This window comes from Martes martes (genome assembly GCF_963455335.1).
Source record: "Martes martes genome assembly, chromosome: 17".
Classification (NCBI taxonomy): domain Eukaryota; kingdom Metazoa; phylum Chordata; class Mammalia; order Carnivora; family Mustelidae; genus Martes; species Martes martes.
Window position 1 is genome coordinate 58,359,822 of NC_137905.1, and position 141,692 is coordinate 58,501,513.

Here is a 141,692-nt window from a genome sequence, read left to right on the forward strand (position 1 = left end):
CCGGATGGTTCAGTCAGTTTAAGTGTTGGACTTTGGCTCAAGTCATGATCCTGGAGTCCTGGGCTCGAGCCCCGCCATTGGGCTCCCTGCTCAGCAGAGAGTCTGCTCCCTCTGGGCCTCACCCCACGCTCATGCTCTCTCTCTTCCTCCCTCTCTCTCTCATATAAATAAACAAAGTGTGAAAGGAAAAAAAAAGACAAATGTTCTTGATCCATGAAGGGAAGAATTTCCAGGGGCCATGTTGAACCCTGAACCAGAGCAGGAAGGAGGTCCAGAGAGAGAACATTCTTTCCTGCTCGGAGCAGGAGTTAGCTCCAGCGTAGAGAGGCACTTGGGCACCCAAGAGGCCCTGCCAGGGACCAGGACTGGCGCAGACTATTTACTCTGAATCTCCTCTTCAGCATGATCTTGGTCTTGGCTTGATTCTAAGTCCTCATCGGGTTCTGACTTTTTCTGGGACTGGTGCCTAGCTCTTCGATTCTGAAACCAAATCTTAAGTGAGGAAAACAAAACGAGAGAATTAACTATGTTTATGTCATCTCAGCCCCATCACTGCCTTTCTTCAAGAGCGTGTGTGTTATTCTTACTAGATCAAAGCTCGGGATTGTTACTGATACCTGTCACATCTGCCGAAGTCTTAGGTCAAGGCTTGGCACTTAGCATCTCCACAGTCTGGTCCCAACAGAACCGTAGTAATCTTTTAAGTTAATAAGTAGATGCTGCAATTATGTAATTTACAGCTAGTCCAAGCATTTTCTGTTCCCTGGAGGAGTACCTGCCCGCCTCCTTCCCACTCCTGTAAGCTCTTTCGTCCTCAGTACCCACATTTGTGAAGTCAGACAAAGAGCAACATCCTTGTCAGTTCTGGGTGTCAGTCAGGACGCCTCAGGGCAACCCTCTTGGGTCCCCTCCCTCTTCTGCTCTGTACTATCACTCAATAAACGTTGCTTGGTTGCCCCCCACAAAGATACTCCATACAAAGACCTTCGCAGACTGGTATGTAGCTCTGGCCAATCAACAGATTCCTTCTCCTCCCTTTCCACTTTTAGTCTTGAAGATATAGAGTTTGTGATTTACCTGGACTCTAGACTCATCAGTGTTGACTTCCAAAGCCAGTCTTTGTTTGGTAGCGTAACCTGGGTAAGGATTTTGGTCAAATGCCTTAATGAGGATTTTCAGTTGATCTTCTGTGAACCTAGTGCGGTTGCGTCTCTGATTCATTGCTACGGTCTCTGTGGAAAGGTCAGGAGAGAGGAAGCATTTCATAGACCGGCTTACACATTTCAAACTTCAGGCTCTACCTAGACTCTGGTTTACCCTTTTCATTTGGAATCCACCAGAACCCAGTAGGAAAGAACTCTGCCACAGTCATAAAGCCTTTAAACACACAAGCGTGATTCTTTTTTTAAAGATTTTATGTATTTATTTGAGAGAGAGAGAGAGCACAAGCAGGGGGAGCAGCAGGCAGAGGGAGAAGCAGGCTCCCCACTGAGCAGGGAGCCTGATGCGGGACTCAATTCCATGACCCTGGGATCATGACCTGAGCTGAAGCCAGATGCTCAAACGACTGAGCCCCCCAGGTGCAACCACAAAGGTGATTTTGAGTTTTGCTGGTTGATCTGAATGCTATGACTGGGAAGCCAAAGTCTTCTATTTTCAAAACCCACAGAAAATGGATGTGTTCTCTTTATATGAATTAAGAACAATGAGTCAAGAAAATCACAATTACATTACATTCATGAATACTTGAACCCATAGAAATGAAGAACAAATGAGGTATCATTAAGCCCCTCTCAGTTTTTCTGGTTAAAAGTCTGATACTTAGGGGCACCTGGGTGGCTCAGTTGGTTAAGCCTCTGCCTTCGGCTCAGGTCATGATCCCAGGGTCCTGGGGTTGGGTCCTACATCAGGCTCCTTGCTCAGCAGGGAGCCTGCTTCTCCCTCTGCTTGCTGCTCCCCCTGCTTGTGCGCACTCCCTCTCTCTGTCAAATAAATAAATAACATCTTTTTTTTAAAGTCTGGTAGTTATTAAATCATTTTTAAGTCCACTGCCCTCAGTAGCAGATCAACAGGATCACTTTCCAAAATGTTTCTTCTAAGGTTTTATTTATTTATTTGACAGAGAGAGACACAGCAAGGGAGGGAACACAAGCAGAAGGAGTGGGAGAGGGAGAAGCTGGCTTGCTGAGCAGGGAGCCCAATGCGGGACTCGATCCCAGGACCCCGGAATCATGACCTGAGCCGAAGGCAGATGCTTAATGTCTGAGCCACCCAGGTGCTCCTCCAAAATGTTTTTTAAAACACTGTGGGGAGTATACAATTAATTTTTTAAAATTCCATACTTTCAATAGAATCTTCAAATAGGGGATAAATACCACATTACATTATTTTATTTTTTTTTATTCTTTTAAAGATTTTATTTATCAGAGAGTGAGCGCGTGAGTAGGGGCAGAGGCAGAGGGAGAGGAAGAAGCAGACTCCTCGCTGAGCAAGGAGCCTGACACGGGTCTCGATCCCAGGACTGCAGAATATTGACCTGAACTGAAGGCAGACACTTAACCGAATGAGTGACCCAGTTGCCCCACATTACATGATTTTAGATACGGGACGCCACCTTGAAATAGCCACATCTGGAAAGCCTAGGCATTTGTTTGGAACGTACGATTCTGTAACACAACTGGACTTCGTGAACTGAGGTGAGAAGAACAGGTCCCGCGGATGCTCGAGGTTCAGTCAGAAGCGCAACAGCTGTGGTCCCAACCGGAGACTTTAATGTGCTGAGTGGCTGTGACTGATGCCGCACGGGAAAGAGCAAGCTGACTCCGTCTCCATACAGATCTGCGCTATTGCTGAGGTCACTCTCAGGAAAGCCAAACTCCCCATTTATGCAAAAAGAAAATCCAGTAAAAAACCCTAACTCTGGCTCCTCACTGCATTCCTTAAGCAAAAGAATTCATGTGGATTCCGGTCTCTAAGGATGCTTTTTTGTTTGATCCCTGGATGTCCCTCCTGAAAGCCTAGATCTTCAGTTGCGAACCTGGTCTCTTGTACTACACAAGGGGAAGGTAAACTTTACGTATGTGTTTTTATTTACTTATTTTTTAGATTTTGAACTTTTTTGAAAGGAATGTCTACCCCCAGCCTGGGGGTTGAACTCACAATGCTGGTATCAGAGTCGTCAGCTCTGCCCCACTGAGCCAGCCAGTCGCCCTGAAAGGGGAAAGCTAACTTCATCATCACCCACAATTCTTCTCAAATCATGCTGATCAGGCCCTTACCTATATCTTTGACGCCCTCACATAGTGACCTACCTGACCTTATACCCTGGAATAAGTGTGTCCCCCAGCCGCCACACCTAACGTCTCTGTCCCCCAACCAGGCCAACTTCCTCCTACCCCAGAGCATGGTGCTTGTTCCTCTCTCACTGTGACGCTCTTCCCACGGCGACCGAATAACCTGCTCCTTTACGGCAGGCTCCAGCTTGAGTGCCGCCTTCTCAGGGTCCTTCCTGGCTCTCCAGTCTAAGGCCCATGCTCCATGCACCAAATAGTCTGTGACAGGATTTTTATTTTTTTTAAAGATTTTTATTTATTTGAGAGCTCGTAAGAGAGTGAGAATGGGAAGGGGGAGGGGTAGAGGCAGAGGGAGAAGCAGGCTCCCCGCTAAGCGAGGAGCCCGATGAGGGGCTCGGTCCCAGGACCTGGGACCATGACATGAGGAGAAGGCACACATTTAACCCACGGAGCCACCCAGGTGCCCCTGTGATTCATTCTCCCGTCGGCAAGTGATTGGCTCCGAGGTTGGCCTTAGGTGAAAAAACTGTCACAGGACACCACCCCTGTTACACCGTCCCTTACGTTATTCTCTGTGCACAGGCCCTTGACTATCCATTGTAAGAAGGAAAAATTCCTTTACAATAAAAAGCTTAAAGGAAGGCCCTTAAGTAGCTGTAGTAGAACTTCTGACTAACCCAGACCAACTCCCTGGGGAGCAGGGGGAGGGATAAGCAGATTAGGGCTTCCTTAGACACTGACTCACAGGGGCTGGGCTGGGAGGGAGGGAGGAGCAAGGGCAGAAGGAAGATGAAAGTTGAGGAGGAGGGAAGCGAGGAGGTCAAAGCTGAGTAAGAGTGCTTTCTTTCTGTTTTGTTTTTTTTTTTTAAGATGTTACTTATTTGTCAGAGAGAGAGAATAAGCAGAGGGAGACGCAGGCTGAGCCGAGCAGGGAGCCCGGCATGGGACTTGATCTCAGGACGGTGGGATCATGACCTGAGCCAAAGGCAGATGCTTAACCTGCTGAGCCACCCAGGCGTGCCGGCAAGATCGCTTTCATCAACCCAGGAGCATGCTTTAGCCCAATAAGCTAAAGGCTCCCGGAGAGCAGCACCAAGATCCAGTTCATCTCTGCCTGGGGAGCGGGGCGAGGGTGAGAGGAGCACCAGGTTCCGGACAGAGTTGCAGTTCAGTAATTGCCGGGAGAGGCTGTGCCCTAGAGGAACCGATGACCCACGGGCATGTGGGTAATGCAAACGGATAGTCACTGCCGTAGTGTCGTTAGTGAACGTCTTAACTGTCCACCAACAGGGAACTGCATTTCCAGACGAAAATGCCAACAAGATATCTGAAGTAAACCTTATTTTAGGACATTTGGATTTACAGAATTTGCAAAGATAGTATAAGGAGTTCCCATAGAGTCTACATCCAGTTTCCCCTATTATTCACTGTGCTTTTTAAAGTCACCTCTGCTCCCAAGGTGGAGCTCAAACTCATGACCCCAAGACCGAGAGTGACTCGCTCTACCAAATAACCAGCTGGGTGCCCCTCCCCTATTATTAACATATTAGTACAGTATATTTGTCACAACTAATGAATCTATACTGATCCATTATTAGTAACTAAAGTCCGTACTTTATTCACATTTGTTAAGTTTTTAATCTAAAAGTTTTTACCTTGGGGCACCTGGGTGGCTCAGTGGGTTAAAGCCTCTGCCTTCCGCTCAGTCATGATCTCAGGGTCCTGGGACGGAGCCCCGCATCGAGCTCTCTGCTCAGCAGGGAGCCTGCTTCCTTCTCTCTCTGCCTACTTGTGATCTCTCTCTGTCAAATTAATAAATAAAATCTTTTAAAAAAATAAATAAAATAAAATAAAAGTTTTTAACCTAATATCCTTTCCTGTTCGAGGGTGCTATTAAAGGTACCGTGCTACATTGGGTCATCCTGTCTCTTTAGGGTCTCTTTGACTCTCACAGTTTCTCAGACTTTCCCAGTTTTCCATGATATGGACAGTTCTGAGGAGTCCTGAGCAGATTTTTTTTTTTTTTGTAGAACCTCGTCGGAGTTTATCTGATATTTTTCTATGATTAGACTAGGGTTACGTTTTCTGAGGAGGAACCAAATAGGATTTTGAGAGCAACCTAAAATGTACAGGGAGGATAAAAGCCCACAAAATAGATTATATATTTTGTTTAAAAAGATAAAGATGATAGAGTTAATTATCCAGATAAAATAGATTAGTACAATTTTTTCCCCTATGGTACCCATGCAGAAACAGACAAGCAGACAAATGGAACCAAATAGAAAGCCTGTTACATGTGAGAACTTGGGATGGCTACAGCCTCCAGATTCTGTGCCGGGAAAGGATAGTGTGGGGTAAAGAAAATGTCTGACTGTGTGAAGAAAGACGAAGTTGAGCCATATGATGTACAGCATATTTAAAAATGCCCAATTAAAGACATGTAAAAGGTTGCAGGAAATGGAAGATGATGTATATGAAAACCTATGTTACACTGAGATAGAAAAGAGTTACTTCAATAAAACGCCAAACACAACGGGAAAAATTGCTAGAATTGAAAACTGCAGTTGAAAAGTTAAAAAATCAGATAAAGCCAGACACTTGTAATGATGGGGATTTTAACTGTTCAAAAATGTTATTTCTAGAGTCCCTACTAAAAGCCAGAGCTTCCACCCTCCCCTAGGCACTGTGAGCAAAACAGACAAGATAGCCATGGCCTCATGGAGAGTCAGGAGATAGCAAACAAGTGAAATGTACAGTATGTTAGAGGGTGAATATTTCCAGGGCAAAAAAGGAAGGAGGGAAAGGAGAGGGTGCATAGGGCGCGGTCACAATTTTAAGTGACGTGATTAGCAAAGACCTCACTGAGAAAACGACTTGAGCAAAGACTTGAAGCAAATGAGAGAGGAAGCCATGTTGACATTGAGACAGGTACGTTGCGGGAACTGGGGATAGCAGCGGGCACCTGCCCGGCCTATTTAAGAGACAGCAAGAAGGTTAGGCAGTCTGGAGAGGAGGATATAGAGCATGAGCAGGTGAGGTCCTAGACCTTAGGTGGGGGTGGGAAGCCGTTTATATAGGGCCTTACAGGGCCATGTGGGGATGGACCAAGAAACGGTCAGATTCCTAAAATATTTGGAAGTTAAAGCCAACAGAATTTCGAGCCTGATTAGATGTGGGTCATCAAAGAAAAATGGGTCGAGGATGTTTCCTGGATTTTTTTTTTGGCCAGAGCAGCTGGCATGTCCCGTGTGAGGATAAACTCGGGCAGGGAGAGTTCGGGTGGAAACATGGAGAGTCCGGTCTGGTTGTTTGAGATGCTTGTTAGAGACAAGTCAACAAGGTAAACAGACAAATCCAAGATTCAGGAGAAAAGTTGAGTCTGGAGAGAGAAATCTGGAAGCTTCTTTGATTCCAAAGATATTCTGGTTTCTGAACTTTCTTAGGGCTCCCATAGTTTCTGAAACGTGTCTCTCTCCCTCCCCTTCCTGAAACAAGAATCTATCTTGTTAGTCCTTCAATGCCTGTACCTTGCTGAAACCCCCGATGCTCAATGCTCAGAAAACACACATTTTCATCTCACATGACGGAAACTGGTTTTCCCTAACCCCAGTGCAGCTTTTTCAAAGTTTAAAAATGGAATTCCCACAACTTCTGGCAAGCCCAGTAGCCCAGTAGGTTTTTAACCCAATTTTTAGTCCACTTTCCTCCCCAAACCAACAACATGGAAACTTAGGCAGGTGTGAGGGGCACTTACTGATTGGAGAGTTCTCTTGGGCCGCGTTGGAAGGGCGTTCTGAAGTCTGCGGATCAGACTAGGAGGCGGCTTCGAGGACGGGTTTATATCACCAGCCGGCACGGCCCCTCCTGTCTATTTAATCTTTAGTGATTCTGAAGTTTTATCTTTGCCAATTGAATCACTTCTTAGAACCATAGACCCTTTAATCTAGGAAGGGCTAGATAAGCCTCCTATTCTTCCGTTAACAGAGATTTAATAATTTATACTAACCCTAACCCTAACCCATCACAGGACCATCTCCAAGGCCTACTGTTTTCACATTTTTTCAACGTTTATTATATACATTTTTTTAAATTGCTTTTTTAAATGTTCTTCACTTATCTTTTGAAATGGTGACCTTTTCTTATGAAATTAAAAGAGTTCTTGGGGCGCCTGGGTGGCTCCATTGGTTAAGCTTTCTGCTCAGCTCATGATCTCAGGGTCCTGGGATGGAGCCCCACATCGGGCTCCCTGCTCAGCGGGGAGCCTGTCTCTCCCTCTCCTTCTGCCTGCTGCTCTGCTTGCTTGTGCTCTCTCTCTTTCTGTCATATAAATAAGCAAAAAAAAGATTTAAAAAGATTAAAAGAGTTCTTAGTGAGCCTGGCTTGCTCAGTCTGTAGAGCACGTGACTCTTGACCTTGGGGTCATGAATTCAAGACCCATGTTGGGTGTTGGGCATACAGCTTATTTAAGGAAAACAACAAACAAATAAAAAGCAAATGAAAATTAAAAGAGTTCTTTTAATAAGTGCCAGGATTAGGGATGGAAAGTAAAGTTCTCACCTCAGGAGCAATTTAAGAGGGTGCAAAAAAGTCTGTCTTCAATATAAATCATATTTGAATGCAATACTTTAAAAACCAAAAATTAATTGTAAAAAGTCCATGTATATAAGATATAAAAAATGTAAATAAAAACAAGAGCCTCCCCCACGGGGGCAAGAGTGGCTGCGGGTGAGACTGCACGTGCAACGAGCATACAGGGCTCTCCCTCGCGATTCCTTCTCGAGGTCACTGATCAGCCTTGGTGGAAGGTGACAAATTCTTGTAGTTGTTGGTAGCTGCAATCCACAGTACCTCGGGATAAGAAGGAAAGTTTCGTTTTATTACACATACATGTTCGTGTTATTTTAAAACACTTTAAAGAAGAATTAGATAAGTAATACAAGTTTTATGTATTGAGATATTTGACTTCTTTTTGGTTTTTAGAAAGATTTCTTTATTTATGTATTTGAGAGAGGGGGAGGGGCAGAAGGAGAGAGACTCTTAAGCAGACCTCACGCTCAGCTCAGAGCCCGACTCGGCGCGCAAACCCACGACCCCGAAATCCCAACCTGAACTAAAGCTAAGAGTCAGCCGCTTAGCTGACTGTGGCACCCAGGCACTCCACAGGAGCTAGCCGACTTCTAACAAATAAAATGTGATCAAATATTAAATCTTCCCTGAAAGTTCTTTAATCAGGACAATAACATACTTATCAGGAAACTTTTATACTATATTCATGTAAAACAGCGGTAAGTTGTATGTCATTCACTTCTGTATATTAAACCTTTTTTACTGTATTTTCCACCAAATTGGTCTAGACACCTAGAGCACAATTTTCTGCCATTTGTATTTATTCATATTTCTATTTTTGATATATATTTTTATGTATACCTACTTGGATTTAAATATCATAACTTATATGATTTGTTAATGATTATAAATATTTATTATACTTATTCCAATTAAATACTATATTTATCTTAAAATATATTTTTTAAATTTATGCTAAAATTTTTAAAATATGTGTGGCATCTAAAAAGCCAGTCGGGGTGCCTGGGTGGCTCAGTTGTTAAGCCTCTGCCTTTGGCCTAGGTCCTGATCTCAGGGTCCTGGGATCGAGCCCCGCATCTCTTCCCTGCTTGGCGGGAAGCCTGCTTCTCCCTCTCCCACTCCCTCTGCTTCTGTTCCTCTCTCGCTGTGTCTCTCTGTGTCAAATAAGGAAATAAAATCTTTTTTTAAAAAGTGAAAATCGGGGCACCTGGGTGGCTCAGTGGGTTAAAGCCTCTGCCATCGGCTCAGGTCATGATCCCAGGGTCCTGGGATCGAGCCCCGAATCGGGCTCTGCTCAGTGGGGAGCTTGCCTCGCCCTCTCTCTCTGCCTGTCTCTCTGCCTACTTGTGATCTCTCCCTGTCAAATAAATAAATAAATAAAATCTTTTTTAAAAAATAAAATAAAAAAGTGAAAATCATTGGCCATTGTGAAAAAGATGTTCTCAAATTTTTGTCAGTGAAAACCTCTGAGCTTGTGGAGATTACATTACATTTCAGAAGAGAGGAAACACAATTTAGGAAAGATGGGGAAATTCTCAACCTCATCAGTGTCTGGGAAAGGAAATCACAACCATCATTAAATTCCATTTTACACTGATTTCATTGGCGAAATATAAGAAGTTTGACAATTCCAAGTTGTTGAATAAGATCTAAAGGAATAACATCTCTTGCCTCTTCCAAAAATTTGGAAACTTCCAACAACTTGGCATTTATTGGGGTGCTCGGGTGGCTCAGTCTGCCTTCAGCTCAGATCATGATCCTGGGGTTCTGGTATGAAGCCCTGCGACGGGCTCCCTGCTCAGTGGGAAGCCTGCTTCCCCCTCATCCCTCTGCTTGCTGCTCTGCCTTCTTGTGCTCTCTCTCTATCTCTCTGTCAAATAAAAAAATAAAATCCTTTTTAAAAGACTATTAAAAAAAAAAACCCTTGGCATTATCTTTAAAAACTGAAAATTTTTGGACTCTCCCATGATGCAGCCATTTCCATCCTGATTTTACAAGGGAAACTTTTCCATATGTTTTAAGATTTAATTTATTTGAGAGAGAGAGTGTGTTTAAATTTTACTTCTACCTTCTTAGGATCTCTGGATGGGCCTGAGAATTAAATTGACATAAGACAGATTAACAGGAGAGAAGCTTATAAATTTATTTAATGTAAGTTTCACCTGATACACAAGACTTCATAAGAAAACTAAGACGCAAAGAAGTAGGAAACCTAAGTGCTTATATGTTAAGTTGAACAAAGAGAGGCAATTGTTCAAAAGTAGCTAAAATAAATGGGGAGACTAAAGGAAGATAAAAGTTATCTTTAAAAAAAAGATTTTATTTATTTATCTGAGTGAGAGAGGGAGTGCAAGCAGAGGGAGTGACACAGGGAGAGTCAGAAGCAGGCCTTCAGCTGAGCGGGGAGCCCAACTTGGGGCTCAACCCCAGGACTCTTGAGATCATGACCTAAGCCAAAGGCAGAGGCTTAAACTACTGACCCACCCATTGCCCCAAAAGTTATCTTAACAAGGTCTGTTTATATGGATTTTTGTTTGTTTTGACTCCTCATGTCTGGTGATAACAATGTTTCTTTGCTCCCAGCGTATTTTTGCCACATTTTTGTCACACTTTGTCACATTTGTCACTATCACTCATCCTTTTTCCCTCCCACTATCCCTCAAACTATATTTTTCTGAACCATTTAAGAGTTTCATACTTCATGTCTCATATTTGCTTGTATTTTCTGAGAACAAGGATATTATCTTACACAACCAGAAGACAATTTCTAATGTCCGAGAATTTAACATCAGGTCAGTAGATTCATTTCACCCGGATCACATTGCATTCATCATGTAAAGTCCATTGTATGTAATATGGTCCATCCCAGTAATGGGCCAATACCAGATTTGATCTAGTCGGGCAGAAGTATGACTTTTTACTGTCTTTATTTGGAGATTAAGTATGGTTTAAGGAGATGTATGTGGGTGCCAAGTTGACAAGCAGTGGAGTATGATGGCTAGTTTTATGTATAAACTTAGCCAGTAATTGGATCAAACACTGATGTAGTGTGGTTGTGAAGATATTTTATAGATATGCTCAACATCTATAAATGATTGGCTTTAAGCAAAGGATTTTATTTGGTAGTGGGTGGGCCTTATCCAATCAGTTAAAAGGTCTTACAAGTTTAAGTAAGAGTTCCCAGAGGAAGAAATTCAGTGTCAAAACTGCAGCATTAGCTTTGTCTGGAGACTTTCCAGCCCACTAGCCTACCCTCTAACCTATGGATAGAGTAAAACTTGCCACGTCCCACAATCACATAAGTAAATTTCTTGAAATAAATCTTATATACATATTGTGCCTATATATGTATATGCAATGCCCATATATACACCGTATAGTTATAACAGATGTACATGTAAACATTTATAAAACATGTATCTTACTAGTTGTCTGCAGAACTCTTGATATATCTTGATTCCTTGACCTGATTAATAACTTGTCACTATGATTCTCTCTCATCTTAGAAATATTATCTCAAGGGCATGTCTATACTCCCTGATTCCAGGTCTCAATCTGTATGCATCCTCAAATCATCAAAAATGCATTTGATTCTCCCAGCTTCACAGTTATGGAAAAAAAAAATCACCAATGGTGACTTCTAAGAGTGCTTAATGTACCTCCGGGTGGACATTAGAACCCGTAATGTGAGTTTGTTGGTTTCTTGACATCAACCAGTTAACAAAGCCAGACTGGTCCAGGATTCATGCTCTGTCCGTTCTCTTCTCCAATCCATACTCATTACTCTGATGGTCTTACCTGGTATCATGATTTGGAATATCGGTGTAAGCTAGTAACTCCCAAATGTATGGGTAGTGTCCACACAAAAGGAATAAACCTTTTTTAAAATCCTAAAGAGAAAGAGAGTTTTATTTAAGCTCAGGTTAGGACAGCTAACCGGTATACACAACCTTCACAAAGAAGAGAGTGCTCTGAGAAGGAACATTCGGTGCTCTGTTATATTTTTGTTTTTACGTAAAGAGTTACAAATCATCATGAACAAGGCATTCCAGAAAGTTACAGGCTTTCTCTTATGCTTTTAGTATGTGCAAAACTTTATGTATGACTTTAATCTTATGGGAACCAAGGAGGGTTTTTTTTTTTTCCTTTTATCTTTATGTTTAGAAAGCTCCTTTTTGGTTTTTGTTGTTGTTGTTGTTGTTGTTGTTTTTCAACAAAGCAGATGAGCAATGTGTGCTTGGGGCAGAAATAGAGGCCATGCTTTGATGTTTGCCAAGTCATTTTGACTTTGGTAAGTGCTGAAGTATAGCTTCCCTGAGAGCCCAAAAACAGGGCCCACAAACACGGAAAGTTTAAAATTTTCCCTTATTTTATCAAATTTTCTTTTATCTTATCAGTCATCCGTAACACGCGCCTTGTGGTCTCACAGACGTTTCGGACTGACGATGCTCACAACCGGAGTCCCGAGTCGCCCTCCAAGCTTCCTCCACGTGCTCTCCCCACCTCACACGATGGCAAATCCATTTCTCGGTGATCTGGGCCAATTACATGACTCAGAATGTCATGCATCGCATGCAAAAGGCCCAGGAGAGTGCGCAGCTCTCCGCGGAGAGAAAGGGGACTTCCGGTGCCCTCCTCGGCAGGGCTTTTACACCACTTTTTCGGGAGGATCCGGGAAGGGGGTACCGAAGGGGAAGTCAGCAGGCCGGCCTCGGGTCGAGCGCGCGGTCTCTGCCCTTGCATTCGCGCCCCCGCCCTGACGAACGTCCCTGCTTCCCGAGCCTCGACTTCCCCAGGCCCAGAACGAAGGCTCTCGCTCCTGCCCCTCGCCTGTCCTCTCGCACTGTAAACAGGCCGACAGGTTGCTCCGATGCTCGCGCTTCTTCCCCTGGAAGGAAACTCCTGCGAAGACCCGCCTCGCGCAGTAGGACGCGGAGTACCACAGTACCCAGAAGGCATCTGAGGCGGCGCTGGCCAATGACGGCCCCGGACGGGGCGTTTCCGGCGGGTTGCGTACGGGGGCGGGACTTCCGGGTGTTTTCACCGCCGCCGCCATTAGCCCCGGCCGTTCGCCCCGGAGCTGAGTTGACGTGCTGAGGGCCGGGTCGGCGCCGCAGCGGCTCCACGCCTGGGGAACGAGCCGGGAAGGAGGAGAGGACTCACCGCGTTTTGTAGGGTCCGGGCCCTCTGTGGCGGGTGTGCCACCCCCCACGCCGGGCCGCCCCCTGGGCCGCGGCCTCTGCAGCCGCCCTCATCCCCGCAGTCGCCAAGGGCAGCGCCCCCGTCGCGGTGCCTTTTGCGCGGGGGGGGGGGGGGCGCTGCCGTCAGGCCTCCCGCTGTGCGCCGAGGTCGCCAGGGCGCGCCGGGCAGAGGTGCGGCCAGCAGGCTGCAGCCTTGCTCGACCCGCGGGGCCCCGTGATGGCGGCGCCGCCGACCGGCCCGGCGCAGGTCAGTGGACGCTGGTTTCGGGACCGCTGCTTCTCCCGAGGGGCGGGCGGGAGCCGCGGCGGCCGCCGGACGCGTGTCCACAGGGGGGTGTCGGCGTGCGTGGCTGGCGCGTGATCCCCGGATTCTCAAGTGTGGGGTCTGTGCCTTTAAGTGTGGGAGGAGTGAGGGATGCGTCCGCCGGGGACTCCCGTTGTCTTCGAGTAAATTCCAGCCCCCCTTGCCCTGGGTTGATGCACGCGCCCCACCTGCCCTGCTCCAGCAGGCGACCTGGGGCACCGGACGGAGGGGGACGGCTTTTCTGACAAGTGCGTGGACAGAAGCGGGGGACGCGGGTTGTTGAGGGAGGCCCGCGAGGGGCTGTGAGGTTGCCGTGGCTGCTCCCCGTGGTCCTGCAGGACGCTCCACCGACCCTCACCGACCCGCCCGCCGCGGGGCCAGTGCCTGTGGCGTCTGCAGCCGGTTGTGCTGCGGGTCCTAAGGTACCCTGGCCCCGGGGAAAGGACTGGCAGCTCAGGAAGGAAAAAGGCTAATGGTTCATGGTGGCATCTCCCCGAGTCTGGGAGGCCCTGGCGCGGCTGAGGAGCCTGGGGAGCAAGTCCGGGGGCCTCCCGTGTCCCTAGGGAGGCGCCGCCCCTTGGGCTGCCTTTCCTGTGAGGTTGGAGAGGAGAGCGCGGCTCCTCCGTCCATGTTCACGGACATATTTGGGGGGAAGGAAATGCATTTAACTGCAAAACCCGGGGTAAGGGCTTCGCAGCCTGCATACGCCGCAGTCAGTCTGGTTAGGGAGGAGGGCCCGGTTCCGCTGGTCAGCGCCCTGCTAGAGTAGTCGGTGCTGAAACCGCACTTCGGGTGGCGCCATGCGAGGCTGCTGGCCTGGCGCGGCTCCCTCAGCCTTGCAGGGCCCGTGGTGCGGAGGCGATGAGGTGTTTACCTCCCCGGCTGGAGACACCTGCAGATCCCAGAGCCCGCTGAGCACTGAGTCACTCCTGTCTAACTCTCGCAGCTGTTGTTGCTGAAGTGGGAACTATTACTGTATTGGTCCAGAAACCAGCCTCAGAGAAGTGATGTCCTCTCGGTAATGCAGCGGGCAAGTGTCGGTTTCAGGAGTCTGGATGCAGCCACAGGAGACTGACTTAAGACCTGGGGATTTGTAGTCCCTTTACCCAGGATGCGAAGCCCTCAGCATGGGGCAGGCAGCTAGCAGGACCAGTGAGGCTCAGGTACTGCTGCTGTTACTGATACCTTTATTACCGTACTCGCTCATTCCTCTGACGTCCTAGAGCCCTTGCTGTCTGCATCTCCCAGTCCTCACGTCATTTCCATAGTCTGTGTGACCTTCCGGGGCCTCCCACGGAGGAGGCTTCTCCCTTACACTACCGGAGCACATCCAGAGCAGGGCCCACCTCCCCCTCGAGCCCAGCACAGAGCTTGGCCCTCAGGAGGTACTGGGTGAGCGGAGCCTGGATCACTCTGCATCTTTACTGGGGTTGTAGGGCTGAGCTCTGATCCCATCCAGCAGCCCCAAGGCCAACGCTACTCTCTCTGTTTGACTTTGCAGATATCTGTGACCTTCGATGATGTGGCCGTGACTTTTACCCAGGAGGAGTGGGGGCAGCTGGACCCAGCCCAGAGGACCCTGTACCAGGAGGTGATGCTGGAAAACTGTGGACTTCTGGTGTCTCTGGGTAAGTCCTCCCCACTCCACCATGCGGACACCTGCGGCCTCCTTGTCAGAGCACCCTCTGGCTCCAGGCCTGGCTGTCAAGACGACCTCTGGAGCCCTCCCCGTGTCCCTCCTCCCTGCAGCTTCAGCCATTTTCCAGATTAATCTCTTTGGACCTGCTCTCCTGTGTCTGTCTGGGCAAGAAACAGTTCCTCTTTGGCTCCTAGAAAACCGTGGAAGGAAAGGGGGGTGTTGTGCAGAACCCAAAGGGAGGATTTCCAGCTGGCCCCGTGAGGCACTGGTAGAGGAACTGGGAACCACCACGATGATGCCATGGCTTCTGGTCTCTTGTCCTGGCTTCTCTCTCTGGCTCTCGCTGCTCATGTCTCTGTATGCAGGAAGGGGTTTTTTTTGCCTCATCAAGTAGTGACAGGACCGGCCACGGGTCCCTGCTCTCTCCGGCCCCCAGATGCCTCGTCTCCACGTCTTGGCGTGCTTATGCTGTTCCTCTCTGTCTGCTGCCGGGCCGTGTGGGGTGTCCTTGAGGCAGGAATGGCCACCCGAGCCGGTACTTCTCTGGACCTGTCACCGCAGTGCCCAGCATAGACTGGCCTCCATCCGAGGTTCTGATTTCACATTCCGGAGGGGGAGCTGACTGCTCGAGCCTGATCGGCTCAAGTGTCCTTAGCAGGCCTGTGAGTGATGGGATGTTCTCCAAGGAGGGAGTGAGTCAGGCAGGCCCCCGGGAGGCCTTTGCCTTCAGTGCCGACAGGTATTGTCCCAAAGGACATGGTCCCAGTTATGGGGCTTGTCTGTGTTTGTGCCTCCGTGATGGTCCCGAGGTTCAAGGGCCAGCATCCTCTGCCGGGTCGAGAGACGTTAGAGTAATGCTCCTCGGCAGTTGTGCCCCCAGGAGACGTTTGGCAATGTTTGCATGCCCTCTGGGTTGTCCCGCCGTGGGTGTAGATGGGACTGGCATCTAGGGGTTCGAGTCCGGAGAGGCCGTAACCCCCTTTGATGGATGAGACAGCGCCCGCTCATGGTAGAATTGTGCCGCCTGCTGCGTCCCGAGTGCTGCGGTTGAGAAGCACCAGCTTCGATGTTTCTCTCCTTGGGGAGAATCAGCACAGGCCGTTCAATTTGAGGGAAAGGAGGACTGTAAATCCAGAGCTGAGGATGAGACGTGCCTGGTCTTGGAGAACTGGAATTACGTCTGCCAGTGAAAAGAGAAAAAGCAGAACTAGAACAGCTGGATAGATTAAATATTTTGTAACAGAAAGTCCACACTCTCCTCCTGCTGACCTCACTCCTCACCTTCATCGCTTTCCTGGAGCTCACTCTGCCCGCTCGGCTCCGGCTGTGCTGGGTGTCCAGTGATTTCCCCGCGCCCAGGCCTGCCTCGGGCCTCCGCTCGCTGTCCTGTCCACTGCTGCGTGTTCTGGGGCATTTCAGCCTCTCACACGGTCGCCCCTTCTGTGCATAGTCCCCACCTCGCCATCTGCGTCCTGACCGGCAGCGCTCATGGAGGCTCCTTCCTCTGCCTCACATTCTCTCGTCATTCTGGTTATAACCCTCTATGCCAGTGGTTCTCATTCAGGGACAATGTCATCACCCCAGGACACTGGGCAGTGTCTGGAGACGTTTTTGGTTGTCCCAGGTGGGATGGAGGTGGGACAGGCACTGAGTGGGTGGAGACCTGGAATGCTGCCAAACATCCTTACAATGCACAGGACAGTTTTCTGCCCTGTCTTCCCAGCGAAGAATTATCTTGACCTAAATAATCATGCCCATGAACCTAAGTAATTATGCCAGGTTGAGAAACCTTGTTTCAGAGTGGATAGGAACACTGCGTCAGCTGGCATTGAGCGACGCCCTGCCGTAATTGTTCCTGGCAAGTCTGGGTTTAGTGCTGAATCTTAATATACTTTCTTCACTCGCCTCACACGCCGATTGTTGTTACTTTTCGTTTTAAAACAGAGGGAGTAGCCTTGAGTTTGCAGCCCTGAGTAGGCAGCCTGAAGACACTGGGACTTAACATCATTTAGATTTCTTTGCTGAGTTTATGTGGTGACCTGCCACCAAAGGAAGTGACTCTAGGTTTCCCATTTACCAAGCGATACGTGATTCTTTCTTTGAAGAAAAGGGAAATTAAACATGGATCACGTTAAAAAGCAGTTCATAATCCTCAGCACAAATGCCCCGAGCACTGACCAAGCATGACTCTTCGGGCCTCGTCATGCTCTACTCGTTTAAATTCCCACAGCATCCCCCTGTAGTAACTTGTACTTCCAGGATTTTAATTTATAGAGGTGACTTCGTGACAGACGACACAGGGAGGTTAATGCTATTATATGTCTTACATTTCTGTATGTGTGTATGTACACAGGCACACATGTACGTACATGCCTTCATGTGTGGTAGTTGTGTGTAAAAGAAAAAATCTTTTTCCTCTACTCAGCAACTTCTGATATCACAATTTTGTTTTCACACCATGCAGTTCTGACACTGCCCCCCTGGGGTTAGCCCAGATCCCGCAGGTTAAGGACTCAGGCGCCTAGGTTGGCCCCTCCCCCTCCCTCACATCCACTTCAGGTGCCAGGCTCGAGTCCAGGTTGTCACCCGTTCTGATCAGCTGGCTGTGAGTCAGAAATAGGACCCCTTCCTCAGGGTTGATCGTTTGCCAGGGTGGCTCACAGAACTTAGGAAAGCACTTACTTAATATTACCTGTTTATTTTAAAGGATTAGATTTAGAAACTGCTAAATGGGAGAGATGCAAAGGGCTAGGTACTTCGGACAGGACACTGAGCGCCCATGCCCTCCAGGCTTGGCATCCTTCTAGCACCTCATTGTGTTAACCAACCTGGAAACTCCCTGAGCCGCTTTAGTTGGGATTTTTTGTGAAGGCTTCATTACATAGGCATGATTGATAACTCATTGGCCGTTGGTGATTGAACTCAATCTCCAGCCCTGCTTGCCTCCACAGAGGAGGCCGGGATGGAACCGAATGTTCCAATGTTACGATAACATGATTGGTTCCCCTGACCTTTCCCCCTTAGGAGTTTTTTAAAAGTCACCTCAGGAACATAAGAGAATTCCTAAAAGAAGAAACCAGAAAAGGCCCTGTGTCTAATTTCTGTCTTAGGAGAGGCAGTCTGTGGACATTAGTTGGGGTGAAGGTTTTAGCATCGGGGTGGACTCACCTTCGTGGTTGAGGTACTGGTCTGGGTGATGTTGTCTGGATGTGTGACTGGGGTATTCTTTGCAAGTGAGTACCCTCTCGAGTTGATGGGGGTTTTGCCATGTTTGGTTGAAACAGTGGTGTTAGTGTCGGGTATTAAGTAGGTCAAGAGGCCTTTTATTAAGGCAAGATAGAGACCCTGTAGGGGTTCTTCGTCACACTGGAATTTGAAAAGGAGTTGTTTGAAGTGACAATTATGTCTTTTACTTAAAACATTTATTAGGGGCATGTTTGGGGCATGTTTGGGCCATGAAAGCTCTGTCGAATGTTTCTTCCCAGAGCATACGTAGCATTGCGTAATTTGAGAAGTGAAATGTGTGTCCATTACCAGTATTGTCTACAACTCTGAAGGGGATAAGGAATGTCCTGGCAGTGCTTTGTATTGTGGCCCTTGCATGTGTAGGGATATGTGATTTTGACTTCTATTTGAAGTGTCTGTGAGACAGGAGATTCTTTTTTGTTTTGTTTTGTTTTGTTTTTTAAGATTTTATTTATTTATTTGAGAGAGAAGGAGAGAGAGAACGTGAGATGGGAGGAGGTCAGAGGGAGAAGCAGACTCCCTGAGGAGCTTGGAGCCCAATGCGGGGCTCTACCCCGGGAGTCTGGGATCATGACCTGAGCTGAAGGCAGTTGCTTAACCAGCTGAGCCACCCAGGTGCCCAAGAGACAGGAGATTAAGAGTTCTTTACCCTAAAGCAGACCGTTTTTAGGCAATGGCCCAGCAGTTTATGATGAATGTAGAAATGGGACCACTTGTTATTTAATCAGGGCATCCAGCACTAAGATAACCCCCCTGATGTTTGTCCAAGTAATGTTTCTTAGGTCCTATTTTTTATTTGGAACATTCTGGCTAAGGGATAGAAAGCAGCAACATCCCAGTGAGCTGCATCATGTATGATGGGAAGCAGTGTCCTTTTAATGGTCCACGAACTCCTGTAACTGTTCACTCTGTTAGTCTCAAGGGACTTTCCAGATAGCCAAAGGGTCTGGGGGAGGGAGGGCTGACCTCCTCCAGCACCTTAGCATCTGGCAGGAGACTGAGGACAGGAAAAGCCGCCACCCCCTGGTGGAGTTACGCCAGAGGACCCAGACTGGGTTCTATTCTGCCTTAGAGAGTTCTCAGGAGCTGTGCTGAGCTTGTTCTGTTAACAGTATTTTGAATAGATCTTAGAGTCTTTTTCGGAGGGAATCCCATTTAAGGTGGGCTGATCTGTAAACAGCAGCAGTAGTGAGATTAAATAAAGTCCATAAATGAGGAATGTAGTCACCAGCCCCCAGATAATACTAGGTAGTTGTGTTAGCTGAAACTATCCCCACGGTGGGACTGAAAGACGTTGGATTTGTGTATGCATAATGAATGCGTCGAATGAATTTCCCTGGACAAGGCTGTAACCGATGTACCTTATCTGTGTTACTGGAGAAAGGCGGGTGCAGTTAAGATCTTGGGTGCACAGAGTACGCGGTGGCAGAACCGTGGGGCCAGCCTCACAGGCAGCCTGGGAAAGGAGAAGCATTGACCTTCAGAGTAAAGGCAGGCTGGCAGAGAAGCTGTTGAAACAGGCACTGAACAGGGTTAGCCAGATCTGTGAGCCCAAGATAATCGCTGGGTTGTTGATTGGATATCATTATTAATTTATATGGGGTATTGGCTGTATGGATTGTATGAATCAGCTCTGGCTGCCAGACTGTGTGGCTTAAACAACAGCTTTATTTTCATGTCATTCTGGAGGCTGGAAGCCCCAGACCCGAGGTGCCAGCAGACGGGTTTCTGATGATCTCTTCCTGGCCGCTGCCTCTGTGCTCCGTCCTCACATGGCCTTGCCTCTGGCTTGGAAAGCCCCCTTCATCCTCTTCTTTTAAGGACACCAGTCCTACCAGATTGGGGCTGGTGTCATTTAACCTTAATTAACTCCTTACCGATCCTTTCTCCAGATATGATCACATTGGGAATTTGGGCTTAGTAACAACATTTAGAGGCAGACGCACTTGGTCCTTAGCAGGAACCCTAATGGATTGACCACCGCATTAAGATTGTAGTAACCCACCGTGAGGTTTTTCCCAGAGTGAAGAGCACATAAAACTGAGCTGTCAAATGGAGAAGCAGTGGGTCAGTCATTCCTTTATTGATTAGCTGTTATGTGAAGTTTTACTGCATGGAGGCCCCTTCCCAGCTTCCTTTGGGCCATATTCATTACCTTAACTGGTGTCTGTGGGTCCCATTTTACCAGGTCAATTGGTAAGCACCAAAAATTTAATTATGTGTTGCGTCAGAGCATCCATTCCCAGAGTGGGATGTTTTAGGACAGTGGGTACCATGAGTGGGGAAATACAGGCAAGTCTACAGCTGAAGTGAGACGTACCTATTTTTCCTCTGCATTTTGCTACCTTTTAAGTTTGGGCGGAGTAATATCTAAGTGGAATCTCCACGTATGGCTGTGATTTGAGCCCTAGTATTGATTAAAGTTGTTAAGTTCTGTCACTTGGTGCATTTTAGCAAATTCTAAAGTTAACTCAGAACCTGTATTATAGAGTCAGAAAAGCCAGTCAATGCCATGTTTTGTTTTGGTGATATAATTTCTTTGGAGTACAAATTTTGTGATGCTGTATGTAATTATTTTATTTAACTTATGTAAGCTTTTAGTATATAAATTTTGCATTTCCAGTTGTCAAATTACAGACTTTTAGTTATATGCAGTGTATTATTTAGTTATCTTTTATTTTCTCTCTCTGTATCTAGGGCTTTGTTACTCTTTTGAATCAATAAATAGTTTAGAATGAGTCATGTATTCTAGACCTGGTGTTTGCTTGGTACGTAAGTTCTGCAGTGTCCCCCCCCCCACCCTTTTCTCTTGGGCTTTCAGCTTCCTAAAGCCCCGTATTGAATTTGTCTCCTGCAGAGAGAGGAGCAGCAGGGAGGGCCTGGGGCCTCTGGGTAGCAGCCTCCCTGGGATGGCCCTGGTCCACAGCATAATTGTTTTTATCACCTCTCTGTCCCTGGCCATTTTTCATTTCTTTGGGTATTTACCCGAGAAGCTTTTGGCAGTCCCAAGTGGCCTCTGTTGTGAGTGGTGGCTTCCCTTTCTAGGGTGCCCCGGCAACCCCAGAGGGGCTGGGCTCACATCTAGAGCAGCCGTGGCGCAGTCGGTATCCTGAGTGTGTTGGTGTGACTTTAAGGAGGAGACTCTTGGCCTGCGGGTGGGCAGCAGCCGTCAGAAGTCCCCAGACCCATCGGCCAGCGGTGGTACAATCAGGAATAAGGTGAGAAGCGTCCTGCGCTATCTTAACGGGGAGCAGGAACAAGATACTCCTTACACTTTTTTTCTCTCCGTTATATATTGAATCATGGGTCTCCATGAATGGGGTCCCTTATACCCTGCTGGGTGAGGGGTCAGACTGCAACAATGGCGAGATTTGCCCTCAAGCAGTTCAAGCCTGTTGTGCCACGGCATCTGAGGAGGGCGCGCCACTCTGTGTTGCTGTAGATCCGTTATAGCACATGAGGGACCAGTGCCGGGGCGCTCTACCAGGTGTGCCTCTAGAAGGGCGAGCCGATGCGATTGGTCTGTCACAGTCAACCCAGCGAAACTGCCCACCAACTGCTGGCCCGGTTGGTTAGGCCTGCGTCCCAGCACAGTAGTCTCTGGGGAGACCTCAGCCTTGCATGATAACTGGTTATCCTAGTTGCCCTGGGGGGCACATCCCTCCCCCCACCCTCGAAACTCGACCATGGAAAGACGTTTTGATGAGATCCATCTTCCAGGTAAAGTGGCAACTAGGGAATCAGCCCTCACAGACCCAGGTTATCACACCTGAAACTATAAAAAGACTTTGCTGAGGATCTAAAATAACACTTAGATGGATGAAGACACATCCCTTGTTTTGAATGAAGAGTTAGTATTTTAAATGCCAGTTCTTTAAATTCCATAAATTCTTTTCCACTTGAAACAACATAATGTATTTGAATAGCTTGACACAGTCCCTGTGTATGGTTATGCCCTGTAAATGCTAGTTTTTCATTTACTGTGGGGATTAAAAATTCCTTAATAACGTGGCAGAGGAATGAAGCACCTGGGCTCAGGAGGCGCACTTCAGCGGAGACGTGTCAGGAACGTGACCTGGGAGCTGAGACCGGAAGCATCAGAGCTGGCTACGGGCTCGGGGTGGGCGGAGAACAGCCTTCCAGGTAGAAGCGCCCGGGGTCGCTGGAAGCACGACTCCCGATAGCTGAAGGGGAGTCTTCCTCCCCTTCCCACCGACCCATCAGTGGGCTCTGAGCTGAGTGTGTGGCAGATGTGAGCAAGATCTGCTCAGTGACAAATGATAATCTTGGGCCGTTGTTCAGGATCTGCCAGATCTGTGGGTCCTGGTGCCTCTGCCCTTCTCTCCAGAGTCCTGTGGCTGTTTCCCCTCCCTGCACCTGTGTTTGGCTACGTGTGACAGAGCAACTCGGTCTTCACCCTGAAGGAGATTTATTATCTTACATAATAGGAGGCTCAGGGGTGGGACTGGCTCCCCCGTGGGTGGGTGATAACCCAGCTGTGTGTTTCTGTACTTCCTCTCTGTGGTCTAGGTTTCTTAGGCAGGTTCCCTCACAAAAGTCCGGGGATACCACCAGACAACAAGAGCAGCAGATCCCCTCATTCAGCCATCCTGGAATAGAGCTTTCTAAAGTTGCATACCTCTGACTGTTAGTGATTGAGGAAGGCCACTTGCAGGTTGGTAGAGACTGGCTTTTCAACCTTTGATGTCAGAATCATCTGGGGAGATTTTTAAATCTACCGATAATGGGCCTCACCTACAGAGATTTCGTTTCCATTGGCTGGGAACCCGACATCCCAGGAGGTGCTGATGCACACCTGGGTGAGACTCACTTACTTGGATTGGTTAAAAAACACTTTCTGGAAGGAGGGGGTCTTATTCCCTGGGATTCTGTGTGCTGGAAGTCAGAATAGATGCTGTCTACACAGCTAGCACTACTGTCTAAAGTCTTTGGATCCCAAGAGTGGTGTTCGTGCCTATTTCCAGGCGACAGGTTAGTATTTTATTAGTTTGGATGGGAGTAGCTTCATTCCAAGGTCATAGCCACATTCTGAAGTCCCAGACTAGATTGAGGAATTTTCTTTCTTTTCACACAAACCCTAGCATCTTCTTTCTTTCTCTGTGAACAGGGTGTCCTGTTCCGAGACCGGAGCTGATCTACCAGCTGGAGCACGGGCAGGAGCTGTGGATGCTGAAGGGAGACCTGTCTCAGAGCGCCTATGCAGGTACGAGCCGGGGTGTGCGCAGGTGGGGGACCCTGCAGGCTGGAGCCGGCGGGAAACCGCTGGCCCTGGTTCCCTGGGGAAGCTTCTTGTTCTGGCTTCTCTGCTGCCTTGGAAGCCACGGAGCCCTTCGACCCGAAGTCAGCATGCTTGGCAAGGGGCCCAGAAGGTCGCCGACTCCTCCCACCTCCCAAGTTTCAGTGAATGGTCCTGCCACCCAAGCAGGTCAGAGACTGGAGACAGCCCCCGAGAGCTGCTCGTACCCCCAGCTCCCTCCGGCCCCACATCTGGCCGGGCCCCAGTCCCGTGCATTTCACATCTCCTCCGTCTCCTGAATCCATCACTCGCACCGCCTCCCTTAGACCGGTCCCCGCGCTCAGTGCACGCTCCCGTCGTCTTTTCTCTGGGGGTTGCTGCTAGCCTCGTAACCGGCCTCTGCGTCTGCTGGGCCTCTGGTCAGCTCTGTGTCCTGCACGAGTTACCTCCGGGGCTCGGACTCGCTTCCGGGGCCTCCCGCTGCCCCAGCCATGATGTCTCAGCGGGTCTTGGCGTTGAAAGTCAGGGCCGCCTCCTCCGTTGCTTGATCCTCGACCCGACCGCACTTGTTCGGGCTCTGGGGTCTGCAGCTTCCCCTGCCAGCGGGCGGGAGAGGTCTTGCCCTCGGGCCTGGCCAGTTCTGAGCCAGAGTCTAGAGTACACCTCTGCAGGAAAGTGTTTTCTTCATTCATATTCTGCTTGTCGTGTACTGTGACTTCACTTTTTCTCGACTCACCATACAAGTGGGCTCAAATCCTCACAGTCGAAGAAAAGCAGTAAGAAAGTTCCTGTCTCGGGGCGCCTGGGTGGCTCAGTGGTTAAAGCCTCTGCCTTCGGCTCAGGTCATGATCCCAGGGTCCTGGGATCAAGCCCCGCATCGGGCTCTCTGCTCAGCAGGGAGCCTGCGTCCGCCTCTCTCTCTGCCTGCCTCTCTGCCTACTTGTGATCTCTGTCTGTCAAATAAAAAAAAAAAAAAAAAAAAAAGAACCTGTCTCTCGGCGTGTTCACCCACTCTGCGCTCAGTTACTCACACTTTCTGACTCTCATAGGCGCTGCTGCCAGGAGCCGTCCTGCGTCGGTCATCTTGCACGAGATGGCGGTGTCTCTGATGTCTCCTGGGGTGACGTGTTGGATTATAGGCCATGCAGCTCGCCTGCTCACTGGCTAATGGCCGTGGTGTTCTGAAGGACACGTACCAGTTCACACTTGCGTGGAGGTTCCTTCGGCCCATGCTTTGCCCGGGACTTGGTACTATAGGGCTCCTCAGTCGCTGACAGTACTCTGCCCGATGTCTGATACTCTCAGGTATCAGGTCGACGAAAGGTTGACATGTATCTCATGTGGGCTCCGCTTGCGTTTCCTTCCTGCTGAGGACCTTTAGCACCTCCTCATATGATCTCAGTCAGTCTGTATTTTCTCCTTGGACTGTCGTTTCATGATAAATACCTATTTTTCTATTATCTCACTCGGTGTAGTCCTTACACTTACCTATCATCGGTTATAGGTGCTGCAGCTATAATACTTTTCAGTATCGTTTTTTCACTTATTGAAAGCATGTTTTCTTGAATAGAGCGTCTTCTTTTATTGTAATATTCTTACATAATAATGATTTTGTCTTGTGTAAAAATCTTGCTTTATTCCCCAACATCAGAAAAATAGTCTTGTTTATTTCATCTGGATATTTAACTCCTTTTGATCTGAGGTCGAATTTGAATGTAGTGTGAGATGGGAATACAGTTTGCCAGGGTGACATCAGTTTTTCTAGCTCCGTTTACTGTGTTTTCTCTCCTTTACTGCTGAGCTGTCTGCCTCCTCTACCATCCACCAGAGCCCCGTGTGTGTGTGTGTGTTTTCGGAGCTCTCTGTTCTTTTCCTCTTGTCCATTTGTCTTCTCCCCGTGCGGGTGCCCCGGGTCTGAGGTCAGGTTCCCACCGCAGCACTCTGGTCTGAGGCACTCGGTATCCTTCTCCTTACTCTTGCCTGTTGGATCTTTCCTGTAAGTCCTACCATCGAACTGTGAAGTTCCTTGATGACCCAGTTGCCATTTTACAGGGAACTGTACTGAATTTTTTTTCTTCACTTGGGTAGCATTGTCAGTTTTATATTATTAAGTGACCCCCCCCCCCACCGGCCTGGGTTTTCTTGAGTAATTATGGACATACAGGTTACCCCAGTAAGCAAAATTAGAGTGTTCTGGGAAACTTCTCATTAGCAGAAATGACATAAAGTGTGGAAGAAATTACCATTGATTTAGATGGAGAATTTTTTCACCACGAATGTCTTCAAGTACAGCATTACCGTCTTCTCATGTAGATCACGTGTATTTTGCAAGTCTGCTCACCATACTGCTCCTCGGGCAAACCAGACTCGTGTCCAGCCCAGTCCTGCTCACTTCTTGTCCTGGGAGGCCTCACTGTCACCCCTGTCAGAAACTTGGGAATCCTGTTTCCTTCTCTCCTCCCTTTTCCTGGATCCTCCTCGGTACCATCTTCGTGCACTCAGTCCCTTTGTACATTCTGTCTCCTAAGGCTACTGTGGCCTTTTACTTTTTCTTTTGTGGTGAGTCCCATGATTCCAGTAGGACTCACATCATGGGCACCTCCTGTGCAAGGGAAAACTCCCTTGGATCTCTTGTTGCACGCAGCCAACCAGGCTCAAGGCTAAGAACACAGAACTCCCAAGAGTGCCGCGTCGGCCCAAGTCATCTGAAGCCACTGGAAGTTCAGAGATTTCCCAGAACTACCTTCAGGCTTAATGAGCTGATAGACTCAATAAACTTTCTAAAAGCTGTTACACTGTCCTCTAAGTCATGTTTGTTACAGACAAAGGTACAGCTTAGAAGAGGAGCCAGAAGTGTTCCAAATACAAAACTCCTGTGTCTTCAGTGACTTGTTACCTCCTTGGATCCATATGTGACAATAGGTCCGTGGATATTGCCAACCCAGGAAATTGGCCAAAGCCTCAGTATCCAGATTTTTAATTGAGCCTTCATTACGGAAGCGTGATTGAGTAATTGCCCATGGGACTCCAGTCTCTAGCCCTCTTTTCCTTTCCAGAGGTCCAGCTGATACCTGGTGTCTCAAAGCTTCAGCTTTCTAATTATATGGTTGATTTTTCCGATGTGGCCAGACCTTACCCTGTGAGTCATGTCTTTGGTATAAACTAGGGGCCCACGATGAGTTATATATTGTCCTAAAGTATCAGGTGCATTCCTAGGCACCCACCATGAATGACAAAGACAGGTCTGTCACTCTGGAACTACATAGCGTTGAGTGGTTACCTTCTTGGAGCTGGGACAAAGACCATACTTCTTTTGGGGGAAAGTTAACTTTACATGACACACTTTCTATCTTCTATCAGGGCTCCATTAGGTGCCCTTTCCTAGTGTTCTTACAGCAGCGTCTCCGCTTAGACGAAACCAAACATACAACATTCTTGTTAGTCTTTCTGGACGCATCCAGTACAGAATTGCAGCGGTGTCTCCACTCCAGACCCCTGTCCCCTATCTAGCTTCTCCTGGGTCTCCCTTTCAAGGTGTCAACAGTCTAATACCTGGGGGGGGGGGAGAAATTGTAACCCCGAGATTCAGAGGTAACAAAACATAACAGAGACAGGCACTATTTTCATCTTCATTCTTTTCACTGAAATGCTGATGATACATTTTCTGTGTTATCATTACTGACAGGCCTTTCTGTATATTGGGTTTCTTTCAGATGACAAGGGAAAATCCACGACTACAGAACTTTCCAGTTGTGCACCAGCCCTGTCTGGGGGGGCCTTGTTCCAGGAACTAAGACAGGGAGACCCAGGGAACTTCCAGCTGGGCCAAACCAGGGATCAGAGTGGGGCGTCAGAAATGCAGGAAGGACACTTGAGACCGGGCTTAGAACCCAGAAGGGAGAAGCTCCCTGAGAAAACAAGCCCTGAGCTTGATGGTTTAGGGGCAGCTGATGGCGTGTGTTCACAGACAGCGCAGGAGCTGACCCATCCAGGAGGTGCTGTCCATGACCATGACAGCACGGTCATGACCGTGATTCAGGAAGAGGAAAATACCTTTAAGTGCAATGAATGCGGGAAAACTTTTAATAAAAAGCACCTTCTTGCTGGACATGAGAAGATTCACTCTGGAGTGAAGCCCTATGAATGCACCGAGTGTGGGAAAACATTTATTAAGAGCACACACCTCCTCCAACACCACATGATCCACACGGGGGAGCGGCCCTACGAGTGCGCGGAGTGCGGGAAGGCCTTCAACCGCAAGTCCTACCTTACCCAGCACCAGCGGATCCACAGTGGAGAGAAGCCTTACAAGTGCAGCGAATGTGGGAAGGCCTTCACCCACCGCTCCAATTTCGTCTTGCATAAGAGGAGACACACTGGCGAGAAAACCTTTGTGTGCAAAGAATGTGGGCAAGTCTTTCGACATAGGCCAGGATTCCTTCGACATCACATCATCCACAGTGGCGAGAATCCCTACGAATGCTTCGAGTGTGGCAAGGTCTTCAAACACAAGTCCTACCTTGTGTGGCACCAGCAGACTCACACTGGGGAGAAGCCCTATGAGTGCAGTGAGTGTGGGAAAGCCTTCTGTGAGAGCGCGGCCCTCATTCACCACTACGTCATCCACACTGGGGAGAAGCCCTTTGAGTGCCTGGAGTGTGGGAAGGCCTTCAACCACAGGTCGTACCTCAAGAGGCACCAGAGGATCCACACTGGGGAGAAGCCGTTTGTGTGCGCTGAGTGCGGGAGGGCCTTCACCCACTGCTCTACTTTCATCTTGCACAAGAGGGCCCACACCGGAGAAAAACCCTTTGAGTGCAAAGAATGTGGGAAAGCTTTTAGCACTAGGAAAGACCTCATTCGACACTTCAGCATCCACACTGGGGAGAAGCCCTTTGAGTGCACGGAGTGCGGGAAGGCCTTCAACCGCCGGTCAGGGCTCACGAGGCATCAGCGGATTCACAGCGGAGAGAAGCCCTATGAGTGCATGGAGTGTGGGAAATCCTTCTGCTGGAGCACCAACCTCATCCGACACGCCATCATCCACACCGGAGAGAAGCCCTATAAGTGCAGTGAGTGTGGAAAAGCCTTCAGTCGCAGCTCGTCCCTCACTCAGCATCAGAGGATTCATACTGGGAGAAACCCTGTCCGTGTGACCGAAGTGGGAAGACCCTTCACGAGCGGGCAGTCCTCCGTCACCCTCCGAGAACTCCTTTTGGGGAAAGACTTCTTGAATGTAACCAATGAGGAAAACCTTTTGCCAGATGAAACGTCTGCCGTGGCATCAGATCGGACCTACCAGAGAGAAACCCGCCAAGTATCTTCACTGTGAGGAAATCTTCCGTCCCAGACCGTCGGTAGTCCAGTAGAGACGCGTTGTAGAGATTGACCGAGCCCAGAGCCTTATTCTGCATCTGAGAATTCATCCGTGAGGGAGAGAGCCAGGTTTCTTGTGCACGAGGTAAAACCCTCAGCTGCATGTTTCTCCTTCACTTCACTGCAGTGTTATCTCAGGAGTTTTTATAAAAAGAAGGTGGAGATGTAGAAGAGCAAGTGAAACGAAAAACTTTGGGGACTTCTCTGCCCAACTTACAGCACTTTGTCATGGATTCACATGTTTACGTGGGGCCAGGGCAGGGTTAGCCCGTTGAAGACAGGCAGTAAAGTGATAAATGCACATGTGAGAACGCATTTTATTCCACCAGTTAAGACTCTAAAGCTTACATTTTTAGAAAACTGTTCTTTATTCGGTTTTAAACACCAAACAGACTTTTTTCAGACTTGTTTTTGGTCCACCTGTTTACTTAATTTCTATAGCTGTGTGGTAACCCTCAGAATCGGGTAAAGTGATTCCGCTCTCTTTATCCTTATTTAAATTGATTTAGCTTTCGTAATTCCTTTGACTTTTCATATAAATCTTAGGATGCCAAAAAATCTTACTTGGATTTCTACAGGAATTGGTTGAAATCTGTAGCTCTGTTTATTGAAAATCAGTATCATGAGCACCGTACATGGTGTGACATTTCAGTTGTTGAAGTCATTCTTGATATTTCACTACTGTTCTATAGTTTTTCACTATACAGGTTCTGTACGTTTTTGTTGAGAATTGTATCTAGGGGTTGTGTGTGTGTGTGTGTGTGTGTGTGTGTGTGTGAGAGAGAGAGAGAGAGATCATAAATGGCATTGATTTTTACACTTTCATTTTTCCATATGATCTTTAGTAGTATCCAGAAAGGTAATTGTTGGAGTGATATTTTGGTATCCTGCAACCATGGTGAACCCACATTATTTGTAGCCATTTCTTTGGGTAGAATCCTCAGGCTTTTCTGCAAAGACATGTCAGCTGCATATAGAGTTTTATTTCTTCCTTCCCATCTATATATGTTACTTTGTTTTCTTACTACACTAGTTGTAGTGTAGCAAGTAACCGGATGTTGAATAGTAGTAAGAAAGGATGCCCTTGACTGATTCCTCAAATTAGGAGGAAAATGTTCAAGTTTTCATCAAGTATGATGTTAGCTGAGGTTTTTTTTTCCCTCCCAAAATTTTTCTTATCAAGTTTAGAAAATTCCCGTCTGTTCTTAATTTGCTGAGTCTTTTTTGTTATGAATGAGTGTTAGACTTTTTCAAATGCTTTGCCTCCATCAAATGATGTGATCATCTGATTTTTCTTCTGTAGCCTGACTGGTTGTGAATATTGAGCCAGTCTTGCATCCTTGGAATAAATCCCATTTGGTTGTAGAGTATGAATTTTTAATATATGTTATATATTAAAACATTCCATTTTTATTATATTTTGTTGAGGAGGTTTTCCTCTAATTTCTTGAATTCAGAATAATTTAAATGTTGGATACATTGAATAGTTTGAAGTTTGTCCTTTTCAAGGAATTGCTCCATTTCATCTAAATTAGTTTATAGACTTGTTTGAAATATTTCCTTATTACCCTTTTAGTGGGAGCAGTATCTGTACTTATATCCCATTTGATTCCTGATTTTGGAAATCTGTCCACTCTTTATCTTTGTCCATCCTCTTTGACTTTTATCAATTCTACTGATCATTTTGGAGAACCAGCACTTTATTTCACTGATTTTTCTTTTTCGAGTTTTTAATTTTAAAGATTTTATTTATTTGACAGAGAGAGATCCCAAGCAGGCAGAGAGTAGGAAGCAGGCTCCCCGCAGAGCAGAGAGCCCAGTGCAGGGTCGATCCCAGGAGCCTGAGATCATGACCTGAGCCAAAGGCAGAGGCTTAATCCACTGAGCCACCCAGGTGCCTCTTCACTGATTTTTCTCTATTCATAATTTTGCTGATTTCTGTTCTGATCTTTCTAGCTTCTTCTTTGGTTGTATTTTACTTTTTTTTTCTTTTCTAGTGTCAGCATTAGTACTATAAAGTTTTCTCACAACACTGTGACAGCTGCATCCTGCAAGCTTTTATTACAGTTTATTCAGTTCTAATGTTTCTTGATTTCTTTAGAGACTTTAATGGGTTCGTGGATTATTGTTTAGTTTTCTAGTGTTGGGAGTGTTTTTGTTGTCTTTTGTTACTGATTTCTGGTTTGATCTGTTTAAATTTGTTGAAGTGTTTATGAAGTGGTCATGATCTCAGGGTTCTGGGATCGAGCCTCATGTCAGGCTTCCTGCTCAGTAGGGAGCCTGCTTCTCCCTTCTTTCCTCCGCCTGCCATTCTGTTTGTGTGCGCTCGCATGCGTGCTCTCTCTCTCTCTCTCAAATAAGTAAATAAATAAAATCTAAAAAAAATAGATTCTATCATTTTCTGCTTCAGGTATTTTAAAGCTCTGTTGTTTGGTACATTCACATTTAGTCTTGGTGTATTATCCTGTGTGTTGACCCTTTCGTTGTGTGATGTCCCTTTTTTGTCCCTGTTCATTTTCTTGCCTTTGAAGCATACTTTGATATTAATATAGTCCCAACTGCATGTTTTGATTAATGATTGCATGGTTTTTATTTTTCCATAATTTTATTTTGAACCTTATTTGTATCATTACACTTGAAATAAGTTTCTTGTAACAGCATATAGTTCGGTCTTAACTTTTTTATCCCTTCTGCTTTTTATCTTTTAATCAGTAGATTTACATCACTTAGATTGAAAATAATTATTGGTATGTTGGGGCTTAAGTGTACCATTTTTTAATTTGTTTTTGTTTGTGTTACCTTTGTATCATTCAACTTGTTTTCTGGTTGTTCTTGTTATTTTGCTTTTCTGTTTTGTGGGGGTTTTTTTGTTTGTTGTTGTTTTGCCCTCCTGTGGGTTACTTCAACATTTTTTAGAATTCCATTTGATTTATCTATAATGGTTTTGAGTATTGTCTTAATTTTTGTATTCTAGGTATTTACGTATGTCAGTTATCACAGTCTAACATTATCAGCATTTTAGCACTTTGATGTATAGAAACCTAAATTCCATGAGGTTCCTTTACATTTTCCATTTTTACTATAATTATTGTAAGTATTTTCTCTTTATACATTGAACACCGTGTTGGATGTTACAATTTGTGCTTGGGCTGTCACAACATTTGTTAGAAAACTCACGAAAAGTACGGTCTGTTTACCTCTGTTACCCATTCCATTTTCTTTCTCCCTTCTTGAAGTCCCAGGCCTTCTGTTAACATCTATCTCCCTTCGGTTTGGCAAATTCACTTTAGCCTTTCTTCTGGGATAGGTCTGCTGCTGACAAAGGACTTTGTTTTCCTGCATCTGAAATTGTTTCTCTGTCCCTTTCATTCCTGACAGATGTTTTTTGTGGGATAAAAGACTTGGGGTTTACAGTTCTTTTAGTATAAGAAAAACATGTGACCTCTCTGTGTCCTCCGTGGTTTCAGATGAGAAACCTGCTGCCATTCAACCATTGTTCCCCTGCCTGTGCTGCATCATGTGTCGAGGGCTTTCAGGGTGTTTTTGTCTATAGAATTCATCAGTTTGATTACAATGTGTTCTGGGATTGAACTTCTGGAGTTCTCCTGTTTAATATTTGTTCAGCTTTTTATTTTTTTATTTTTTATTATTATTATTTTTAAAGATTTTATTTATTTATTTGACGGAGATCACAAGCAGGCAGAGAGGCAGGCAGAGAAAGAGGAAGGGAAGCAGACTCCCCGCGGAGCAGAGAGCCCGATGCGGGGCTCGACCCAGGACCCCGGGATCATGACCTGAGACGAAGGCAGAGGCTTTAACCCACCGAGCCACCCAGGCACCACTTGTTCAGCTTTTTAAATCTGAAGATATAAGTCTTATGCCAAATTTGGGGAGTTTTCAACAGTTACGTCTTCAAATCGTTTTTTTCTTTATTCAGTCTGTTTTCTCTGTTACTCAGATTGATCAATTTCCACTGATTTTTTTTTTTTTTTAAGATTTTATATATATTTTAGAGCGCAAGCAGGGGAAGCAGGGGAGGGAGAAGGAGGCTCTCCACTGAGCAGGGAGCCCAATGCAGGCCTCAGTCCCAGGACCCCGAGATCATGACCTGGGCCATCCAGGCACCCCTCCATTGATCTTTCTTTGAGCCCACTGATTCTCTCTCTCATTTCCTCCCTGCTGAGCTTATTCACTGAGGTTTGGGTTTTGGCTGCTTCCCCCCCCGCCCCCAGTTTAGCCTCTCTTTTTTTTTTTTTTTTTTTAACATATTCTGTTTCCTTGCCTAGTTTATAATACCAAAGAAGGACTTTTTAAAAACGGGCAAAACTGTGTAGTCAAAGTCAGGATTCTCTGGTGGTTTATCTTGATGTTGGAATAGAAATTCTAACGTATCTGGAGAAATGGAAGTCTTCCTAAAAATGCATCTTAAAATAGAAGGTGGTCTGCAGATGACTCAGGGTTCTGGTCTTCAGGGGAGAATTGTGTGTAAAATTCCTCACCTCTCTAAGCCTTATTATAGCCCCAGAGGAGAAGGGGTTCCTCCTCCTCAAGGATCACTCTTCTGTGGCTGGACATATACCTCCAACCCCCAACCTGTCTAGGACCTCTTTCCTGTATACTCTCCCTGCTTGGTCTGTAACTTCTCCTCCTTAATCCCCTTCTAGCCGCCTCATCCGTACCTGTGTTCAGGTCTCTAGTCTCACCCCCAGGCACTTTCTGCCCCACATGCCCAGTGAGCTCTGCCCTTCTCTTCCTGGCGTGGACACACCCTGTGTCACTGTTCCATCCACTGTCTGTCGCCACCCCCTGATGTCCTCATGTCCCTTCACCCCGCCGACAACTAAACAGTGGTCTCCAGCGCCGTCACCTGACCTAAGCAAGTCTCCCCGAGTTCCTTCTTGCCCTCCCACCCTTCTCCATCACCCCTCCCCCCACACACAGGCTGTGATGGGACCTTTTTCCTGCTGCCCACCTCTTTGACTGGAAGGCACTTTCCTGGTTTCTTTGAGCGCCTGCCCTGCTCCTTCAGAGGAACTCTGTCTTCTTCCGTCTGTTAAACAGTGGTGCTTCTCAGTCCGTCTGTCGCCCTTGCCTTCTGACTTGGGAGGGGTTCCGTGAGTGAGTGAGTTTCCCCCCTCGAGGTATTTGACGCTCAGTGATCTGCAGAGTTCCCCAAATCCTTGTCTCCAGGTTGAATGTTTCTGTCTGGTCATCCTTGCACACCTGGGCAGTGATCATACGCACGGAGCCTGTCTGCGTGTGCCATGTGGTCACGGGCGTCCCCACGAGGAGGCGGTGGGCCAGCACGAGAGCAGGCAGACATGGTACGTCACTATGTTTCCATCATTGTTTTGAATGTTTTCCACACAGCAGCTCTTCATCTTTGCGATAACGCTGTGTGGTAGGTCATGTTATCCCTGTTTTACAGATCAGAAAACGAAGGCACAAAGCATCTGTTGGGTTTAAGGTTAAAGCATCTGTCCAGGGTTTCATAATTGATTAGGAAGTACGGGATTTGGGACGAGAGGTCAGGTGGTCAGGCTGCAGAATCCATGGCCTTTACCACTTTACTGCCTCTCTAGGGCAGGCCCATGCACCCTTTCACAATAGAACAAATCACTATCATTGGTCTACAAATTACTGTTCTCGTTCGACACTACGTCTTGACCATCCCTTTAGGTTGGGATAAACCAAACTCACTCTAACGGCTGCATAATGTGTTACAACTGCAGAAAGTGCAGACGAGAGGTGTGAGGGGTGGAGAGGTGGAGAAAGGCTAAGGCGTGCATTTGATGTTTGATGTGAGTGTTTGAGGTGCCCAAAATCTCAGTGAATATCACTGTCTTCTGACTTGTCGCCCAAGTCACATGCTTCGCAGCCATTTTCCTCATCCCCACTTCAGCCATTGTCCCATTGTGTTCATTTTCGCTTTTTCTCCCCCTTACAGCCTCAGTATACGTGTGTCTTAGTGAATGGCCACACACGGCAGGGCGTTTTTTTATTGTCATGTTTGGGTCCCTCACAGAGCGTTTACACATATGGTTGACACTGTATAAACACGTACGTGACATGCTGACCTTGATGAGAACCTGCACAGGACTGTATGGTGGGCTCGGTGACGGTTAAGAAGTCCCAGTGAACGGCCGTGTCAGTGATCGCGGTCAGCCCATTTCAGTGATTTAGTGGGGAGACTTGCGGGACTCCACATTTTGTCATACTCACTGGCTGTGATTCGTTCCAGCAAAAGTATAGAAAGCGAACTCAGCCAAGGCAGGAGGTACAAGGACTGAAGAAAGCCAGAGGGTGTCAGAGTCCTGTCTCCGGAAAGTCAGACAGACTTAATTGGACGTCCGTCAGAGAGTTACGACGATTACTTAAAACATCTGCTAGAGAAGCTCCCTAGAGACTCTCGGTACCCAGAGTTTGTGGAGGGGGTGGGGCTCTCCTAGCTCGGGCCACGTTCTAGGTTTCCAAAACAGTAGTTGGCATTCAATGCAAACCCCGTTGTTTACACCAGAAACTTGGGCACACTGAGAAAACTCGTGTCTGGGCATGGTGCGAAACCTGACCTCTGAGGTCTCAAAGCAAGGATAGGAGTTCTCTGGCCTGCTGTGTTACAGCCTTATACAGACTGAACGGTACTAAAAGGCTGAATAGATTTCTGTAACAAAGCAAATACACTTCCTACAGCAACAATTACACAGTCATTACTTCGAAAAAAGTCATTAGTTCGGGGGGGAAAAAAGTCATTGCTTTGGAGGCTTCTATGAACATAACCCCTGTAGCCAAAAAACCCTAAGCCACAGTAGAACTTACAGACTAACCAGGATTTAATTTAGTGATGACAAGGTCCAGGGAAATCTGGTGAGAAGTGACTGGACTTCTTCCAAATTGGTGTGTGTGTGTGTGTAAGTGTGAGTGCACACACATCACTTAGGACTCTATATATACACACATATGCATGTATACACCTGATAGATGTATGTGAATTAACGTCTGTGTGTGTATATATGTGGCTTCAAGTGATTGGACCTGCAAATAGACTCGTTATTACCTTTATCTATAAAAATGTAAAGGCCAGATCGATGCCATGTGTTTTCTGTGCTACATGTCGCAGTCTCTCATCTTTTTGTTCCTGCTGTTCATACTCTTAGCGTCTGGCTTTAATGAACAGAAAACAGTATGTGTGTCGTTCAGTGCACCTAACTTGAGACTGGTGTGTTGCGGGCATGGTCAGGTTGAGATCCGTCAGAGGGGGCGACTGGGAGGGAGTGGGAGCGCTGGGCTCCGGCTGGGAGGGCCCGCTACAGAGACCGGATGCTGGACGCCTGGGGGAGTCCGGCCCCTGGGAGGAGGCGCAGCTCCCTCCGTTCTCACCACCCCCCCCCCCCGGGCCCACAGACGGCCTTTCCTGTCGCAGTCCCAGACTCGGGGCTGCCTCTGGAAGGCTCAGTGATGTCGTCCTCGGGTCTGGAGAGTTGACGGCCTGTCCGCTGCTTGCTCACGGGAGCTCACACGTCTCACGGGTGAACGGTCTGAGCTCGGTTGTAAGGGGGCAGCTGGTTTTTGCCCTCCTCGGAGCAGTGGAGGCTCAGGAGCACGGGCCCTCGAGTCAGACTGCCGGGATCTACTTCCCGGCCTTGCTCCTCGCTGCTGGCGGCTTTTTAAAAGTCCCCGTTCATCCTGCTTCTCTCAGTCTCTGCATCTAGCAGCCGTTGTCACGGTGACGTCCTCCCATGTGGCGCCTTGCCGCTGTGGGGTCCACCGCCCCCTCCCGGGTCCAGCCAGGCAGCATCCCGTGCCTCAGCATCCGTTTACCTTCCGCTCTTCTCCCGCAGTCGCTTCTCCACACGGAGCCAGAGATGCGGCGCCGACCTGGTCACGGAGGGCTCACCCCCGCCCCCTTCCCCTTAAAGGGTTCGTGACTTCCCTTCGCTCTCGGGATGAAAACCAAATGCTTAACATGGCCCACCCCGGGGCCCTACCTGGGGCGGGATGTGCCTAATTTACTACCTTTTGTCTCGCACGACTCTGGTCTCTCTTCACGTCCCGGTTCCCTTTCCCTCACTTTGCAGCTGCTATGGCCTCTTCCGTCCCCACGCCGCCCGGTGAGCGCGCGCTCAGCCGTCCCCTCCCGTCTCAGATGGCACTTCCTCGGGGAACCTTCACCCGCACACCCGTCTGGGTCATGACCGTGTGCGCACATGGTTCTTTGCTCCCGAACCACCTTCCTGCTTGGTGGTTCGCCAGGAGGAGTCCCTCGACTCAGAACGGCTGCTATGCTCCCAGCTACCGTCTGTGACAGCACAAGGACACAGGTCAAGGTCCCCAGAGGGAAAGGGCTCACAGGGTAAAGAAACTAAGCCCAAGCTTCCAGGCGTCCCCTCGCAGCGCAGTCGCACAGGCCCTTAAGTCTTTCGGCACACGTGGGACGACACGTTCTAGTGTCGCCGATGAGGGAAAGTCACCACGCTTCGGCGCCCAGGGTTTCTTCCTGAGGCACGCGGTGCCTTGGTGACTGCCCGTGGATACTCTGTGGGACCGCAGGAGGCGAAGGTACAGTGTGGCTCAGAGGCTCAGGCGTACGAAACCCTCGGCTCCCTGTGAGCCACGCCGTTCGCTTAAGTGACCCGGTCAGCCTGAAGCAGCGGGCCCTGCAGGTACAGGCCTGACGTCCCTCCGGCCGGGCCACGTTCAAGGACTCGGGTTGTCTTCTCGGAGCTGGTCAGGGGCCAGTCCTTTGCGATCCGTAGCATTTACGTAGCGGAGGCTGCTCCGTGAACACTTTCCCGCACAGCCCCCCGTGCTGGCCCTTGGCTTGGGCTCTGGGACAGCAGACAGTGATATTTGCCCGAGCATCTCTATGTAGCAAAGCATTTCCGTGAGGACACACTGTAGTACCGTCGGAAATCTGCTCACCGTGTGAAGGAGGCCGCGTGGGGTGTGGGTAGATTAAATAACAACAGTGCCTACCGTGAGACCATTACATTCGTGTCCGTGCTTCTGCACTAGTTTGGTAAGTTGTCCCTTCTGGTCAGCTGTTCGCACTTTGTGATGACCCACCTCCCCTGTCACTACCTTTCACTCAGCGGCCTCACCCATCTGGAAACCAGCCTAACAGGTCTTCCCTTTTCTTGCCCCTCCTGTAGTTTAATCTCCACACGACATCCAGATTGATTTTCTAATTCATGACTCAGATTACACCGCCACTCAGTTCAACACCTCCCCCCAGGACGGTTATCTGTTTCACAGTGTACTAAGTATGTATTTTTGACTTTCTGTGGTCCGGCATGTGGGACCTTGCTGACTGGGGAGACACTGCCCCTCCCTAGACTAGGTAATAACTTTTCCAGGACCTCACTTTTCATATGCAAATCAACCACCTCTCTGGCTCCTAAACTCCAGGAGGCCGCATTCCTCTGCCCTAAAACACCAGGGCCAGGGACCAGACAGGGAGTGTGACGTTTATGCTCCGATTGTGCAAACAAGTCAATCCTGAACTGATGACCTGTCTTACCTTGCCTTTCCTGCAAAAAACACAGTCCGGATGCTGGGCCGTGCTTTCTCCATCACGGCTGCAGCCCCCTGACCGCTGCTGCTGCGTCCCCATACCGCCTGTAAGGTATGCCTGACAGAATGGACAGACATGAGCTGGAGGCAAGGGTGGTGGAAGCAGGTTACACGCTAGAAGCCTGAGGTCACAACAACCTTGACTGGCTTCCAACACCCCAGGGCTGACAGACCAGGAGTCACAGGTGCAGAACCTGTTCTCTCCTCTTCCCCTCTGCACCAGGTGACCCTAGGGTCGTTATAATGCATTGGCATTGTGGTTTTGTCTCCCCCATGGGGGAAGGTGCCAGGAGGGTTCTGGTACAAATCTTGTAGTATCAAAAACTCGCCCTCCCAACCAGTAGGAGTCGTCCCCCAAATGATTGGAAGTAGCCTCCATTAAAGACTACTCCCTCCATGAGCCCTGACCCACACTTATTTAAAAAGAAAAGATCCCTGTAGGCAGTTGTCACATCTGGGCCGGCCTGCTCTCCCACTTTGACAGTGTACCGTCCATAATAAACTGCTCTGTGCTTGCTACCATCCTGGCTGGCTGGCTGGCTGAGAGTGGATCCCCACGGAAATCCTCCATGGGGAATCCCAGAACTGAGGGCTCTATTCATACACTGCAGGATCTCCCATCGGTAGGATTCCCTGACTCACTTGTAGGGATCTGTAAGCATAAACTTCTTCATGACAATCACTTTCAGGTCCACTGCGTTACCATATCTGATTAAACAAATAACAGGTGCATTTTAGAACACATTCTGGAGCACAGTGCAACCTCCTTACAAAGGCTGACAAGGTTCTACGCAATTTATCTCCATTTATCTAGCTCGTCTCATCCCACTTGAACCCCTGCAGTTGCAGCTCTAGACATGCTAGCGCCATTTTTTTTTCTTTTTAGACAAAATGGACTTTATTTTTTTTTATTATGTTAGTTACCATACAGTACATCACTAGTGTTTGCTGTAGTGTTCCATGATTCATTGTTTGCGTATAACACCTGGTGTTCCCTGCGCTATGCGCCCTCCTTAACACTAGCCCTCTTGCTTTCCCTCAGAGACCCGGTGCTCTCCCAACCCTGGAATGTCTTTCTCAGAAGACCTGGGAGCTCTCTCTTTGATGCCGACATCAAAGGAGATAGCATCCCTCTGTCCCAGTTTCTGTGGGAAGGTGGAGGCCTAACTCTAGGCCCCCATGGGGTATATGGACATTGGATCTCTCAGAAGATCAATCATCCCTGCAACTCTGCCATTGAGAAATGGTCATCACCTTGAACTGTTGCTTTGCTCCAAAGGGTTTTGTTCAAAACAATCATCCCAACTTCTTCCTCCTCCGTAAAATAACTTCTCTTTGTTGGCTTTGCCTATGGTTTTACCATAGCTTGCGTGTCTCTAATTGCAATTCTATGCTATTTCCAAGTAAACCCATTTTTGCTGCTAAAGTAACGTATTTTTAAGGTTAACACTACCATCTACCCTCAGGTAATGAGAAGTTTGTTTTCCCTTATAGAAAGCCAAGGTAGCAGCAGATAGCCAGCCCAATTACTAGGTAAATTTAGGATGAATTGTGTAACAATTGGTGCTGTCATGTATTCTTACATGAGGACTAATGACTGTCTATGCTGAAAATATGTAATGAGAAAGCTAGTATCTGCTTGGTTATATGAAAGGGTATCTTTCTGACTTTGCCATCTCTTAGCGATTATCTGTGATAAGGCATCCCATTCTGGTTTAAGGCTTACTCAGTAATAAACATTTTTATTTTTCTACTACCTTTGTGGAGAGATTTTCTGGGTTGGGAGATTTTTTTCTTTTTAAGTCCTATTTCTCCAACAATTTATATTGTTACGTAAAAGAATTCCATTTAAAAGCATCTGGAACGTCTGTATTTGCCAAATAGAGATGTGGATTGATTTTACTATTTGAGACTCCAAATGCAAACTGATGACAGGGTCTATGAAAATAAAAGGAAATTTCGCTAAAATGGAGTTAGGAGTCCAGGCGGGAAGCTCTCACATGCTGTCTAGGGATGTCAATCACAGACCCCAACAGAATAATCTTTCACAGGAAAGATAATCTATAACAGGCCCCAAGGAGAAAAGATGTACATTGCTTTTCCTGCAAGAAACTGACCACCCCTGTAACTCAAGCAATGGGAAACCGTCTTAACTGTTGCTCTTCTCCAACAGACTTTCCTTCAAAACAACTGCTCCCAAATTCCCTTCTCCGCAAATTGTGTTCCCCTCCTGTTTGAGGGACTAGCCTATGGTTTTTGCTGTAGATTCCTTGTCCCCAATTGTAATTCTCCATTATTTCCAAATAAACCTGGTTTTTTGGCTGGTAAAAATTTTTTGGGGTCCAACAAATACACGAGGCAAGAGGTGACTAGGCTGTGTGCCACCGCGCCGCGTGGGCCTGCAGGCCTAGGGGAGGCTGCAGGGCTAGTGGGGTGGAGTGGGGAGGCCAAGAGCTGCAGGACATGGCGGGAGGAGGCAGAAATTTCGGAGAGCGTGACGGAGGAGGGCCCTAGGGAGTGGCCCCAAAGGGGCACGACCTTCAAGCGCGGGCGGTGCGGTGGGGCGCGCGGGTGGTTTGCGGGCTTCACACGGGCACCCGGCGGCTTCCCGCGGTTGGCGTCTACTCATCCCCACGTGCCCCGGGTCAGTTCATTACTGGACTCGCGCGCTCGTGCGTTCCGTAGGTATTCATTCACGGAGACCCGCGAGCGTCCCACCCTCTGGGCTGCCCTCCGTTCTTCCCCTCTTTTCCGAGGTGTCCTCCGTCCCGGAAGCCCCAGCTCCCGGTGTCCCACCCGACCCTGCCCCGCGCACGCGCCCGCGTCCGCCATTTCCATCTCTCCTATTGGGCACGCTGCCTCCGCGCTCAGAAGCTTCAACCAATGGGAAGCTCCCAGCAACCTCCGCGCTCGGAAGCTTCAACCAATCAGGCTCCGCCAATGGGGGGCGCTGGGATAAAGGGCCTCGCGCGGGGTGGGGGGCCGGGAGTTCGTCGGCGTGGGCGGGTCCCGGGCTGCGAGGCGCGCGGCGCTCCCTGCGAGTGTGTTTGCGGCTCCGCGTCTGAGGAGCGGCGCCTGCACGCCCTCGGCGCCCCTCGGGACGTTTCCGGTGCGCTCAGGAAGGCGTCCGGTCGCCGTTGTCTCCTCTCGGGAGCCGCCCTGACGCCGTGATGAGTTCGAGCCGAGCTGAGCCCGCGGGGAAGCAGAAGAGGACCCGGGACCGCAGGAAACGTCGCGAAGGGCTGGTGTCCGCGGCCGGGGGCGGACGCAGCGCGGGAGGAAGGGCCGACCGCCCTCCGTCCCCCGTCGCTGCAGCGGGCCACGCGGAGCTCAGCGGCGCGCCCGTGTGAGTGTCAGCGGCGCGGTCTCTGCGGGGGGACGGGAGTGGCGCGACAAGCGGAGAGCCAGCGCGAGTTTAGTGGTGGCTCGTGGACCGGATGAGGACGGGCAGGGGCCGCGGTGGGGTCCGGGGAAGGAGGCGTCCCCGACTGCCCGCCACCTCCCTCCCATGAGGCTCTTTTCTTCCTTTCCTCGCAGGCGGCGCTTCACAGTGGATGACTTTGAAATCGGGCGTCCTCTGGGCAAGGGGAAATTTGGGAACGTGTACCTGGCTCGGCTCAAGGAAAGCCATTTTATCGTGGCCCTGAAAGTCCTCTTCAAGTCCCAGATCGAAAAGGAAGGACTGGAGCCCCAGCTGCGCAGGGAAATTGAAATCCAGGCGCACCTGCAGTGAGGCCCCGCTGCGGGAGAATCCGGCACCGGCTTCTCACTCTGTTCTCTTCCATCTCCGGCATCTGGGCCCGGCATTCCCCCCAAACTACCCTCCAATAGGTCCCCTCGAGGATTTTTTTCTGCAGTTCACTGCGCTCACACCGTGTCATCCTCCCTGTTTCAGGCACCCAGATCCTGCTGCTTGCTCCTGTTCTCCCACGCACTCCAGGGTCTGCTTTGTTCTGGTCCCAGCACAACTAGCCCCTTGTGTGACCAGTCACTTGTGACAGCATCAGGAGTTGGGCCTTATGAGTCTGACCCTTCCTCTTTCCCTTCTCCAGACACCCCAATATCCTGCGCCTCTACAACTATTTCCATGATGCCCGCCGCGTGTACCTGATTCTGGAATATGCTCCAAGGGGTGAGCTCTACAAGGAGCTGCAGAAGAGACACACGTTAGATGAACAGCGCACAGTGACGGTGAGGCGGGGGTCCGGGGGCTCTGGGGCCCATGAGTTTACTGTGGACTCGTTGGGAGGGGCGGTCACTGATTTTGGCCGTCATTATTGTCCATGTTGTTCTTTTTTTGTTGTTGTTTCGAATTCTGCACCTTTTATGTAATGACACATACAGCCCGTAACTTCACAGTTGGATGCCCTAATCACTCCAGGATATTAGTAATCAGGGTAAGCAAGACCGTCTGACTCTGCTACCTTATGCAGAGAAGCATGTTGAAAGCCTATGAAGGGTTCCCTGGGTAAGTGAGTGGAACTGGCCTAGAAATAGGAAGCAAGAGATTTCTGGAGGGTTCCAGATGGGGAATCAGAGCAACAGTCAAACCAGCAGAAGTGCTGCGTCAGCTTGCGGACGGAATGAATGATCTTGCAGCTTTCCGCCTGCTTTTGTATTATTTTTTTTCAGGCCTCAGGTCCTGTGGGAGATTATCTGTCTAGCTCAGCACAGGGCTGGTGTCCAGCTACTTGCTGTTCTAGGGCAAAGGGGAGGTTCTGTCACCTCAGCATCCATCCTATAAGACCACATAAAACGGGGAGAGGAATCCCTCCCCCACCAAGAATTGTGGTGCCGTTAAGGAAGTAATGGGGTCGGTAAGCAGCAAACAAAGATTCCACTACAACTATAACTGCATGAGGAGTATTTTATCTTGTATGAAGGGGGAGGCTTCATTTCCAAACAGCTCTTTCTTTGCTCACTCAGATAATGGAGGAAGTGGCAGATGCTCTGATCTACTGCCATGAAAAAAAGGTGATCCACAGGGATATTAAGCCAGAGAACCTACTGCTGGGGCTCAGGGGTGAGGTGAAGATTGCAGACTTTGGCTGGTCTGTGCACACCCCATCTCTGAGGTAGGTCTGGTGGTGGTCGTATGGGCCCTGGGTGCCACTTAGGAATGATCCAATTTAATTCATGCGTGTGTAAGACCCAGATGCAAACTTGCTTTTGTATTTGAGTACTGCCTTTTTCAGATGCATATATTTAATGTGCAGTTGTAGACTGAAAGAATGTAGCTCGACCCTATCTTTTATCTTTTGATCTCTGGTAACATGTTACTTTCCCAATAAGTACCCATGTAGGTAAGATTCATTGCTCCATAACTCCAAGAATTTTAATTGGTCCTTCTTGATGCACTGTCTCTTTGTTCAAAATCTCTATTGATACCCAAAATATTCTGAAAACATCTTGGATCATGAGCTACATAACTGCATAACTACATGAATAATTCCAAAATACAGAATTGGTGGGTCCCAGTATTGGCCATCCCTAAACCTTGATCCTTATTAAAACTTAGTGTGTCCAAACTCCCATGCTCAGGAGGGGACTTCTCGGACTTTTGAGCGTCTCCCGTCTCACTGGAATCTAGAAAAGGAGGGTTACCCTTGTTCTGGGCCTCTGCACAGTGCTCCCTTCCCTGGTGTCCTCTAGGAGAAAGACAGCATGTGGGACTCTGGACTACTTGCCCCCTGAAATTATTGAAAGGAGAACATATAATGAGAAAGTAGATCTGTGGAGCATTGGAGTGCTGTGTTATGAGCTGCTGGTGGGAAGTCCACCCTTCGAGAGCCCTTCCCATATTGAGACATACCAACGCATCCTCAAGGTAAGATGGCTACACTCTGGGCATTCATTCGGGAGCCAGCCCTGCAGAGCCTGTGGTGCACACAAAGGTCGTCTAATAAGATCCAGATCAGTGCTTTCAAGGGTCTTAAGGAATGGAGAAAACACACAGCACAGAAATTAATGATGTTCTCTTTTTTCTTCTCTGGCGTCATCAGGTCGATGTAAGGTTCCCCCCATCATTACCTTTGGGGGCCCGGGACTTGATCTCCAGGCTTCTCAGGTACCAGCCTTCGGAGCGGCTGCCCTTAGCCCAGATCCTGGAGCACCCCTGGGTCCAGGCCCACTCTCAGAGGGTGTTGCCTCCATCCACTCAGATGGCTTCTTGAGCCCTGCCTGCACCTGTTTCATTGTGGTTGCCCAGAGAGCTCTCCTGGGTCTACAGTTTTACCGGTCTTTTGTTGGTTTTAGATTCACAATTTTAATTAATAAAACTTGAATCATTTTGTAACAGTTCTTTATAGTTATTTGAGTTGTGTGTGACTGGGTAGAATCTGTATTTCTTGTAGAAACTCTTTCCCATGAGAGCCTCCCAAGATGATGTTCCTCCTGGGCAAGGATGGTGACTCAACTACTCACCTTAAAAACTAGTTACTGGGGCGCCTGGGTGGCTCAGTGGGTTAAAGCCTCTGTCTTCGGCTCAGGTCATGATCTCAGGGTCCTGGGATCGAGCCCCGCATCAGGCTCTCTGCTCAGTGGGGAGCCTGCTTCCTCCCCTCTCTGCCTGCCTCTCTGCCTGCTTGTGATCTCTCTATCAAATAAATAAGTAAATAAAATCTTGAAAAAAAAAAAAAGGAAAGAAAACTAGTTACTGCCTTGTGCAGATAACCACTCTGGTGGTGTACAACCTACCACCTGTCACATTTGCTTCTAGACTCCCTGTACTATTCCCCACGTTCTCATGAGTATGCCATTTGTAAGCCAGGACTGATCAGCCCAGAGGCCCACCCTCTTCATACTCAACCTCCATCGTGCTACCATCTCTGAGACAAAATGTTTCACTGTACATCAGTGCCACTCAATTCTCAATGAATTCACTAGCGCCTCCGTTGTGTGTCATATTCTGATTGCACCGAGTAAATCATGCCTAATAATAAATGTACCATCATGTCTTCTGAAAAGACCTCCTCCACTTGCAGCAATTTAGGGAACTCTCTTCCAGCTTTCCCCTGTTTCCTGTTACAGGCTCATGTGTCACCCATCCATCCGTAAGTTGACTGCATCGGAATAAACACCCAGTACAGTTGGGAGCTTAAACATCTTCTCTGCTCATCGCAGTCATTGCTTTCACTGCTGTGTCTCCTGACTTAAAAATACTTGATATGAAGTATGTATCCCTCCCTTCACCATATTCTACATGGGTTCCTCAATGTGAAATGTCGAGCACATGCAGGACCACGTCTCTGCATGTGACCAGACCCACTAAGTAAACAGAAGTAACTCAGCCACTCCACTTGTGGATGGACAGCTTCACTACCGCAGATCTGTCATCTAAATGCTCTGGGACGTTAGTTCACGGTTTTTCATCTGTACCTCCAGTGCCCATATTTCTGTGCTTTCTAGCTTTGTCCTGTCAGTGCTCTCAAATCAATATTTCAATTAAACACCTGGAAATTCCTAATAAACTCACTGGTTTGTACATAGGAACCCTGCAATACTATTCAGTTCTGGTGCTAAACACATCACTGGGCACATATTTGGGGAGGTAGATTAAGCAGAGAAAAGTCAACGAGGGCTTCCACGTTGACTACCAGGTGACATGTGTCTAAATTGTGAAAACTCTCAGACATGCTCTACAGTAGGGATTTCACAGTCTCCAATAGCTACATAGATTTTCTCACCACTTACTCTGGACATTCGGCCACCCAGGGCACAGAATATAAAAATCTTAACTTTGGTACCTGATGTACACCTTACCCTCAAACCATTTAATTTAATGGTGTCAACCACATGTGAAAAGAAGAATGCCTTTTCCAATTTGGTCAAATTACTATGCCCAATGATGGATCACACTGTTCCCTATGTGCTAATTAAGCCACACTTCTCCACAACCTCCTTTTATAAAAAGCATCTTCTTCTAGGAAATCAACTGCATCTTAATCCTTGATTCAGTCATTATGCTTTTCTCCACTTTGAAATTTTTTTTTTAGTTTTTATTTATATTCCAGCTAACATACAGTGTAATATTAGTTTCAGGTGTACAATATAGTGATTCAGCACTTCCACAGACAACACAATGCTCATCAGAAGTGCACTCCTGGGCGCCTGGGTGGTTCAGTTGTTTGAGCAGCTGCCTTCCGCTCAGGCCATGATCCTTGAGTCCAGGGATTGAGTTCCACAGTGGTCTCCCTGCTCAGCAGGGGGCTGCTTCTCCCTCTGACTTTCCCCCTTCTCATGCTCTCTCTCTCTCTCAAATAATATATATATATTTTTTAAGTGCACTCCTTCATCATCATCACCTACTGAACCTCTCCCCAACCCACCTCTCCTCTGGCAACCATCCGTCAGTTTGTTCTTTATAGTTAACAGCGTTTCTTAGTTTTCCTCTTTTTTCCCCCGCTGTGATCGTTTGTTTTGGTTCTTAAATCCCACATCTGAGTGAAATCATATGCTATTTGTCTTTCTCTGACTTATTTTGCTTAGGATAATACACTCTAGCTCCATCCACGTCGTTACAAACGGCACCGTTTCATTCCTTCTCATGGCTGAGTAATAGTCCAGAAAATTAAATCTCTTGATACCTTCTGCACAGTTTCCATTCTTCATGACCGTATGTCTTCTCAACTCATTCCAAGCGAGGCGTTATTCTCTCACTCTCATAGTCATGAGAAGAAAACTAAAGAAGTCCCTGATGGCGACATGTAAGATTCTGCCTAATATAACTCTGAAAAGAATGTTAGCATCTAACATGGTTTTGTCGGTTTCTCGTCTGCCCCTCCTCAGCGCCGGGCTGGCTCCGGCTTCGCCCCGGTCCGTTCCCGTCTCCACCTACCCTCGCCCTCGCGGAGACTCGAGGCGGCGGCGGTGGCCGACCACCCCCGAACCCCGCGTCCGCCGGCGCTCACACGCAGGGCGAGCTGCCGCGCGGGACAGACTCTCCACAGCGCCGGGCTCCAGCCTGGGCTCGCGGGCGGCCTCCCCAGCTCCGCGCTCGCACGCCGCTCCTCCGGCTCCCGGGCCCGACCCGCGCGTCAAGGCGCCGCAGCGCGTGGCGCCGGCGCACGGGAGGCCCCAGACGGGCCGCGTCGGAGGCGGCTTCCGGCGTCCTGGCCCCGGCGGTGCCGTCACGGCTCGAGCGTCCGTCTTCCGTCCGGGGGCATCTCCGGGAGGTGAGGCGCACGGGGAAGTCACCAGCCGACCCACGGGCCTGGTGACCACGCGTCCTGACCGCGGGCGGAGGTCCCCGCCGCCGAGCCTCGCCTTCCCCGGGCGGGACAGGGACGGCCGCGCCTTTCCTCCTCTGTCCCCTCGCGTTGTGTTCGCCGTGAAGAGGCGGGTGTGACGACGAGCTCTGGGTCTGGTCAGTCTTTTAGGACGAGGAGGACCCGCTCCGGAACACGTTCTTCCGGGGCGCGTTTGTAGAGCCCAAACTACACTGCCCAGAAGGCTGTGCACTGGCGTCCGCTCCCGTGGCGGCGGGGCTTCCGGGCTCCTGGTCGACGTCATTCGCGTGCGACGGTTCCGTCCACGCCAGCTGAGGGGAGGGCGTCGCTGTTCTGTGGCCGCCTCCAGTGAAGCTCTTCCGAGAGGAGCCGAGAGACGGCTACCGCTCAGCCCCGCGCCTTTGAAGGAGCCGTGAGCCACCCGGCGCCCCGGGAGTGGGAACGTCAGCCGCGGTCACCCCTCCCGGGGCAGGGGAGAGGTGGCAGTCGGCCGAGCCGGCGGGACCCGCCTGCGTCGCTGCCGGTCCGGGCCCCGCTCCGTGCACAGGGTCCCATGATGGCGGCGGCGTGGATGGACCCTGCGCGGGTGAGTGGACGGTGTCTGGGGCATTGCCGCCTCGCGGCTGCGGAGAGGGCTCCTGGGCAGCCCGGAGCGAGGCGGTACTCGGTTTCTCTTTGATGGGTGGGTGTCACACGAGTGGAAAGGGTTGTCACTTTCTTCATCTCCAGTCTTAGAGTACACGGAGAGGGACTGGATGTGCAGATGGCCCGACCATGGGCAGACCGTATTTAAAAGTGACACTGACCCCAGACGTGCAGCTGCCTGCCCAGGAAGCGAATCCCTCGTCTACCCTTAGCAACCCGGGAACCGGTCCGCTCTGTCATTCCTGGCCAGAAGCCCGATTCCTAGCCCTGAGTGACACCCAGGAAGCTAAACCATGACTTCTCTAAGACTCGGCCCCAGATAGCCAAGATTTGATTAATAACTGATCCTCGCTAATTCTTCCCCAATTTTCAGCTCAAGAAGGATCAGAAAAATGCGTATCTGTACCCCTAACCAATCACATACGATGCCAGGGGAGTGCATGTCAGAGAGTTTCCATAATTTAGACATATATCATTTGGTTGTCAATGTGGAGGCCCTAGTTGACTTTTCTGTGTTTATCTAAATGCCCAAGATGTGCCTGGTGATGTGAGTTTATCCAGCACAAGAGCTGAGTAATACTGCAGGGTTCCTATGTATGAACCAATTAATTAGGAATGTCCAGGTGTTTAATTGAAATATTAATTCGAGAGCACTGATAGAGGGGACAAAGCTGCAATGCACAGAGATGTGGGTACTGAAAGTGCACATGAAAAACCATGAGCCAGTGGCTTGGAGCATTTAAATGACAGATGTGCAGTAGTGGGGCTGTCCATCAGGGTGTGGAGTAGCTGAGTTCTTTATATTTAACTTGTGCTGTTTAGGATGTGGTCCTGCACACGTTGGATATTTAACACTGAGCAAACTGGAAAATGGTGGAGTAACATTAACAAGGCAAACTCCTTATGAAGTGTTTTCAAGTCAACACTTGAACAACTAGGCAACACTAGTGGAAACTCAAGATGACTTAAGACTTGGGGACTTGTAGTCCCTTTACCCAGGGTGCGAAGCCCTCAGCATGGGGCAGGCAGCTAGCAGGACCAGTGAGGCTCAGGTACTGCTGCTGTTACTGATACCTTTATTACCGTACTCGCTCATTCCTCTGACGTCCTAGAGCCCTTGCTGTCTGCATCTCCCAGTCCTCACGTCATTTCCATAGTCTGTGTGACCTTCCGGGGCCTCCCACGGAGGAGGCTTCTCCCTTACACTACTGGAGCACATCCAGAGCAGGGCCCACCTCCCCCTCGAGCCCAGCACAGAGCTTGGCCCTCAGGAGGTACTGGGTGAGCGGAGCCTGGATCACTCTGCATCTTTACTGGAGTTGTAGGGCTGAGCTCTGATCCCATCCAGCAGCCCCAAGGCCAACGCTACTCTCTCTGTTTGACTTTGCAGATATCTGTGACCTTCGATGATGTGGCCGTGACTTTTACCCGGGAGGAGTGGGGGCAGCTGGACCCGGCCCAGAGGACCCTGTACCAGGAGGTGATGCTGGAAAACTGTGGACTTCTGGTGTCTCTGGGTAAGTCCTCCCCACTCCACCATGGGGACACCTGCGGCCTCCTTGTCAGAGCACCCTCTGGCTCCAGGCCTGGCTGGTCAAGACGACCTCTGGAGCCCTCCCCGTGTCCCTCCTCCCTGCAGCTTCAGCCATTTTCCAGATTAATCTCTTTGGACCTGCTCTCCTGTGTCTGTCTGGGCAAGAAACAGTTCCTCTTTGGCTCCTAGAAAACCGTGGAAGGAAAGGGGGGTGTTGTGCAGAACCCAAAGGGAGGATTTCCAGCTGGCCCCGTGAGGCACTGGTAGAGGAACTGGGAACCACCACGATGATGCCATGGCTTCTGGTCTCTTGTCCTGGCTTCTCTCTCTGACTCTCGCTGCTCATGTCTCTGTATGCAGGGAGGGTTTTTTTTTTTTTTGCCTCATCAAGTAGTGACAGGACCGGCCACGGGTCCCTGCTCTCTCCGGCCCCCAGATGCCTCGTCTCCACGTCTTGGCGTGCTTATGCTGTTCCTCTCTGTCTGCTGCCGGGCCGTGTGGGGTGTCCTTGAGGCAGGAACGGCCACCCGAGCCGGTACTTCTCTGGACCTGTCACCGCAGTGCCCAGCATAGACTGGCCTCCATCCGAGGTTCTGATTTCACATTCCGGAGGGGGAGCTGACTGCTCAAGCCTGATCGGCTCAAGTGTCCTTAGCAGGCCTGTGAGTGATGGGATGTTCTCCAAGGAGGGAGTGAGTCAGGCAGGCCCCCGGGAGGCCTTTGCCTTCAGCGCCGACAGGTATTGTCCCAAGGACATGGTCCCAGTTATGGGGCTTGTCTGTGTTTGTGCCTCTGTGATGGTCCCGAGGTTCAAGGGCCAGCATCCTCTGCCGGGTCGAGAGACGTTAGAGTAATGCTCCTCGGCAGCTGGCAGTTGTGCCCCCAGGAGACGTTTGGCAATGTTTGCATGCCCTCTGGGTTGTCCCGCCGTGGGTGTAGATGGGACTGGCATCTAGGGGTTCGAGTCCGGAGAGGCCGTAACCCCCTTTGATGGACGAGACAGCGCCCGCTCATGGTAGAATTGTGCCGCCTGCTGCGTCCCGAGTGCCGCGGTTGAGAAGCACCGGCTTCGATGTTTCTCTCCTTGGGGAGAATTAGCACAGTCTGTTCAATTTGAGGAAAAGGAGGACTATAAATCCAGAGCTGAGGATGAGATGTGCCTGTTCTTGGAGAACTGGAATTACGTCTGCCAGTGAGAAGAGAAAAAGCAGACCTAGAACAGCTGGATAGATTAAATATTTCCTAACAAAAAGTCCACACTCTCCTCCTGCTGACCTCACTCCTCACCTTCAGTGCTTTCCCAGAGCTCACTCCGTCCGCTCGGCTCCGGCTGTGCTGGGTGTCCAGCGATTTCCCCGCGCCCAGGCCTGCCTCGGGCCTCTGCTCGCTGTCGTGTCCGCTGCTGCGTGTTCTGGGGCATTTCAGCCTCTCACACGGTCGCCCCTTCTGTGCATAGTCCTCACCTCCGCCATCTGCGTCCTGACCGGCAGCGCTCATGGAGGCTCCTCCCTCCACCTCACTTTTTCTCGTCATCCTGGTTATAACCCTCTATGCCAGTGGTTCTCATTCAGGGACGATGTCGTCCCCCCAGGACACTGGGCAGTGTCTGGAGACATTTTTGGTTGTCCCAGGTGGGATGGAGGTGGGACAGGCACTGAGTGGGCGGAGACCTGGAATGCTGCCGAACATCCTTACAAGACACAGGAGTTTCCTCCCTGTCTTCCCAGCAAAGAATTATCGTGACTTACATGTCAGTTGTATGGCGGTTGAGAAACCCTGTTTCAGGGACTAATGGACACATCATCAGCTGGCATGGAGGGACACCCTGACATCATCATTGCATTATTTCTGCTCTTTCCTGTCTTCTGATTGTTGCTGAGCATAAATCTGAGTTTAGTGTTGAATTTTAATGCCTCACCCCCTAATCGTTGCTAATTTGCCTTTCATGAGCTCACTGGGGATTAAGAAGATCATTTTGATTTCTTTGCTGAGTCTTCAGGGTGACTTCCCATCGAGGCTAATGATGCCGGTTTCCCACCTACTAGAGTGATACTAGATTCCGTTGTTAAAGGAATCTAGGAAAAATAAAAAGTGGGTCACTTTTAGGAAAAGTGGTTAATAATAGTCACAGCCTGCTCAGGTCCTTGGAGCACGGCCCCAGGCACTCTTCCTGCTCCCCCATATAATCTCATGGCATCCCAGTGCTTAGGAGATCAGGAAACTTCGGCCACTGTAGTGAGTCCCCCACACAGCTTAATTTACTCAGTGTGGAATGTATTTCATTTTATGAAGCTGTTCTCTGGGTTTTTTTTTTTTCCTTGTAGTAAAAATCCTTTTTATGTTTAATGCTTTTGACAGTGTGCAATATTCGATGTTTCTGTAAATGGTCTGTGACCATATCTCTGTTTAGGAGTCTCAATTTTATTATCTCTTAGTACTTACGAAATGCTGAAGTCTAGAGTCCTTAAGTCTGTCCCTCCCCAGGCCCCTGTGGTCTGAGGATGAATCTTCATGCTTATGGCCCTGCTTCACCACCACCCTCCACTTGGTCTGAGTCTGCTGGCCACACACAGAGGTGTTTGCCATTTCCTCCTTAGTGTCATGTTTAGGAGACAAAGGTCTAGGGCCAGATCCCTGATGTTCAGTCCTAGTCTGCTCCTTAAAAACTGTGGCTGCAGACAAGTTACCAAACCTGTCTGTGCCTCGGTGTGCTCAATGGTAAGCTGGGGTGATACATACTTTAGTTTTTACTTCCTGGACTATAGCCCGGATCAGTAGGTCACTTATGAACAGGATTCAGAACAGTGCGTGGTGTGACCAGCTCATGTGCAGGTTAGCAGCTGAGAGTCTCACTGCCCCTCCTGTTTCTCTCATCGTGATCGTCATCATCCTTGTGCCTGGACTCAGCACGTCTGGAACGATGGTGTGCAGCTTTGTGGTCAGACAGCATAGAGAGCACGTACGGCTGGAGCCGGGTTTCCATTTTGGCTCAGCCATTCACCAGCTCTGTGCTCTTTGGCAAATCCCATTATCTGCCTGAGCCTTGGTTTCTTCATTTACAAAGTGGTACTGATTGCAGTGTGTACTTGCCGAGGATGCTGGGAGGAAGTCCTACGGCAGAATCCTCGTTTTGTCTGTGGTGTATAGGAAGAACAGTACAAAACCGTGCTTAGGATCTAGAGGAAGAGCTAGATCGTTGAAGACAAATGCCTTGTTTTGAATAAATACGTCAATATTTTAAATGTGTAAATTGTAATTTATTTCAATTTTGAAATGCTATAAGGCATTTAAGTTGTTTGACACAGTCCTTTACGATCTTGTTGATTTATGATTACAGTTTGTATTTATACTATGATATTTATGACTCTATATATTGGTTTTTTACTTTCCATGAGGAAGAAAACTGCCCGGCAGCATGGCATGCCTTCCGTCCCCGGGTTCGCATGGTAGCATTTTGTGTGCATGGGAGCCGGTTTTATTCCAAGGTCTTGTTTACAGACTAGATTGAGGGATTTTCTTTCTTTTCACACAAACCCTAGCATCTTCTTTCTTTCTCTGTGAACAGGGTGTCCTGTTCCGAGACCGGAGCTGATCTACCAGCTGGAGCACGGGCAGGAGCTGTGGATGCTGAAGGGAGACCTGTCTCAGAGCGCCTATGCAGGTACGAGCCGGGGTGTGCGCAGGTGGGGGACCCTGCAGGCTGGAGCCGGCGGGAAACCGCTGGCCCTGGTTCCCTGGGGAAGCTTCTTGTTCTGGCTTCTCTGCTGCCTTGGAAGCCACGGAGCCCTTCGACCCGAAGTCAGCATGCTTGGCAAGGGGCCCAGAAGGTCGCCGACTCCTCCCACCTCCCAAGTTTCAGTGAATGGTCCTGCCACCCAAGCAGGTCAGAGACTGGAGACAGCCCCCGAGAGCTGCTCGCACCCCCAGCTCCCTCCGGCCCCACATCCGGCCGGGCCCCAGTCCCGTGCATTTCACATCTCCTCCGTCTCCTGAATCCATCACTCGCACCGCCTCCCTCAGACCGGTCCCCACGCTCAGTGCACGCTCCCGTCGTCTTTTCTCTGGGGGTTGCTGCTAGCCTCGTAACCGGCCTCTGCGTCTGCTGGGCCTCTGGTCAGCTCTGTGTCTTGCACGAGTTACCTCCGGGGCTCGGACTCGCTTCCGGGGCCTCCCGCTGCCCCAGCCATGATGTCTCAGCGGGTCTTGGCGTTGAAAGTCAGGGCCGCCTCCTCCGTTGCTTGATCCTCAACCCGACTGCACTCGTTCGGGCTCTGGGGTCTGCAGCTTCCCCTGCCAGCGGGCGGGAGAGGTCTTGCCCTCGGGCCTGGCCAGTTCTGAGCCAGAGTCTAGAGTACACCTCTGCAGGAAAGTGTTTTCTTCATTCATATTCTGCTTGTCGTGTACTGTGACTTCACTTTTTCTCGACTCACCATACAAATGGGCTCAAATCCTCACAGTCGAAGAAAAGCAATAAGAAAGTTCCTGTCTTGGCGTGTTCACCCACTCTACGCTCAGTTACTCACACGTTCTGACTCTCATAGGCGCTGCTGCCAGGAGCCGTCCTGCGTCGGTCATCTTGCACGAGATGGCGGTGTCTCTGATGTCTCCTGGGGTGACGTGTTGGATTATAGGCCATGCAGCTCGCCCGCTCACTGGCTAATGGCCGTGGTGTTCTGAAGGACACGTACCAGTTCACACTTGCCCCGGGACCGCGTGGAGGTTCCTTCGGCCCATGCTTTGCCCGGGACTTGGTACTGTAGGGCTCCTCAGTCACTGACAGTACTCTGCCCGGTGTCTGATACTCTCGGATATCAGGTCGACGAAAGGTTGACATGTATCTCATGTGGGCTCCGCTTGCGTTTCCTTCCTGCTGAGGACCTTTGGCACCTGCTCATATGATCTCAGTCAGTCTGTATTTTCTCCTTGGATTGGTGTTTCATGATAAATACCTATTTTTCTATTAACTTGTTTGCATTTTCTTTTTGATTTGTAGGGATTGTTTGTATATTCTTGCTGTTATTTTTGTGTGTTAAAATATTCTTAGCATAAAACTTGACATTTTATCCATTTTTAATTGTACAGTTGAGTGGTACAAAACACATTCATAATCCCGTGCACCTGTCTCTACCATCCATCTCCAAAGCTCTTCATTGTGTAAAATTGAAACTCTATACCTATGATAAAATGACCCCCAATCTCTCTGCTCCAGGCCCTGGCAACCACAATTTTACTTCTGTGCCTATGATTTTGACTCCTCTAAGTACTTCGTATGAGTGGAATGGTGCAGTATTTGTGTGTCTTTGGGACTGGCCAGTTTCACTTAGCGTAATGTCCTCAAGTTTCATCCGTGTTGTAGCGTGTGTCAGAATTTCCTTCCTTCTTAAGGCTTGGTAACACTCCACCTAGCACACTTTGTCATCTGTTCATCCCTCAGTGGACACTTGGGTTGCTTCTGTGTTTTACCTATTGTGGAATAAGACTGCTGTGAACATGGGTGTACAAGCATCTTTGAGAACCTGATTTTAATTCTTTGGGCATATTAACAAGAATTGAAATTGCTGGATCATCTCTGAATTCCATTTTTAGCTTTCTGAGGAGCTTCCCTTCTGTTTCAGCAGAGGCTGTCTGATTTTGCATTCCCACGACAGTGCCCCGGAGCTCGCACTGCTCTACATCCGCCAGTATTTGTTCTTTCTGATTTTTTGATAGCCGTCCTAATAGACATGAGAGGATACCGCATTGTAGGTTTGCTGTGCATTTCCCTAAGGGTAAGTGATGTTGAACACTTTGTGGGTTTTAATTTTTTTTATTTTTTTTATTTTTTTAAAGATTCTATTTGTTTATTTGACAGAGAGAGATCACAAATAGGCAGAGAGGCAGGCAGAGAGAGAGAGAGAGGAGGAAGCAGGCTCCCCGCCAAGCAGAGAGCCGGATGTGGGGCTCGATCCCAGGACCCTGGGGTCATGACCTGAGCCGAAGGCAGAGGCTTAACCCACTGAGCCACCCAGGTGCCCCCTGTGGGTTTTTATTTTTTTAAGACCTTTACTAATGGGTGCTTGCCATTTGTTGACTTTTTTGAAAAAATCAAGTTGTGAACTTTTATTACAAATTAAGAATGAGGTTCTTAAAAATCTCAACTTGACCAGATGTGAAACAATTTAAAAACCTTCAAAGGTGTATTGAGAAAAACGAGGCTTTTTTTTTTTTTTTTTCTTAAAAAACACGTTTGTCATTACGAAAAAGAGACGTCCTTAGGTAAAAGCAGTAAAAGGCCATGCTGCATAGATAATGCAGGTAGTTCTGTTTATCTGGTCAGTGGGCAAAAGCAAGCACTTAAGGTCTCCAGCTCCACGCTCGTGTTGCTTCTTACTGCCGGGATGTCATCTTCATTTCTTCGTGTTGGGTGACCGATCCGGGCGCTGGCAGAGGCGGAAAGCCGGGGTTTGCTCAGCCCCGCGCCGCTCACCTCGGGCGCACACGAATTCTCAGCGGTGGACCGGCTGCGTTTTGTCTCTTTGCCGTCTCGCGGTTTAGGGTTTCTGGGCGTCCGCGTGGGTAACTGAGGTTGCGGCGGTAGCGCCGTGGAGGTGGCTGCCGACCCCGGGTCTCCTCTCCTTGATTTTCCTTACCCCCCTCGTTGCCGTCCTCTCAAGGTTCCCCTGTGCAATTGCGGCCTTTAGTCCCGATACGTGTTCTGTCTCGCCGGGCCGCCTTGTTCCCGCGCACCCCGCGCGTCCGCACCCCCGTCCCTTCTCGCACCCCTTCCCCCTGCCCACTGCCGTCCGCGCCCGGAGGTCTCCGCGGGAGCGAGGCGGGATCCGTCGCCCGCGGCGGGGCCGGGCGCACTTTCCGGTCCGCCGTCCTTCCCGCACGCCCCCTGCCCGGTCACTCCGCGGGTGCCTGCGCCGAGGACCCTGCGGCGCGGAGAGCCTGGGTACCGGCTCGGTCTGCCGCGGCCCTACCGCCTCGCCCGGACTCCCCCGCGGCCTGCCGCGTTTGCGGCCGCCGCAGCCTCTTCTCCTTCGGCCGCAGCCGGCTCACGGCCCCTCCGCCGCCTCCGCAGCGAAGGCAGCTCCGGGGGTTCTTCTCTGGCGCAGCCTGGGCTGTGGCTGCGTCTTCCTGGCGCCCTCCCTGCGGGCGAAACCATACCCGTTTCTACGCTGAACCGTTTTACTGTCCCCAAACCTGCGTTGCGATGACCTTCTTGTCCCCGCCGATGTGAGGCCGCCCGGGCCGCCGCTCCTTGCGCCGCTGTCCGTGGTGCGGGGCTCGGTGGCCGCGGCGCGGAGGGCGGGGGCGGCGGGCGGCTGCGGGGTCTCGGCCTCGCTGCTCACGGCTGCGGTGATGGGGACTGTGCCGGCGGCGGCCGCGGCAGCTCCTCCCGGGCCGGGAAGGAAACTAGGCCGGCGGCGGCCGTAGGGCCGCGTAGGGCTCTCTGGAGTCCGCTCTCCGCTCCCGCTACCAATCGAACGCTAAGATTTTTATTTATCTGAGAGAGAGAGTGAGAGGGGAGAAGGTCAGAGGGAGAAGCAGACTCCCTGTGGAGCAGGGAGCCCAATGTGGGACTCGATCCCGGGACTCCGGGATCATGACCTGAGCTGAAGGCAGCGGCTCAACCAACTGAGCCACCCAGGCATTCACACCTTGCGTGTATTCACAATTTGTATGTCGTCTTTGATGAAATGTCTTTTCTTTTTTAAAGATTTTATTTATTTATTTGACACAGAGAGAGAGATCACAAGTAGGCAGAGAGACAGGCAGAGAGAGAGGGGAGCAGGCTCCCCGCTGAGCAGAGAGCCGGATGTGGGGCTCGATCCCAGGACCCTGGGATCATGACCTGAGCTGAAGGCAGAGGCTTTAACCCACGGAGCCACCCAGGCGCCCCTGGGTGTTGAATTTTCAAAGGCTTTTTCAGTATCCATTGAGATAATTGTATGGGCTTTTCCCTTCATTCTAGTAATGTGGTGTTACATTTATCAGTTTTCTTATGTCAAACCACCCTTGCATTGCAGCAGTAAACCCCACTTGGTCACAGTGTATGATCCTTTCAGTATGCTGCAGAATTTGCTGATATTTTGTTGAGGATTTTTTACATCAGTGTTTGTGAGGTATATTAGGCTATAACTTCACTGTAGTGTCTTTAGCTTTGGTATCAGGGTATTAATGGCCTTCATGATTTAAGAAGTGTTTCCTCCTCTTCGATATTTTGGAAAAGTTGGAGGATTGGTGTTCTTCTTTTAAAGCCTTTGGTGGAATTCATAAGTGTAACTATCAGGGCCACGGTTTTTCTTTGTTGGGAAATATTTTTACTACTAATTCAGTCTCCTTACTAGGTAGATGTCTATTCAGATTTTGTATTTCTTCCTGATTCAGTCTTCATGGTTTTGTGTTTCCAGAAAGTTGTCCATTTTATCTAGGTTACCCAATTTGTTGGTGTACAGTTGTTCATAATACTCTCTTATAATCTTATTTTCTTTTATTTCTGCAGAATCGGTAGTAATGTCCCCACTTCCATTTCTGATTTAGTTATTTAAGTGTCTTTTTTTTTCTTAATTCATCTAGCTAAAGGTTTGCCAATTTTGTTGATCTTTTCAAAGAACCAAGTTTTTAATTGCCTGATTTTTGTTTCTATTTTTCTATTTTCTTTATCATTTCCTTTTAATCCTTACTATTTCCCTCCTTCCCTTCACTGTGGTTTTAGTGTGCTCTTTTCCTGCATCCTTAAGTTGTCTACTAGTTTGTTGATTTGACATCTCTTTTATTAGTTAACATAAGCATTTATAACTATAAATTTTCCTGTTAATGCTGCTTTCATTGCATCCTATAAGTTTTAATATCTTAAGTTTTCATTTTCAGTAGAAGTGAGTCATATTTTATATGATATTTTTTTAAATCTGTTGAGACCGAATTTTGGTGTTAACATGATCTATCCTGGAAAATGTTCCATGTTCATTTGAGAAGAATTTATATCCTGTTTTTGGGTAGAATATTCTGTATATGTCTGTTATGTCTAGTTGGTTTATTATGTTAAGTCCTCTATTTCCTTACTTATATTTCATCTGGTTGTGCTCTCCATTATTGAGAATGAGATACTGGAGTTTCCATCTATTACTATAGGATTGTCTTTCTTTTCCTTCATTGTGTCACTTTTTGTTCCTTATATTTTGATGGCCTGTTTTTAAGTACATGTTTACAGTTGTTGCAGCTTCTTGCTGTACTAGATCTTTTATTAAAATACAATGTTCTGGGGTGCCTGGGTGGCTCAGTCGGTTAAGTGTCTGCCTTCAACTCAGGTCATGATCCCAGGGTCCTGGGGTCAAGCCCCACATCAGGCTCCCTGCTCAGTGGAGAGCCTGCTTCTTCCTCTCCCACTGTCTGCCACTCTACCCACTTGTGTGCTCTCACTCGCTCTCTCTCTCTCTCTGTCAAGTAAATAAAAAATAAAAATCTTAAAAAAAATATATATATATATATATATATAATGTTCATTGTCTTTTGTAATCTCTTCTGATTTAAAGTCTATTTTGTTTGATAATAATAGAGCCATCCCTGCTCTCTTTTGGTTAGTATTTACATGGAATATCTTTTTCATTTCTTTTACTTTTAATCTGTTTGTGTCTTTGGATCTAAAGTAAGTCTCTTATAGATGCATATGGTTGGATCATGTGATTTATGGATTATGCCAGTCTCTGTTTTTTAATTTGAGTTTAATCTGTTTATATTTAACATAATTATTGATAGGAAGACACTTGTATCATTTTGATATTTGCTTTCTATATGCATTATTGATTTTTTTGTTTCTCATTTCCTGCATTACTGTCTTCTCTTATATTTAGCTGACTTATTTTTAAATATTTTATTTATTTATTTGAGAGAGAGCATGAGAAGGGGGAGGGGCAGAGGGAGAGGGAGAAAGAGACTGAGCAGGGAGCCTAACTTGGGCCTTAATCCTAGGACCCTGGGCTCATAACCTGAGCTGAAGGCAAATGTGTAACCAGCTGAGCCACCTGGGTGCCCTTTAGTTGACTTTTTGTAGTAAAATGTTTAAATTCCTTTCTCATTCCCTTTTGTGTATATTCTATAGGTATTTTTTTGTGGTTACCATGGGGATTGTGTTTAAGCATCTTAAATGTGTAGCATTAATCTGATTTTATACTTGCCTGCTTTGAATAACAAAAAAAATTCTCCTTTACAGGTCCGTTCTCAACTCTTTTGGTTGTTCGTGTCACGAAAGTATATTTTTGTATATTGTGTTGCCCCAGACTTAAGACTAATAACTCTTTTAAATTCATTAGTCTTTTGAATTATGTAGAAACTAGATGTGGAATTATAGCCTGAAGTTACAGTAACACTAGCTTTTTTTTTTTTAAAGATTTTATTTTTTTATTCATTTGACAGAGATCACAAGTAGGCAGAGTGGCAGGCAGAGAGAGAGAGAGTAGGAAGCAGGCTCACTGCTGAGCAGAGAGCCTGATGCAGGGCTCGATCCCAGGACCCTGGGATCATGACCTGAGCCAAAGGCAGATGCTTAACCAGCTGAGCCACCCAGATGCCCCTTAATTTCTCCCTCTTAGAGGACACTTTTGCCAGATATAGGATTCTTGTTTGACATTTTTTTTTTCTTTTACCCTCGAATATATCGACCCACTGTTTTCTGGCCTCCCAAGTTTCTGATGAGAAGTCTGCTCGTAATCTCATTGAGAATTTCTTGTATGTGACAAGTTGCATCAAGGTTGCTGTCAAGATACTCTGTTTATCTTTGGGTTTCAAAAGTTTGTAAGTTTTATTGGTGTGAATCTGTTTTAGTTCTTCTTTCTTGGAGGGCACTGATCTTTTTGGATATTTATTATTGATTTCTTTCATCAGATTTGGGATATTTTCAGCCACTTATTAAAAAACTTTCTTTTACCCTTTTTCTTTCTGACTAATCCCACAATAAGTATATTGGTTCGTTTAGTGGTGTATCACAATTCCATTAGAGTATGTTCACTTTTCTTAAATCTTGGTGTGTTTTTTTTTTTTTTTCTGTTCTTTGGACAGAATTTTCATTTTTTTTTTTAAGATTTTCTTTATTTATTTGACAGTCAAAGATCACAAGTAGGCAGAAAGGCAGGGGGTCAGGGAAGCAGGCCCCCTAAGCAGAGAGTCCAATGTGGGACTCGATCCCAGGACTCTGGGATCATGTCCCAAGCTGAAGGCAGAGGCTTTAACCCACTGAGCCACCCAGGTGCCCCAAGAATTTTTCATTTCCTGTATTTAAGTATGCTGATTCTTTCTTCATCCTACTGAAATCTTGGTTTGAATTCTTGCGGTGAATTTTTCATTTCAGTTATTACACTTTTCTTTTTGGTTTCTTTTTAGGTTTCTAGCTCTTTATTGATATTTCCATTTTGTTTATACATAGTTTTCTTGACTTTCTCCATATCTCACTTTAGCTCTTTGAACTTATTTAATGTGGTTGTTGTAAAGTCACGTCCAGTATGTCTGGTGTTCTTTAGGAATGGGTTTTGGAGGGGTTCCATACATGACTTACTGTATCCTCAGGGACTTGTTACCTTTCTGGGATTGATGTATAGAAATCCATGCACGAAGTTTTGGCAGCCTAGGAATTTCACCGGACTTGAGGGCCAGAGTTATTGATTGTCTTCACATAAGCACAGCTGATTGAATCATTTCCTATGTGACTGTCCAGAGGCCTAGTTGCTATCTTATAGCTCAAAGCACCAACCCTCTGATTGCATGTGGTCAGACATTGCCCTCAGTCATCTTTTAAGCATGAACTATCAGGGGCCCAAATGAGTTACCTATTTGTATAAATGTCCAGTCTGGAATTGAGTCTGTCTCCTCTCTTAGACTTTGTCTTCTAACCCAACCACTCCCCCAGGTTTCCCTTTCATGGTATCAACAGTCCTAGGATCAAGAAAGAAAGACATTGTTAATCCTGGGATTCAGAGGTAGCAAGACAGAGACACTATTTTCATCTTTGTTTTTTTCTCTTCATTTCACTGAAATGCTCATTTTTTTCTGTGTTGGCATTACCAACGGACCTTTTTATGTATTGGGTTTCTTTCAGATGACAAAGGAAGATCCAAGACCACAGAATCCACCACTAGTGAGCCAGCCCTGTCTGAGGGAGTCTTCCACCAGGAACAACTAACACAAGGAGTTCCAGGGAGCTCCCAGGTGGGCCGAACTAAGGAAAGGGATGGGTCATTGCAAATGCAAGAAGGACACTTGAGACCAGAGATAGACCCCCAGAAGGAGAAGCTCCCTGGAAAATCAAGCTCTGAACATGGCAACATAGGGACGGCTAGTAGTGTGTATTCAGGGATTGTACAGGAGCCTGTCCCTCGGGGAGGTGCTGTCCATGACCGTGACTCATGTGGGTCAGATAAAGATCCTGTGATTCAGGAAGAAGAAAATATCTTTAAATGCAATGAATGTGGGAAAGTTTTTAACAAGAAACGCCTCCTTGCTCGACACGAAAGGATTCACTCTGGAGTGAAGCCCTACGAATGTACCGAGTGTGGGAAAACATTTAGTAAAAGCACTTATCTCCTTCAACACCACATGGTCCACACAGGGGAGAAGCCCTATAAGTGCATGGAGTGCGGGAAGGCCTTCAACCGGAAGTCACACCTTACCCAGCACCAGCGGATCCACAGTGGAGAGAAGCCTTACAAGTGCAGCGAATGTGGGAAGGCCTTCACCCACCGCTCCACTTTTGTCTTGCATAACAGGAGCCACACTGGAGAAAAGCCCTTTGTGTGCAAAGAATGTGGGAAAGCCTTCCGTGATAGGCCAGGTTTCATTCGTCACTATATCATCCACAGTGGCGAGAATCCCTACGAATGCTTCGAGTGTGGCAAGGTCTTCAAACACAGGTCCTACCTCATGTGGCACCAGCAGACTCACACTGGGGAGAAGCCCTATGAGTGCAGTGAGTGTGGGAAAGCCTTCTGTGAGAGCGCGGCCCTCATTCACCACTACGTCATCCACACTGGGGAGAAGCCCTTTGAGTGCCTGGAGTGCGGGAAGGCCTTCAACCACAGGTCGTACCTCAAGAGGCACCAGAGGATCCACACTGGGGAGAAGCCCTATGTGTGTGGCGAGTGTGGAAAGGCCTTCACCCACTGCTCTACTTTCATCTTGCACAAAAGGGCCCACACTGGAGAAAAACCGTTTGAGTGCAAAGAATGTGGGAAAGCTTTTAGTAATCGTGCAGACCTCATTCGACACTTCAGCATCCACACTGGGGAGAAGCCTTATGAGTGCACGGAGTGCGGGAAGGCCTTCAACCGCCGGTCAGGGCTCACGAGGCACCAGCGGATTCACAGCGGAGAGAAGCCCTATGAATGTGTGGAGTGTGGGAAAACCTTCTGCTGGAGCACCAACCTCATCCGACACTCTATCATCCACACCGGAGAGAAGCCCTATGAGTGCAGTGAGTGTGGAAAAGCCTTCAGTCGCAGCTCGTCCCTCACTCAGCATCAGAGGATTCATACCGGGAGAAACCCTGTCCGTGTGACCGAAGTGGGAAGACCCTTCACGAGCGGGCAGTCCTCAGTCAACCTCCAAGAGCTCCTGTTGGGGAAGGACTTCTTGAATGTAACCACTGAGGAAACTTCTTACTCAGAATCTGATCGTTCATACCAAAGAGAACCCCCTCAGTTTCCTTCCCGATGAGAAACCCTCTGTTGCAGGACATCATTTGTCATCTGAGGAGTCAGACGGGAAAGTTACCCTGTCCGGAGCCTTATCCTGCATCTGGGAATTCATCCAGGGAGAGACCCAGTGATGATGTGCACATAGGAAAACCTCCAGCTACGTGTTTTTCCTTGTTTTATACCGCAGTAATATCTCAGGAATTTTTTTTTCTTTTTTCTTTTTTTTTTTTTTTAAGAAAGAGACATAGAAGAGAAAATGAACTGTAAACACACATTTTCTTTCAGACTTCCGTGCCAAGCCTTTGGCACTTTGTCATGGCGTCCCTAGTTTACTTGGCAGGGGGAGGGTTTTGTTTTAGGGATAAAGGACCCAGACTGCTCTGTGTCTTGTATATACATTCCTTGCTGTCCAGTGTCAAGAGAGTTAATTGAAGGCAGGTTTGGAAACTTCAGGAACATCTTCTTTGTTCTAAAACACTGTCTCTGTTCTTAAGGAGCTTCATCTTTGTGAGAAATACAAAGGCTGGAACCATCAAACACCTTTCTGTTGAGGAGATCAGAACACACGTATGACTGGGCACATGCTGTTGCACCGGTTAAAACTGTTTAAGCCTTTGATTTAAAAAAAGAAAGAAAGAAAGAAAGAAACTTCATGTGGTTTTAAGGAGCTGATACTTAGACTTTTTCTTGGTCCTGTACTATTGGTTTACTTGATGGCTATAATTAGATGGTAAATCTTTGAGTTGTGTAAAATGATTTCTCTCTTTATTGTTTTTATTTAAAACTGATTTAGCATTCTTTATAACTTTGAATTTCCACATAAATTTTTGGAGAAGTTTGTCTATTTTTATGAAAAAAAATCTGTTGAATTTCGATAGAAATTGAGTTAAACTTTCAGATCAATTTGTTGAGAATTCGCATCATTATGAACACAGTATGTTCATACTTAACCCAAACTCTGTTTGTTTAAGTATCATTTGATTTACTTCATCACTGTTGTATAAACTTCAATGATAGGTCCTGTATGGATTTTATAAGGTTTATATCAAGGTGGTTTTTTTCCTTTTATTATAAATGGCATTGATTTTTAAACTTTCCATTTCCACACAAGTTTTAGTAGTATACAGAAATGTAATTAAAATTTGGATGTTGTTTTGGTATCCTGCACCCTTACTGAATGGTAGCCATTTATTTGTTGTGATAGGATGCTTGGGGTTAGAAAACATAGAAATATTATCCACAAAAGAGATAGTTTTATTTCTTCCCTACCATATGTATACTTAGTATTTTCTTTTCTTATCTCCTGTGCTAGCTAGGATTTCCAATATGATGTTGAACAGTAGTAGTAGTAAGAAAGGATATTCTTGTCTGGTTTCTGATATTAGGGGGAAACATATAATTTTTCATCAAGTATGATGTTAGTATAAGGTTTTCTTTATAGAAGTTTCCTATCAAGTTTAGAAAGCTTCCTATATTCCTAATTTGCTAGGGGTTTTTTGTTATTATGAATCGGTGTTCAATTTTATCACACACTTTTTCTCTACCAATTGATATAATCTTGTGGTTTTTTCTTCTGTAGCTTGTTGATAGGATGTATTACATTAATTTGAGTTTTGAATGTGAAATCAACTTTGTGTCCTTGAAATAAGCCCTACTTGGTTTAGAACATAATTATTATTCTATTACAGTATTCAGTATACTAGTATGTTGAGGAAGTTTTCCTGCAATTTCATTAGTGGTAATGATACATAGATTTCTTTCTTTCACTCGTTTTTGTTTGTTTTGTTTTTTGTCTTTTGTTTTGTACCGTCATTGGTTTGGGTGTGTAGGTGATAGTGACCTCCCCAAATGTATTGGGAGTAGTCTTATTATGTGGAAGATAGTATATAGAATTGGTTTTATTTTTAATGTTTGGTGGCATTCTCCAGTGAAACATTTATGTCTGGAGATTTTTCTTTGGATGCTTTTTGTTATGTATTTATTTTATTTAATATGTATAGAACTGTTCAGAATGTTTAGTATTGGATGAATTTTCATAGCTGTCCGTTTTTAGGAATTGTTCCATTTCATCTAAGCTTTCTTATTTGTTTCAAGTATTCCTTTATTATATTGTTTATGGTGGAAGAATCTCTACTCATATTTCCTGTTAGATTCCTGATATTGGAAACGCAGCAACTCTCTTTTTATCTTTGTTAATCTTCTTAGGTATTTACCGTTTTTTTGGATCTTTTTAAAGACGCAGCACTTTATACCACTGTTTTTTCTCTGTTAGCTTTCTGTTCCCGATTTCACTGATGTCTGTATTGACCTTTATTATATCCGTTCTTCCATCTGCTTTGGCGGTATTTTCCTCTGTAGTTTCTTGAAATGGATGCTTAGATTACTGATTTGAGATTTTTTGCTTTTCTGATGTAAGCATTACGTTCTATAAATTGTCCTCACAGCACTTTCCTCACAAGTTGTAATACATTTTAACTACATTTCATTTGGTTCTAAAAATTTCTTTATTCAAAACTTCCTCTCTAACCCATAAAGTATTTAGAAGTGTATTGTTTAATTTCCAAGTGTTTGGGGTATTTCATGCTTTTTGTTAATGACTTCTAGTTTGTTTTATATTTGATCTAGTTGTTTAAATTTGTTGGGGTTTGCTTTATGATCCCAAATATGGTCTGTCTTGATGAATGTTTATAAAGTTGCTTGAAAAGAATGTGTATTCTACTGTCATTGGATGGAGTTTATGTAAATGTCCACATGATCCTGTTGGTTGATGATGTTTTCGGATTTTCTGTATCCTTGCTGGATTTTCTGTTTGGTATTGCCCTCAATAGCTGAGAGGGGGATATTGAAGTCCTGAAGTTTGATCGGGAGTTGTCTGTTTCTCCTTTTAAATTCACCAGTTTTTGCTTTGAGCGTTTCAAAGCTCTGTTGTCGGTGCGCACACATGTAGGATTGCTCTGTCATCTTGGTGTGTTGACTTTTTTATTATTATGTAATGTCTCTTTTGCCCCTGTAAATTTTCTTTGGAGTATATTTTATCTGATACTAATATAGTCACTATTGCATTTTGGGGGTAATATTTTGCAGTTTGGGGTTTATATGGTTCCATAATTTTATTTTCAACCTTACATGTGTCGTTATATTTGAAGTGAGTGTCCAGGAATAGCACATACTCAGGTCATGCTTTGTCTTTATCCATTCTGCTAATTTCTTTCTTAAATTGCTGTATTTAGACCATTTAAGTTTAAATAATTACTGATATGTTAGGGCTTGAGTTTGCCATTTTATTATTTGGCCTTTCTTTGTTCCCTGTTTATTTTTGCTCTGTTGTTTGGGGTGTTTTGTTTGTTTGTTTTGCCTTCCTGTGGGTTAACTTTAATTTTTAGAATTCCATTTGCTATAAATATGTTTCTGAGAATATCTCTTTGTATTTTAGTAGTCATTTTAGGTATTGTTTTATACACATATAATTTATCACAGCCTGTGGCATCAACGCCCTAGCGCTTTGATATGTAGAAACCTGGCTTTTATCCGCCCCTTCACATTCCCCACTCTCTAGTATAATTGTGTTACATATTTCCTTTGTACACTGAGCATATCGGATGATGTTTTTTGCTTCAACAAGGAATTTTTACAAAACCCATGAGAAGTATAGTCTGTTTACCTCTACTTGTATCCTTTTCATTGTCCTTTTGTCTTAAAGATTTTTTTCTATTAAGATTTCCTTTCTCTTTTGCAAACTCCTACACAGATCTTCCCTCACTTGTGGGGTTACATGTCCGTAAACCCACTGTAAGTTGAAAACACCGTGGTCAGAAATGCATTTAGTACACCAGCCCTCCTGACCATCGTAGCGTAACCTCTCCTGGGTTATCTGTCCTCAGAACGCTTACATTCGTTTACAGGTGGGCAGAGTCATCTGACACAAAACCTATTTTATAATGACGTGTTGAATATCTCATGTAATGTATTGAATACTATACCGAAAGTGAAAAACCATGATTGTGCGGGTACTTATCATTAACATACACAGCTGGGCCTAAGGAACGTTTGAAGTGGTGAGCTACAGTTAATTTGTGGATAATGGGGATGCTACAGGGACAGGATCGTCCATTTCTCTTTCTTGTGATGAGGCTGAAGATAAGCGGGTAGAGGGCACCAAGGCGGCAAGACTTGTTGAGGGTTTAGCCAGCAGAGTTCTTTGGGGGATACCAAGTTTTGACTGTGTGGTTTGTTTCTTCTTTGCATTGTATGGGTTTTTTTAAGATTTTATTTATTTATTTGACAGACAGAGATCACAAGTAGGCAGAGAGGCAGGCAGAGGCGGGGAGGGGAAGCAAGGCTCCCTGCTGAGCAGAGAGCCCGATGCGGGACTCGATCCCAGGACCCTGAGATCATGACCCGAGCCGAAGGCAGAGGCTTAACCCCCTGAGCCACCCAGGCGCCCCTCATTACATGTTTTTGTGTAGCAAGCAGGAGCATCCTGTGTCTGCCCGTCAGCTCTTGGGAATGTCTTGTGACTGACATCCACCTGTTCGAACATCCCGATGGCACTGCTGATAGCAGCCGAGTCCCCCGTCGGTGTTTGCTGTGACCTTTCTTGGCGCTTCCACGTGACTTCTGCGTCAGCTGCTTTTTTCTTTGTCCTTGCAGTTTGATTAGCGGAGTCCCCAGGAGAAAGCTCTTCCGCCTCAACGCCAGCAAGCTCAGGGATATGCTCATCACTGACGTGGTTGTTTGCCAGGCACTAACGTCTTGTTACTTAACATTCCTCAACGGCAGAATCTTCATTACAGCCTCTGAATGTGTTCGCGTGTAGCTTCCATCGTGCGTTGCTGCGTGACCCCTCGCTCTGTAGGGATATTCTGGAGAGCGTTTAGAATGTGAAGATCTTTCTAAAACGGGAGATTTTGGCCAGATTCAGTCACTTCAACAGCCTACACAAATGGCATGAATAGTGTGCTTTGAACATAGCTGTGGCACGTTGGTGCACGGATTGAACGAGCGTAGTTGTGTTTGTTGGCAAAGGTACAACCTTTACAGCGGGATGCTTGTGCCTGAATTGCTGTGGGTGCCCTAAAGCACCCTCTCAGATAAGAAGACTCTTGAATGGGACGATGTCTTGCCTATAATAGTCTCTTGCCTGTGGAATAAAACAGTTTGAAAACCAGCCTTTAAACAGCGCTAATGTCATCCAGGTTCTCTTGTGGTGGTGATAACATATGGGAAGCATATACTTGCTCACGTTCTTGAATACTGTAGGGCTCTCTGAGTGGTAGAGTAGAAAAGGCTTTCATCTGAACTCTGCAACATTTCCACCCAAAAGCAGCATTATATGTCTCCGTGCCTTGAGTCCTGGCACTGTCTGGGACTCCTGACAAATGTATGAATGCCCCAGCACACACTTCGAGAACGAGCTTGTTTCATTATCACTAAATATTCGTTCTGGCACATATTTCTCATTCATAATTCTCCTGTGCAGGTCTTCCTTAAAAGCTTCGGCACCTTTGGTGTTGGCACTTTCTGCCTCATTGCCAACCTTCACATGATGAAAATTACAATGCCTCGTGAAGCACTGGAATCCCTGAGGACTTTCTGTAACCATTTGTGTATTTGTAGGGTCATCAGCACGCTCTTTTAGGATTCGACTTCTTGCCTTAGCCTGGATTGTCAGTGGGCTAAGCAGCATGTGCTCAGCTTTGGCATTTGGTCATCTATCCGCGTGACAGCAACGTCCCCCCATTGCCCGTCAGTTGGCCCATCTCTTTTCTTCGTGATGACGGTGGATTTAATCAATACTGACCATTAATATGGTTGGTTGTTGTTTAAGAAAGTCCGAACTGTCACATGTGATGGCCATTACTAGTTCACCGCCTTCATGCCAGGTAATTATCTTGAGTTTCTTCTCAAGAGTAATTGCCCTTCTCTTCTCACCAGAAAGCGGAGCCACAGATGGGTGTTTTGTAGGAATGATGGGGTGGGAAACACAAGACACATATCCCAAATGCTGGCAACGTAGGGCCCTGCAGAGTACCAGTAGGTCACCCTTGGGATTGCAGGGCTGCCTGGGAGATGTGCTTCCCCTAGTGTCACAAGGGAGTATTGCCGTGCGTATTGCTGGTCTGAGGAGAAATAAGTCAAAATTCGGTTTTGGAACTACGGTTTCTGCTGGCTGTGACTGTTACTGCTGACTATGACTTGCACAGTATCATAAGGCCAAAAAAATCCTAAAACCGTTCTAAGTTAGGGATCATCTGTAGTCTTTCTTATGGGAAGGTCTTCAGGTAACAAATGTTTTTGTTTTCCCTCATCTAACAATGCAAGTCTCCTTCATTCTAGTAGGATATTTTTGTGGGATACAGGATGTGGGGTCAGCAATTCTTTCCTTTTAGTACTTGGGAAGCACGTCATTTTCTTCTGTTCTCCTTGGTTTCAGATGAGAAGTCTGCCATTTGACCCATTGTTTTTCTATCTGAAATGCCTCTTTCTGTCAAGCTGTTTTCAGTGTGGTTTTTATTGTATATAGAGTTCGGAAGTTTGATTATGATATAACGTGGCATGACATTTGGGGGGTTTATCCTGTTTGGTGTTTGCTTAGCTTTTTGAATCTGTTGCCAGTTTGGAAGATTTTTAGATATTCTTCAATTATCTTTTTCAGCCCCAGTTTCTCCTCTCTTTCAGGACTCCAGTAACGTGAGTGGTAGATCTTCTGTTCTTGTGCCAGAAGGTCCATGGACTCGCGCCCCCCCATTCTCCAGTCTGTTTTCTCTTTGTTGCTTAGAGGGATTTAGTTCCATTGATCTCTCTGAGCTCACTGAGTCTTTTCTCTCTCGTAGCTAATCTATTGAGCTCACCCAGCGAGTTTTCATTTTGGTTTTTGAATTTTTCAGTTGTGTAGCCTCAAAGGAGAAAGAGGTCTGTCCTCTTCAAGGCTCACTCTTCCTCTTTGTGGTTGGACACGTATCTCCAATCCCTGACTTGTCTAAGATGTCTATTATACCCCCCACTACTTGGTCTGTAACTTCTCTTAATCCCCTTCTAGCCGCCTCATCCGTACCTGTGTTCAGGTCTCTAGTCTCACCCCCAGGCACTTTCTGCCCCACATGCCCAGTGAGCTCTGCCCTTCTCTTTCCTGGCGTGGACACACCCTGTGTCACTGTTCCATCCACTGTCTGTCGCCACCCCCTCATGTCCTCATGTCCCTTCACCCCACTGACAACTAAACAGTGGTCTCCAGCGCCGTCACCTGACCTAAGCAAGTCTCCCCGAGTTCCCTCTTGCCCTCCCACCCTTCTCCACCGCCCCCTCCCCCCACACACAGGCTGTGATGGGACCTTTTTCCTGCTGCCCACCTCTTTGACTGGAAGGCACTTTCCTGGTTTCTTTGAGCGCCTGCCCTGCTCCTTCAGAGGATCTCTGTCTTCCGTCTGTTAAACAGTGGTGCTTCTCAGTCCGTCTGTCGCCCTTGCCTTCTGACTTGGGAGGGGTTCCGTGAGTGAGTGAGTTTCCCCCCTCGAGGTATTTGACGCTCAGTGATCTGCAGAGTTCCCCAAATCCTTGTCTCCAGGTTGAATGTTTCTGTCTGGTCATCCTTGTATACCTGGGCAGTGATCATACGCACGGAGCCTGTCTGCGTGTGCCATGTGGTCACGGGCGTCCCCACGAGGAGGCGGTGGGCCAGCACGAGAGCAGGCAGACATGGTACGTCACTATGTTTCCATCATTGTTTTGAATGTTTTCTACACAGCAGCTCTTCATCTTTGCGATAACGCTGTGTGGTAGGTCATGTTATCCCTGTTTTATGGATCAGAAAACTGATCTGTTCAGAGGAACAGAAAGGCTAAGGGATTTACCCAGAGTCGTACATTTAACCAAGTATGGGACTAGGATTTGAGGCCAGTTAGGGCAGCTGCAGGATTCATGTCCGTATCCTTTCCTGTGTTCCTTCTCATAGGATAAGTCTTTGTTTTCCTGGTCACCATCATTTTTATTAAAGTGGATCAAATTATGGTCATTGAGCTATAATCCCCTTTTCTCTTTGACTGTACACCGTGGCCGTTCCTTTAGGTTGAATGAGATAAACCAAACTTAACTTTTCAATGGCTGCATAGTTATTATAATGTTGTAGAAATTTATAGAGAATCTCTGGGTTTCAGGTGGTGGGAGGCAGAAGAGGACTACGGGAGGCATTTGGTCTTACACGTCGTGTTTGAGGTGCCTGAGAAACATCTCAGTGAATCCGCTGTGTTCTGTCCGTTGCCCGAGCTCGATTCCTTGCCGCCATTCCTCTTCCGTCTTCCCCGCATCCAGCCAGTGTCTCGTTCTGTTGTCTTTAGCTTTTTATTTTCCTCCGTAGACACCTGCTGTATGTGTGTCTTAGTAAATGGTCACACACGGCAGTGTATTTTTATTACTATGTCCGGGCCCCTCGCAGAGTGTTCACACAACGCTGTGTATGCAGTTGGCACAGCATGTGGCATGTGTTGGCCTCAGAGAGAAACCACAGCAGCGTTTATGGCCAGATCTCTAAGACTTGCAAAGCCACAGTGAATGGCGGTGGAGCATTTGACTGCGTAATGAGTGGTGTGTGTTGCAAGTCCTCAAGACTACCGCGGGGTGAACGATGCGGTAGGAAGATCCGAGGACGCCGCGTGCGCAGCAGCTCTGCCTGAGTTACTACAGCGGACGGGTTCAGAGCAAAGTCAGCCAAGCGAGGAGGCGGGAGTACGGAGTTCCTCGGGAGTTCTGAGTGCTCAGGTTCCATCAACGAGTCCGGACAGCATCTGTGCAATGTCTACGAGGGAAGCACATTCGAAACTCCGTGCCATGGGGCGCCAGGCTGGCTCAGTCAGCTAAGCCTCTGCCTTCGGCTCGGGTCACGATCCCCAAGTCCCGGGATCAAGCCCCGCGTCGGCCTCCCTGCTCAGCAGAGTCTCCTTCTCCCTCTCTTTCTGCTCTCCCCCTTGCTTGAGTCTGCTGCTTCCTCGCCCCTTACCCAGCTTGTGCTCACTCTCAAATAAATAAACTCTCGAAGGAAGGAAGAAAGGAAAGAAAAACTCCATACCCAGGGTTTTTATTGGGCACTGTTTCTCTAAAATATAATAAAAATTTTAGACCTCCAGAAGGATAGCAGACACCAGCATAAGCCACGTGGTTGACACAAACAATAGGCACACCGAGCCATTTGTCATTTCTGGGAACTACGGGAAACCTCCTGAAATATAAGGTCCCAACTCCAGCCAAAGGCAGACTTTGAAGCTCCGGGGATAGCAGTCCCAGGCCTGCGATGTGAGCTCTTCTTCACAGTGACTTGAATGGTACTAAGAGGTTGAGTCAACAGCCTGCTGCAGTGACAAAGTCCTAGCTTTGAGGTGACAGCTTACGTACATGTGACCATGGTAACTAAATCAGTGCAGCCACAGATACTCTTCCACTGTAGGGTTGAACTTAATGGGGACGAAGTGCGAGACTGTGGAGCCAGGTTCCTGCCTCTCTTTATATAGATGGGGCTTCAGGTCATTTGATTTGCAAATATTCCCTCTTTTGCCTTTAGTTCCACAAAGACAAAACGGCCAGGTCGATGCTGTTTTTACATCACACTTATGTCCGTGATTTCTCATTTACTCTGTTCCCACTGTTGAAACGTGTAGCCTTTGGCTCCAAAAGAAGAAAATTAAATATGTGGCCATAATAATTTCTGCATCATTAAATGTGCGTAACTTGAGATGAAATAATGTGTTGGGCATGGTCAGGTTGAGATCCGTCAGAGGGGGCGACTGGGAGGGAGTGGGAGCGCTGGGCTCCGGCTGGGAGGGCCCGCTACAGAGACCGGATGCTGGACGCCTGGGGGAGTCCGGCCCCTGGGAGGAGGCGCAGCTCCCTCCGTTCTCACCCCCCCCCGGGCCCACAGACGGCCTTTCCTGTCGCAGTCCCAGACTCGGGGCTGCCTCTGGAAGGCTCAGTGATGTCGTCCTCGGGTCTGGAGAGTTGACGGCCTGTCCGCTGCTTGCTCACGGGAGCTCACACGTCTCACGGGAGCTCACACGTCTCACGGGTGAACGGTCTGAGCTCGGTTGTAAGGGGGCAGCTGGTTTTTGCCCTCCTCGGAGCAGTGGAGGCTCAGGAGCACGGGCCCTCGAGTCAGACTGCCGGGATCTACTTCCCGGCCTTGCTCCTCGCTGCTGGCGGCTTTTTAAAAGTCCCCGTTCATCCTGCTTCTCTCAGTCTCCGCATCTAGCAGCCGTTGTCACGGTGACGTCCTCCCATGTGGCGCCTTGCCGCTGTGGGGTCCACCGCCCCCTCCCGGGTCCAGCCAGGCAGCATCCCGTGCCTCAGCATCCGTTTACCTTCCGCTCTTCTCCCGCAGTCGCTTCTCCACACGGAGCCAGAGATGCGGCGCCGACCTGGTCACGGAGGGCTCACCCCCGCCCCCTTCCCCTTAAAGGGTTCGTGACTTCCCTTCGCTCTCGGGATGAAAACCAAATGCTTAACATGGCCCACCCCGGGGCCCTACCTGGGGCGGGATGTGCCTAATTTACTACCTTTTGTCTCGCACGACTCTGGTCTCTCTTCACGTCCCGGTTCCCTTTCCCTCACTTTGCAGCTGCTATGGCCTCTTCCGTCCCCACGCCGCCCGGTGAGCGCGCGCTCAGCCGTCCCCTCCCGTCTCAGATGGCACTTCCTCGGGGAACCTTCACCCGCACACCCGTCTGGGTCATGACCGTGTGCGCACATGGTTCTTTGCTCCCGAACCACCTTCCTGCTTGGTGGTTCGCCAGGAGGAGTCCCTCGACTCAGAACGGCTGCTATGCTCCCAGCTACCGTCTGTGACAGCACAAGGACACAGGTCAAGGTCCCCAGAGGGAAAGGGCTCACAGGGTAAAGAAACTAAGCCCAAGCTTCCAGGCGTCCCCTCGCAGCGCAGTCGCACAGGCCCTTAAGTCTTTCGGCACACGTGGGACGACACGTTCTAGTGTCGCCGATGAGGGAAAGTCACCACGCTTCGGCGCCCAGGGTTTCTTCCTGAGGCACGCGGTGCCTTGGTGACTGCCCGTGGATACTCTGTGGGACCGCAGGAGGCGAAGGTACAGTGTGGCTCAGAGGCTCAGGCATACGAAACCCTCGGCTCCCTGTGAGCCACGCCGTTCGCTTAAGTGACCCGGTCAGCCTGAAGCAGCGGGCCCTGCAGGTACAGGCCTGACGTCCCTCCGGCCGGGCCACGTTCAAGGACTCGGGTTGTCTTCTCGGAGCTGGTCAGGGGCCAGTCCTTTGCGATCCGTAGCATTTACGTAGCGGAGGCTGCTCCGTGAACACTTTCCCGCACAGCCCCCCGTGCTGGCCCTTGGCTTGGGCTCTGGGACAGCAGACAGTGATATTTGCCCGAGCATCTCTATGTAGCAAAGCATTTCCGTGAGGACACACTGTAGTACCGTCGGAAATCTGCTCACCGTGTGAAGGAGGCCGCGTGGGGTGTGGGTAGATTAAATAACAACAGTGCCTACCGTGAGACCATTACATTCGTGTCCGTGCTTCTGCACTAGTTTGGTAAGTTGTCCCTTCTGGTCAGCTGTTCGCACTTTGTGATGACCCACCTCCCCTGTCACTACCTTTCACTCAGCGGCCTCACCCATCTGGAATGCAGTCAGAATTTTCTAACAGACCTTCCCCCTCTCATGCCCCTTCCATAATCTAAATTCCATCGAGCACCCAGAGTCATCTTTTCGAAACCTGAATCAAGTGACATCACCAATTTACTTAAACTTTGCTGTAGCTACTACCCATGTCACAGTGTATTCACTGTATTTTCTTATCTATTCGTGGTGCTCTGTTTGTGGGGCTTCTCTGCAGGGAGGCTGCCTTTTCCTGGGAACAGTTCTCAGAGACAGCCAACTACTGACAGGGACTTGCCTTTCACACGAGAATTAGACAATCCAAAGACCCTCATGGGAACCACCCCCTTCTTCCAGGCTCTTCCACTGTAGGAGACAATATTCTGTGCTGATCATCAGGTCCTGGTATCAGACAAATAGGGACACCCCCTCTCTCCTACAGCCTGCCAGTAGTATTCAAAATAGCCAATCCCAAGCTGTCTCCCCTGCCCTGCCTCGCCTTTCCTGTGTTAAATATAAAAGTTCTGGACCATTTTTTTGTCCTCCACTTTTGCCTCCTAACCCATCCTGGTCTTCACATGGCCCTGCCTCGTGTGCCCTGCATGCTGAGCGTAAGGGTCTGTAAGAATAAACTTCTCCCTTCATGGTAATCCTCTCCCTCCTCAACATCTCTGCGCACATAATGAGTCACCGAGTTGCTATCTAAGGGAACAGTGTTTCACCCAGAAAACAGCCAGGACAGGAACCAAGTGCGAGAGCACAGGGTGCCGCAAGAAGGGCACGAAGGGTAGCGTGGCCGGAGCTGCGTCTGCAGGGGTTCACGTGGGACGAGGTGAATCAGAGAAAGAAATCGAGACCTTGTGTTGTGCCTTGTAGGTCATCAACAGGAGCTTGGAACGAAGTTTCCTGTATGCTCTAAAATGTACCCAGGGGAAAACAAGTAAATAAAATGTGCCCAGGAATTGGTTGATCTGCTGTGACTCATTAGAGTTGTCCCAGCCACGTTGCTTAGTACTGCGGAACTGCTTCCATTCTGCTCTCCCACTATTTCTCATCTGCTCTGATTTCCCGATCTCCACAGCACTCCCTCCTTTCAACCTATATTGCTTAGGGTTTTCATTGGTTTTGTTTTTCAGTCATTGGTGGTTAGGATGAAAGGTGTTCTAGAGCAGGAATGTACTTTCTTGGTATGTATATGTCCCCATTGTTGATTGCAGTTCTTGTCAGCTGGCACTCAGTAAATACTGAATTGACCAAATAAATATCTGTAAATAGATTTTTAAATCATTATGAGTGACAAGAGAGAAATAGAAGAGTGATATTGGGGTGGAGGGCTACTTTAAAACTGAGAGATACAGGGAGACCTCCATGACGAGGGAATGGTTGACATGAGGAGTCCATCACCCCAGACCACTTGTCTACAGTTTGGGTATGAATGACTCAACACAGTATCCTTCACAGCACCTTGCAAAGTGCCTCCTTCAGCTGTTCTAGGAGACATTTGTAGCGTGGATGTTACCTGGAGGCTACTAAATGCTCCCATTGTTAGGACTGCTGGTTGTTGATCTACTCGCGCCCTGTCTCTGCCCCCCAAAAACTAGCATGTGACTCCATGGGGAGCTACAGTCCCAGGGTGACAGTCATTGTTTGGGATTAGGATATGTGTGTGCTCCTAGTTCCATGCAAACAAGAGAGATTCTACAAGGAATGGAAGGAAGAGCTGACCGGAGCTGACATCTCTTAAGAGGGTGATTACCCCCAAGTGACACAGGCTGAACACGAAGCAGACTGATTACAGAATTCCAGGGTCATGACCCATTGAACGCATTCCTGGCCAGAGAGGATTTGGGAGTTGGTGAGTTTTTCCACCTACAGAGAACTAAAGATACCTTTCCTGGGTTTTGAGGAGAGAGTTCCAGAATAACATTGCTTTCAACAAAGTTCTGGGGCAAATTGCTCCACGGCCTGAACCAAAAATATTCAAGCTCCTTGGGTTCCTACGGTGTTTGATGTTTGTTCTTCCCTAGGCAAGGTACTCCCAAGTTTGTCTTCCCAGGTCCTCTGCCTCCCCCAGGCAAAATAACTGAGCCAGTGCTCGTGACCTGGGAGTGGCGACAATGGCCCACGTCTGACACCCCCATTTTGGGAGCTGAAGGATCAGTGGGGTGGATGTAAAGTCGCTTCAAGTCTTTTCAGCTGCTCTCTCCTAGTATGGAAATACTTCCTCTCAGCTGGGGTGAAAATGATAGCGTACCAGTATTCTGTAATCAATCTGCTTCATGTTCAGCCTGTGTCACTTGTGGGAAATCACCCTCTTAAGGGAAGTCAGCTCCAGTCAGCTCTTCCTTCCATTCCTTGAAGAATCTCTCTTGTTCTCATGGAACCAGCATGATGCCCAAGGTGGGTCTCCAACCCAGAGGTGCTGACTGGGTGGAGAGAGAGACCTCTGGGACGACACTGGCCAGGAATTTAACCTTAGCAACAACTAGCTGGGAGCAGGATGAACAACGCAGACCGTCTGCCCCTCCTGGGAAGGTAACTCTCCCACTGGGAGTTGGGAGTGAGGGACCCCTGTGCTCTCATCTGCACCACCGCACACTGGATTTTCTCTCGCTGATGGGAATGTTGAAGGAGAATGAAAGTCTTTCAGTTCAAATACCAAAGATTTCCGGTGTTTTTACAGAATTATAAATCATCTTGAATAAATGTTCATTTGTCGTATATCCTTAGGAACATTTCCACAGACATTAAATTTTGTTTGTTTTGTTTGCTTGTTTCATGACCTTCTTCACCAGTTTCACTAGGGAATGAGTCCACATAACTACTCATCTTGTCAAGCTAGATGTCCCTCCTTGCTCTTTTTACATTTTTTGATTTTTAAACAATTTTAGATTTAGTCTAAGGTGGCAAATATTGAGTTCCCATGGAACTTCCACACACTTTCACCTCATGTTACTATTTCACAGATATGTGGTACATTCGTCAAAGCAAAGAAATCAACATTGATACAATACTGTTTACCTTACAAACGATTTGGATTTTACTAAATTTTTCCCCCACTATCGTCCTCGTGTTGCAGGATCCCATTCCAGGCCAACAAGTTGCATTTAATCATTTTATCTGTTTAGTTTCCTCTCATCTCTAACAGTTGTTCTGTTATCCTTGTTTTTCATGATCCAAACACTTTTGATGAGGATTTATCAGGTATCTTATACAATGTTCCTCAATTTGCATTTATCTTATCTTTTTCTTTTCTTTTTTTGTGTGATGAGTGAAGTTGGGGTTTTGGGAAAGGACATCCCAGAACAGTTTTGTTGCTGTGTACTCGTACATGGTGTGAACATGACAGTACTAAGGATGTTAGCCTCCATCAGGCGGTTAGGGTGGTGTCTGCCGGTTTCCTCTGCTGTCGAGTTACCATTTTTCTCTTTGCATACTCAGTCACCAATCCAGCCGACTCGGGGGAGTCAAGCTCCATCACCTGAAATAAAGTGTCTGCGTATCACTTGGAATTCTGTGGGAAGATTTCTTTTCTCTCCCTGTACTCATTTACACGAGAGCACTACTAATTCTTTTTTTTTTAAGTGAATAAATACACGTACTTACAAGAAATATGCGTGTTGTGATTCCCATTCATACACCCGGGGGGAAAAGAAAGCGAGGCCTGCTCCCTCGTGATGTGTTAGTAACCGCGACAGGGCAGCAGGGTCAGACGCGCACCGTCTCCGCTTCTGCAGGTGCGCGTGCGCTCGATTCGTTGGAAGCTGCATTTCATTCTCTCACCTTTGCCTGAGAGGAGTGGGGGGGGGCGACCCCCAAAGAAGTAACCGACGGTGACCTCTAAGACATCTGAGATACGGTCTTGCAGGGTTGTTGGAACCGCTAACGTGACTGTCGGTTTCTCGTCTGCCCCTCCTCAGCGCCGGGCTGGCTCCGGCTTCGCCCCGGTCCGTTCCCGTCTCCACCTACCCTCGCCCTCGCGGAGACTCGAGGCGGCGGCGGTGGCCGACCACCCCCGAACCCCGCGTCCGCCGGCGCTCACACGCAGGGCGAGCTGCCGCGCGGGACAGACTCTCCACAGCGCCGGGCTCCAGCCTGGGCTCGCGGGCGGCCTCCCCAGCTCCGCGCTCGCACGCCGCTCCTCCGGCTCCCGGGCCCGACCCGCGCGTCAAGGCGCCGCAGCGCGTGGCGCCGGCGCACGGGAGGCCCCAGACGGGCCGCGTCGGAGGCGGCTTCCGGCGTCCTGGCCCCGGCGGTGCCGTCACGGCTCGAGCGTCCGTCTTCCGTCCGGGGGCATCTCCGGGAGGTGAGGCGCACGGGGAAGTCACCAGCCGACCCACGGGCCTGGTGACCACGCGTCCTGACCGCGGGCGGAGGTCCCCGCCGCCGAGCCTCGCCTTCCCCGGGCGGGACAGGGACGGCCGCGCCCCCGCCCCTAGATCCCACTCTGAGTAGCGGGTCTGAGGCGACTCTTCCGGAGAAGACACGCTCGGAAACGGCCCCACCGCGACTGTCCGCAAAGGAAAAAACCACATTACCCAGAAGGCTGTGCTCCGCGGGTCGCGCGGGCGCTGGGCCAATGACTGCCCAGCACAGGGGCATTTCCCGCGGCCGGCTCCGGCGGGGCGGGGCTCCCGGGCCCATGAGGGTACGTCATCCGCCTGCGCCGGGCTGGTCTTCCCGGGCGGTGGGGCTTGGAACAGGGGCTTGGTAAGGCAGGGCACCTTTCCGAGGCCGGAGCGGAGACGGTGGTGTGGACCGTAGGTCCCTCCTCGTGCCTTTGTATGAGCCTGACACCCGTCCCTCGTCCTCCGTAACGGGGTGTCACGGGAGCGCCTGCGGGGCGCGGGGCGCTCTCTCCGCAGCCCTGGCGCGACGCTGAGGGCCTGGGGCGCGTTTCACACTGGGGAAACTGAGGCTCGGAGTGCGACAGTCAGCCGAGCTCACCCCGCTCTGGGCAGCGAGCAGGTGGCAGCCCCTCGGCCGCTGCCCCCCGGGCCCTGCTCTGTGCACAGGGTCCCATGATGGCGGCGGCGTGGACGGACCCCGTGTGGGTGAGTGGACGATGCTCTTAGCACTGCTGCCCTCTGCTGCGGCGGCTCTGGGCGCCTGCAGGCCAAGGATGCCCTTCGGTTTCATTTTCTCCTTGTCGTTTGTTGACAGCAAGTGGCTGGCGTGTCCCTTGATCCGTAGTCCTGCATCTGTGGCGGATCTCGGGCGGTGCTCAGTCTGGGCACGAAGGAGGAGAAGTGCTGGCTTCCAAGGCCTCCCTCGCTTACTAATCCCGCCCGCTGCCATGACCTGCAGGGGCCTACCCGTGCCCCCGCCGACCTCCTCTGGCCTTTTGGGCCGTACCAGCCTGACCATGCTAGGTTCTCCTTCACCCCCAGCCTTTGTCCCTGCACTGGCCTTTGCCTGGGATACTCCCCCTGTGACGTTTCAGGGCCTCCCTCTCACATCCTCTGGCCTCTGCTCAGATGTCACTGGCTTGGAGAGAACGTTCGTAGCAGTTCAGGTGAAAATGGCCCCTTCCCTGCTTGCCCATCATCCGGCATTGTTGTGTAGGGAGCCTGGCAAAATTAAACAAGTGTGGTGGTTGAATTTGTCTGGGATGTGGTGGGAGCAAAGCGAGAGCAGTAACAGGAGAAGCGCGATAGCTGACCTCCACTCGTTCTTGCTGTGGGCTGACAGGCATATCACCTCACTTAATCCTCGGCTTCTCTGAGTTGAGTTGTGTTGTTATCTCTGTTTTGCCCAAGAACACCTCGAGGCTCAGAGGTTTAGTGCCCCAACTCACTGCAGCTCTTAAGTAGCAGAAACAACCAGTGTGTTGACCACCCCAGCCTGCATTTTTACTCTTTTCTCTACAAAAAGCAGACAGGGATACCTGGAGGTGACACCTGAAGTCAACTTTGTAAGCCAAGCAGGCTTCCGTACAGGCCTTGGGCATGACGTGGGGATATGGCATTTTAGCAAGTGGAAATGTGTGGACAAAAAGGGTAGATTGGTTGTTTAAGGCGTCCCCAGAGCGCCGGTGTGATTTCCATGGCCCCTCTGTCCCCGTCTGCTGAGATATAACCCTGGGAGGGCCAGACTGTGGGTCGTGTGCTGGATGTTCCATCATACTCTCACCCGTGACAGACACTGTGACAGATCAAAGGCTATTCTCATGGCCAAAGCCCGCATTGTCCTCAGTAACTTCTATTTTCTGGGCCTGAAGTATTCTCTCCTCGGCAATATGTGCTGTTGAGACTCAGGTGGTTGGGGTGGGGGTTTAAGTTCCTTCATAGTCGCCAAAGCCAGGGGGTGAGGGGAAGACTCATGTAGGAAAAAGGAACTTTTTCCTTTTTGTGTATTCTCCTTGGTAGAATGTGTATTCTCCTTGGTAGTCTCTGAGGAGCAGAAGGCAGTGGGACCCGATCCAGGCCCTACCACTTCCCAAGCAGGTACCACCACCTCAGGTGATCGTCCTGTGAGGTGGGTGACGATGAGCTGCTCCTCTGCCCATGTCCACAGAATTATCAATGATGGCTAAAACGAATGTGGCTGGGAAATTTATTTGAAATTCCTCACATCTTCATTGACTCCTTTACTAATGAAGGAGTGTCAGGATTATGCCATTAGACCCTAGACCAGAGGGACCAGAGGGACCTCAGTTCAGAGCCTGCCTCTCATACCACATGTGAACTGTGGATGAACTACTGAAGCCCCCGGACCTCAGGGCCCTGACTGGCAGGAACGTGGTAATGATACTGAGTTCACAGGCTGTGCCTAGTCACCCCAGTGTTTCTTTTACAAAGATTTTTTCTTTAATTCTCATACTCTTACTGCTGGGTGAGAATTACTGTATTGATCCAGAAACTGAGGCTCAGAGAAATGACGTGAGGCTCCTAAGTTCACATGCAGGCAAGTGTTGATTCTAAGACGTGGGATTCAAACCTCAGGATTATGGCTTCAGAGCTGGGGACGTTCACATTAGCAGGACAGGAAGTGCATCGGCACGAGTCAGGCGCGCAGTGAAGATCGGTGAGTCTGGGCTGCTCTTGCTGTAATTGTTATTGGTGCTGTTTTTGTTATCTTTGTTACTTTCTCCCATCCCCGTGGTGTCTTAAAGCCCTTACCACTCTGTGCCTCACAGTCCACACGGGAAGGTCCCAACCTCACGCAGGAGGCCCTGTCTCTCATGCTGCTGTAATCAGGCGAAACAGCATCTCTGCCTCCTTGAGTCCCGCACAGAGCTCAGCCCTCAGGGGGTATTTGGTCACTCTGCTCCCTTTCCATCGAGAGAAATGGGCTGTGATTCCCATCAGCAGCCCCAAGACCAACACACTGCCTCTGTTTGACTTTTCAGATGCCTGTGACCTTCGATGATGTGGCCGTGACTTTTACCCGGGAGGAATGGGGGCAGCTAGACCTGGCCCAGAGGACCCTGTACCAGGAAGTGATGCTGGAGACGTGTGGGCTCCTGGTCTCTCTGGGTAAGGTCTCCCTAACTCTGTGGTGTAGGAGACCTGTCACCTCCTTCACTCTGCTCTCTGGCTCCAGGCCCGGCTGCTTGAGAAGGTCTCTGTAGCCTTCCCGTCCTCTCCATTTCAGTCATTTTCTAGACTCCTGTCTTCCTGCCTGCTCTCCTGTGTCTCAGGGAGGGTTAAGCAAGAAACATAGTTTATTTTTGGTCACAGCCAAAGGAGAAGGGTGTGTTGGGAGGAAGTGGGGTCGTCTCACAAAGCCTAAAGGCAGGAGTTCCATCTGGGCCCCTTGAGGGACTGATACAGGAACTTAGAGAAACACAATTAATCCCTGCTTTGGGGGCTTTTGTCCTGGCTTCTGTCTGTGGGTCTGCTTGTGTCTTTGTCTTTTTACAGTGACTTTTTTCTGCCACGGCTATTTCGCAGCAGGAAGTGGCTGCCCAGTCCTTGCCGTGTGAGGCCCCTTGTTCCTGTCTCTACTCCTTTTTATATGCCAATACTGTTTCTTTTCACTCCCTTAATTCTCCCAACACGCCATCCTTGGCAAATAAGGAAAATAGGGCCACTGCAGCAAGTCCCCCATAAAGCTTCATCTCTTCACTTTAACAGACACATCTTCATTGTGAAAAGCTCTCCTCTGCGTTTTTTGGTGGTTTCTTTTGTGAAATGTTGGCCAGAATAGATGATATTTTATATTTATGCATGTGTCTCTCTTTGACTAAATTACTGTGTGCAGATTTTTTGTTCTTGGTGGCTCATGAAATGGCGTCTAGCATCACGAAGTCTGCCTCTCCCCCTGACCCCCCTTTCTTGAGGATTGACTCCTCCTGCTCACATCCCCCTCCCCCTCTCACTGCTTTAGCCTTCTTGGACTCAGGTTGCTGGCTCCACAGGAGTGTTAAGTGTTTCCTTTTTGCTCTATTGCGTAGAAGACCAGGGTCTTTTGTTTGTCCATATAAACTTGAGAATCAGTTTGTTAGTATCCACAAAATGACTTGCTGGCGTTTTGACTGGCATTGCATTAACTCTACGGATCAAATTTGGAGGAACTGACACCTTGACAACATTTGAGTCTTCCTATCCATGAACATGAAATATCATTCCATTTATTCTTTGATTTTGTTAACTGGAGTTTTGTAGCTTTCCTCATATAGATCCCATATATATTTTGTTAAATTTATACCTAAGTATTTAATTTGGGGAGTACTAATGTAAGTGGTATTTAATTTAATTTAATTTTATTTTATTTATTTATTTTTTTAATTTGACAGAGAGAGAGAGATCACAAGTAGGCAGGGAGGCAGGCAGAGAGAGGAGGAAGCAGGCTCTCCGCGGAGCAGAGAGCCCGATGCGGGGCTCGATCCCAGGACCCTGGGATCATGACCTGAGCCGAAGGCAGAGGCTTCAACCCACTGAGCCACCCAGGCGCCCCTAATTTAATTTATTTTTTTAAGATTTTATTTATCTGACACAGAGAGAGAGACAGTGAGAGAAGGAGGACATGCAGGGGGAGTGGAAGGAGGAGAAGCAGGCTTCCTGCTGAGCGGGAAGAGGGAGAAGCAGGCTCCCAGCTGAGCACTGAGCTCCATGCGGGGCTCAGTCCCAGGACCCTGGGATCATGACCTGAGCTGAAGGCAGATGCTTAACCATTTGAGCCATCCAGGCACCCCCTCTGTTCTATTTCTGATATTAGTCATTTCTGTCTTTTCTTATTTTTTCTTTGTTAGTCTGGCTAGAAGGTTATCAATTTTATTGATCTTTTTAGAGAGCCAAATTTTGGTTTTGTTGATTTTTTTCTATTTTCTGTTTTCAATTTCATTGATTCCTGCTCTAATTCTTATTACTTTTGTAGTGTTTATTTTGCATTTAATTTACTCTTCTAGTTGCTAAGGTGGAAATTTATATAACTAACTTCAGATCTTTCTTTTAAAAAAATATGTATCCTGGGGCACCTGGGTGGCTCAGTGGGTTAAAGCCTCTGCCTTCGGCCCAGGTCATGATCCCAGAGTCCTGGGATCGAGCCCCACATCAGGCTCTCTGCTCAGCAGGGAGCAGAGAGCAAAAAATATGTATCCTATTATAAATTTCCTGCGAAGCATTGCTTTGCTCTATCCCACAAATTTCGCTAGGTTTTATTTTTGGTTTTTTAGTTAGTTTGTTTAAAGATTATTTATTTATTCATTTTTAGTAACCTCTACACCCAGCATGGGACTCAAACTCATGACCCCAGGATTAAAAGTCACATGCTCTTCCAACTGAGCTAGACAGGTGCCCTATATTTTTGTTTTCATTTAATTCAAATATTTTTTACTTTCTTGAGATTGCTTCTTAGACCCGTATGTTATTTAAAAGTGTGTTGTTTAATCTTTACCTATTTGGTGATTTTCCAATTATATTTCTGTTATTAATTTCTAGTTAATTATTCTGTGGTCTGAGGGCAGACATTTTATGGTTTCTATTCTTTTTTTTTCCTTTCTCTCAATCATTAATGTTTAATTTCAAATCATGGGTTCGCTCATTTTATTTAAGCTTTGTTTTTTGCCTCCTGATTTTTTCCCTTTTTTTTAATGATTTCTGTTCTTTTTAAAATTTATTAAAGTGTGTTTTTATGGCCCAGAATATAATCTATCATGGGAATGTTCCATGTGAGTTTGAGAAGAATGTGTATCTGTTTTTGGATGTAGTCTGCAGATGTCAGTTATAGCCGGTTAATTGATGGTATTGTTGAGTTCACCTATGTCATTACTAGCTTTCTGCCTTTCGGATCTGTACATTGCTCCTAGAGGAATAGTGTGATCTCCAACTTTGATGGTGGATTCATCTATTTCTTCTTGTCATTCTATCAGTTTTTGCCTCGTGTAGTTTGACACTGTGTTGCCAGACACATATGGATTAAGGATTTTTCTGTCTTCTTTGCAAATTAACCTATTTATCATTATGTAATACCTTCTTTATCCCTGGTAACTTTCCTTGCTTTGAAGTCTTTTCTGTCTGAAATTAACATAGATACGCTTGCTTTCTTTTGATAGTATTAGCATATTTTATTAACATATTAGTGTATTTTTCTACATTCATTTATTTTCAACACGTTTGTGTCTTTATATTTACAGTGGGTTTCTTATAGACAATCTATAGTTGGGTTTTGTTTTGTTTTTGTCTTTGTTTTTAAGATTTATTCATTTATTGGGGTGGCTGGGTGGCTCAGTTGTTAAGCGTCTGCCTTCAGCTCAGGTCTTGATCCCAGGGTCCTGAGATCAAGCCCCTCATTGGGTTCCCTGCTCTTTGGGAAGTCTCCTTCTCCCACTCCCACTCCCCCCGTTTCTGTTCCCTCTCTGTTGTCTCTCTCTCTGTCAGATAAATAAAATCTTTTAAAAAAAGAGAAAGATGTATTCATTTATTTTAGAGAGAGGGAAAGCACGAGTGGGAGGGGCAGAGGGAGAGGGAGAGAGAACTCCAAGCAGAGTCTGCACTGAGCGCGTGGAACCTGACACGGGGCTCAGTCACGACCCTGAGATCACGACCTGAGCTGAAACCAACAGTCAGACACTTAACTGTGCCACCCAGGCACTCCTGGTCTTGTTTTTTGATCTACTCTGACAATCTGTGTCTTATAATGGAGCATTTAGAGAAACATTGATGTTCTAAGTGATGTTGATGTAATGGGATTAATATTTACCATGTTTGTCACTGTTTCCTTGTTCCTGTTTTTGTCTTCCAGTCTTCCTGCCTGGAATAAACCCTTCTCTTTACTCAGAGTACCCAGCCACTCTGCCTACCTCAGACTGTCAATAATCAGGGATGCCATTTGTGAAACGGTGGAAACCAGGGTTTTTTAACCTACCAGGTGGGGTGCCATCACTTGGGAAGTGTTTACAATCTGATGGCTAGGCTTCACCCCAGAGGTTTTGTGTAAATTAGTCCATGGTGACATGCAGGCTCACCGGGTATGGCTGAGGCACAGGGAGGCCGAGGCCCCTGACTGGGTTAATTAGGAAGCGCCTTCAGAAGATAGGTCCAAACAGTGCTGGGATTCTACAGGCTGGAGATCAAAGGGATTCGGTGCTGTCGCTGGAGCCAACACTGATGTCTGCAGTCTTTGGGGCCCCATAATGATGTTTTATGCATTGGTTTCCAGGTCATATTTTGTTTGGATGGATGCGAGCAGCTTCATTCTGAGGCCTTCTCCGAATTCTGAAGTCCCCGTCTAGATTGAGGGTTTCTTTCCTCTCACCACAATTTCCACAACCTTTCTCTGTCTCTTTGAACAGGCTGTCCTTTGCCCAAACCAGAGCTGATCTTTGCCTTGGATCACAGCCCAGAGTTACATCCATTGAAGAGAGGCCTCTCCCCTAACTTCTGCCCAGGTGGGTGCCATCAGCGGGCCTGGTCAGGGTCACAGCACCTTGCAGACAGCACAGTGCTTACTGCCTCTGGAATTGTGGAAGTTTTATTGTTGTGGCCTCTCTAGAGGCTTAGGATCCATGAGCCTTTTAACCTGTGGTCCTCCTGCCCACCCTGTGCAGCCCTATCACAATCCCCAGCGCTCCTGTGGAGGTGTGGGGCCTGCTAGGTTATAAGTTCGGGCTCTCAGCCCTAGCTGCTTGGGACCCACAGCAGCCTTGTGGCCCTGGGGAGGGGGCATGGTCTCACTGTGCCTTTATACATAAGCTCAGCCAGTGTAAATAGAGCCACTCTAACAGGCATATTCCAGAATCTTGGTGGCTCAGCACATGAAAGTCCTTTTCTCACCCAGCGACCGTGGAGTCAGCGTGGAGCTGTGCGCCACGCAGTTATTCAGGGATTCTGGTACCTGCTGCCATCACGAGACTTGCACGTTGTTCTGGCATCTTCCAGCTGGCAGAGGGGAAACGGGAGAAGAAAGGAAGGTGTCATACCCACGTCCAGTCACACTGTTTCTCCTCCCGTTCCACCAACAAGACATCTGGCCCCACTTAAGCACCTGGGGCTGGAAAATGAGGCTGAGCTGTGTGTCCAAGGAGAGAACAGATGGTTCGGTGGGTGTAGTCTGCTGCACTCGGTCTGTTCCTGAGTCAGCGGGTTGTCCGAGGACGCACCAGATCGTGCGTGAAACTGGCTCACGCTGGCCCTGACCCACGGTGAGCGAATGGCTCAGGAAGAGTGAGCTGTTAGTGTTATTCACGTCATAATATTAACCCTCATGAGTAACGATAGTACCTCAGACTTCCTTCTGCATCACCAGGAAGCAAGCTCTACCCTGCACTCCAGCCTTTCTCGCCTTCTCCATCCACCCGTCCTCCCGGTGCCGGTCAGACACTCACACACTCCCTTGCTCCAAGTCCTCGCACCCCTCCTGTCTGCCTAACCTTCCAGCTAACGTTCGGCTTCCGTTCCGCAGACCTGGGTTGCTGAGGCCCTGGGGACGTCTGGTGTGGTGACTGGCGCCTCTGCAGAGCCAGACACTCTCGCCTCTGGTGGTCCTAAGTGTGTGTCTGTTCGGCCCCTTGGAGGGTGTTCCGAGCCTTCCCCCTCGTCACCAGTCTCACATCTGTGAGTGTGGAAAAGACAGTTCATGCCCAACATGCCTAAGAGGGAGCTCGGGATTCTGCTGCTCCTCCCACCTCCCATGCATGTCAGAAGGCCGGCTGCGACTTCAGATAACTCGTCAGCACCTCACCACCACCAGCCACTGCGGTCACACATCTCGTCCATTTCCCATGAATGGCTCCCCTCCCCCTCTCCTCCCCGAGACCCATCCCGACACTCCTGCGTCCAGGTTTTCAACTTTTGCCTGGGTGAGAGCTGGTCTCCCCGCATCTGTTGTGTGCCTCTGATCCGCCCCGTCTTCCCCACTGGATCCCCCAGGCACGGATGGCTTGTTCCAGACCTTCACCACACCCCTCAGCCACTGATGTCTTCGTATATTTTCATGTCAAAAATAGTCTGTGTTCTTGTGTTGCTTGATCGCCAACCATTACACACTGATCTGAATCTCTCCTGTGTGTGGCTTCCCTTCCCACCCCCCAGAGGAGGCCTTGCCCCCGACCACGGCAAATGACCGCACTAGAGGCCAGATCACACCTTGTCAGGGAATTGGCTTCTTCGCTCCTTTTCTGCCTCTTCTGTAACTTTACCCATTCTCTGCTCAATAGAAAAATATGCTTGGTTGTGCACAGTAGAGGAAAGTAAATGAAAAAGGCCTATAACTCTCCAGTGTCTTCGCACTGGTATCAGCTCTGTTTCCCTGTATAACCCATCTTCTTGGAAAAGTTGTCTCACTCTTTTTTTTTTTTTAATTTTTTTTATTTTTATTTTTTTTAAAGATTTTATTTATTTATTTGACAGAGAGAGAGATCACAAGTAGGCTGAGAGGCAGGCAGAGAGAGAGAGGAGGAAGCAGGCTCCCCGCCAAGCAGAGATCCTGTTGCGGGGCTTGATCCCAGAACCCCAGGATCACAACCTGAGCGGAAGGCAGAGGCTTAACCCACTGAGCCACCCAGGTGCCCTCTTTTTTTTTTTTTCTTAAAGATTTTATTTTTTATTTATTTATTTTTAGATTTTATTTATTTATTTTTCAGAGAGAGAGAGAGAGAACAAGTAGGGAGATTGGCAGGCAGAGGGAGAAGCAGGCTTCTCTCTGAACGAGGAACCCAATGTGGGACTTGATCCCAGGACCTTGGAATCATGACCTGAGCCAAAGGCGGGTATTCAACTGACTGAGCCACCCAGGTGTCCCAAGATTTTATTTACTTATTTGAGAGAGAAAGAGCATGAGCAGGGGGGAAGGGAGAAGCAGATTCCCCACTGAAAAAGGATCCTGACATAGAGCCCGATCCCAGGACTCCAGGATCGTGACCTGAGCCGAAGGCAGACACTTAACAACTGAGCCACCCAGGCATCCCAAGTTGCCTCATTCTTGCAAGAGATGTCTGCACTCGTGGTCTCTTTGCCCATTTACTATTCTTTTCTTGCACTTTTTGAATGAGCTGTAACTCCTATGCTCTGTTGTGCAAAAATCTTAAGAGGTCCACTTGATGAATCATTGTGTGTGTATAAATTTATATAACCACCACCTGTGTTAATATTTAGTGTCTGCCCTGGTCTGTGGCTTTGCTTTCTGCAGTTTCAGTTAGCTGCGGTCAGTTACGGCCCAGAAGCAGAGGATTGTTCTTCTGATGTGTCATTAAAAGGTCACCAGTAGCCTAATACTGTGTCACATGCCTGTGTCATTCACCTCACTTCATCTCATCGTGTAGGCATTTTATCCTCTCACAGCATCGCAAGAAGAAGGGAGAGTGCCGTATAATAAAATATTTTGAGTGAGAGGCCATGTTCGTGTAACTTTTATTACAGTATTTGTTTTAATTCTATTTTATTATTACTTTTGTTAATCTCTTATGTGCTAAATTTATAAATTAAACTGTATTATAAGCGTGTATTTATACATATTTTATATATATATGTGTGTATATATATATATGGGAAAAAACATAGTATATATAGGGTTGGTACTACCCACAAATTCAGGGACCCACTGGGGTCTTGAAACAAATCCCCCACAGATAAGGGAACTACTGTACAACATCTCTAGCACCTCGTCAGTGTCTCATGCCTTCAGTAGCCCCTTCTGCTAGGTAATCCCTTTTGAGACCACCAGCATGAATTTGTGTTGACTTGGAACCCCACTGCATGGTGTCTGTGTGTCCGTCTCCTCTTGACCTTCGTTACGTCTATGAGAGTCTTTTCATACGGTCGCGTACAGTCGGAGTTTGTTCACTCTCAGTCTAGTGTGACGTCTCATTGTGTGAAAAACTGCCAGTCGTTCATCCATTCCCCTCCTGGCGGGCATTCCTCTTGTTTTCAACTTAATGCTGCTAAGAATATTCTTGTTACGTGTCTTGGTGTCGATAAGCACTAATTTCTGTTAGGAACAGATTCCGGTATGTTTCTAGGTCAGGTTGGCTTTATTGGAAAATGCCAGGCAGTTCTGGAGAGGCCGAACCCGCTCACATTCCCACCATTCACCTGTGAAAGTGGTGACATCGTTCTCTTTGTGCTTTGAGGCCCTGTGAGGGGGTTCCTCTGTACCACAGCCCTGAAAATGTTCCTTATACGGTCACTGCTTTGCTCCTAATTTTCAAATACAGCAGCAGCCAGAGTGATGATGGGTAATGGCCCACAATTTCCCGAACGATCCCCCAGTGGCTGGCAGTGTGCCGATGACTTTACAGGCATTTTCTCATTTAACCTTCAGGACAGTCTGTGGGGCAGAAACTGAGAGTCTCTCAGTTTTTCAGACGAGGGATTTGAGATGGGAACAGCTCAGTAATTTGTCCAATATCAGCTCACTCGGTACAGGCAGGATTTGCACCAAGCGTTCTGGCTCCTGAGCCAACGCTCTGAACTTCTGTGCTTGTGCATTCATAATTCAGCAGGCTTCTAGATTGTGTCGCGAGCATCTGATCCTCCTGCGGTCTCCGCCCCTAATCTCCCAGGACCTCCCTTCTCTTCTTCTGGTGACTTTAACGTTGGCTTGGCAGACAGCTCGTGGACCCCTGTTTTTACTCTTTAGTACTCTTCCCGGTCAGTCCACACATTCTGACACTGCCAGTTTATATGCTCGCTAATTAGGTCCCAGATGCATATTATTTGACTAACCCATAATAAAAAATTAGAGCTGACATGTAGCCAGTTTTGCGCAGCGTCTGGTATCATACTGAACGTGGTTCGTGTATGATCGTGGCAAATGCAGGATTTCACTTCATCCTCACAGAGTCCTACAGCACAGTCTTTATTTCTGGCTTTACTTTTTAGGAGACAGAAGGAGAGCTTACGAAATGTGAGTGCCTTGCCAGGTGCTACGGAGCTCATACTGAGTTCTTGTGGGACTTGGGCCTAGGGTTTCTGTGGTTGGAGACCATGATCTTAACCATAACACTGCTGTGACCTCTAATCCTTGCTTCGTGAACCTCAGGTACAAATTTTGGTTTGTACAAAGCCAAACCTTGGCTGATGACACATTGTCATCACTGATTCACGAATGACCGTGATTAATTGATGTATTAACTAAGTTGTCTGCTCATTCATTTCTTTTTGAAAATAATACAGTTAACATCACAGACAAGAATGAGTACAGTAGTCATACCAGCAGTCTGGTCAGCCTGGACTGCTGTAACGAGAATGGCACAGACTGGAGGATGACACGTTTATTTCCCCCGGTTCTGGAGGCCCAAAGCTTAAGGTCTGGTGTCCGATGAGGGCCCTCTTCCTGGTTTGCAGAGAAGAGTCTCCTCTTCTCTTCTCACGTGGTGCTGAGAAGACGCAAAAGCCCTTGTGTTTCTGCTTGTGAGGATACCAGTCCCGTGTCAGGGGCTGCACTCTTACCAGCCCCGTCCTCCGGTGCCCTGCAGGTTCCCTGAGTCTTGGAAGACTCAGCCTTTGTTCATCCCATCAGCTAAGGCTGAAATGGCTTTCCTGTTTTCTCTAAATGGCAGTTTCTCACATTCCCTGTCTGGAAACCCTCACCGGCCTCTTCCCGGCTGCCATGGAGGCTGCGTCGGGTGCCCCTTTGCTGGCCTCTTGGAGCATCTGGAGCATTCTTGCTTTAAGCAAACCCAGCACATACTGTGTCATTACTCTGTGTTCTTGTCCCCAGTTGCCAGACACTCTGTCCCCAGTCTGTTCTCTCCCTCTAGGTTTCTCCTCAAAGGTTTCAAGAATTCAAGGTCTGAAAAGAAATTGCAAACTGGATTTTAGAGATTTGAAAACATGGCAGGCACAGAGCCATTGTTTTCTTCTTTATTCCCACTGAAATGGCGATTTTGTTTTTCTGTGTTGCCATCTCTAATAAGCCCGTCTGTATATTGTATTCCCTTCAGGTGACACCACAAAACCCGAGACCCCAGAGCTTTCCCTTTCTCACCTTGCCTTGTCTGAGGAAGTCTCACCACAGGAACAACAGGCTCAGCAGGCTCTGGGGGGCTCCCAGTTGGGGCAAGGCAAGAGTCAGGTCTGGCCGTCGGAAATGCTGGAAGGCCGGTTGAAACCAGGGATAGACCCCCAAACGGAGAAGCTCCCTGGGAACATGAAGCCTAAACGTGCTGGTTTAGGGACAGATGATGGTCCACACTCAAGGACTGTACAGCAGCTGATCCCTGCAGGACATGTTCTCCACGGTCATGACTCACGGGGACTACTGAAAGATCCCTTGAGTCACGAAGGGAAATGTCCCTATCAGTGTGAGGAACAACGGAAAGTGTTTACCAAGAACTGCTTTCTTGTGCGACATGAGCAGATTTCCACTGGAGCAAAGCCCTATGAATGCACCGAGTGTGGGAAAACATTCAGCAAGAGCACACACCTCCTGCAGCACCACATGATCCACACGGGGGAGCGGCCCTACGAGTGCGCGGAGTGCGGGAAGGCCTTCAGCCGCAGGTCACACCTCACGAGGCACCAGCGGATCCACACGGGAGAGAAGCCTTACAAGTGCAGCGAATGTGGGAAGGCCTTCACCCACCGCTCCAATCTCGTCCTGCATAACAGGAGCCACACTGGAGAAAAGCCCTTTGTGTGCAAAGAATGTGGGAAAGCCTTCCGTGATAAGACAGGTTTCCTTCGGCACTACATCATCCACACGGGAGAGAAGCCTTTTGAGTGCATGGAGTGTGGGAAGGCCTTCAACCGCAGGTCACACCTCACCTGGCACCAGCAGATTCACACCGGGGTGAGACCCTTTGAATGCAATGAATGTGGGAAAGCCTTTTGCGACAGCACGGACCTCATTCAGCACTATGTCATCCACACGGGAGAGAAGCCATACAAGTGCCTCGAGTGTGGGAAGGCCTTCTACCGCCGCTCACACCTCAAGCAGCACCAGCGGAGTCACACTGGGGAGAAGCCCTATGTGTGCAGCGAGTGTGGAAAGGCCTTCACCCACTGCTCTACTTTCATCTTGCACAAAAGGGCCCACACTGGAGAAAAACCCTACGAGTGCAAGGAATGTGGGAAAGCCTTTAGCAATCGATCAGACCTCATCCGACACTTCAGCATCCACACCGAGGAGAAACCCTACGAGTGCATGGAGTGCGGGAAGGCCTTCAACCGCCGGTCATACCTCACGAGACACCAGCGGATTCACAGTGGAGAGAAGCCCTATGAATGCGTGGAGTGCGGTAAAGCCTTTTGCCAGAGGGCAAACCTCGTTCGACATGCTATCATCCACACTGGGGAGAAGCCCTATGAGTGCAATGAGTGTGGAAAGGCCTTTACGTACTGCTACACTTTTATCTTGCATAAAAGGGCTCACATTGGAGAAAAACCTTTTGAGTGTAAAGAATGTGGGAGAGCCTTCAGCACTAAGAAAGACCTCATTCGACACATCAGCATCCATGCTGGAGAGAAGCCCTATGAGTGCACGGAGTGCGGGAAGGCCTTCAACCGCCGGTCAGGGCTCACGAGGCATCAGCGGATTCACAGCGGAGAGAAGCCCTATGAGTGCATGGAGTGTGGGAAATCCTTCTGCTGGAGCACCAGTCTCATTCGACACTCCGTTATCCACACTGGAGAGAAGCCCTATGAGTGCAGTGCGTGTGGAAAAGCCTTCAGTCGCAGCTCGTCCCTCACTCAGCATCAGAGGATTCATACTGGGAGAAACCCTGTCCGTGTGACCGAAGTGGGAAGACCCTTCACGAGCGGGCAGTCCTCAGTCACCCTCTAAGAGCTCCTGTTGGGGAAGGACTTCTTGAATGTAACCACTGAGGAAACTTCTTACTCAGAATCTGATCGTTCATACCAAAGAGAACCCCCTCAGTTTCCTTCCCGATGAGAAACCCTCTGTTGCAGGACATCATTTGTCATCTGAGGAGTCAGACGGGAAAGTTACCCTGTCCGGAGCCTTATCCTGCATCTGGGAATTCATCCAGGGGTGTGATCCAATCATTCTCATGCACTTAGCATAACCATCAGCCACATCTTTCTCCTCAGTTTACACTGAAAAATTACCTCAGGGATATTTAAACAAAGGAGGAAAAGACATAAAAGAGAAAGAAATGCAAGCCTGGCTTCTTTCAGACTTCTGTTACAAGCCTGTGGCAGTTTGTTTTTCCTTATCTCATTTGGGAAAGGGGAGGATGTTTCGGAGTTCATAGAGCCTTGTCCCCTCTTTCTTATGTATGTTTCCACTGCTGTCCATTGTCAGGACAGTTGGACATTTAAGGTGTGTCTAAAAACATTTGTTGAAAGCCTTTGTTCTGCAGCGTTGTCTCTACCCTTGAGTAGCATCAGCCTTCATGAGAAATATAAAGGCTTGAGTTACGAAGTGTTATATTTTAGGAGATAAAAATGTACATATGAATGGGCCCACTGTACCACACGCTTAAGACTTTGATTTAAAAAAACACACAAAATTTTTTTCATGTGTATTTAACAACCCACTACTTGTACTTGCTCTTGACCTACTTGTTTATTGTTTTTGTTTTTGTGATGAAGATGGCAGTGTAGCTATGTGACCTTCCCTGGTGAACCTGAATTCTTCCCTCTGCGGTTCCTAAGCTTCTCCAATCCTCCTTAGAGAGACTCTTCCCAAGTCCACATCAGTTGTTTTCTAGGGATTGAATTAGAGCCAAAACAAAATAAAACATAGATAAATTAGCTTTAAAAAAACAAACAAACAAACTCAGAAAAGCACAGAGAAGGAATCTCATTTTAACTCTTAAAAAAGATTGTGTGAAGATTTGCTATTGAGGAAATTGACTAGGATTTTAACAGACAAAATTAGTATGTGCACATGCAGTTATCTGTAGAGTTTCACAGTTGTTATTATGGCCTTAGTCCTGGTATACTAAGGTAGGACTAGTACCTTTTATCAGGGTCTTTTGGAATTCCTTTGGTATTTTTGGTTGTGTTTTTGTTGTTGTTGTTGTTGTTGTTGTTAGAGCTACATATGATACTATTATCTCTCACTAAGAAATATGCTGTGGATGGGGCACCTGAGTGGCTCAGTTGGTTACATGGCTGCCTTCGGCTCAGGTCATGATCTCGGGGTCGTGGGATTGAGCCTGGCATCAGGCTCCTTGCTCAGCAGGGAGCCTGCTTTTCCCTCTCCCTCTGCCTGCTGCTCTGCCTACTTGTGTTCTCTCTCCGTCTTTCTAACAAATAAATAAAATCTTTTTTTTAAAGATCTTATTTATTTATTTGACAGAGAGAGATAATAAGGGGGCAGAGAGGCAGGCAGAGAGAGAGAGGAGGAAGCAGTCTCCCTGCCAAGCAGAGAGCCTGATGCGGGACTTGATCCCAGGACCCTGAGATCATGACCTGAGCCGAAGGCAGAGGCTTCACCCACTGAGCCACCTGGGCGCCCCTAACAAATAAATAAAATCTTTTAAAAAAAGAAATATGCTGTGGATAAAGATGTAAAAATAACCCTGCATTCACACTAAACGTTCCTCAGGGCCCTTTCAGTCACCACGTGTGTACTTTTGTATTGTCATCATAGGCTAAGCCATTTTTGTTACATTGATTCATGGCATTATTATGAAGGAACCTCTTAATCCTTTTCATGTCATATGTAAGAAGTCTTAAGCAAGCTCTCTGTCCTGAATATTTTCTCTCAGAAGTTTTATAGTTTTACCTTTTACATTTAAATCTCTGATGCATGTTGAGTTCATTTTTGTATTACCATGTGAGGTTTAGGTTGAGTTTCTTTCTTGTATTTGTGCCTAAGGATGTTCAGTTGGCCAGCACCATTAGTTGAAGAGTAGACTACAGTATTATGTCTCCATTGAACATTTACTCCTTAGTCAGAAGTCAGTTGGGCATGTTTATGTTGATCTGTTTCTGAGTTCTCTATATTATCCCATTGATGTGCATGTCTAAACCTCTGCCAGTACTGCAATATCTTACTGTAGCCTTCAGAAAATCTTAAAATTGGGTAAAGTGATGACTTCCCCTATATTTTAAAAATTTTAATTTTTCCATATTAATTTTTCCCTTGGCTTTCTATATACACTTTATCATGATTTTCTTTATTTATAAAACATCTTGATGTGATTTTGATAGACATTACATTAGTCTATGGATCATTTTGGTGAGATTTGGCATCTTTATTATGTTGACTCTTTCAATCCATGAACATGGTATGTCTCTTCGTTTATTTAGATCTTTTTGTGTTTCATTAGTGTTTTATAATTTTCTACTGATTAATTTTTGTTAGATTTTTATCTAAGTACTTTTTGGGGACATCTTTATGTATCATACTGAGTTTTAATGTCAGTGTGCACATTAACATTACTGTTACATAAAAATAATGGTTAGGTTTTTTGTTTTTGTTTTTTTTTAATATTTTATTTATTTATTTGACAGAGACAGAGATCACAAGTAGGCAGAGAGGCAGGCAGAGAGAGAGGAGGAAGCAGGAAGCCCGATGCGGGGCTCGATCCCAGGACCCTGGGATCATGACCTGAGCCTAAGGCAGAGGCTTTAACCCATTGAGCCACCCAGGCGCCCCTCTACTCTTTATTAATCTTAGATTTTTATCAATTTTATTGACTATTTCAAAGAACTAGCTTTTTATATTCTTGATTTTCTCTATTTCTATTCTCAATATATTCTCTGGTCTTTGTTATTTCTTTTGCCCTCTGGTTTTATTTAGCACTGTGTAGTTTCTTGAGATCATAGATTAGCTAACTAACCTGGGGTTTTTTTTTTTTCTTTTCTAATATAAGAAGCATTTGGTTCATGAATTTCCCTCTGCAGTGTTGAAGTTCCATCCCACAAACTTTCATTTGTTTTGAATTCATTTTCATTCAGTTTAAATATTTCTTTTTTTTTTATATTTTATTTATTTGACAGACAGAAATCACAACTAGGCAGAGAGGCAGGCAGAGAGAGAGGAGGAAGCAGGCTCCCCGCAGAGCAGAGAGCCTGATGCGGGGCTCGATCCCAGGACACTGGGATCATGACCTGAGCCAAAGGCAGAGGGTTTAACCCACTGAGCCACCCAGGCGCCCCAATATTTCTTAATTCCATTTGAGACTCCCTCTCTGACCCATGGATTATTTAGAAAGGTGCTCCTTGATTTCTAAGTGTTTGGAATATTTTGTTATTTTTCTGTTATTTTTAGTTTCACATGTGGTCTGAGTACATGCTCTGTGTGATTTTAAAATGTTTATATTTGTTGAGGTTTGTTTCATGATCCACAAACAGGTGAGCCATAAGCAACGTTCTTGAATGTTTCATGGGTGCTTGAAGAAAATATATATTCTGCTGTTGCTGGAAGGAGTGTTCTATAAATTTCAGAGTCTTCTGGTTATTGGTGTTATTCAGATTTTCTGTATCTTTCCTGATTTTGTTCCTCGTGTTTCTGTCAATCACTGAACAAGGAGTGTCAAAATCCTCAACTAGAATTGTGGAATTGTCTATTTCTTTCTGTTCTGCTTACCTTTTGCTTTGTGTGTTTGAATGTTTTCTTGTTTGCTGCACATACACTTACGATACTGTATCTTTTTGGTGTGTTGACCCTTTATCATGTAACTAATATCCCTTTTTGTCCCTGTTAATTTTCATGGCTCTGAAGTATACTTTATCTGATATCAATAAAGCCACTGCTGGATTTTTATTGCTATTTATATGGTTCATCTTCATCCTTCTCTTTTATTTTAACCTACGTATATTGTTATATTTGAGGTAATTTTTTTGTGGTTAGCATATAGAAGCTTTTCCCCCCTACCATTTGACAGTGTGTCTTTTAATTGGTATATTAGACCATTTATATTTGAAATAGTTATTGACATGTTTGGAGTAAATAATGTCATTTTTCCTCTTTGATTTTTCATTTTTCTTCTTTTTTTTTTAAAGATTTTATTTATTTATTTGACAGAGATCACAAGGCACCCCTAATTTTTCCTCTTTCTTGTTCCTATTTTTCTGTTTTGGTTTTTGTAGGGGTGGGAAAGGGGGTTTCCTTGCCTTCTTTTTGGACCTTGGACATTTTTTAGAAATCAGTTTTGATTCATGTATAGGGTTTCGGGGGTATATTTTTTCCTTCATCTTTTTAAGTGGCTACTCTCGGTATTAAAATGTACATGTGCAATTTATCACAGTCTCCTGTCGACAGTATTTTAGCAACTTAAGTGCGATGTAGAAACCTTACTTCTGTTGGCTCCCTTTACACTCACTATTCTTTTCGTACAGTTGTCGTGGGTGTCTACTCTTCATATGTTGAAGACCAAATGATGTTATTACCTTCTTCAGTTGTCAAACATTTTTAAAAGTCTATGAGAAGAAGGGTATTCAATTTACTTCTGTTTCTTAACCCTTTTCATTGAAATTTCAAGCCTCTTTTTGCTCTTATTTCCTTTCTGTGGAGAACTTCCTGTAGTCATTCTTTCAGGGTAGATCACCTGGTGACAAATGTTCTTTGTTTTCTTTCATCTGACAATGGCTTTATTTCCTTATCTTTGAAGGAAATTTTTTTTAAAGATTTTATTTATTTATTTGACAGAGAGAGAGAGATCACAAGTAGGCAGAGAGGCAGGTAGAGGTGGGGGGGGGCAGGCTCCCTGCTGAGCAGAGAGCCCGATGCAGAGCTCGATCCCAGGACCCTGAGATCATGACCTGAGCCAAAGGCAGAGGCTTAACCCACTGAGCCAACCAGGTGCCCCTGAAGATAATTTTGATGTGATATAGGGTTAGTGGTTGGCAGTTCTCTCCTAGTACTTGCAAAATGTTATGTTACTTCCTTCAGGCCTCTGTGGTTTTGGGTGAGAAATCTGCCATTTAAACCATTGTTCCCCTACAGATAATATGTCCTTTCCCTCTAGCTGCTTTTAAAATGTTTATCTTTAGTTTGCAGAAATTTGATTATCCTGTGTCCTGGTGTAGAATTTTTTCATTTATCCTGCTTGGGATGTGTTTAGGTTTTTGAAACTGTAGGCATATCCCTTTAGTCAGTCAATTTGGGGACATTTTCAACCTTTATTTCTTCCAATATTTTTTTAAAAGTTTTTTTAATATATATATTTTAAGATTTTATTTATTTATTTGACAGAGAGAGTGAGCCCAAGTAGGGAGAGCAGCAGGGGGAGGGAGAAACGCGGGGTGGATCTCAGGACCCTGGGATCATGACCTAAGGCAAAGGCAGATGCTTAACAACTGAGCCACCCAGGCGCCTCTCTTCCAGTATGATTTTTAGATCCACCCTTTCTCCTTCCTTTCTGGAACTTGAATAACGTGTTAAATCTTTCTTTTTTTTTTAATTGTCCCACAGGTCCCTGAGGCTCTGTTCTTTTCACATTTTTTTTTCCAGTCTGTTTCATGTCTGTTCCAATTGAGTAATTTCCATCAACCTGCCTTTGCGGAGGGGTCAGGGAGTGGAGTGCGGACTGACCTCATTCTTCTGGGTGGGGTTGGAAGATTAGCTCCTCCCCTGGGCCTTCGCCACACTATCCCACGGGTGAAAGCAGAATACCGCCTTGGGTCAGTCACCTCCTTCTGCCTTAGTACTCGGTGAGGGTGGGCATTTAGCTCTCCCACCTGTACAAAGGGAAGGAGCATGTGGGGGTTTATATCATGTTGTCCAAATGTGGGGCAGAGGGGGAGATGGGGCTGAAAGTGGACCACAAACATCAAAAGTGGAATGAGACTCTTGTCCTTTTGGTTCGGGGGTTGAATAGGAAAAACCCAGGCCTTGTTACAGGCCGAGCGCCTTGCTTGTTGCAGGGTAGGCTGCAAACGTGCCAATGACACATCACATCTCACGTAGGGTGCCCCCGAAGGACACTGGTGTGGAGAAACCCTCTCTTTGGCCAGATCCCGGACGAGTACAACTGGGCATCACTTTTGTATTAGGAGAGGTGGCCTGATGTCAGGGTGTCTGTGTACTTGTGTGGCAAGTGGCGGGTCCGGTTGTTCAGAAGCACCGAAGAATCAAGACTGGCAGAGCAGTGATTAGTTTGTGTGGAACAGGAGCATGCAGTTACTAGAGGGAGTGCAAAGTGAGTGGATTTATGTGTCCCCCGTTAGTGCCTCCCGGCACCCACTGCAGAGAAGGGAGAGAAGCAGAGTAGTCGAGGCTAGCCAGGCTCAGTCTTTGGCCTTCCCGGTCCTTGCACTCTAGAGCTATAGGTAATGTTGGCTTCGGTAGCAGAAACGGAGGTGTTAGGTGAGCCCCACAGCATGGCATGCCTCTTCCCCCAACTGAAATAGCCACTTCCCTTACTGAATGTCTAACGTGCCGGTTCCAAAGACCAACACTAAGATCATGAGGCCGTACGTTCTGTAAGAGACCAACTGCCACATGGTGGCGGATTGTTTATACCAGATCCATTCTCTTCTGGAGGGGGAAACGACTCATCCTTACTGGGACTGATGCTATCTCCGGGTATAGTATTAACTTCCCTGCCAAGAGGGCCTCTGCAGACACCGTTACAACAGTGTGTTGACTACTTGACCTGCCAACACTAGCTGGCCATTCCACAGAAGGTGCCGTCACAATGTAGACGAATGGATTGAGGTCGTGCGAGGCAGTTTCTGTAGCCAGCGCTGTTGATATCCCAGGCTCTGTACTACCCACTCTCCCACACGTCTTATCAGAGGGTCCCCAGCAGGATGGAACCAGACTTGCCCATGATGTCAGCCTGCTGTCCCTCCTGTGCGTCCTAAGTTCTTTTCTCAGATATACTCCCCAGACCCCAGGATTCAGCTCACAATTTCCTGCCATAAAATATCTGAAGTAAACAGTTCTGTTTTCGCATTTTCTGTCCATTCACCAGCTGCCCCTCGCTCTCATTTTCCCACTCTCACTTGCAGATACTGCTTCACCCTCCACTGAAAAGCTCCCTTTTTAGCTCCATTTCATGGCACTTGCCATACATGGCCCTAAACCAACAGTATTCATAAGCCCTACATTTTCTGAGCTGATTCAGGCTCTGGGGGAATTTTGGAGAAAGCTGGACCCCCATCTCTACCACCCAACAAACCTCTGCCTACCCTTCATTTCTAAGTATGTTCATATTTTTCAGCATCTTAGCCTGCTCTCAAGGTTCTGGTTTTTATATTTCCAGCTGGAACATACCTGCCCTTATTTATCATCCTGGTTTCTGATCCATTTTCTTCCAGCAGCTCTTCTCTGCACAGGGGAAGTCCTAGATGTTCATGAAGTAAACTAAAACATCTGGAGACGTCAGCTACTCAGATGAACAGTATTTTCTGACTTTGTTATCACCATTTCTAGACTCCAGTGCCCCTCAGTGATTAAAGGTACTTCAAATGAAGTTTTATGTGTTACTCTTCCAAAATCGTGGCAACCCCAGTGTGCATTTCCCCATGATTTATGCACTGCCCACCCACTGTGGCTCTCTACAGCTTTTCCCTTGTGATGTTAATATTTTCAGCCTATAAAATGATTGATATGCTAGATAGTCTCTTCTCTAAGTCTTTCACTCAAAATTTTCACCCAGTGTAAAATGCAAATTTTTTATTGCTTTGTGCATATTTTCTTTACATTCCTTCTTTGTTCTTTTGGACAAGCCTACGGAAGTACCTGAAATGCATCAAATTTATCTTAAACTTGGGTGCCTGGGTGGCTCAGTTGGTTAAGCAACTGCCTTCGTCTCAGGTCACAATCCTGGAGTCCGGGATCAAGTCCCACATCAGACTTGCTGCTCAGCAGGGAGTCTGTTTCTCCCACTGACCTCTCCTCTCATGCTCTCTCTCTCTTTCTCAAATAAATAAAATCTTTTTTTAAAAATATTTTATTTATGTATTTGACAGACAGAGATCACAAGTAGGCAGAGAGGCGGGCAGAGAGAGAGGAGGAAGCAGGCTCCCTGCTAAGCGAGAGCCCGATGTGGGGCTCGATCCCAGGACCCTGGGATCATGACCTGAGCCGAAGGCAGAGGCTTTAACCCACTGAGCCACCCAGGTGCCCCAAATAAATAAAATCTTTAAAAAATTTTATCTTAAACTTTATTTTTAAAAATGTATTGAAGCAAAAAAATGTGTTGAAGCATAATTTCCATTCAGGAATCTTTTAAGAATGTATCTTGATTAATTTTGAAAAATATGTATACAATTTTGTGATCACTATCACCATCAAGATGTGAAAATATTTGCCTCACCCCAAAATGTTCCCTCATGGAAATTCCTCTCCCAAACGCCAGCCTTAGGAATCATGGACAGTTTTATTAGAATGTCAAATGAATGGAATCACTTAATATGTGGTCTTTTTTTCAGGCATTTTCACTTGCATAATGATCTTGAGATTCAGTCCTGTTCCTCATCTCTTCCTTGTACATAAAGCCAAGTAGTATTTTGTTTTCTGTGTGTGCTATAATTTGTCCATCCATTAACCAGTTCATGGACAGCAATTCCAAGTTTTTGGTATTGTGCACGAAACTGCCCGGATATTTCAACAGATATTTGGAAGGAGACCTTTTAACTTGTGTAAATATGTGGGAGGAGATAGCTCCGTCCTATAGCAAGTGTGTATTTACCTAAATAGGAAACTGCCCAATTGCTTTCCAAAGTGGCCGTGCCAGTGTGCACTCCGCCAACAGCGCGTGAGAGTTCTAGTTGTGCGTCTTCATCAGTCTTTTTCATTGTAGTGATTTAGGCAGGCATATAGTTATTGTATTGTAGGGTTTTTTTTTTTAGATTTTATTTATTTATTTGACAGACAGAGATCACAAGTAGGCAGAGAGAGGGAGAAGCAGGCTTCCCGCCAAGCAGAGAGCCCCATGCAAGACTCGATCCCAGGACCCTGGGACCATGATCTGAGCCAAAGGCAGAGACTTTAACCCACTGAGACACCCAGGCACCCCTGTATTGTAGTTTTAAGTGACATTGCCAGAATGACTAATGATACTGAGCATCTTTTCATATGTTCATTGGTCATTCATAAATCTTTGGTTACTTGATTAAATCCTTTGCCCATTTAAAATTTTTCCCCTAAAATGACTTGTAAGAATTGGTTTAGTTAATATTCTGGATGCTACTCCTCTTATCAGATGTGTGTTTTGCAAATAGTTTCTCTCAATCAATGGCTTATGTCTTCAAAGAAGACATGTCTTTCAAAGAAGAGATGTTTTTAATCTTGATGTAATCCAAAATTCATTTTTTTCTTTTATGTGTTCTTTCTGCGTACTCTCTAACTGAAGTTTCTCTCCAACCCAAGGTTGCAAAGATAATGCTTTCTTCTAGATATTTTATGGTCTAGACCCATTTTTGAGTTAATATTTTTATGTGGTCTGAGGTAAAGATTTTATATTACTTCTAAACATTTTATAACAAACCTAATCACTTTGGGGGCATGCGCATTAGGAATGAGTGCTTTTTACACCAATATAAATATATACGAAAGTTTATAATAATTTCATGATAACCAAGAAATGGAAATAATTCAGATGACAGTAATCTATAAGGTGCTTAATTTCTGGGGCACCTGGGTGGCTCAGTGGGTTAAAGCGTCTGCCTTCGACTTGGGTCATGGTCTCAGGGTCCTGGGATCAAGCCCCGCATTGGGCTGTCTACTCAGCGGGGAGCCTGCTTCCCCCCACCTCTCTCTCTGCCTCTCTGCCTGCTTGTGATCTCCGTCTGTCAAATAAATAAATAAAATCTTTTTTTTTAAAGGATGCTTAATTTCTACCTCTCATTCAGTGGAAGAAAACAGATTCAGACTGCTGCTTTCATCCCGCAGTGCTCTGAGGAGCAATGTACATTGGACACAAGGTAGTAAATACTGCAGAATTCTATAGATAGGTTCATAACCAAGAAAACCTAATACATGTTGATTGAGAACATAATAATGGTCATGTTCGCATAGTGTTAACTGAGGGGAGGCAAATACATGTCTGAGAAGTTATTGGGAATATTCTCTCTGTACAGCTAGGAGTTGCATGGGAAATACATAAATAGTGTCCAAGCTATACTTCTATGATTTGTCCATTTAATTTCATTGAATTAGACATGTATGAATAAGGAGGAAAAAGATAAATGTCGTAAGTAGAAACGCATCCCCTATCCCCAGTAAAAAATGGAAGCTGGCAATGTTAGCATGCCACTGATGAACCTGTGAGATTGCAAATTCTATCCTTCACTTCAAAGAACACCGTCCAGAATTTTGCTTTACTCATTTTCTTACTTTTCTTCATAGTTTGACACCTTAAATGTGTATTACTAATAGTGGTTATTGTATTTTTGTTGGATTTTGAAATTTATATGAATGGGATAATGCTTTACAGATGCCTTTTTTGTATTGCCTGTTGTTGTTATTATTATTGAGATTTTTAAAGGGTTTTGAGATGAACGTATGCCTGTCTCATTATCACCCTTATATACATTAAAGGGTATTCCTTTTAATGGAATTCATTAATTGCATCTCATGAGAATATGTAGGGGTATCATCATTTTTGGTACATTGTAAAGCAAAGCTTCAAGTTGAATATTCTATAAGAATTTTAAAACAAAAGTATGCTTCGAATAATAGAGGTTGAGCACTTTAAAGAACCATGGAAACCCCTTCAATGTAATACGAAACTGAAGTGCAGAGAACTCCGATGAGGAACCCAAGCCCATACTCAAGCGCAGACCATGTCTATTTCTCCGAGCTTGTCTGAATACCATCCATTATGCTATTTATAAAAGGCCCACCAAGTTGGCATTGGGGATGTCATTTTCAAAACACATACTTCAATATTGATTATCTTCACTTTCTTTAGGCATGGGTTATTTAGTATTTTGGAACTCAATTTTCCAAGCATATCTTTAGTTTTTTTCAGATATTTTCTGTTGCTAATCTCTATCCTGATAGCATTCTTTATTTCATTCTATGCAGTTAAAGAGGGATTTTTAATTTTTTTTGAAGATTCCATTCATCTATTCGACAGACAGATCACAAGTAGGCAGAGAGGCAGGCAGAGAAGGGGGTAAGCAGGCTCCCCACTGAGCAGAGAGCCCGATGCGGGGCTCCATCCCAGGACCCCGGGATCATGACCTGAGCCAAAGGCAGAGGCCCTAACCCACTGACCCACTCAGGCGCCCCAAAGCGGGATTTTAAAAATTTTTATTTATTTATTTCTTTAAGAAAGAGAGCATGAGTGAGGGGAGGGGCAGAGGGAGAGAGAATCTCAAGTCAGACACTCTACTGACTGAGCCACCCAGGTGCCCCTTTTTTTTTATGGTTCTGTATATAGTCAGTTTCATACATATTGAGTTTGTGCTAAAAAGCAAACCTCCTATAGTCAGTGTCTACATTTCTGTATGTATCCTTCAGGTCAGATTTGTCCATCTTGTTGTGTGACTCTAACGGAAACTTACCAATATTATGCCTGCCTTTCAAAAATCATAGTAAAATATCCCACATTTAACTCTTTATTCTTAGAGTAAAAATGTTTTTTTTTTTACATAGTTTGAATTGATGCTAAGAATTACATACAAATTTTAGGGGCACCTGTTTAGCTCAGTCAGTTAAGCATCTGACTTTGGGTCAGGTCATGATCTCACAGTCCTGGGACTGAGCCCCATGCCCAGCTCCATGCTCAGCATGGAGTCCTTTGTCCGTCTTCCTTTCCCTACCCCCCTACCCCTGCTGTGCTCTCTCTCTCAAATAACCAAAATCTTTTTTTTTTTTAATTTGACAGACAGAGATCACAAGTAGGCAGAGAGGCAGGCAGAGAGAGGAGGAAGCAGGCTCCCCGCTGAGCAGAGAGCCCGATGCGGGGCTCAATCCCAGGACCCTGAGATCACAACCCAGGCCGAAGGCAGAGGCTTAACCAGCTGAGCCACCCAGGTGCCCCTCAAAGAAACAAAATCTTAAAAAAAAAAAAAAAAGAATTGTATACAAATTTTAAAGTATGTCTTCCAGCTGTTTTCTTCCTTATATCTATTTTTCCAATACAAATACAAATCTTTGTGTTTTTGTCTAATAATTTTATTAGCTATAGGGGTACCTGTGTGACTTAGTCGGTTAAGCGTCCAACTCTTGATTTTGGCTTCATGATCTCAGGGTGGGGAGATTGAGCTCAGTGCTGAGTCTGCTTAGAACTCTCTGCTTCTCCCATATTTGCAAACGACATATCAGATAAAGGGCTAGTATCCAAAATCTATAAAGAGCTTATCAAACTCAATACCCAAAGAACAAATAATCCAGTCAAGAAATGGGCAGAGGACATGAACAGACATTTCTGCAAAGAAGACATCCAGATGGCCAACAGACACATGAAAAAATGCTCCACATCACTCGGCATCAGGGAAATACAAATCAAAACCACAATGAGATACCACCTCACACCAGTCAGAATGGCTAAAATTAACAAGTCAAGAAATGACAGATGCTGGCGAGGATGCGGAGAGAGGGGAACCCTCCTACACTGCTGGTGGGAATGCAAGCTGGTGCAACCACTCTGGAAAACAGTGTGGAGGTTCCTCAAAAAACTGAAAATAGAGCTACCCTACGACCCAGCAATTGCACTCCTGGGTATATTTCCTAAAGATACAAACGTGGTGCTCCGAAGGGGCACGTGCACCCAAATGTTTATAGCAGCAATGTCCACAATAGCCAAACTGTGGAAAGAGCCTAGATGTCCATCAACAGATGAATGGATAAAGAAGATGTGGTATATATACACAATGGAATACTATGCAGCCATCAAAAGAAATGAAATCTTGCCATTTGCGACGACATGGATGGAACTAGAGGGTATCATGCTTAGTGAAATAAGTCAATCGGAGAAAGACAACTATCATATGATCTCTTTGATATGAGGAAGTGGAGATGCAAGGCGGGGGGGTTGGGGGGAGGTAGGAAAAGAAAAAATGAAAAGATGGGATTGGGAGGGAGACAAACCATAAAAGACTCAATCTCAAGAAACAGACTGAGGGTTGCGGGGGGAGGGGGGACGGGAGAGGGTGGTGGGGAAATGGACATTGGGGAGGGTATGGGCTATGATGAGTGCTGTGAAATGTGTAAACCTGACGATTCACAGACCTGTACCCCTGGGGATAAAAATACATTATATGTTTATTAAAATAAAAAAAAATTAAAAAGAAAAAAAAAAACTCTCTGCTTCTCCCATTGCCCCACCCCCTCACCCCACTTCCATCCCCACCCCCATCCCTGCTGGCTCTCTCTCTCAAATATATAAATAAAATCTTTAAAAATAGTTATATATTTCTCTAACTTTTATTTCATCAATTTCTGTAACATTGTATCTTAGAAGTGTGGCTTATAAACTGATTATTGTGGGATATTTTTCAACCCACCAAAAATAACTGACTACTAATTCAAGCATTTATTCCTCATGTCCTGTGCTGGCTAGAATATTTGGGTTCAAATGCATCTTCCTGTTTTGTTCTTATCTTTGCTTCAGTTCTGTTTCTTACAATTTCCTTTAAAAATTTGTATAGACTATTTTCTTTCTAAACATTGCTTTTAGTTGGGAATGTATGTGGCCCTATTTTATTAATGTTTAAGCTAAAAATTATAAGACATGTCTAACACAACAGAATATAGTGTTAATACCTTTACCCTTTTCTTGCACAATCTAAGGGGAATTATTGAGAATTGCATGGCAATTCTATTATTCTACTCAACAAGGAGATACTGTTCATGTGTTTTATAGATAGTGAATAATTATATTAATCCACAGATGCATCTCTCTTGGATATTCATTCCTTCTGTCAGTGCAGACCTTTTACCAGGGATCACTTTCCTTTGACTTTAAATATCAGGATTCATTTTGTATGGCTTAGGTTTCTATTATATTTTTCGTTTTTGGCCTCACATTGTCTTATTTCCTGCTCTTTCTTCAAAAATACTGTTTTGTGGAGTATTGAAATCTGTGTGGACGATTTTTTTTAAAGATTTTTATTTATTTATTTGACAGAGATCACAAGTAGGCAGAAAGACAGGCAGAGAGAGGAGGAAGCAGGCTCCCTGCTGAGCAGACAGCCCGATGCGGGGCTCGATCCCAGGACCCTGGGATCATGACCTGGGATCATGACCTGAGCAGAGGCTTTAACCCACTGAGCCACCCAGGCGCCCTGGACGATTATTTTTTTGGCACCTTCACTATGTCGTTCCATGTGTTCCTGACCCACCGTATACTGGAAATGAGTGGAAGCAACTTAGTGTTGATAGTTTCCTGTTGTTAAAGAATAGTATTTGAACGACACACTAGAGATTGTAACTGTGAGATGGGCTCAGGAATTAGATGGGGTTTGAGTTGTTGCAATAATAAAAAAGTGACAGTGTAGAATCCATAGGAGAAAAAATAAAATACATGTCTGATGACCAAATTGACGGATTGTGACCTAAGGTGGCTGGATCCTTACCAAATCGCATTTTCCCTGTCTGGACTCCTGGGAGGACAGCATGTCTCAGCTCTCCTTACACTTATTTTGGGACCATGTGAATGAGCTGTGGCCAGGTGGATATAGGCATAAGTGATGGTGAAATTGTGTCTTAACTGTTCTCACGTTTGTGCACAATTCTGGGGATATCCTCGGTGGTTCTAGATTTCACACCGCCCAGGATTTAGTACTCCTTTGGGGGCTGCAAGTTCAGGGGGTGGGCTGATGGTGACAGTGTTTTTTTGTTTTTGTTTGTTAAGATTTTTATTTACTAATTTGACAAAGAGCATGAAAGGGGACAAGGTCAGAGGGAGAAGCAGACTCCCTGTGGAGTTGGGAGCCGTTCGCGGGACTCCATCCCAGGGCTCCCGGGTCATGACCTGAGCCACCCAGGCGCCCGGTGACATTGTTTTGATAAAGACAGGACATCATGACCGAAAGCCTCCGAGCTTCATGATCACGTATTTGCACCCGGCCCCACCTGCCCTAAGCAGTCAGAAGGGCAGGACGAAGGTCAGAGAGGAGACGCAGGTCCGGTCAGCTCCACCGTCCGCTTGCCCTGACAGCCGCTGGTCGTGCCGCCGCCGAGATCGCAGTCCTGGGGCCTGTCGTACCGCCTGTGTCGCGCGGCTCGCCTCCCTGTAGCTGAAGACGCTCTCCTGCCACGCTATTTAAGAAACAACTAAATAAGCGAAATAGTTCAAATCTGTGCTTTTGTGTGAAATTTTTAATCAATACCTGTGAGGCTACTTTCCAATCAAGAAGTATTTTGTTGGATAAACAATGCCCAGGATCCCGCAAAGAGCCAGCGCGACTTGGCCTCCCGCAGCCGGGCATGGGACAGCTAACAGCGAGTGACCTCACGGGAACTAACCGCGTGAGGGGCACGTTAAATCCCGCGAGGGACTTCGTTCCCGCCCGAGTCACGCAGAGCCCCGGTTCCCAGCCTGGGAGCGGCAGCGGGGCCCCTCGACCGGCTGCGCCCGCCCCGCAGTCTCCCGCGCACCGAGGCGGGCTGGCCGCAGACGTCCTCCGCTCTCGCGCCGCCGGGCTTCGGGGGGGCCTTCGCCCCTCGCCCGCGGGCGTGCGGACGCTTCTCTGCACCGGGAAGCCTGGGCTCTGGTCCCCCGCTGGCCCCGTCGTAGTCCCGAGGACTGGCCCCGCGCCTAAGCCGCAGGGCCCACAAGCAGGTGCTCTGCGCTTCCGCCCCGAGCGCCCCGCCGCAGACCGCCCGGCGGCGCTTCCTGCGCGAGGGGCGGGACTTCCGGCCGCGCCGCAGGGGCGCATCCCTGACTGAGCGGCCGCTGGTCGCGCCACGACCGCGTGGACGGGAGCGCGCGCCGGGGCACTCCGGGCCGCGCCAGGCGGGGGAGTGACGTGGCGGGGACCGCCTCCGCGCCCTGGGCCAGCCGTGACGCCTGGCGTCCGCCCCCTGTCCCCGAGACTGTGGCCGGGCTGTGGGACGGGCGCCGCCGGCGCCGCTCCTCCTCCGAGGTCCCCGCGCTCCGTCGCCCAGGCCCCGGGAGGCGGCGGCCCGGCCCCTGTGAGCCTCTCAGAGCATCTTAGAGCGCGGTTCGGGCCGCCACTCGCCGCACGGGCTTTGGCCGGCCCCGCCCAAGCCGAGCCCTCGGGACCCACCGGGTCTCCCGCCTCTCGGGCCCTGCTCAGCCCCCCGGACCCCTGGTGTGGCAGGGGCGGCAGCACGGATGAATCCGGCGCAGGTGAGCGGAGCGTCGCCCAGGCCCGCCCCCCGCGCGCCCCGCCGCGTCTCACCCTCCGGGGCACCGCTCCTCCTCGTGGCCGGTGGGGGGGCGGGGCTCCATTTAATCTCGCATTTTCTCGGCCGTGGAGGCCCTGGGGGAGGTCGCAGGTGAGAGGACGTGGGGATGATCCCGTTGCCGGCGGCCGGTGGAGTAACACTCGGAAGGGGGACCGAGGCGCGGGCGCGGGCGCGGGCCAGCAGTGGGAGCGAGCCTGAGCTGGGAGACAGCAGGGTCTGCGGTGGGTCCGACGGGAACAGAGGGCAGGGGCGGGGCAGCCCCGCACGCGGGCCTTTCTTCTGAAAGTCTGGAGCCGAGGACCAAGGTGGTTTGACACGGATTTCCCTCAGCAGCTTCCCCTGGTCACGGAGTGGAGGCTCGGGAGAAGGCGAAGCCGAGTGTGGTTGTGTCTGGGAGGCATGGTCTGGAGGACGGCCAGAGAGTTGGTGCCGCTCCCGGCAGACCCACAGCTTACACCGTGTCTGTCTGCCCACCTGCCTGGCTCTGGGCCGCAAGCAATGATCAGAGACAGGAGGGGAGAGCAGGCCCTGGTGGCGCCAAAGCCTGCTATCTCGTCTGAGGTGGGAGGCCAAGAGGAGAGGCACCGGGGGTGGTTGTGTGAGTGGATCGACTAGGGGCCCCTGCTGCCTGTGGGCTCAGCTGTCCCCCCTCGTGACAGGGCTGTGTGACCTTCGAGGATGTGTTCGTGTACTTCTCCCGGGAGGAGTGGGAGCTCCTTGAGGAAGCCCAGAGACTCCTGTATCGTGATGTGATGCTGGAGAACTTCGCGCTTGTGTCCTCGCTGGGTAAGGCCCTGCTTTAGTTACCCGTTGCTACATGACAAATTATCCCAAAGCTTAGTGGAGTGAAGACAAACACTTACCGTCTCACGGTCTCTGTGGGTCAAGAATCAGGCATATCTTATTCGGGTACCTTTAGCTCAAGGTCTTTCATAACCTTGAGTCAAGCTGTCCAAGTTTGCTCTCTCATCGGAAGGCTCAGCGGGAGGTCATCTCTTTTCAAGGTCACGCACCTGAGCAGGAGGCCGTTGGACTAACTCGTCATTTGCTTGCTGGCTTTTGGCCAGAGCCTTCCCTCAGGATCTTGCCATGTTGTCTTCTCTATAAGCAGATCACAACAAGGCAGCTGATTTCCACGAGCACGAGCAAGAGACAGCACCCAACGTAGACGCTGGTGTTTTCGTAATCTGTTCTCAGAAGTGACATCCTGTCATTTTTGCCATATTCTTTTCATTAAAAAGGAGTTTTCAGTTCAGCCCACATTCAAGAACATGGACAGCAGGGGATAGTATGATTCCCAGTTTCCTGGGCTGAGTTTTATTCTTCCCTTTCTTCCCCAAAGGGCAGCTCGCAGTCTTAAAGTACTGTCATGGCACGACCGACCATTTTCCTTGGCTCCCTGGGGTAGGTGGTGTGGGTCCAAGGGCTGGGCAGTGGGCACTGGCTCCTCTTCTGCTACAGCCCCAATCTCTCCTGTCCCAAAGCTTTCAAACGAAGAGTTTTGGGGTCAGGAGTCTTGCGGTCTGCCCAGCGGATCCCAGATGGCCTGGCCACACCTCGACTGGGTGTCCAAACACCTCCTCTCTGCCTACATTCTTACTCCTTCTTCTGATTGACTTTTCCTGGGGCTTGACTGTGCCAGGAATTGCAGGCACTGACATGGTCATTCCTCGTGAAGAACAGTGAGCTGTTCCTGCAAGACGCTTTTCCAAGATTCTTTTTTACATATTTAATCTTCTTTTTGGAGAACGTTGCCCTGGGGTGCTGCCAGCCACTCAGCAGCTCTTCTTTCCCTTTAGGACTTGCCGTTTCCAGGTCCCATGTAGTTACCCAGATGGAGCCAGAGGGGAGCCCAGGGTGCCTGAGAAGGTAAACACAGCTCCAGCTACAGCAAAGAAGACTTGGAGGAGGCCTGGGCCTGGTGAGTGGAAGCCGAGGGAATGGTCGCATTTGGGCTGGCTTCACGTTATACCAGCAGCCCGTCTTCTGGTGTTCGGACGCTGGTACCTGTGGCTGACCTCCTTTCTTTTCCTTCCCCATCTGGATGCTCTGCCCACTGTCATTTGTACTCTGATCTCAGGTACCTGTTAGTCCCTTCCCTCCGCCCTCCATCTTCTCTTGGTCCTCTACAGCATTGGGTTTCATTTAAGGCGTCATGAGTTGTGCTCACATCCTTCAGTTTTCCCTGAAAACGAAGTATTCCATTCCAGCCAGATTTTCCTGGCCCTGGACAGACCCTTTTGCACAGCACTCACCTACCACAAGGCCTTGCTGGGAGATCATTGGCCAGAGGAGTGATTTGGAGACCCTGCCCCTCCTCGTACTGTTCTCCGTCCTTGTACCCTCTTCCTGTGAGGTCTCTGTCATTCTCTGACCTGTAGAGGCCTGCAGCCTTCCCTTCCTGATCCTGACGCTAGCTCCCACGTTCTGCCGTCCCATGGGCTCGTTCCTGGTTGTGTCAGATACGCGTGTGTCATGGCCTGCCACTTGCCACCCACTAAACATGCACTTCCCTGCCTTTATCTTCCTTCAGGTTGGTGGCGTGTGAGGGATGAGGCTGCACCTTCCGAACGGGGTGTTTCTGTGAGTGTCACAAATGGGAACTCCCAAGGCAGGTCCTTCCACCCAAAAGGCTCATCCCTGTGACATGTGTGACCCGGTCTTGAAAGACATCTTTGCACCCGGCTGAGCCACAGGGAACACCATCTGAGCAGCACCCAAACACCGCCATGTGCGTCACTGTGGGAGAGACTCCTGGGGTAGTATAAACCTTGACCAGATGCAGAGGCCGCAGAGCAGAGAGAATTTCTTCAGAAAGGAAAGGAGGCATGATTTTTGAAGATCTGCAGATCCCAGGTGTTGGAGAAGACCTTTACTTGAAGGGAGGGTTGGAAGAACTTTGTGGTCAGCTCTGGACTTACCAGCTACAGGCCCCTCGCAGTGGGGAGAAACCACACAGGGGCCCTGATGGTGGGGAGGCCTTTTGCGTATCAGATTTCCTTTAGGTAAGAGATCGTAATCTGAGACCATAAAGCCTTCCACTTGTTGGGAGGTAGCCTCGCTCCTGGGTTGGTTGACTCAGAGCATCTCAGGGGACTCTTGGCTGTGGTGAACCTGGGAACAACAAGGGCCATTGGAGGTGCAGGAAAGGCTCCTGAGCCTGGGACACTTTCCCACAAGGAGAGTCCTCCCAGGAAGGTGAGCTCGGAGCACATGGGTGTGGGAACTGCTGACCTGCCTTTAACCCTTTCATGGGAGTGAGTCTCTCGGGGAGGGGAGTGCTTTCTCTGAACCACTCACCCCACAGAAAGCTTCCGTGGTCTATGGGCAGTACTCGTACAAGTGGAAGTTTAACAAATATTGTCGTAGTTGTTCGACATCAGCAGATCATGCTGAAGGGAAGCCTGTGACCACGGTGAATGTGAGAAAGCCTTTCTTGAGAGGGCAGGCCTAGGTCAGCGTGGGAGGATTCGCACTGAGCGAAGCCAGGGGAGTACTTCCAAGTGTGGGAAGGCCTCCAGCTGCAGGTCAGACCTCCTGCAGCGCAGCGGACTCACCCTGGGAGAGGCCTCGTGAATGCAAGGAATGCGGGAAAGTGTGGGATGGCTCTGCTTTTGTCCAAAATGACTTCCCCCACCCGAGAGAGAGAGTCTCTTCAAGTACAGAATATGTGGGCTAAGCCTTTTGTGTCGGCTGTTTTCTCAATCATCATGTAAGGGTTTCCCCAGGAGAGAAGGCTTGAGGGCAATGAGGTGGGAAGGCCTTCATTCACCATTTTTATTCCTGGCATTAAGAGCATCCGCGCTGGGGGAGAATCCTTTGAGTGTAAAGATCAGAGAGCCTTTTGTGACCGCTCTTCCCTTGCTTGGCACGAGGAGTCACAGTGGGGAAAACCTCGTGGATACAGCGACTGTGGACACACACTCCGCCTTCGTTCATCCCTCACCCCCCCGAAGTATTCCTACTGGGGAGAAACCCTGTGAGTGGAAGAGATGTGGGAAAGCCTTTTGCGGGTGGACTTAGCTCAGTCAACACCCGAGAACTCATACTGGGGAGAATGTAACTCCTGAGGAAGATGTTTGCCAGAGGAAACATCTCACTCGGCATCTGAGAAGTTATACCAAAGAGAAACCCTGTAAGTGTCATCGTTGTGAGAACATCTTCCGAAGCAGATCATCGCTTTCTGTCTTCGAAAGGGTCCTGTTGGAAGTTGACTCTGCTCGGACCTTACTCCAAGTGAGAAAGAAAACTAGTGGCAAAAGGAGAGGAAACTCGTGGTTATGGTGCAGTTAACAAAACCTTCAGCTAGCACTCAGTATGCGCTCTAAAGCAATCATGGAACATTATTTAAAAAAGAGAAAAGGCCTAAGAGAGGAGGAAGAAAAGAAGTAGACGTGACAGAAGAAGGACTACTTTCTTGGTTTCTTTCCGGTGTCCCCGGCAAACCCATGACAGTTTGTTTTCAGTTGTTTCTGTTTGGGGTGGCAGGTGGGCACGAGGGGGCCTCATCCCTTCACCTGGCCTACGCACAGCCACTGCCATTCTGTGTCAGGAGAGCTGGGCACTTGACAGCCTCTGCGGGTATTTACCCAAATCCTTCTTTGTTAAAAAAAAACACTGACTCAGCAAGTCAGGGTCGTAAGTCTTTGTGATAAATGTGAAGTCAGTTGATGAAGCACTCAAAATTTAAAAGAAGTTAGAACACTAAAAATATTGTCACCTAAAGTCATTTCATATCTAAGGAGCTAAGTTCATAGATATGAATGGGTACATTTTCTGCACCATTTTAAGACCATTTAAGGCTTCAGATATTCATTCACTAATTTATTCTTCATTGAGATATGATTGACATATAACCCCGTGCGAGTTTAAGGTGTACAGCATTGAGCTGATGAATTTACACTCTAGTATGATTGCCATTGTAGCATTAGCACCTGTATCCTCGTGGTATTCGGTGTTCCTTGTGGTAGGAACAGTTAAGATCTAGTCTCTTGTCCAGTTCAGTGTTGTAATACAGTTTTGTTCCTTGTCTTCCCCGTGCTGCGTATTAGATCTTCAGGATTTATTTATCTACCAGTTGCAAGTAGATACCCTTAAACAACATCCCCCATCCAGCCTTTGGTAACCCATCATTCCACTCTCGAATTTGAGTTTGGTTTTTTGTTTTTCTTTTAAGATTCCACATATAAAAGTATATAGTATTTGTCTTTCTGCGTTTGACTTACCTCACTTAGCATAATTTCCTTAAGGGCCATCCGTATTGTCGCAAATGACAGCATTTCCTCTTTTCTCATGACTGAATAATAGTCCTTGTGTATATACCGCATCTTCTCCTTTGATGAACACTTCAGTTGTTACCACGTCGTGTCTCTTGTGTACGATGCTACAATAAACCTGGAGTGCGGATACCTCTGAGATCCTGTTTTCATTTCCTTTAGCCATCTATATACCCAGAAGCGGGATTATTGGACCATATGGTGGTTCTGTTTTTAATTTTTTTAAAGGATATTTATTTATTTGAGAGAGAGAGCAAGCACAAGCAGGGGGAGCAGCAGGGAGAGGGAGAAACAGGCTCCCCACTGAGCAGGGAGCCTGACTGGGGGCTCGATCTAGGACCCTGGGATCATGACCTGAGCTGGAGGCAGATGCTTATCTCACTGAGCCACCCAGGCACCCTTTATTTAATTTTTTTTTTTTTTTGGTGGGCAGCGAAGCAAGGCTTACTGAGCAATAGCAAAGTGATAGTACAAATCTCCCAAGGAGGGAGGGGACCCAAGAGGGTTGCCCCTATTTTTAAGTTTTCGAAGAACCTCCATACTGTTCTCCAAAATGACTGGACCAGTTAACAGTCCCACCAACAGTGCACAAATGTTCCTTTTTCTCCACATCTTTGGTGACATTTCTCTCGTCTTCTTGATACTAGCCATTCTGACAAGTGTGAGGTGATCTCTCACTGTGGTTTTAGTTTGCATTGCCCCGATGGTTAGTGATACTGAGGACCTCTTCGTGTACCTGTCAGCCATTTGGATGTCTTTAAGATGTCTGGGTAGTTCGTCTGCCCCTGGTTTAACCAGATTTTTTTTGTTGTTATTGACGTGTCTGAGTTCTTTATAAAATATTGAATATTAACCCCTTATCTGGTAACATGGTTTGCAAATATTCTCTTCTATTCCATAGGTTGTCTTTTAATTTTTCTTAATTATTTCTTTTGCAATGCAGAAGCTTTTAAGTTTGATGTAGTCCCACTTGTTGATTTTTTCTTTTGTTTGTAACTTTGATGTCCTGTCCAAAAAGCCATTGTCTTGGAACTTCTTGTTTTCTTCTAGGAGTTTTATAGCATCAGGCCTGTGTTTAAGTCCTTGATCCCGTTTTGAGTTAATGTGTTTGTGAGTGCTGTAAGGTAGCGATCCGGTTTCGTTTCTCTGCATGGGTTATACAGGTTTCCAACACCATTCACTGGAGAGACTTTCCCCCATTTGATGTCCTCAGCTCTCATCAAATACTGGATGACTGTGTATGTGAGGTGTTTTGTTTTGTTTTGTTTTAAAGATTTTATTTACTTATTCGACAGACAGAGATCACAAGTAGGCAGAGAGGCAGAGAGGCAGAGGAGGAAGCAGGCTCCCCAGTGAGCAGAGAGCCGGATGCGGGGCTCGATCCCCGGACTCCCGGATCATGACCTGAGCCGGAGGCAAAGGCTTTAAGCCACTGAGCCACCCAGGCGCCCCTGTATGTGAGGTTTTAATTCTGTCTCTTTATTCTGTTCCATTGGTCTGTGTCTAATTTAGCCAGTACTATACTGTTTTGGTTACTGTAACTTTGTAGTATAGTCGAAATCAGGAAATGTGATGCTACCTGTTCTTTCTCCTGGTTGTTTTGGCTGTTAGGGGCCTTGCAGTTCTGTTTCTTCTATTCCTGTGAAAAGTGCTATTGGCATTTTGATAGGGATTGTGTTGAATCTGCGGACAGCTGTGCATGGCATGGGTATTCTGAGGGTATTACTTTCAGCCTGTGAACACAACGTATCCTTCCATTTGTTTGTGTCTTACTTCTTCCACCAGAATTTTGCATTTTTCATTATACAGATCTTTCACTTCCTTGGTTAAATTCATTCCTAGGTATTTTGCTGTTTCTGATGCTATTTTGAATGAGATAGTTTTTTCTTTCCCCAGATTGTTTCATCGTTAGTGTGTGCAAATGCAGCTGATTTGTGTGTATAGGTTTCATATCCTGCAACTTTACTGAATTCACTGAGGAGATCTAACAGTTTTTACTTAAGTCTTTGGATTTTTAGTTTATAAGAATATATAAGTAAATGTATAACAAGTAAAATATGTATTAAATTATATATATAATTATTATATATTAAATTTAATTTAAAATATATAGTAAAGTAAAACAGGAGTTTTAGTTCTTTCTTTTCACTTCGGGCACCTTTTAATTTGTCTTGCCCAGTTGCTCCAGCTGGGACGCCAGTGCTGCGTTGAGTAAGAGCGGTGGGGGAAGTCTTCGATGAGAAAAGCAAGCCTCTTCTTCGTGTCATTCTAGACATCCATTCTGCTCACTTTTCCTTGATCCAGATCTGCGTTTTCTTTATTTTCTCTGAAACGGGATGGTCATAGCTGTGCAGTCTTCCCAGGTGAGTCAAACTTTTCCTCCAACTGGGTTTTTCACTTTCTTCAATCCCTTGAGGGTCTTCTCCAAGTCCATTTTAGTAGTTTTCTGGGGGTCAAATTAGGGCTAAAACAAACAGTAAAACACATTCCACTTAAATTCATGATAAACTGAAAAAACAAACACGGATAATGAATCTCGTTGTTTAATCTTACGAGAATGTGTCCGGCGTTGTTATAAAGAAAGGTGACCGAAAAAGAAAAGAAAGGTGACCGGAATTCACCAGACGAAGCGGAATTCGTGCAGGTGCACGTACTTTCACAGTCGCCTGTGGACACACTTCCTTTGTGCTCTCATCAGGCGAGGCATTGGGAATATCTCCTTCCTTTGGGACTGTCTTTGAGGACAAATGCTGAACTATATGAGGTGATCATTGTTCCCTCATGATAAAAATACCTGCAATTTTATGGGCGCCTGGGTGGCTCCGTGGGTTAGAGCTTCTGCCTTCAGCTCAGGTCATGATCCCAGGGTCCTGGGATCGAGCCTCGCATCAGGCTCTCTGCTCGGCGGGGAGCCTGCTTCCTCCCCTCTCTCTGCCTGCCTCTCTGCCTGCTTGTGACCTCTGTCTCTGTCAGATAAATAAAATCGTTAATTTAAAAAATCTGCAGTTTGTAATACAAACAGAATCACTCTCACTTTGAGCGCTGCTCAACAGCGGGTCAGCGAGCGCGGGCCGCGGGCCCACCCGCTCCGCGGCCTCTACCGCACTTCCTCGTTCTCTGCCGACACGACACTTCGAGTTATGAACGACCCCGTGTCCTGTGTCCTGTCCCGTGGGAGAGAGAGCTGCCCCTCAGGGGCCCGTGCCGCCTCCACCCGCCGCACAGACCCGAGGCTGTGGCCGCGCGGACCGCGAGCGTCTGGGTCTGCGAGGGCCGGAGACACGCTGCGCGCAGCACGCGTCCCTCCCCGCCTGGGAGCCCCCCCTCGCCGAGCCCTGGCCTCGAGCTCGCACGGGGTTACGTTAAACAGGTGGGGGAAGGGACACCTGCTTTGACGGCGCGTGTCTGGACCGCCGGGAGCGAGAGGGAAGGGTGGGACGTCGGCCGAGGACAGGGAGGGGGGCGGGAGAGCTCGGAGGCGTCGGGGTTCCAGCCTGTCCGCCCCCGCCCGTCGCGCCCGTCCGCGGCCGCAGGACTCGTCCCGTCCCTCGCCCCTGGAGTTCCCTGTTCTGGTATAAAACGGGACGCGGGACGTTGAACTGAAACACCGAAAGCAGAGCTGCCCCGGGAAGCGCGGACGCCCGGGCGCGGCTGGGGTTGGGCGCGTCTGCCGGGCGCCGGGGTCGGGGCGGCGAGCGGGGCCTGCCGTGGGAGCCGGGCGCAGCCCCCGAGGCCAGCGCGGAGGAGGAGGCGGCGTTTGCGCTCACCGGTTGGGAGGTGTCCGCCAGCCGTCCGGCAGGAGGTGTGAGTGAGCAGCCGGCGAGCAAGGCCGGCGTCCGGAGCCGTGGTCGGGTCTATGCGGAGCTGGCGCCAGTGCCCCCGCCCCGGCAGTGCACCTGACGCCGGTCGCGGTCGGATCGGCCTGTCGCCGCCCTGCGGGGGAGGCCGCGCTCCCGGAGACGCGCAACACTCAGGGTGTCGGGGTGTCTTCCGGGCTCTGGGCTTGTGCTCGTGCCTTGGAGGAGGGTTTAAGAACGGAGAGATGGAGGGCGCCTGGGTGGCTCAGTCGATTGGGCGCCCGCCTTCGGTTCTGCTCGTGGTCTCAGGGTCCTGGGATGGAGTCCCACGTCGGGCTCCCCACTCAGCGGGGAGTCGCCTCTGCCTCTGCCTCTGCCTCTGCCTCTGCCTCTGCCTCTGCCTCTGCCTCTGCCTCTGCCTGCTGCTCCCCGCCGCGTGCGTGCTCCCGCGCTCTCGCTCTCGCGCTAAAAAAGAGAGGGAGGGAGGGAGGAAGGAAGAGATTTGGTCGGAACTGGACATTACCAGGAGGCGGGGTTGATCCTATGATGGGATATCCTGAAATGTTTATTCTACAAAGCAGGGATGGAAGTGTCACTCCAGCAGCAGCTGGGAGATGACATAGCTGTCACTTAGGTCACCAAGGAGAGGGTCGATACCTGGTCATTTCCATTGTTCACACAGACTTCTGGGTTTTGTCTGTGGTGACGTGACAATGGGATGGTTTTGTCTTTGTCTCAGTCTGTCATGGTCACTGAGTGGCCTTGACTGAGGTTGGTGTTCTGTGAACTTGTTTATGTCCCACAGGAGAATCCCAGAGTTTAACCGAGTGCCAGGCCAGCTACGAATGCCATGACCTGGCCTCCAGGACCCCCCTGAGCTCTCCTTTCCCTTCCCAATCATGGCAAATTTCCACCCATCCTACAGACAGAAATTAGCCCCACATGGAGAGCCCTAGGAAGAGGGAGCACCACACACAAAACTCTGCGCATGTGAGGATCCTGTGCACTGGAGAAAGTGGAAGCTTAGGGTGGGGAGAGCCGCGCCCGGGGCCGGGGGACCGGCCCATCCGAGAGGCTGGTCAGGGAGGCCTCCTGGAGGAGGCGACTTCTGAGCTGGGACTAGCCGAGGGCCCAGAGATGCCAGTGGGGACATTGTTCCAGAGTGCCCCATTCCTGGTGAAGCCCTAGTGGCACCCAGAGAGTCCCCTTAAGAGGTGACTGGGCTGTGGCAGAGCAAGGGACCTGGGTCCCGTTTGAGCAGCCGGTAAGGAGCACCCAGAGGGAGATGCAGGCAGAGCACACTCAGACCCGCCATGGAGCACACATAGTCTGGGAACAGACCTTACAATACCATCACAGAGAACTAACACAAATGTGTTGGCAGACATGCACACCCAGAGAAACACACACAAGACATAAAGTCCTATGCAGATGCACACATGGATACCCACCAGGACACAGACCTGGGAGTTGGGCACCGGTGTATTTCTATTAACTGAAGACATGTGCACCCACAAGACAGACACAGACATGGAAGGACACCCAGGTACAAGTCCCACATGCGTCACGACCAGTGCTTCCAGAACGGTGCTCCCTGTGGGTAGCAGGCAGGTGGACCCATTGGCATAAATGCATACCTGCAGATATGCAGGTTCATGCTGGGACACGCACATGCAGAAGGACTATGCAAACATCCACAGAAAGGAAGTCCCAGACACGAGAACACAAGGACAACAGAGACAGGTACGTAGCCAAGGGTAGACGAATGGATACAGTCGCACTGACAGACACACGTGTGCAAATGGTTGTATATGGATAGATAGAGCCATCCAAAGAGGGGCGCACACGCAGGATCTCATGCAGACACACACTCACAATGAAATCCCCTAATGTGGATGAGCAGATCTGTATCCACAAGAGTGTGCAGGTAAATGTGTAACGTCTGCTCCAGAGAAAAAAAGTGCACGGGATTACAGAAGTTCATTACACACTTCACTGACACAAGGATATGCAGCACGCAACTTACAGATGGTAACACAGACAGTGGTCTCTGCCGTCAGCTTCGCATAGCCAGCTGATTCTCGAAGAATGCTCCCGTTCATTTTGGCTTTAACTCTGACATGTCAAGATTTGTATAAAATTTCAACATATTTGTATACTGCAACCAAGCAAATCCAGTTCTGTGTGTATGCCCAATAGAAATGAGGGCATTTTTCCTTCAAAATATACACAGTTGATCCTTGAACAACCCGCATTTGAACTGCATGGGTCCATTAAATGTGGATTTTTAAAAAAATACAGTACTGTGAATATATTTTCTCTTCTTTATAATTTTCTCTTTTTTTAATATTTTATTTTATTTGAGAGAGAGAGACCACAAGCAGGGAGTGGAGGGGCAGAGGCAGAGGGAGAAGCAGACTCCCCACTGAGCAGGGTGCCCCCACCCAGGACCCCGAAATCATGCCCTGAGCCAAAGGCTGACACTTAACTAACTGAGCCACCCAGGCACCTCCCTCATGATTTTCTTTGTAGCATTTTCTTTTCACTACCTTACTTCATTGTAAGGATGCGGGAGGTAACCAAACATGTTAATCAACTGTTTATTTTCTCAGTTTGCTCGATAGTAGACTATTACTTGTTAAGTTTTGGAAGAGTCAGAGGTTATACATGGATTTTTAACTTGAGGTCGGCACACCCAGCCCTCGTGTTGTTCGAGGGTCAACTGTAGGATTATCGGTTTATAAGCAACTTTATTGATGATAACCAAGACCCTGACACCACGCACATAGCTCTCAATAGGGACATGCCTGAGCAAATCACATGCCACAAACCGGAGGAAAACACAGCAACAAAAATTACTGCTTCACGCTACAGTGCGGGTGAATCTCCTAGAAAAAGACAGTGAGTGGCAGTAATACCCATCAGAGATAAAGTAGTATGTGCCGCGACCTTGTAGAAAGGTCAAAAAACAGATGAACCTCATATGTGGTGAGAAAGGACAGTCATGGTCATCTTTGTGCGGGGCTGCTGGGAGCGCCCTGTGGCTTTGTGTGGGTGCGGTTTATACGTGTGTTGACAGGCAAGTACTTGTCAAGCCACACACTTAAGGTGTGTCCATTTTGTCTTCTCGAAATTACACATGTAGAAAAAAAGATAGATAAATATCAGTGCACAGCCCATAGCATAAAAAAGAGCATAAGTAAGACTGGAATTTCGTTATGAACCGCACAGATTACACATTCCTTTCTACACCTCAGAGGAATCCTTTGTCCAGGAAGTTTGCTTTACTAGTTCTTTTTAATTCATAGTTGGACACCTTGCATATGTATCACTAATTATAAGTACATTTTATGCTTGATTTTGAAATCTGTATGAATGGAATCAGTGTGCTTTTCTTTGCCGTGGATTTTTTTTAAAGATTTTATTTATTTATTTGACAGACAGAGATCACAAGTAGGCAGAGAGGTGGGCAGAGAGAGACGGGGAAGCCGGCTCCCTGCCAAGCAGAGAGCCTGATGTGGGACTCGATCCCAGGACCCTGAGATCACGACCTGAGCCGAAGGCAGAGGCTTAACCTACTGAGCCACCCAGGTGCCCCTGCTGTGAATTTTTAAAAAGCATTTGTGAGATGAATGTATCACTTGTTATTTATCATCTTTTAAAATATATGTGTTTTAAACTATTAATGTACCTACAGAATTTTATTAAACACATCTCTAAAGAATATATAGAGATGTCAGGGTGGGCGCCTGCATGGCTCCCTGCCCAGTGGAGGGTCTGTTTCTCCTTCCTCTGGTCCTCCTCCCCACCTGTGTTCCCTCTCTCAAATAAATAAAGAAAATCTCTTTTTAAAAAAATATTTTATTTATTTGACAGAGAGAAGGAGGGAGGGAGAGAGAGAGGGAGAGAGAGAGAGGGAACACAAGCAGGGAGAGCAAGAGAAGGAGAAGCAGGCTTCCTGCTGAGCAGGGAGCCCGATGCTGGGCTCGATCCCAGGACCCTGGAATCATGACTTGAGCCTAAGGCAGACGCTTAACGACGGAGTCATCCAGGCGCCACAAATAAAGAAAATCTTAAAAAGAATATACAGGGATATAATTATTCAGCAATAAAATAATTTCTAAGATGGTTGATATAAAAATGCTTGATATATTCATGGACTGTTATCTTTTTCCTTGTTATTCTGAAACTGTTGCTCTGTGTAATTTGAGTCAGTATTACAAATTACATGTTTTGTCTTCTTGGTGATGCTTTCTCCCTTGAAATTATTTTTCTCTGATGTAATTACATGGTTCACATGTGTTCATGTGTTATTTTTTAATGATAACAGGTGAGTTTTTCAAGACCTGTTTCAAATATCTCTGTAATGTTATATTTTATTTTATTTATTATTTTTTAAGATTTTATTTACTTATTTGACAGAGAGAGATCTCAAGTAGGCAGAGAGAGAGGCAGAGAGGGAGGAGGAAGCAGGCTCCCCGCCAAGTAGAGAGCCTGATGCAGGACTCAATCCCAGGACCCCGAGATCATGACCCAAGCTGAAGGCAGAGGCCCAATCTACTGAGCCACCCAGGCGCCCTGTAATGTTGTATTTTAGATGTGTCTCTCGTATCCATGCTATTGTTGGACACTTTTTTAAAAAGATTTTATTTATGGGGCGCCTGGGTGGCTTAGTGGGTTAACAGCCTCTGCCTTCACCTCAGGTCATGATCCCGGGGTCCTGGAATCAAGCCCTGCATCAGGCTCTCTGCTCAGCAGGGAGCCTGCTCCCCCCCCCCACCTTCTGCTTCCCTCTCTGCCTGCTTGTGATCTCTGTCTGTCAAACAAATAAAAAATCATAAATATTTTATTAATTTATTTGACACAGAAAGAAAGAGAGGGAGCACAATCAGGGAAGAAGCAGGTAGAGGGAGAGAGAAAAGCAAGTTCCCCATGGAGCAGGGAGCCCAATGTGGGGGTCGATCCCAGAATCCTGGTTCATGACCTGATCCGAAGGCAGAGCTTAACCAACTGAGCCACCCAGAAATCCCCAAAAAACTGACTCTTGATCAGCGATGCTTTCAGTGAAAGATCTTGATCAAAAGGGGGAAACGTGAAAATTGATAAAAAGAAAACCTCAGTGAAATGGAGTTGAGAGGCCAGAAGGAGAAGCTCTACTCAGTACCACTGGAAGTCAAGAATTGCTAACAGCAGAGGCCAAGGGAAGAGTCATCAATTACAGGACCCAACAGGAAGAGATGTACATTGCACCTCCTATAAGAAATCGACCACTGCCACAGCTCTAGCAAAGAGAAACCATCATCACTCTGAACTCCTGCTTTTTTCCAATGGACTTCTGTTCAAAACGATCCTTCCCAATTTGCTCCTTCTTCTCCATGGAATGGTTCTTTTCCTTTGTTGAACTAGTCTGTGGTTTTTGTCAGAGCTTACCTGTCCTGAATTGCAGTTCTCTGCTATTCTAGAATAGCAGCTAGCAAAACAACTGATTTGTTTTTAAGTCAATGATATGAAACCATGTTAATTCCATACCCACTTAAGGCCAAGAGCAATTAGTCTTGATAGTCCTATGTTTTGCATCATAGGCCTGTAAGAATGTGTTCCTTGAACAATAGGCCTACCTGTGCTTTATGAAACCTTGTATATAGTGTCCTTTTTTTTTTTAAGGTTTTTATTTATTTGACAGAGAGATAGAGGGAGAGTACAAGTAGGCAGAGCAGCAGGCAGAGGGAAAGGGAGGAGCAGGCCCTCCACTGAGCAGGGAACCTGACACGGGGCTCTATCCCAGGACCCTGGGATCATGACCTGAGCTGAAGGCAGTTGCTCAACTAATTGAGCCACCCAGGTGCCCCATGGTGCCTTTTTAAAAATTACATGCACAAAAGGTATACACATATGTTTTATGCAAAAATTCTAACCATCACCTATGCTGCTACTATGATGCTATACCCCTGCTAAGAGGGGTCCCTGACATCCTCCTACAGCAGTGTATGTGAGAACTCTGTGATGACGATGAATAACAACAATAACAGCTTGTATTTAGCCCTAGGCCCTGTCTTAAGCACTTACCAACTCATTTCCCACGACGTAGGTTGTACTATTTTCCCGTTTTAGTTATTAAATTTGGTGGGGGGGAGAGGGGTGGTCATGACTTTTTTTTTTTTTTAAGATTTTATTTATTTGACACAGAGAAAGAGCGCAAGGAGGCAGAGCAGTAGGCAGAGGGAGAAGCAGGCTCTCCACGAAGCAGAGAGCCCACTGCGGGGCTGGATCCCAGAACCCTGGGATCATGGTGTGAGCCGAAGACGGATGCTTAGCTTAACCGACTGAGCCACCCAGGTGCCGGGTCATGACTTGTTTCAAGAGAGTTCGCGTTCTCAAGCTTAAGCCAGGGCCCCGCCCCCAGGGTCTACTTGTCGGAAGGTGTAGGTTGGGTCAGAGAACTCTGATTTTCATTAAGTTCACAGGTGATGAAGATACTGCCCCTCGGGGGCTTACATTTGGGGATCAATGAATTAGGGAACATTTAACGATCCTACACAAAGGCCCCCAAGGGAGGCATTTTCACTATTCAATTTAAACCTCAGTTCCCAAAGCTCGGAGAGGTGAAGCAGCTCCCCCAGGATTAAAGACTGGATCGCGTGCAGGAGATCTCTGAGTAGGTGGCTTCGTCCCAGGTGACCACGGAAATATGGGTGCGTCCCCTTTAAGAGGAGCTTGGGCACTACTGGACGGCATTTCTCCCTTATCTTTCTCCTCCCGGCGGCTGTGCAGCTGCCTGGAAAAACCCCGAAGAAGCCCACTGCCTCGGTGGATGCAGGGTACCAACTACATTACCCAGAAATCTGTGCTCGCCGCATCGACGCCGCGCCGATGACGGCCCGGAAGAGAGGCGTTGCCCGCCGCCCGACGCGGCTGAGGCGGGACTTCCGGCGCCGCCATCGTGACGTCTTTTGCCTGTGCCGGCACTATCCGCCCCGGTGGTAGAGGCTCCTGAACCGGGGCAGGTCCGCTTCCCGCGCGGCTCTGCGGAACCGAGAGGGAAGGACGATAATACGCGCCTTTGTTGCCCTCCATGAGCGCCGTCGTGGGACCGGCTGCCTTGCGCGGAAGTGTCCCCCGGGGCTGCGCCCTTCCCGAGGCCTTCGCGTCCGCGCTCTGTCCTCGTACGCCCCCGGCCGCGGCGCCCTAAGCCTGTGCGCTTCTTCTCACGGGGGCGACGGGCTCGGAGGGCGGCCCGAGGTCTCCCCGCCTGGTGGAGCTCCGGGGTTGTGGCTGAGCCCGCAGGGCCTGCTCGGGTTGCCCGCTTCTCACGACCCGGTTCTGCTCGCGGGATCCGGTGGCGGCCCTGGCGCTGATGGACGGGGCTCAGGTGAGCAGAGGGTTCCTCAGGCCCTCACCGACTCGGATGTAGGGGGTGTTCAAGGACCTTCCTCGCTTTGCCCTCAGCGCTCCCTGCTGTCGAGCGTGAAGGCGGCGAAGGGCGGTCACTCCCGGCAGGTATGTGGCGGGGTCCCTGGTGCCCGCGTGGATGGGATGAGCTGTGCAAGGGTTTCCACGGTGCAGGGGCCAGCTGGCACAAATACTTGGGGTGGAGATGAATTCGGAGTGTCCCAGGAACCGGAGGTCCCTGTGACATCTGGTGAGGACACACAGCGGGTGGTCAGGAGTCGGGCCTGGAATGGTCGCCCGAGGAGCTCGGCTTATGTTCTGATGGTAGTGAGAGCCATGGAAGATTCGGAACAAAGACGGAGGTGGCCTGGCTCAGGTGTTAACAGAATCCGTCTGGCTGCAGAGTGGAAAGTGGGGGGGGGGGCATTGGTCTGGGCGGGAAGACCAGAGTGGAGCTTACCCCAGTAGACCGGGTGAGCGTTAATGGTGGGTGGACCAGAGTGGGGGCAGTGGAGCTTAGGGAGGCGTATGAATTTGGTATCTACTTTTAAAGTACGGCCCATTAGGTGTTCTGATGAGACATAGTGATACTCCGGGACTCTTTACTTTTACCTCTGTCTGCATTGGCGTCTGGGCACGCGAAGGCGGCGTGGGGTGTGTGTGGGGGGTGCGGGGGTCATTTCTAGCTCAGCGATCTGAATCCAGGCTGATGTTATGTAGAAAGGTTCCTGCTTCTGGCAGCCCATTGGATGAGGACTGAGGGGCGTATTGGGCCCAGAACAGCGTTGTGCAAATGCCGGGAGGTAAGATTGAGTTGGGTGTCCTCACGGAACCGCAGATCTTAGTTGTCTCTTGGGAGTAGGGTCAGGAGGCAGGCAGGCATGGCAGGCTGAGGAGCTGGGCCTCATTCTGAGGGTGCTGAAAGGCATGGGAGATTTGGAGCAGAATAGAGAGGTGACCTGACTCAGATTTTAATGGACTCCCTTCGGCTGCTCTCTGGCTGAGAACAGGGCAGTGGGTATGAGGGGGCACCTACCGCAATAGTCTGTGAGTGTTGATGGTCACTGACCCAGAGAGGTGGCTGAGGAGGGGAGACAAGTTGGTGGATTTTGTATCTGTTTTGTAAGCGGGGTAACCAGATTTTCTGGTGTGAAGGGTGAATGAGAGAAAGGGATGAGTTGTGGGTGACCTCGGGGGTTTTTGTCTGTTTTTTTTGTTCTGTTTTCTTTACTGGTTGAGTGATGGAAATGTCATCAGCTGAGGTAGGGAGGCTGGGAACAGGAGTAACTGTTTGGGGTTCTGTTGGGAGGTAGGTTTTTCCCATGTTTAGTTTGAGAAATCCCAGGGATTACTTAGTTGACACATCAGGCTGGATGCAGGTTTTTCGTACTGGCAGAGGTACTGGTTGCAGAAGTTCCAAAGGTGGTGGCCAGTATGTGGAAGGGGGTGGAGCTGTGGGTTACATTTAGGAGGGAGTCTCTCTAGGTCATGGCAGCAGTGCAGTTAATAACAAGAAAGTTGAAACTTGGGACCAAGGACTGGGTCTCTTGCTTAGGCGCTGGGTGACAGTGGTGCCTGTCACAAAGATACAAGAGCACTCCCCCCGGGGGTGTGCCCTGTAGGTGCATATGTTGTGGGCCGGAAGGCTGGTGGTGGTGATGGCGGTTCCAGCTGGGAAGAAGGGGTGGTTCAAAGAAGGGTGTACGTGTTGGGAGAAGTGTGAACTGATGGCCTTAAGGTTGTGTCTGGGAGGCATGGTCTGTAGGACAGCAGGAGAACTGACCCGCCAGAGAGTTGGTGCCCTTCCCAGCAGACTCACAGCTTACACGGTGTCTGTCTGCCCACCTGCCTGGCTCTGGGCCGCAAGCAATGATCAGAGAGACAGGAGGGGAGAGCAGGCACTGGTGGCGCCAAAGCCTGCTATCTCGTCTGAGGTGGGAGGCCAAGAGGAGAGGCACCGGGGGTGGTTGTGTGAGTGGATCGACTGGGGGCCCCTGCTGCCTGTGGGCTCAGCTGTCCCCCCTCATGACAGGGCTGTGTGACCTTCGAGGATGTGTTCGTGTACTTCTCCCGGGAGGAGTGGGAGCTCCTTGAGGAAGCCCAGAGACTCCTGTATCGTGATGTGATGCTGGAGAACTTCGCACTTGTGGCCTCGCTGGGTAAGTCCCTGCTTTGTCTATTGGTATATGGCAAATTACCCCAAAATTTACTGGCTTAAAACAGTAAACATTCATTGTTTGAGTATCAGGAACCTGGTCACAACTCACCTGGGCACTTTTTGCTTAGACTGATGCCGTTTCAGTCAAGCTGTCAGCCCGGGCTCTGTTCTCATCTGAAGGCCAGTCAGGAAGAATCCACTTACAAATCCAGTCATGTGGTTGTTTGCAAGATTTAGTTTCTTGTGGTTTGTTGCACTGTGGGAATTAGTTCCTGTCTGGCTCGGCCAGTGGCCTCAGTTCCTTGTCATGTTGGCCTTTCTGTAGTGTAGCTCCTAACGGGGAGGCTGCCTTCCCGCTGAGCTAGTGAGTGAGAGCGAATGCCCAGGATGGAATCCGGCCTTTTTCTAACCTGACCTTCAAAGTGACATCCCATTGTCCTTAGAAATGGGTCAGGCAGTCCAGCCTACAGGCAGAGGAGGAGGCTTACACAAGGGCAGTAGAGCGGGAGGTGGACATTCTCGGGGCCATCTTAGAGGCTGCCTTCCACAGGCCCTCTTGTTCCCTCCAGTGTCCCCGGGTTTGGTTATCCCCTGTTCCCTAGAGCCAGCTCGGTGGCTCTTCTCCCTCCCTTCTTTGGTTCCCAGAGTAGGGAGGGCTGTGCGTGCCAGGGCTGGGATGTGTGCAGTGTCCCCTCCCTTGCGGGGCAGATCCAGCACTTTCTGCCCAAAGTCTGGCAGGAGTGGGTTCAGGGCTCGCGGCTTTTTCAGTCTGTTCAACAGGTTCGGCGTGGCTTGTGCACTCCCTGGCCACGTAAGTGTCTGGATCCGTGGTGCCTCGGTGTCCCAGCTGCTGGCCCTCCTCGTGTAGTCGACATTCCTGGGGCCTGAGCACTCCAGGAGTTACAGAAGCTGTCATGGTCGTTGCTCATGAATGTCTCGGGCTGTTCTGCTTCGAGGTTCTTCCTTCGAGGTTCTGTTCTTTAACACTGAATTTTCTTCTCTGTGTGGGGGGTCTTCCTGGGCCATTCATCTGCCCTGTGTTTTCTTGACAACTTTACATCCCATGTAGTGGCCCAGTTGGAGAGGGGCAGAAAGCCCTGGGTGTCTGACGTCACCCCAGCCGCAGGGAGAGAGACCCAGAGGGGCCTGGCCCAGCAGAATGGGAGCTGGAGGAGTGAGGTGTTAGTGCTGGGTTCAGATCACATGTTCAGCCTACTTCGTGTTCACCAATGTTTTTTGTTTGTTTGTTTTGCCAAGGCCTATAGCGATACCCCATTTCTGCCTTTCCTTCCCCATTCTTGGCACTTTGTCCACTTGTAATTCTCTTTTGTCTTCCATCTCTTGACTCTTTCCTCCCTTCTCTGGCTTCTGTGTCTCAGTCATTCCTCTCTGCTCTGCAGTGCCGGCTACATCAGTGTGCAAGGAGTTGTGCAGCGATCCTCACATAGTCCTTAAGAACCAGCTGCTTATTCACAGTCAGATTTTCCTGGGCCTGGACATGTCCTTCTGCGCAGAGCTCAGCTGGTACTAGCGGCCAAGGCCCTACTCCCTGGAGGAGTGAGCCGGACTCCCCTCCTCTGTGTGCTGTGTGCTGTACCACGTACCGCCGTTGTCTCTACCCACCCTTTCTCCTTACTGTGACCTTCAGAGGCCTGGGACTTCCCGTGGGCCTTTCCTCACCCTGATCCTGGCTCCCTGGTCCCACCAGCAAGCCAGTGCTCTCATTCTTCGGCGTTTCACACACACATAAGTGAGGGGGCTGCTGCTGTCCACCAAAGTCAGTATGTACCTCACCAGCGTCTTCTTGCTTTCAGGTTGTTGGCGTGAAACAGATAATGAGGAGACTCTTTCTGAGCAGAGCATTTCTGTGGGAGTGTCGCAGCTCGGGACTCCTGAGTCGGGTGCATTTATCCAGAAAGCCCACCCATGTGAGGTGTGTGACCCACTCTTAAAAGACATCTTGCACTTGGCCAAAGACCAGGGATCACAGCCCTTGCAGAGACTGTACACACGTGGCCCATGTGGGAGAGGATTCTCGTTCAGTGCAGACTTTCACCAGCACCACAAGCGATACAGTGAAGAGGATCTCTTCAGAGCGGATGCTGGTGGGGCCTCACACGGGAAGAACTGTGCAGCCCACATGTTATGGAGACCCCTTACTTGCAAGGAGGAAGGGATGGGCTTGCTGGACAGCTCTGGTCTCTTCCATTGCCAGACCACTGGCAGTGGGATGATTCCACACAACAGGACTGAGTTCATGGCAACTTTCCCACATAGCGCCAGTCTTGGCCCACACCTGGGAGACCAGGATGGACTGGTGCTTTTCAGTTGCACTGACAGTGCGAAGGGCTTCCTGAATACGTTTACTCTCCGTGACAACCAGCTAAGTCGTACTGAAGTAAGACCCTGTAGATGCCCACCATGTGGGAATCTGTCCAAGGAGAAATCAGCACTTACTAATCACAGGAAAGTTCACAGTGGAGAAACATCACATGTGTGTAAAGAGTGTGGGAAGGGTTTTATTCACTCGTCTCACTTAAAAATGCACCAGAAATTTCACGCTGGAAAAAGACATTACACATGCAATGAGTGCGGGAAAGCCTTCAGCCGGAAAGACACACTTGTTCAGCACCAGAGAGTTCACACTGGAGAGAGGTCTTACGACTGCAGTGAGTGTGGAAGGGCCTACAGCAGAAGTTCCCACCTTGTTCAACACCAGAGAATTCACACTGGCGAAAGGCCTTATAAGTGCAGTGAGTGTGGAAAAGCCTTCAGCCGCAAAGACACACTCGTGCAGCACCAGAGATTTCACACGGGAGAGAGACCTTACAAGTGCAGCGAATGTGGGAAATTCTTTAGCCAGAGGTCCCACCTTATTGAGCACTGGCGTATTCACACTGGGGCAAGGCCTTACGAGTGCATTGAATGTGGAAAGTTCTTCAGCCATAACTCGAGCCTCATTAAACATCGGAGAGTGCACACAGGAGCGAGGTCTTACGTGTGCAGCAAATGTGGGAAAGCTTTCAGCTGCAAAGACACTCTTGTTCAGCACCAGATAATTCACACCGGCGCAAGGCCTTATGAGTGCAGCGAGTGTGGGAAAGCCTTCAGCCGTAAAGACACTCTTGTGCAACACCAGAAAATCCACACTGGAGAAAGGCCTTACGAGTGTGGTGAATGTGGGAAATTTTTTAGCCATAGCTCCAACCTTATTGTACACCAGAGAATTCACACTGGAGCGAAGCCTTATGAGTGCAGTGAATGCGGAAAATGCTTTAGCCACAATTCCAGCCTCATTCTACACCAGAGAGTTCACACCGGCGCAAGGCCTTACGTGTGCAGTGAGTGTGGGAAGGCCTACATTAGTAGCTCCCACCTCGTTCAGCACAAGAAGGTTCACACTGGCGCAAGACCTTATGAGTGCAGCGAATGTGGGAAATTCTTTAGCCGAAACTCTAGCCTCGTTCTACATCAGCGGGTTCACACTGGGGAAAAGCCGTATGTGTGCAGCGAATGTGGGAAAGCCTACAGTAGAAGTTCCCATCTCGTTCGGCACCAGAAAGTTCACCCCGGAGAAAGTCTCGTGAACGCGGCAGTTTCGGTGGCCCTTTAGCTCCATCTCTTAAATTTGTTTAGTTCCAGAAAGTTCACACGAGAGAAAGGCCTTATGAGTGAAGAAAGTGTTCCATCTCCTTGTTCGACCTGATAGGATTCACACCAGAGCAAATACCTGCAAGTACCCTTTGTGAGGGAACCAGCAGCGAGCAGGTGAGCCTTGTCCGTTCATACGGGTATCACGGGGACAGTCCCAGTCAGTACCGCATAGATGGGAAGCTTTCATGAGGTGCTTTGCACTTTCCGAACCATCCAGGGCTCTTGACAGAGTTCTGTCACCACCAGTGCCTGTGGCGGAAGCCATCTAATTGCTCCCAGCTGTCCAAGGTCCCACAGTGTGTTGTCAGTCACTCCTGTTCTCTGGAGGGAATCGTGAGTGTTCTGAGCCCAGTGAGGCCCTCACTTCCTCCCCCGTAACTGGATTCTGAGTGGACATGATCCTGCTCTGGCCCGAAGGACCTGAACTGGCGTCTGCTGGGATTTCCAGACAAGATTTCTCTTCATGAACAAGGTTGACTCTAAATATAACCACCACGAACTCATTTGTCTTCTTCTGAGTCCCCCAACTTTAGAACTGCTTGCCCCATGCTGCTCTGATCCGTGCAGTGACACAGGCCTGCTGTGGCAGTCTTTACCGTTGTGTGTGGGGTGGGGTCTGTTCGCTGTGTGTAGTGGGTTAAGAAAAAGTTGGGTTCTTCCACCGTGAAGGGAAGAGCGCCTCTTGTCTGCACCAACTCCATGTGCCTCGGAAGGGTTAGCAGGATGGCAGAGAACAGATCTCAGTCTAGCTAGCCTAATTTGTATTGTGCCCAAGGCTTGCTAGAAAAAAGCAAAGCACTTTGTGTGCCTCAGCGTATGGTCTGGAAGGCAAGATACCCTGGGAGCCCAGAGTTCATTTAGGAGGAGGGCATAGTTGGTGAAGATCTCCAGTGCTTCTGGAAACGCGAATTGGGTCTCTTGTTCCTAGGGAATGTCCCATATTCCCCAGCACTTCTGAGGGATTCTGTGTCCTAGATCTGCATAGGAGCCAGTCGCCGATGTCCAGAATCCCCTAGGCAAGTGTCACTGACTGGACGGCCCACAGGGCAAGGCGGGGCTCATATTTGGTACAGAAACACTGAGACAGCGGAGTGGGGCTGAATGTGGCCAGTGGAGAGGCTATGTGTCTCTTCTAGCAGAGGCATCTGCAGGTGTCCCTATGACTCTTGTGGGATGAGAATGTAGAAATTCTCCGGACCCTCAGACATCTGTATCTCCTGTGGCCAAGGCTACTCTCAGTGTCTAAAGGTTTGTGGATTCCTGTATCTGCCTGGGCTGTTGGCGTTGTGGCCATCACTACACAGGCAGGAACCTCAGCATGGACAAAAGAGAGATCCAAGGGTAGGGCTTCTCTGACCCAGCTAGCATTCCTAGTGACCGGAGTGGACGTGGATTGCATTGCTCTCTGGTTTTTGCTGACATTCAGGCGGGGTTCATCCCCCTAAGTTGGGAGAGGGGGATGGGAGAACCAAGACAGTCGGCAGATGGGACTTTCTAAGAGGGATGGCAAAGAGGGACTTGATGGGGAACACTTAGTTCTCAAAAACCTTATTGCAGTGTGATTGACATGGAGTGAACTGCACACATGAAAGTGTGTAATGTGTCATGTTTCAGCTTGTGTATATGCCTGTGAAACCATAACCACGGTGAACATAATGAACGTATTCGACACAACCAGAAGCTTCCTTGTGTCCCTTTATAATCCTCTTATCTCAGTCTTTCTAATACCCTTTTCCACAATTCATGAACAACAAGCATTTTCTAGAATTTTCTGTGGACAGGAGCATTAGGTATATACACTGGGGGGAGTGGGGGCTGTAGCCCTTCGCACCGTCCGTAACGGTTTCGAGATTACTGCGTCTCATCGCCTGTCTCCGTAGGTCGTTCACTTCTGCTGTGGAGGGTTTCTCCGTCGTACGCAGAGGCCGCCCCTGTTCCTCGTCCGTTCTGCTGTCAGTGGATGCTTGGGTTGTTCCCGGTGTGGGTCTGTTCCAAAGAAAGCTGCTCTGAAGCTCTCTGTGCAAGTCACCACTGAATAACATGTCGTTACATGAATGTGCCACCGTTTGTCTATCTTTCACCCACTGAGGGACGTCCTGGCTGCTTCCAAGTTTGGCACTTAGGAGTGAGCCTGCAGCATACATTGTGTGTAGGTTTTATGTGGATTTAAGTTTTCATCTCTTGAGTTCTAGCCAAGGAGTGTGATTTACTGGATTATGTATTAAGAGTATGTTTAGATTTGTAAGAAACTTTTTTTTTTAAGATTTTATTTATTTGAGAGAGAGAGCACGGTGGGGGGAAGGGCAGAGGGAGAAGCAGACCCCCCACTGAGCAGGAAGCCTGATGTGGGCTTGACTCCAGGACCCTGGCTTCGTGACCTCAGCTGAAGGCAGATGCTTAACCAACTGAGCCACCCTGGCACCCCTGTAAGAAACTGTCTTGCACAGTGGCGGTACCATTTCGCATTCCCACCAGCAGTGAATGTGAGTCTCTGTTGCTCCCCATCCGCATCAGCATTTGGTTGGTGTCAGTGTTTTGGAATTTGGCCATTGTGGTAGGTGTATAAGGGTAGGTCGTTGTCGCTTTAATTTGAAATTCCCTAATGACAAGTGAGTATCATTTTCATATTCATATTTCATATCAAACTGTCTTTTGCAGAGCAGAATTTTAATTTTAGTCAAGTTCAAATCACCCAGTTTTTCTCAAGGATTGTATTTGGTGTTGTATATAAAGCATTGCCAAGTCCAAGGTCACCTGCATTTTCTTCAGTGTTATCATCTAGGTGTTCTGTAGTTTTGTGTTTTGCATTTAGGTCTATTATTCGCTTTGAGAAAATATTTGTGCAAGTATAAATTCTATATCTAGATCATATTTTTAAAAACATTTTATTTATCTGAGAGAGAATACACAAGCCAGGAGAGGAGCAGAGGAAAAGGGAGAAGCGGACTCTCCCATGAGCAGGGCACCTGATGATCATGGGATCATGACCCGTGACGAAGGCAGACGCTTACCCCTTAACCCCTTAACCTACTGAGCCATCCAGGTGCTCCTAGATCTTTTTTTTTTTTTTTTTTTTTTTTTAAACATGAGGATGTTCACTAGTTCAAGCACCATTTGGTGAAAAGACTATCTCTACTGAATTGCCTTTGCTCCTTTGTCAACAGCCAGTTGCCTGTTTCTGCTGATCTGTTCTTAGACTCTGTTCCAGATTTTTCCATCAATTGAGATAATCCTGTGGGTGTGGAGTGGGCTTTGGTTGGGGCGTAATTATATGGTATAACCCATTAGTTGGTCTTCAGATGTGAAACTAATCTTGCATTTCCTGGGACAAATCCCACTTGGTCATGGTTTATGCTCCTTTGTATGTGTTGCCAAGTCAGTTTTCTGATACTTTGTTAGTGTATTTTGCATCTGTATTGATGAGAGAGAACAGTTTTAAAGATTCCTTTTTTTTTTAAGATTTTATTTATTTGACGTAGAGAGAGAGATCACAAGTAGGCAGAGAGGCAGGCAGAGAGAGAGAGAGGGAAGCAGGCTCCTTGCTGAGCAGAGAGCCTGATGTGGGGCTCCATCCCAGGACCCTGAGATCATGACCTGAGCCGAAGGCAGGGGCTTAACCCACTGAGCGCCCCAGGTACCCCTGGTTTTGTAGATTTCTTGTGCTGTCTTTGTGTGACTTTGCTGTCAGAGGAATCCTGACCTCATAGAAAAAGTTGGGAGTGTTTCCTCCTTTATTTTCTGGAAGGATGGAAGAGTTTTTGAAAGATTAGTGATGGATTTCCTTAAATATTTGCTAGAATTCCTTAGTGAAGGCCCTTGACCTTAGAATTTTCTTGTGGGAAGGCTTTCAATAAATTTTTAGTCAAAATTTACTTACTATAGGGCGCCTGGGTGGCTCAGTGGGTTAAGCCTCTGCCTTCGGCTCGGGTCATGATCTCAGGGTCCTGGGATCGAGGTCCGCATCGGACTCTCTGCTCAGTGGGGAGCCTGCTTCCGCCTCTCTGTCTACTTGTAATCTCTCTCTCTGTCAAATAAATAAATAAAATCTTTAAAAAAATTTTTTCTTAATATAGTACTAAGTAGATTTTGTACTTGTGTCAGTTTTGGATAATTGGTGTCCTTTAAGCAATTTTTCCATTTCAACCAAATTGTCTAATTTGGGAAGACAAAGACTTTTTTTTTTTTAATTTTTTTTTTTAAACTTATTTATTTGTTAGAGAGAGAGTGAGCGAGCACAGGCAGAGTGGTAGGTAGAGGCAGAGGGAGAAGCAGGCTCCCCGCTGAGCGAGGAGCCCGATATGGGACTCGATCCCAGGACGCTGGGATCATGACCTAAGCCAAAGGCAGCCGCTTAACCAACTGAGCCACCCAGGCGTCCCGACAAAGACTTTTTAATATTCTTTTTTGATACTTTTATTTTTTTAGGGTGAGTAATGTCTTCATTTCTGCGTTTGTTAACTTGTTTTCTTTGCCTACTTCACATTTTGTCAATATTGTTGATCTTTTGAAAGAACTCATTTTTAAGTTCATGGTTTTTTTAGTTGCAGCATGATTGGCGTACAATATATAAGTCTCAGGTGTACAACATACTGCTTCGGTATTCGTGTACATGACAGAATGGTCACCACAGTGGTTAGCATACCACGAAACAGTGTTGTTACAGTATCACTGAGCTGCGCTGCACATGACATCCCTGTGCCTTATTTCATAACGGGAGGATTGTCCCTCTTGGTCCTCTTTGGCTTTCTCGTCTACCCTCGTCCCCCTTCCCTTTAGCAACCATCCTTCTCTGTATCTGTGAGGCTGTTTCTGTTCTGTTTGTTAATTTTTTTTTTGCATTTTAGATTCCACATGTAAGTGAAGTCGTATGGTATTTGCCTTTGTGTGATCATTTCACTTAGCATCACACTGTCTGGGTCCATCCACGTCTCAAATGACAGTATTTCATTCTTTTTTATAGCTAGGTAGATAGATATTTAGAGAGAGAGAGAACTAGGTAGATATGTAACTCCACACACATACCACACCTTTATCCATCTGCTTATCATTGGACATGCCGGTTGCCTCCATGTCGAGGCTGTTGTAATGTTGTGATGACATAGGTGTACATATGGATTTTTGGATATATGTTTTTTTTTGTTTGTTTTTTAAATTTTATTTTATTTATTTATTTGACAGAGATCACAAGTAGGTAGAGAAGCCGGCAGAGAGAGAGGAGGAAGCAGGCTCCCTGCTGAGCAGAGAGCCCGATGCGAAGCTCGATCCCAGGACGCTGGGATCATGACCTGCACCGAAGGCAGAGGCTTAACCCACTGAGCCACCCAGGCGCCCCTGGATATATGTTTTTGAATGTCTCCTCAGTGCTTCACTTTCTTCAGATAAATGCCTGGAAGTGGAATTTCCAGGTCGTATCGTATAGTTTCATATGTTTTCCGTAGTGGCTGCACCGATTTACATTCCCACCCACGGTGCACAACTGTTCCCTTTTCTCCACATCCTCACCGATACCTAGTTCTCATCTTTTTGATGAGGACTATTCTGACAAGGGTGAGGTGACGCCTCATTATGGTTTGGATTTGCATTTCCCTGATGCTGATGTTGAACAACTTTTTATGTGCCTGCTGTTCATCTGTGAGTCATCTTTGGAAAAGATGTTCAGGTCCTCTGCCTAGTTTTGGGGAGATTTTTATATTGAATTTCTTAGTTCTTCATATATTTTTGATGTTAGCCCCTTATCAGGTGTGTGATTTGTGAGTATCTTCTCCCATTCAGTGGGTCGCCTTTTCGTTGTTGATCGTTTCCTTGCTGTGCAGAAGCTTTTCCGTTGGTTTCCCATTTGTGGATTTTCGCTTTTGATGTCCTTACCTGAGGAGATATCCAAAAACATATACCCAGAAACATACTGCCTGTGTTTTCTTTTGGGAATTTTATACTTCCAGGTCTTATATTTAAGTCTTGAGCCCATTCTGAGTTCAGTTTTGTATATGGTATAATAAAATGACCCAATTTCATTGTTTTTCATGTAGCTGTCTAGTTTTCCCCACACTGTTTATTAAATATGGTGTCTGTTCTTCATTCTATATTCTTGTCTTTTTGTCATAGATTAATTGACCATGTCAGTGTGGGTTTATTTATGGGATTTCTGTTCTGTTTTGTTGTCCTGTGTCTATTGTTGTGTCAGTACCAGACTATTTTTTTTTTTTTAAATTTTTTTAATTTATTTATTTGTTAGAGAGAGAGAGAGAGCGAGCACAGGCAGACAGAGTGGTAGGCAGAGGCAGAGGGAGAAGCAGGCTCCCTGCCGAGCAAGGAGCCCGATGTGGGACTCGATCCCAGGACGCTGGGATCATGACCTGAGCCGAAGGCAGCCGCTTAACCAACTGAGCCACCCAGGCGTCCCAATACCAGACTATTTTGATTACTATAGATATGTAGTATAGTTTGAAATCTGGGAGCATGGTATCCCAGCTTTGTTCTTCTTCCTCGGATTCCTTTGACTGTTTGGGGTCCTTTGTGGTTTCATGCAAATTCTAGGATTATTCTGTGACAAATTCTGTGACAAAAAATACCATTGGTATTTGGTAGGGATTGCACTGAATTTGTAGATTGCCTTGGGTAGTATGGACATTTTAACAGTGTTAATTTTTCTAATCCATGAGTGTGGATTGTCTTTCCATTTATTTGCATTGTCTTTAATTTCTTTCATCATTGTCTGGGTAGTTTTTAGAGGACAGACTTTTCACCTCGGTTAAATTTATTACTTGATATTTTATTCTTTTTGATGCAGTTGTAAATGGGATTATTTTCTTAATTTTTCTTTCAGATAGTTTGTTATTAGTGTATACAGATTCAACAGATATCTATATGTTGATTATGTATCGTGCAAATTTACTGAATTCATTTATTAGTTCCAGTAGTTTTTGGGTGGAGGTTTTAAGGTTTTATATGTGCAGTCCGTCATCTGTGACTAGTGACGCTTTTACTTCTTTCCAGTTTGCATGCCTCTTCTTTCTTTCTTCTTGTCCATTTGCTGTGGCTAGGACTTCCAATACTGATCTAATTAAAGTGGCAAGACTGGCATCCTTGCCTTGTGCCTGATCTTAGAGCAAAAGCTTTCAACTTTTCACTGTTAAGTATGATGTTAGCTGTGGGTTTGTCGTATATGGCCTTTATTCTATTGAAGTACATTTCTTCTACATTCACATTTTTTTAGAGTTTTTGTCATAAATGGGTATTGAATTTTGTCACATGCTTTTTCTGCACCTACTGAGATGATCATATAGTTTTTATACCTCATTTTGTTAATGTGATGTATCATGTTGATTGATTGGCTGATGTTGAATGTTCCTTGCATCCCTAGAATAAATCCTGCTTGATCATGGTCTATGACTCTTTTAATGTATTGTTGAATTCAGTTTGCTAATATTTTGTTGAAGTCTTTTGCATGTGTGGTCATCAGGGATACTGGCCTGTAATTGTCTTTCTTGTAGTATTTTTGTGTGGTTTAGGTATCAGGTTTTGTGTGTGCATGTGTGTTTCTGTTTTCTAATTTCAGTAAGTTTTTTTTTCCTAATCTTTATCATTTTTCTTTCTTATCCTTGGTTTGGGATTAGTTTGGTCTCATTTTCTTTTTTTTTTTTTTAACATAGATGTTTAGGTTATTGACATCTTTCTTCATTTTAATAAGCTGTTTAAAGCTGTACATTTACCTCTAATCATTTAGTTTTGCTGTGCCACATTGACTTTTATATTAACATTTTTACTTTTATCAAGCTCAGAATACTTACATTTAAAAATTTTCTCTTGTAGTTTCTCCATTTACTCATAGGATCTTTGGTAGTATGTGGTTTAATAAATCCCTGTTAAATTTTCAGGGCTGGTATCACAGAGCAGGAGGAATGCTTCTAATCGTTCAGTCAGGGGCCTAGGTGTTATAATTAAGGCTTGAAATAGAGAAAATGTATTTGTTATTTTAAATATATTACATTCTGAGAAAGAGACTGAGCAAATGTGTCAGTTTTTAGTGTAGAAAGAGTAACCCACTCTATCAGGAATTGATGAGGACGACCATTGGTTAAGTCATCTTGGTTAAGTCATCTAGGCACTTTTTCCTTCCTCAGAGCACCCTCATTGATCTAACTTGAGGTGTTTTCTTTGTCTTGGTTTTTGTTTCATAAGATGGCACAATCCTTTCCCCAGTGTTCCTTCTATTCATAGTATCTACAAGTGTCTTTGTCAGTAAGTGGTTGGTTGGGAAGTGGGCCATTAGCTGTTTGGCCTGCAGGGACACAATTTAGAGTGGGTCCTGTCCTGCTTTTATTCTGGAGCACTTTCAAAATGTGCTGCTGTGTGCTAGAGTTCAGCTAAAGGGACTATTTATTACTCTAATTTCTATAAGTTCTTATTGGCCATTCACAGATCAGTAAAGACACAACAGAACAACTTCCTTTTTCCTTCTTATCTTTCTGGCAACTCTGTAAGTATTGTGTGTTCCTCTCCCTACACAGGCTGTTACTGTACGATGTTTTCTGGTATTAAAAATAGTCACATTTTGGGACCAAACCATGAATGAAGCCAAGGTTGCAGTCTCTGCTTCATTCTCTAACTCCCTAGACTCCGTGACTCTTGCTCAGACTTCACTGAGATCTTAACGCTCCCCCCACTTGTCACAGATACATTTCTCTAGAACGAT

At 47.7% G+C, this 141,692-nt stretch overlaps 5 protein-coding genes across 6 annotated transcripts in view; 4 read left to right on the top strand and 1 right to left on the bottom strand.

The window, feature by feature from the left end:
- The window catches only part of DUXA (double homeobox A), a gene marked incomplete at both ends in the record, with an annotated part of 6,848 nt that extends 5,627 nt beyond the window's left edge, over positions 1–1,221 (bottom strand). The window contains 2 exons of the mRNA XM_080828644.1: positions 384–492; positions 1,078–1,221. Coding sequence (XP_080684770.1) covers positions 384–492; positions 1,078–1,221 — 253 coding nt within the window. The remainder of the gene's footprint in view (positions 1–383; positions 493–1,077) is intronic.
- Positions 1,222–11,770: 10,549 nt separating this feature from the next.
- On the top strand, positions 11,771–29,308 carry LOC308358074 (uncharacterized protein). Of its 2 annotated transcripts, XM_080828080.1 has the most exons (4): positions 11,771–13,328; positions 14,887–15,013; positions 23,399–23,494; positions 27,241–29,308. In XM_080828080.1, exons 1-4 carry the CDS (start codon positions 13,299–13,301, stop codon positions 28,857–28,859), a joined length of 1,872 nt encoding a protein of 623 aa, XP_080684206.1. In that variant the 5' UTR covers positions 11,771–13,298; the 3' UTR covers positions 28,860–29,308. The 2 variants fall into 2 exon arrangements, with proteins under 2 accessions (XP_080684206.1, XP_080684207.1); XM_080828081.1 differs by lacking the exons at positions 11,771–13,328; positions 14,887–15,013 and adding an exon at positions 21,435–21,488.
- Positions 29,309–41,643: 12,335 nt separating this feature from the next.
- Positions 41,644–44,773, top strand: LOC308358468 (aurora kinase C-like; the record flags this gene model as incomplete). Its single annotated transcript, XM_080828645.1, has 6 exons — positions 41,644–41,819; positions 42,011–42,202; positions 42,526–42,664; positions 43,400–43,548; positions 44,126–44,300; positions 44,476–44,773. 6 exons carry the CDS (start codon positions 41,644–41,646, stop codon positions 44,644–44,646), a joined length of 1,002 nt encoding a protein of 333 aa, XP_080684771.1. The 3' UTR covers positions 44,647–44,773.
- A 3,231-nt stretch (positions 44,774–48,004) lies between these two features.
- ZNF805 (zinc finger protein 805) lies at positions 48,005–64,702 on the top strand. The gene is made up of 4 exons (XM_080828471.1): positions 48,005–48,286; positions 49,736–49,862; positions 53,445–53,540; positions 61,953–64,702. Exons 1-4 carry the CDS (start codon positions 48,254–48,256, stop codon positions 63,563–63,565), a joined length of 1,869 nt encoding a protein of 622 aa, XP_080684597.1. The 5' UTR covers positions 48,005–48,253; the 3' UTR covers positions 63,566–64,702.
- Positions 64,703–79,779: 15,077 nt separating this feature from the next.
- LOC308358325 (zinc finger protein 805-like) lies at positions 79,780–88,730 on the top strand. The gene is made up of 4 exons (XM_080828512.1): positions 79,780–80,206; positions 82,504–82,630; positions 86,890–86,985; positions 87,999–88,730. The coding sequence occupies exons 1-4, from the start codon at positions 80,174–80,176 to the stop codon at positions 88,010–88,012; spliced, it is 270 nt and encodes an 89-aa protein (XP_080684638.1). The 5' UTR covers positions 79,780–80,173; the 3' UTR covers positions 88,013–88,730.
- Positions 88,731–141,692: the final 52,962 nt, after the last annotated feature.

Bases quoted from the DNA above. Each gene is read 5' to 3' on its own strand.
- LOC308358325 (XM_080828512.1), top strand. From the start codon at position 80,174: ATGATGGCGGCGGCGTGGACGGACCCCGTGTGG. The intron at 80,207-82,503 runs GTGAGTGGACGA...TTGACTTTTCAG, and splicing joins CGTGGACGGACCCCGTGTGG to ATGCCTGTGACCTTCGATGA. The intron at 82,631-86,889 runs GTAAGGTCTCCC...CTCTTTGAACAG, and splicing joins TGGGCTCCTGGTCTCTCTGG to GCTGTCCTTTGCCCAAACCA.
- ZNF805 (XM_080828471.1), top strand. From the start codon at position 48,254: ATGATGGCGGCGGCGTGGATGGACCCTGCGCGG. The intron at 49,863-53,444 runs GTAAGTCCTCCC...CTCTGTGAACAG, and splicing joins TGGACTTCTGGTGTCTCTGG to GGTGTCCTGTTCCGAGACCG. The intron at 53,541-61,952 runs GTACGAGCCGGG...GGTTTCTTTCAG, and splicing joins GTCTCAGAGCGCCTATGCAG to ATGACAAAGGAAGATCCAAG.
- LOC308358074 (XM_080828080.1), top strand. From the start codon at position 13,299: ATGGCGGCGCCGCCGACCGGCCCGGCGCAG. The intron at 13,329-14,886 runs GTCAGTGGACGC...TTGACTTTGCAG, and splicing joins CGCCGACCGGCCCGGCGCAG to ATATCTGTGACCTTCGATGA. The intron at 15,014-23,398 runs GTAAGTCCTCCC...CTCTGTGAACAG, and splicing joins TGGACTTCTGGTGTCTCTGG to GGTGTCCTGTTCCGAGACCG.